The following is a 144,179-nucleotide window of genomic DNA, read 5'->3' on the forward strand; positions in this document are numbered from 1 at the left end:
ACGTTGGACCTTTGAACTTTCGCATATAAACACCGCGCATGCGTGGAGCGCGGCGCGGTGTGTGGCACAGTGTGTCTGGTGTCCGGTGACGGAAGACGGAAGACAGGAGGTGAGGAGAGCCTTTGAGGCCCCCCTTTCCCTCTTTCCTAACGCTTCTCCCTCCTCCCTCTCGCCCCCCTTCCCAATTCCCCCTTTTCCATTCCTCTGCTCTCCCCATCTCCTTACCTTCCTTCTTCCCCCCCTTCCCACCGTTCCTCCCCTTCGCATTCCCTGATCCCCCGCCTGCTGCAGTTTCCAGCCGCTCCCTCACCCGTACTTACATCAACGAACCTGTACGCACCGCAGCTTCTCAAAGATATCCTACACCGGCACGGCTGTGCACTCTCCGCCTCTGCCCCAACGGTGTCCACGGCATGACGACACCGTCATCTCCACTTGAAGCGGACCAAGGCCGCTGGATGCGCAGCAAAAAGTCACAGCTGGAACCCGGGCCTAAAAAACCGGGCTCGCACCCGAACAGTGTTGAAACTGGCGACAACATGAACGAAGCAGACGTCGCGCGTCGGGCTTTGAACCAGCTTTCCCTTCCCTCCCAGGACTCCAAAGTGGTGAGCGAGGGTGGTCCAGCCCCAACAAACCCAACCAACTCCATTTCCCTTCAAGGCCTTCAAGGCACAGTGGAACTTGCGGCTCCAAACGCCACCCACCTGCCAAGACAGCTCGAGAAGGAAGGGATTAAAAAGAAAAAAGCACCCAATTTTACCAGCATCCCAGAAGGTACAACGTCTCCTTCCACCACCCCCCAAACCCCCAGCTAGCTTAACGTTTCGAGGAGTGACATCCGGCTTGAGGCCGTCTGAGGACGGCCCCGGCAGGGGTCTGCTTGGCAGGGGGTGTTTGTGGTGGAAGAGTCCACCGAGCTGAGGCCCCCGCATCGGAAGCCGCAGAACACGTTGCCAGGAAAGCATGTGGCCGCGGAAGTAAAGCACGGCGGCGAGGCTGGGCAGCAAACACCCAGGTCTGGAAACGGCCTGGTGAGTATAGCCCTAATTCACAACAGCAACGTCTCTCAAAATGCTACGACCATCTGCCAGGAAATAACACCGGCTTCGACCAAGCACAATGAAATCAAAGCCGGTGCTACAACACCCATAGATGCGGTAGATCTGCACGACAAGGGAAATAATGATGACTCGGTGTTCGAAGGTCCAGAAGGACTGAATGCTTCTTGCCATGCAGCTCCCACTGAAGCAACAGAGCCCGATAAACTTACCCCAAGATTCCAACGACCTAAGAGCCAGGAACCCAACGAAAACTTAAGTGCAAAGACTGTCGAAGTCCGGGAACTCAATGCCTCATTACCAAATCACGAATCCATCTCATCCAATGAATCGGGCTCTCCCCAGGAGGAGGAAGAAAAAACAAAAAACAAAAAAAAAAACAAAGAAGCCGCCATAAGACCAAGAATTTTCAAAAAAACTATGAAAGACAAAGTGAAAGGGAAGGCGCCTCCAAAAAAAGGTTGGAAAGCTGGTCCTAAAGCATCGGGAGGCGCCAAGGGGCTTTCAACACCACTGTTATCGTCCTCCTTGAAGGACTTCTTCATAAAACACATTAAGAGAAAACAGCGTTTTGACCTTGAGATGTCGGACGCTGAAATATTGGAGGCTATACAAGAACTGCCTCCAGTGAACAAAGCCCGAAAAATGGACCTAAACCATGAAAACCCAGAATCAAATGGCATGCACACAACCCACACAACGGGGACAGGGGACAGGGACTCAGAAGGAGCATGGGCTGATCTTCGCCGGGCAAGTAATCTTCACGAATCTACACCACTATCAGAAACCCCAAAGCCGGCATCATCCCACGAACTAACAGAAGGGCGGAACACGGAAGAAAGGGGCTTCATGCCCCAACGCACAGAAGAACCATCGCTCCCACCAAGCCTACAAGACCTTAACCACCCGCAGAAGGGCCCCATGAACAGCACTCAGACCACAGAGTCCGAGAAAGATCGAACGTCGCAAGCGCAAGACCAAGTGCCTGCACACAATCTGAGCACCGAGGTGCGGGACAGACCGAAACTCAGAACGAGACACACGCAGGTGGATGACCCCTACGCCTGGACCCGCCCACATACACAGACAAACAGCAACAGAACCTGGGCGGAAACATCAACAAAGAGACCCCAGCACTAGCAGAAAAAAATCTTTCAAAGAGATTGCTTCAGCAACAAAATGAAAGAGGTTTACACACTCCAAACAGACCGAGAAGGCCAAGTGACATCTCGGGATTGTCCGACAAAGAATCTTCATCATCAAAAAAAAAGACTGACCTCCTATCCATTATGTCGGCACTTACAATAGCACTAAACCCTTTCAGTAAGCTCTATGAATCGATCTACGAGGCCCTAAAGGACAACACATCAATGATTATCTCACTAAGGGACAAACTGACATTTATAGAAGGTTTCGTAACGGCTGTTGAACAGAACGCAAAAAACATGCAACTGACTCTGGAAGACAGAATATCTAATCTGGGGAAGGAACTGTCTAACGGCAATTCTCGAGCACAGCATAGTAACACAGCAACCACTAGAAGCACCCAGACGGAAGACGCCGTTACTAAAAAGAAGGACATAGCTCCCATCTTTGCAAAAGGACTGGTTAAATCACCACTACCTCAACCAGGAGCCAAACGAGTCTCAAAAGATTCAACCGGCTCCAAAAACTCGTCGGAAGGACCGCTATTATGTATCCCCACAAAGGGGTCACTAGAAGACTCAGCCAAAACATCAACCAGTATGCAAATAGGACGCGTTAACTCCGTAGACGCAAGACTCTCCAAAGCAAGCAAAAAAAAGGGAAGTAGTGCCCCAAACACGGTCTGTATCCAGAAAGAGCAAGACCGGTCGGACCCCGCACAAGGGCCCCTGGTCTTAAGCCCCAGGCTAGACTCTTCAAACTGCTCCCTTCTCTCGGATTGTACCGAAACGACTTCGGCACCTACAGCACTCCAAACTGAAGAACCGAGGCTGACAACGACAGATGGCTAAAAAAAAGGGGGCCAGCCTCTGCCTCCAAAAGAACCCAACGTTGGACGAGGTCTGACAAGTCGATCTGAAAGACCTCGCTCGAGCACGCCTAGTTCTGGATTGGAATCCATAGAAGCTGTAAAAAACAAAGAAAAGAAGCGATCTCAGAGCAGAGAACCAGAAAGGCTCTCATGGCAATCACGAACACAAGATCAAAGAAAACATCGAAGGTTCTCACACAAAGAAGATCGCAGAAGCAAAAAACCAACAGCAAAAAAAGATATAATACTCACTGACACGTCCTTATTCAAGCTGGAGCAAACCTCGGCAAGAGACAGTTACATGGTACTGAATAGAAGAACTGTTCTAAAAATAACAGCAAAAGTCGGAAAACTACGGCATCTCTCGACTAACAACCTGGTATTGGTGGAACCATACCACAGGGACCACAGAGCCAAAGCCTATCTACATGTTAAATCAAATGCCCTAAAAGAATGGCCTTTAGAAATATCAAAAGATCTCCATTGCCTGGGCCTGAAATTAGAAAAACTACAGACCGGGAGAAAAGAGCGAGAAGAAAGGGTAAGGACTGAACGGAGCCGCACAGCAAATCATGATGCTGAGGCGAAAGCAGCAGCCTCCACAGAGGAAAACAGAAGACGAGGAGTCGCGCCAGAACGGCAAATAGAAGAGAGGGTCAAACAAGGCGAGTATCCACCCAAAGGACTCAGATCGAACCACACGACAACCAACTACTTTAGTCAACGAGAGGGAAGTCCAAAGAGCCACCGAGTGAAGAATGAACAGACAGCGCAGCCTAACCCAGCCTCACCCCCAGCGACGTCTTCCAAATCTTGGAAATGGTTCTCCGACACCTTTGGTCGGACAAAGAAGGACTAGCAGTTAACCCATGACGCCGTCACCTCAAAGAATTTCACCACAAATGCGGTTCAACCCTGGAAAGAAACCGTATTACAGATGGTGTCATGGAACACTAGAGGTTATCTACATCTAACCAAACCCAGCGACACAAACTGGAGTAAATTCGACCTAATCTGTTTCCAAGAAACATGGCTAGCGGACAAACCATCTCTCGAGGGATTCACAATTGACGTTTCCCCAGCTCAGAAGCCCACCGCGGGAAGACCCTCAGCGGGACTGCTCACCGCAGTGCGACTGGGCTCAGGAATCGTAATGAAGAGCAAAATCAGCGAGGAGTATGGCATGCTAACCACTCTGGCGAGATGGCACCATCAAGACCAGGGGGGAAACGGGGGGTCTAGCTCCGATCTCGCCATAATAAACCTATATTGGAACCCCGACAAAACATCATCGAAAGAGTTCTGCAAACTAGTGGCCAAATCCATCGACGACATAAGAATCAACCATGACATCCCCAACATCATCATCTGTGGGGACTTGAATGCAAAATGAGGAACACACTTGGCAGATGAGATGGTGCCCCCGAGCCTGAGAAAAACCGACGAGAGAGGCCTAGCATGGCTGTCCTTGATGAAGTCCAGACAACTCTACAACGCTGCAACACTCCAAGACGGAGGCGTGCAAATCCCCACTTGGGAAAGAGAGTCCTCAATTGCTAACTTAGACTACATCTTCATCTCAGAAGGTCTAATCCCCCACTTTAAGGAACTCAAAGTAAAAAGAACAACCGAAAGTGACCACAATCTTCTGCACTTATCTTGGAGAGGAGAAGTGAAAGACCGCCTATCTTACCCCTTTGAAATCGATACTAACAAACAGCAAAACCGAATCCGCCTCACATCGGGAAACATCAACGAAGTGAAGGGAAAACTTTCCAAAAAACAAGCAATCCCGAGCAATGGCCCAGAAGACCAACGACCTGGATACGTGTCGCTACTGATACCGCACAAAGTGGACTACAGTGGGAATCATCGACACCAACCCTCACACTTACACACGTTCAATGCTACACTAGTAGCCAAACGTAAAGAAATCAGAAATCTGAAAAGATTAGCGGCCAAAAGCATCAGTGAAGAAGCCTGGAAAGCCTACCAAAGGGGGAAAGCAATTTACAAAGCATGGCTCAAACAAGAACGACAAAATCTTTATCAGAATGACGCCGAGGCCATGCTGAAAATTGGGGTCTCCAAAAGCAGCCGTGATTCCTGGTCCCTACTAAAATCAACCACTGGCCAGAACTCTTCCCAGATCCTTAGCAACGTCACAGAACAGCAGTGGATCACTCACTTTACGGAACTCTACGCGCTACCATCCCCCAGCATCGCGCAGAGGTTGCCATTACAACAACCGGTGGGTCAAAAAGAGCCCTGGATCAACGTGGCTGTCTTGGAAGACATTTTGAGCGTAATCGCACGCTTAAAAACCTCCAGGGCCCCTGGTCCCGACGGACTGACCAACGTCGACCTGAAACAGCACCTCCTAGCCTGGGCGGGCCTGATCTGTGAGTTGTTCGAACAATGCCTAAAGCAAAAACAAATTCCGAAGACCTGGACGGAGGCGGTCCTCGTTCCAATCTATAAAAAGGGGATCAGAACGGAACCATCTAACTAACTACAGACCAATTGTCTTGCTGGACATTATTGGGAAAATATTTGCCTCATTGACACTCAATCATTTCAAAGAGTGGGCCAGGAATTCACCGGCCGTTGATATTTTCCAGACTGGCTTCCAAAAAGGAGCAGGAACAGCGATAAACATCCTGATTCTGAATACTATCAAGGCAAGAGTGAAGGACGGCGCCCCGGGAGTCCACATGGCCATGATTGACCTATCGCAGGCCTTCGACACAGTGGACTGTGGCAAATTATGGTCGAAACTAGAAAAGTGGAATTGCCCAAGGTCAACCCAATCAAGGCCCTGCACACGAAAACATCACTGAGAGTGCGACTATGCCAACAGGGAACTTTATCGGACATGATTACTACAGAAAGAGGTGTCAAGCAAGGCTGCCCGCTGGCGCCAGCACTTTTTATCGCCTTCATTGGCGACTTTCAGGCAACGGAAGACCAGGTCCGAGCTTTCCCTCCGAAGCTGGGAGACGCAAAAATATCTAGGCTGTGGTACGCGGACGATCTGATCCTGTTGGATCAAACGGCCATTGGTCTCCAAAGAGAGATTGCCAATCTATCTACATACATGACACTCAACAACCTAAAGATCAACGTAAAGAAAACTAAAATCATCTCCTTCTGCAAAACCACTAAAGAATTAAAGACACCACACTCATGGTATCTGAACAAGAGCAAAATCGAATCAGTGAAAGAATTTAAATACCTAGGAGTTAAGATCGACAACACTCTGAAAGACAACTCCCTCCTGAATTCGCTGTGGGGAAAAAATCCACAGTCTCACAGCCCAAACTCGTGCTGTGGATACTAAATTTGGAAAATTCTCGTGGTCACCAGCTCTACAGTTTTATGAATCAAAGGTTATACCAGCACTAACCTATAGAATGGCGGCAAACCTGTTCCTGCCAGAGGATACCTGGACCAAACTTGAAGGCTACCTCTGGAAGTCAGTTTTGGCGCTGCCGAAATCGGCACCTATGCCAGCGATTCGACGGGACCTTGGCCTGCCTTCTATAACCTCAGTGGTAACCCAAAGTGCGGTACAACTGTACAGGAAAATCTTGTCTCCCAGTTCACTGCCGATTTTCCATCTCATGGAAACTGAAATCGCCAAAGGCACCTGTAAACCGCTACTTGACTGGGTAAAAAAAATACAGGAAAAACTGGAAGAAGTGGCCTGTTCGACTGAAACGCTCTTAAGTAACCCCGGGAGGGTAAAGAAGAAATTAGAAGATCAGGACTGGATCAACACTTGTGAAAGGATCCGCCAATACAAATCCTTAGAGCATCTTCCACCTACGCACAATCGTCCGAGAGTCCCCTTAAAATACTGTGAAAGATTCCCAGAGAAGAAGTTGAGGAAGACCTTTATGAGAGCACGACTGAACTTACTAAACACAAGGGAAATCCTGGCGTCAAGAGCCCGTGTCCCGGACGCCCACTGTCGCCTATGTGAAGATTCAACGCAAGCGGAATCGATCTATCATCTCCTGATGTCATGTCCCACCTTAACAACAGGAAGACAAATATACTTGGCACCACTTACATCAAACGAAACTACTCTAGAAGAAGAAACTCGCTGGTATCGGCTAATTGCTGGAGACTCGCCTAGATGGTCCAGGTTGACTGCTAAATTCCTGGACGTTGCCCTTAGAAGAGCTAACACTCCTGCCGCAAGTGATCTCCTGGCGAGCTTGGAGTAGTAGTCCCTTTGAGTTCGCCAAAGGCCCAGCACGCTCGACCAACGTGGTGTCCCAAGTAGGAATACTGATTTTTGTAAAAACCAAGTGGTTAACACAAATAAAATAAAAACAATTTAAAAAAAGGAAACATGTATCTGGAGCACCACTTTTCTGACTTACGAGTCTATGAAGAGGAAGTCTGGTGGACTTGTCTAATGAGTGGAGACAAAATGCCACTGGTGATCGCGGTGGCACTAGTCTTTCAAGCACTGCAAAAAAGAGGAGAAAGGGTTATTCAAATAAGGAGTAAAAGAAACAAACACATGTGGAGGGTGATGAGGTCGAGTAGACCAAACTCAGAACAGATTAATACATTTTAAGAAGTCCTTGTGAAGAAAATGAAAGAAGTTTTTCATTCATTTTTGTCTTGTAAAAATTTCAAACCAATCAAATCAAGTAAATAAAAACATTTAAAAAAGCTTTGACATCGTAGACAGTCAGATTCCAATGTCCACCAGCGTTAAAACACTCACACCCTGATTCATGGAATTATTTGCGCATAAAACGCACATTTGTGCGCCTTTCTACCCGAAAATCCTCATACCTCAAATAGGGATGCAGAAAGGTGCGCAAATGTGCGTTTTACACGCAAATAATTCCATGAATCAGGCTGTAAGTGTCTATCTAGACACAGAATTGAACATGAAAGCCCATGTATGCCACACTCGAGCATCATGTGGGTATGTGGTTAAACTCCTGAATCAAATCAGGCCTTACATCTCCATCGAAAACAGATCCATACTTGCCTAAGCATTGGTGAATTCAAGGTTTAACTACTGCAATAGCCTTCTGTCTTGAACTACCAAGGCTAACATACAGGCCCTTCAGCTTGTCCAGAACAGCGCAGTTCACGCCATTTTTGGCCTACGCAAACAAGACCACATTTCTGACTCCATGAAAGCACTGCACTGGATACCTGTGGCGCACAAGATCTCAAATAAGATCCTATCACTGGCCTACAAATACTGCTCCTCTATTGCCCCCCCCCTTATCTGATGTAACAGCTGCTCCCTGACCACCCTGCCCGCCTTTTTCGCTCCAGCGACCATCATAAATTCAAACAGCCATGTTTCAAGCTGACCAAATTTGGTGGCTGCAGCTTTACTGCCTGGACTCCCAGAGAGTGGAATGCATTACCACTCACAATAAGAACTATCAACTCGTTGAAAAGCTTTAAGAAATCAGTTAAAATGCACCTGTTGTGTCAAAAAAACATCTAATTCTCTTACAGCCCGTTTGTATAGTTTGACAAGCTTCAGGAAAGTTGTTAAAATACACCTGTGAAAAACTCAGCTATTTCTCAGACACCCCTGATTGTATGTTTTGTTTCTCTCTCATTGTCCCTGTTATTTGTGCACCCTGAGGCCTATGGGCATGTGGCACATAACATGAAATAAAATCTGATTAATCGCCCTCTATTAAAAAGAAGAGGACTGCCACTAAAGAAGTGAATAGGACTTTGAATACTGGTCTAACTGAAGTTTATCCCCCAAAACAAGTTTTGCTGGATATTCCGGCTGTTTGTAGACAGGGGAATCCTGAACCAGAAATTTCAGGTGGTTGCTTACCATCTGGGATAAATGGTTTGCCTAGTCTTAATAAAATAAACAAAGTTAGTAATGCTCTTGATTCACAAGAGAAGGTACTCTTCACCAATAGTCCTTTCTCACGACTATTGGCTCACGCATGTGGATTCAATACAATGTACTAAAAAGAGTGAAGTAAATTCTCAAATTGAGACCCAATGGCATGCTGAGTCAAAAATATATCAAGATCATTGAGAGGAATCTTATGACTAATAGTCCCTTCCTTAATCAATCATGGTTATTGGACTTATTACACTTCATTGCTGACTTGCACAACATTACTTCAAAAGACATTGAGGGTCTGGAATTACCCCAAATGCATAGTGCTAGGAATTGGGTCTTAGTATCCCTTGTGTCCCCTATCGTGGTGGAACACATCTATAAACATGTGAGGTCCTTAGCAGCGCTGGGTTTCGATATTGTGGTGTTACGGCCTTCAGATCATCTGGAGAGGGTTTCGGACATGAGTATAAGAAATCAAACACATAACCACAGAACTCTGGCAACAAAGGAGCTTGATTATAGATTTGAGTTTCAACAGGTTTCAAGTTCCTGGGTAAATGTGCCTTAACCCTCTCATTGACCAAAGTATAAATGTTTTGAATAGTCCTTTCAATTAATCTCTTTGAATACGCGTGGTCATCGTTCTTTCCTTCAAAATACCAAGACTCTGGGTAACATGAAGAATGTACATTTATTCTTATTACAGGAAACGTGGCTAATGGTTCCATTTGAACTGGATGGCTATTCATTACTCTTCTCGCTCTCATCAGTTCCAATGGTAGGATGTCCCAAAGGGGGACTGTACATTGAAGCAAGAGTTACGTGTGATCTGCAAAGGCTGTCTAACATCAAGTCACATCAAAATATACTTTGTGCAGATTCATAAATATTTTTTTATTTACTTGGCTCAACTGTTTACAACCATTTTTGCGAACAAGAAAAGGAGATTCATCTGTCACCCTTCTTTAAAATTCATGAGAATTATTGGTGACACTGTGCAGTTTCCTTCACTTTCTTTCATGTCCCTGAGCAACATTTCTTGACCAAATCATCTCAGAGACAGATAGCAGTTTCGTTTTATTCCTTCAAGTTTACACATTTTCGGACACACCAGCCGCCTCCAGATCGGTGTGCTGCAAAAATTGAGCAACGGCTATTACAGATTTTGTACTTTTACCGCTCACTAGACGGCTCCACCAAAGGTCCTTGTCATAAGTCACAAAGTTCTTGAAAAGTTGTCCCATCTGTATAGATCTTTTTGTGGAGATACCCAAACAGGACAGGAGCAAATGTGTTATCGTTTCCACTTTGTCCTTGGTATCACAATATCAACAGATATTGTTGTTTGAAATTCTTCTTACCACTAAGATCTCATTCATTTTTAGTAAATTCAAGCGTGCGTAGTGAGCTGCTGAGTGAAGTTGCAGACTGTGCAGACCCTGAGTCTTTCTGCAGTGGACACTAATTACCCAGCTTGCTTGAAATCTTTAAAACCCTGTCTAAGCCGCGGAGTGGCCGCGGAGTGAGCTGCTGAGTGAAGTTGCAGACTGTGCAGACCCTGAGTCTTTCTGCAGTGGACACTAATTACCCAGCTTGCTTGAAATCTTTAAAACCCTGTCTAAGCCGCGGAGCGGCCGCGGAGTGAGCTGCTGAGTGAAGTTGCAGACTGTGCAGACCCTGAGTCTTTCTGCAGTGGACACTAATTACCCAGCTTGCTTGAAATCTTTAAAACCCTGTCTAAGCCGCGGAGCGGCCGCGGAGTGAGCTGCTGAGTGAAGTTGCAGACTGTGCAGACCCTGAGTCTTTCTGCAGTGGACACTAATTACCCAGCTTGCTTGAAATCTTTAAAACCCTGTCTAAGCCGCGGAGCGGCCGCGGAGTGAGCTGCTGAGTGAAGTTGCAGACTGTGCAGACCCTGAGTCTTTCTGCAGTGGACACTAATTACCCAGCTTGCTTGAAATCTTTAAAACCCTGTCTAAGCCGCGGAGCGGCCGCGGAGTGAGCTGCTGAGTGAAGTTGCAGACTGTGCAGACCCTGAGTCTTTCTGCAGTGGACACTAATTACCCAGCTTGCTTGAAATCTTTAAAACCCTGTCTAAGCCGCGGAGCGGCTGCTGAGTGAAGTTTCAGACTGTGCAGACCGTGTCATGACCGCGGCATTGGTCTCCGCGGCTTCTTTGGCCAACATGGACTCGCAGCCTTACGACCTTGAGACGGAAAACATGGCCACGGTAGAGAAAGTGGCGAACCACACTATGGAAAGACCGCGATCGCCTCTCTCATCGCCTCCAAAACCCGTATTGCTTCCACCGAATAGTCCAAGACCGAGCACAGGTAAGGCCTTACTTCCCCTCCCTATACCAGAAAAATGTCTTATCACTCCCATTTCCCTACTCTCTCCCATCCGTGTCCCGTCGTCCTCGTCCTCGACATCACTCCTTTTTCCTTGCCCACCCGTGCTTTCTTCACCCCCCTCTATCTTACCTTCCCTATCCTTACCGCCTCCCCCACCCCGGCTTACCTGTGCGCCGGCGAGTCCAGAGGCAGAATCCACTCGCCGCCTCCTTCGACCGCTGAAAGACACGCTAACGGGAAGATCGAACACCAAGAAGCGTGGCGAAAAGTCTGCGGCGCCGAAGCGGGTGCCGAAACGGACCATCTCGTCAACCCAGCAAGATCTGACGGTGGAAAATCAAGCAAAAAGCGCTAGATTTTCGCCTAAATCTCACAATCATGATATGATCCTCTCTGATGCTGTAGCATCCTCTGCCCCGGGATTGGTGTCGGGGATTCAGAATGATCATTTGCAAATAGACACTCGATGTATAATATTTCCAGTGGTTGATCCGAACCAGCAGACGACACACATCCCCACGTTAGAGGAGGGTACTCATTGTATAAATGAATGGACCAGCACTGAGAATGTAGTCCTGCTGACCCTGGACACCGAGAAGCAGGCAGAAAGCACCGACCGAGAGGAAAGCACCTTTGAGCCACGGATGTCAATGACCGGTGAAAGAACGGGATGTTCGCCTATAAGTTCAAATGACAATGGACAGAAACCAATGACATCCTCAAAGAAGGTTAATGTAGAACTCGTATGTGCCGCTCAAGTCCATACGGCCGAAAGTACGGAAGTATGGGAGTGCGCCGCAAAGGAAAGCACTGTAAAATCAAGTGCCCCAATTGGTAAGTACGAAGAGTCAATAAAACGAAAATGTCAGCATCGAAATCCAGCTGTATTAGATTCAGCGTCCAGCAAACTTAAAGATGAAATTGAAGTTTTAACAGAAGCAGTCATTCTAAGTGGGAATCTAAGATCTTCTGCAGTGGTGTGTCCACAAATGGTAATTCTACCGAAAAAAAGAAAAGAAAAACAAGGAGTACATATTGATGATCAACCTAATTTACTCCTCTTGACGCCAACGAAAACCCAGCGACACACCCGTAACAAGGTCAGAAGAAGAATGACCTCAAGAACAAAGGTCCCCCAAAATAAGAAAATGGGCCCAAAGACCACTCTAACCAAGCCATGCACAGTGGCACTATTGAATGACTTCTTCAGGAAAAAAATGGAAAGGCGATCATATTCCAGCGAGATCTGACGGACAACGAAATGCTAGAGAGCCTTATTCATGTGGAGACAGATGTACCATCTGCCAGAGATATCACAGAGGAACCCACAACAAGCTTAGGCCCCCTGGGAAATACCGCATCTATGACAGTGGCATCTGTCGCTCCACCACTCAGATGGCACTATTCTAACAAATCTATATCTCTGGCTACAAATGGTGAACTCCAGGAGGGGAAAGGTGAAAAGCCTAATCAAGAGAGAATGTCTGATAATATAACAATCGAAACAGCAAATTCTGAAGTTAGGTGGCAGAATCAACAACCAAGTATGAAAGCAACCGAGATCTTACTCAACCAATACCACCAAGTCTCGGAGCAAAAAAATGAAGTGACGAATAGTGCTATCAGTTTTGAACAGCAACCAAACACGACACAACTATCTACGGCAAAAAAAATTGTACAGATCACTGAATTAGATCTAAATAACTCCATGATGGAAATGGCTCCTGAACCAACAAAAACATCTTTACTGATCACTACGCCTACACCCACGCGAAGTCTAATCAGAACTATGCCCTCCCCTCCCCAACACTTGGATTACCAAAAATTGGATCTAACAACTATAACGTCGACAGTAACGATAGCATTGGCACCGTTCTCCAAGCTGTACGAGAGCATTAACGACACACTCAGAGACCAGATGACTATGTTAGCCTTAATGCAGGCAAAACTGCAATATCTGGAAGGTTTCATTACGGGGTCCCAAGGATCTGAAGCAGGTGAGAGAGTACGTAGGATAAGGCCTGCTGAGCAAGAACTTTATAACCATCCGACAAACTTAGACGTCGAGGAACGTACAAATCGTCGGACGCAACACTCAACTGGCACTACAGCAGCTCCGTCTGCCACCTCACACGAGGTACCTAGAGTGATAACTCTACAAGATCAAGAAAACGTGACTCCAGCCAGTATAGCTATATTGGAGGAGGATGACGTACGTGCAGCGATCAGCCAATTCGCTGCCACAGAACTAGCGGTGGATCAAGTGCCTAACCCCTTTTCTTATATAAAAACTAAAGAAGGCACAAAAAAATCAAACAAAGGCTTCGAGAAAAACACCAAGAACTTCACGTATGGTATTTTCAGTCAGCAAAAATCGATAGTGAGCCAAAACTCCAAAACGGATAACACATCACAAGCGCAGAAGAGTTTACTCAATGCTGCGGAGAAGAAAAAAGATGCCCCTCATAAAACAAAAGAGACTCAAAGTATCCATCAAAATCCTAGGAAGGAAAAACGAATTATTTGTTCAAAAAGAACCACTCCCGTCCTTATTGTCGAGGATCAGTCAGACTGCAGTATTCTGACAATCGACGATACCGATCGTGAAAACCACCCAAAAAAAACATCGAAGAGAAAAGCAACTATATCAAACACAGAAAATTCAAATAATGAACCCCCTAAGAAAGTACAAATTGTCGAAAAACCTGTTCTGTTATCAAAATCTCCAGTGAATCCCCAAAAATCTCAAAAACTGGAATCCGTGAAGTGCACAACTCCAAGGACAAATACCGCGGACAAGAAAAGATTGGACCCGGTGCGTAGAGAAAGTACAAATATCTGGAAAAGGAACAAATCCTCAAACGCTCCTCCCCTTCCCCGGAAAGAGGTGGAAAGGTCGGATCAGAGAAAAAGTTCAAAGCCGGTAAGGGAAACAGGCAAAAAGATCTCGGATTCATACTCCAGATACATTTCTGCCGAGAATGAGAAGAGAAAAAATGACAGAAGACCTGAATCAGAAAGTGTTCGAAAACAGGAGACAAAGCGCATTGTGAGTGACTTTACTCTAAGGTTGAAAAATATCAATCCAAGACGGAACGATCTGACTATGAATAGAACGAACATTATTAGAATCTTAACTCAAATCCCCAGTTTGAAGCATTTTCAAAACAAGGACCTATGGATAGTCGAACCAAGTACGTCAGGTAGAACAGACTACTCATATATACATCTTGACTCTGAAAGTACCAAATTTCGTCTATTGAAGGAAACCAAAAACCTTTTGGAAGTGGGTTTTGAATTATTGGACATTAGGCATACAAATACAGAAGCCCGGGAAAAAATAAAGTCCCAGAGAGAAGTAAGTAACGGAAAGGATCCCTCGCAAACGACCAGGGATAATTATGTCCGCTACATCAGCAGGATGCCTCATGCCGGCCCCACGCAGAAAATGCAAACAACAAACAAACCAAAAATCCATAGACTTAATGAAGTGGAAAACGAAAAATCTGAGAGTAAGCAGAATATACAAAGTAATCAGGATCAGAAGTGTGCGCGAAGCATAAGGTTCCAAGATTCATCACGAAGTGAACAAACACTAAGGAGCCATGGAACACCAAGAGCGGATAAAACTGTGCCCTGGTCCTGGCCAAAAACTGAGAGTAATGGTAGACAAAAATATTAGCAACGATCTCTGGAAAAGAAGATCTACCTTGAGACATCTAAGGAGAAGACACCAGACAAGATAACTAACTTATTGCAACCTTTAAAATTAGGCTGCTGGAACACGAGGGGTTTTATGCATTTAACCAAAAAAACCGATGTCAACCTGGGTGCCTTCGATGTCCTATGCCTACAGGAGACGTGGCTGACCACCAAACCCCAGCTAGATGGCTACGAAATAATCTTTAAGAGTGCCAGGAAAGGAACAACAGGACGTCCATCTGCGGGTCTTATAATTGCGATTAAAGCCGGCACAGGACTAGAGGTTTCTGAAACTTTCTTGTCGCCTCATTGGATCCAAGCTGTAACACTTAAGAGAAAGCCTGTACCCAATGAACATAAAGAGAGCACATTGCTCCTAATAAACGTTTATTGGAACCCGGAGACGACCACAAATGAAGATTTTGTCAAAGAACTTAATAACATCTGGGAAGAAGCACAAATAAACAGGACTGATCATAGCATCATCATCAATGGAGACTTTAATGCAATATGTGAGGGGATCGGCATGTCTTCAAAGCTGTCGAACCATAAGTCCCCTGTAAGTGAAAGAGGAAAACTCCTCGATAAGTTAATGGCGGACAGGGACATGCACAACCTTCATTGGCATCGCTCCATATCAAACCTGCTGATTCCGTCATGGCAGAGAGGTGACCAAAAAGGGACGATAGACCACATATTTGTCTCAAGAGACATTTTGCCAGAGATCCACTCTTTTAGGATCAGTCCCACAGCCTATAGCGATCATAATCTCCTAATTCTAGAAGGTTGGTCGTCAAAAACTCAATCGATCAGCTGCACCTTACCTCTCGAGCCATCAGAGAGAGGCAAAAGAGTGAAGATCTCAGAAAAAGGGCTACTGAAACTTGAGGCACAATACACAAGATCGGATAAAAAAACTAACACACAAGGGAAAAGGGAGGTTAATGACCTGGACTATACTCCCTTATTAACCAGATTCCAGATGGACCTAATTAAAACATCTAAACCACAGAATGGATACCGACACTCATATAATAAGGATCTGGTAATGAAAAGGTCGGAACACAGAAGGCTGAAAAAATACTATCAAAAGTTCCCTTCTCCTGAGAACATGGCACGATGGATAAAGGCTGTGCGAGAATACAGAAACTGGTTGCTCCACTATCGTTACAAACTCCATCTGAACGATTCAGAACAAATGCTGATGGCAGTGTGTGGAAACAAACCAAAAGAATTTTGGAACCTGATTAAGGGGACCCAAAGTAAAGTCAATGATAACATCCAGAACAATGTGGGAGAATCCCGCTGGATCGAGCATTTTTCCAAACTATTTGCACCAATCCTTGATGAGAATACCTCCTGTCCCTCTATCAGAGAAAGTACCACAAATGATCCAACGTGGAACATTCCTGTCGACAAAGACTTAATTGTAAACAAAATTATGAAATTGAATAACTCCAGGGCGCCGGGTCCCGATGGTATTAGCAATTTGGAACTTAAAAAACATCCAGAGCTGTGGGCAAACTTTATGAGTAAGCTTTTTTCAAATTGCAACCAGTCGAAAGAAATACCACCTACCTGGAAAAAGGCAAACATCGTCCCAATCTTTAAGAGAGGTGCAACGGATAATCCAAATCAGTACAGGCCGATTGCTCTTTTGGATGTTATGGGAAAAGTTTTCTCGTCCTTTGTGTTGGACGACTTCCAAAACTGGGTTCGTTCTACTAACTCTATGGATCCCTTCCAGAATGGTTTCGTCAGAAACTCGGGGACATCCACAAACATTCTGCTTATGAGTGCCCTGAAAGCAAAAGCAATACAAGGTGGTCTTCCGGTATACGTTGCCTTTATTGACCTGGTCCAAGCTTTTGACCAGGTCAATAGACAACGTCTCTGGGCGAAATTAGAAGCAAAAGAATGTCCGGCCTCAATTCTAAATCCAATAAAGGTTCTACATCAAGGAACTTCAATTCAAGTCCGCCTCAGTTCGGACGGACGTCTGTCGGAGAAGATCGTAACAGCCAGAGGAGTTAAACAAGGCTGTCCTCTGGCACCCTCTTTATACAATGCGTACATTGCAGACTATGGGGAATCAAGTCTTGCTATCAGACACTTTCCACCAGCTTTGGGTGGAGAGAAGATCGACCGTCTACTATACGCTGATGATATCATCCTGATGGATCTGACACCCATCGGCCTTCAGCGTCAGCTGGACAATCTGATATCATATTTGTCAGAAAATAATCTCCGGTTAAATAACGAAAAAACCAAAGTGCTCGTACTGGGCAGACAAGATAAAAGGAATCAAAGATATTCCTGGCATTGTGAGGGTAAGAGACTGGAAACAGTACAAGCTTTTAAGTATCTGGGAATCACAATTAGTAATGATAGAAACGAAAAGACCATGCTAGATACACTTTGGATAAAACTAAAGAACCTCACAGCACAAGCAAAGGCGGTGGATAGGAGGCACGGTCGCTTCTCATTAATTCCCATTCTGAAATTCTACAAGGCCAAGGTGGTGCCAGCTTTGATATATGGCATAGACGCAATGCCACTGGTCCCGAATTCTATCTGGGTGAAATATGAAAGTTTTTTCTGGCGAAACGTCCTGGGCCTTGCGACATCTACTCCCATGGCACTAATAAGGAGAGAACTTTGCATAACATCAATGCTGGCAATCAAAATGAGAGCCACTTTGATGCTATATCGCAAGGTTATTAACAAACCGGAAGCACGAGTGTTGGACCTGATTCATAGAGAAATCATAGATGGAGATAACTGGATGCTCGCGGAATGGGAACGAACCAATCTAACAATCTTGAAAGAACTGGACCTGTCTATAGAAACTCTAATCCAAAACCCAAACAGAGTAGTGAAAAAATTATTTGAAGCGGACTGGATTCACACGCAAGAGATGGCAAATGACTACTCACTGACAGCTAGTCTGCCAAACGCTCCAATGAAGCTAAACGCAGTCCGAGGCTACCTTCACAAATTTCCGGATAAGAGACATAGTCGCTTATTTCTACGATTCAAGTTAAACCAACTGAAAACTAATGAGATTTTGGCAATTCGTAAACAAGCGCAAACGAATTTATGTCGCTTCTGCAAACCAAATGAGTACATAGAAACCATAAAACATCTGATAATGGAATGTCCAGGTTTGATAACAGAAAGACAACGCTTTCTCATGGACCCACTGAAACATTATTCAACACTAGACCTGGAAAACCTTTGGTCACTACTGAATAATGGGAACAACAAGAGATGCGTTATAGGAGTCACCTTGTTTCTCAAAACACTGAATCTATAGCAGAAGAAAATGAATAGGAGAGGATTGTTTCACTCCTACTGCGATCCTTCTGGAAAGGTCTATCTTAACGTATGGATAGAGACCCATCAATAAAGAAGAACTGCGACAAAAGTAAAACCTGGACTCACTACATTAAGTCCAAGAGATTCAGGACTATCAACTACAAGCCAAAGCAAGGACATTGCCCATAGAAGATGTAGACAGGGGTTTACAAATGATGTTTTGTAAAAATTGTTATACAATTAAATCAAAATAAAAATAAAAAAAATAAAAAAAATTCAAGCGTGCTCTTAAGAAGTTGGTCGCAATTTCTTATTGGGAAATCTTAACAGATACTCCATTGTTGAGTTCACTTTTTGTGTATTCGTTGGTAGATGCAATGTTTATTTATTCATGGCTGCCATCTCTAATGTTTGGGTCCAATACCATTCTTTTAAGGGCTTTTTGATTTTCATTGGGTTGTTTTCAAGTTAGTCGTATGTACTTCTAATCGCTTCCGATATTGTTAGATTCCTTTTTTCCCACTGAGAGAGCATTTTGTTCTTGCCACTTTCCAGTTTGTCATGGATTATCTCAAAGATTTTTAATCGGAAACTCTGGATCTTTCTGAACAGCATAAAGCCGTTTTGATGAATCGTGCCTTTGAGGGATACCAAACTCAGTTCTCTCCTGATTGAAGCCATCGGAGTAGAAGAGGGAATATTTAGAACTTTCCGCCAAATGTAGCCTTCCAATTGTATTCAGATTTTCCCAGGGATAGAGGGCATTGCTTCGGCTCTGTAAGTAATTTCTGATATAACTTTGGCTTATAGAAATTAATCGCGGCTGCAAGGAAAAGCAACCACATTTTTTGTCCATTGGCTTTGTTTGTGCGATAAGGCATTTCTTTTTGGCGCGGAGGGATTCTTGCATTGGTGTTTCCCAAGGGCTCCATTAAAGCAGAGTTATTAAATCCCCCATTTTGTAAAGGTACCGCTTTGGTTATAACATTGTATGATACCCCAGGTGGACTTTTTACCACCACTTTAAATGACATACTGATTGATATCCTCAGACCCTGGTCATTAGAACGGTTTGGTACGATCGAACTGAAAAAAAGGTCCAACCGTACAAAACGACCAAAAAATGCTACCACCAAAGGTTTGAACACCAAACGTTGGTGGTAGCATTGCAGGTAGTAAAAAAAAAAAAGGCTGTGGGGGCTGCGGGGGTGCCCCCTGCAACACCCCGCTCATTATACTGTGTGGCATAGTGAGCGGGGTGTTGCGGGGACACCCCCGCAGCACACCCGCAAAATAAAATGAAAAAAAACAGGGGCTGCAGGGGTGTCCCCCGCAACCCCCGCTCACTATACTGTAAACTTTACAGTATAGTGAGCGGGGGTTGCGGGGGACACCCCTGCAGCCCCCGTTGTATGTAAGTGTGTTCAAGGTGCAAACTTTTGGTAGTTCGCACCTTACCTTTCTCATGCGAACATTCCGGCCGCGGCAAAAGCAGCCGCGGTCGGATCACTTAGAATCAGTAGAACATCCAAAGAGTGGGATCATAGTGACAGGAGATTTCAATGTGGATTGTTTGGGTACAGCCTATGCTTTTGAGTGGTTAGTTAGGACCAAAATAGATGCGAGAGGAATTCTATGGTGAGTTTGAATTACAACCGGTTACAACAGGCAAATGTGAGCTGCAGTATACTTGGTGAAACGGGTGCTACACCAGTTGTATAGATTTCATTTTTGTTAATCCTGTAGTAATGAAATGCACCTCTGAGCTTAATAATATGCCTATTGAGGTGAGTGACCACGCAATCCTTGATTTGGAGTTAAGGACTAGACCACAAGTAACTAAATTAGTCTTACATAATAACCCTACGATTAATCTTCCGGGCAATAGGCCATAAGGGACAGTGTCCAATATTCATAAATTCAATACAGTGCTTGTGTCTTTGAGAAAGACCGGGACAGAGATGCTGAGTGACTGTGATTGGGCAATGGGAAATGTAGTGAATTTGTTTGCATCCCTTGCTCCTAGGCATGTAGTTCATTGCAGATCTTTGGATAAGCCGGGACATCTTTTTGATGTGGGTATTGCAAAGAAAAAAAAGGAACTGAATAGGGCATTAAGAATTAAAAAAAGAGACCATACTACGAATGACGCTGTCAGAAGTGAGATTTGTGGTAAATTAAAGGCACAATATAAGCATTGGCTCTGTAATTATCGATTTAGTCAAGCGTCTCCTGGTTGGAAGTTTGTTAACCTGCTTAAAAAGATAGGATATTCCAGTAAATATTGATATATGATTCAGACTTTTAGTGCAGGGCAGAGGGCTATTGAAATTTCTGATGTTCAGGAGTGGAGAAGAGTATCCGATAGAGATCCGATAGAGATAAAATGCAGATCAATGACTGGTACTTTGGTTTGGCAACAAATAAAGGAGATGGATATGGTTGAGATTATAAAGAAGATTAAGCCTTCTAGGGTGGTAGGTCCGGAAGGCCTTTGTGACATCACCATTAGAATGAACTATATAACTGGGCAAATATTCTACAACTACTTTTCCTTCATATTTGTGAGATTGGGAGACTACCTCGATCCTGGCATCAGTCTATTTATATTCCCCTTGCATTAAAAAGGTCCACGAGAGATGCTGGTGAACTATATATTACTAGTTATGACAGATTCTAGTTCAAAGATCTTCACTAGTTTGATCTTGGGCCTTATCTCGATTTGGGTCAAAGAAAATAGACTTTTAAATAAGACCCATACGGGCTTTAGGAAGAAGCATTTAGTATTTAGTATTTATTTTATTTATAAAGCGCACAAGGCCCCAAGGCAACCGGGCGCATCACTTAGTTACAGGCAAGATACAGGCAGAGACAATTGAATTATATATAAAAGACATAAAAGCAATATAATTAAATTATACGGGAATATACAAGAAATATACAGCTATATACAAATAGAGCCGAGGATATACAGGTGTAGAGTAGCAAGCAGATTAAGGCAAAAGGCAGCAATGTTATAGCTGATGATTCTAGAGGTAAGGGCATGGTACGTCGCACGATGACAGCCAGGCTTTGGCTTTACGCTTGAAGACTGGGAAGGAGGTTTCAGCTCTCAAGGGGTTCGGTAGCGAGTTTCATAGCTTGGCCGCTAGGACTGGGAAGCTGCGTCCACCGGATCTTTGGAGATTAAAGCGTGGGATGTCAAGGCAGTTAGTTTGGTCACTTCTGAGTGGTCTGGAGGTGATGTGTCATGTAACCTGCTAGATAGGTAGCTGGGGGTTTGGTTAGCGAGGATTTTGTGTGTGAGCGCCAATGCTTTGAGAGAAATTCTTTGGGAAACTGATAGCCACTGTAGATTCCGTCTGGAGTCTGAAATGTGAAGGTTTCTCGGGATGTTGTGAGCCGCTCTGGTAGCTTGTTTTGGATGATTTGAAGTTTTAGATTGCATTGGTTGGTGCCCAGTTACAGGGCGTTGCAATAATCGATTTTGGATAGGACCAGAGTCCTGGCTAGTGTGGTACAGTTGGATGATGAGAGGAAGGGGCGGCATGCTATGATGAGCCAGCATGTGTACGCTGCTGCAGATGATACTGCATTTGTTTGACTATTAAGTGAGAGTTTGGAGTCGATGTAAATACCAAGGGTTTCAGTATCTTTAGCGACTTTAATCGTGTTGCCATCAATGATGAAGGTTTTAAACGCAGGGTGAAGTTTGCTGAGTCGTTGGGGCGAGCCAAACACTCGTCGTTTAAACACAATTCATGCTGAGCCATCCAGGCTTGAATGACTTGGTAGATAGCGGTGATGGCTAGGGTGTCAGATTTGTGGTCTCCTGTGAAGGGATTAAGTATTTGGGTGTCGTCAGCGTAGTTGGTATACGTGACGCCCAGTAAATCTAAAATGTCAAAGCGGGGTTTTGTGAAGACATTGTAGAGTGTCGGGGAAACACATGATCCTTGAGGAACTCCACATGTGACAGGGGAAGGATCAGCAGTGGCGGTAGGAGAGAAGACTCTCATGGATGTATTGTCAAGAAAGGAAGTGATCCAGGACATGGCTTTATCTGAGAAGTGGGCAGCAATTTTAAGGTGGCGGCATAATATTTGGTGGTGTAGCACGTCACACTATATTTGGGTGCTCCTTACATTAATATATGACACTTTGTTAAATCAAGAGTCTGCACTATATGTCACAAGTCTCTCCCCTTCTCACCTGTCTGTATTGTTTACTCGTGATCTTCGGAGGTGTCTTCTTTCGCACAGTTCGGGATTTATATAACCCCGTGCGTAGGTCCTCGGATTCCAGTGTGCGATTCGCCACCCAACTCCAGGATATGTTCAGATGTCCAGGACCGAGACCAGGTAATAACGATGTTCACACTCGGAGACCCGAATGAGATAGAAATCCAGGATATGCAGAGGTAAGGACAAGGGGGAGGAAGAAAGAAGAGGAATTCAGGGGACCGGTAACCAGGAATCAAAAGTACGCACTGAACGAGCTCTGGCAAAACACGTCCGACTACTGCAAGCGGTAGCGTTGAGACGCGCAGAGCCACAGGGGCGTGTCTGCTTTGTAGAGCGTGTAACGCAGAGACTGGCACACAGCGTTCCACGTTCAGCGGCCATGTTGGGAAGACTACCGAATTCAGTCCCCTATGGGTCAGGGACCATGAAGTCCAGAAGGGATGCAAACGGCGGTTGATGACACTATATATTTGCTTTGTAGACTACAGCTCTGTATTTGATAGCGTTATTTGATCTAAGTTATGGGACAAGTTAAATTCCTGGGTTATTGATCACTCTATACTCCTATTTTTTTAAATTATATAATGATACTCATGTTAGAGTTCGCTTAACACAAAAGGGAGACTTATCAGACTCTTATCCCATGTATAAAGGAAGGCCTAAAGCAAGGGTGTGTACCTGCTCCCATTTTATATAAGCTTTATGTCTCGGACTTTGCCTCTGTTTTGAAAACAGTTAATAACCACACGCCATGGTTTGGTAATGTTGATATCCACTCACTTGTTTATGCGGATGATGCTGTGATTCTGGACCGCACAGCAATGGGTCTTTTGAGAAACCTGAAGGTGTCTCACCTGCTAATCCCCAGGGATCTGTCATCCAGGTGGCCAGAACACAGCCATTGCTTTTGGATCCAGTTCCTAGTAGTGGACCAGTGCGGGAGGATCACCTGGATGAGGGGTCATCGGGGAGTGGAAGTGGGACACTGGATGGTGAGATGCGGTATTCCCTTCCCTGTAACACCTTTACCCCATCCTACCAGGTAGGATAGTTAGGAACTCAACTCCTGACCCCTTTTCCAACAAAAACATTCTCATGGACAGCTCACTGTGAGAGAAAACGGACTAACACCCAAGCCGTATACCTGACATGTCCCAATGCAAGGGTCAGGCAGGGTGAGGCAATTACTGATCATTACACACACACACCTGATTTCCATCACACTTCCCCACACATGTAAAAGGCGGTGTCATGATCTCTGCTTCCAAAAGATCAGGACTTGCCCGACTCCCGTGGAAGCAGACCCATAACCCCGGTTCCGAGTGCCAGCCAGTCCCAATTGGGACCTTTTGGACCCTGTCCTGGCGCCAGTGGCACCAGGCTCATAAAGATGCCCAGTCCCAGCGCTGGAAGCGCCGGGTTCATAATGCTTGGGTGGACTTACCTGCAGCAGACCATGCTGCTTACTTACCTGCCAGTTGAACCCCTGATCCTCTTCTGTTTGGGACTACTTTTCCTGTTGGGTGGGGCAGGAGCCACTCCCTAGGTTCAGAACACTGGAACTCTTCTGGAAAGCAGGAACTCTTTTCTTACCTAGGCGTGGCTGTGGAAGGAGAGACCTAAGCACTACAGGAGGCTATTTAAACCACACCCGATGGATGAATCTTGCTTTGCGTCATTCTGCATTCTCTGCAGCAGAACCCTCATCGTGTCTTCTGCTTCTGATCCTGGGCCTAAGGGAACAAAGGCTTACCATCCTGGAATCCAGTCTTCAGCAGCACCTGTAAAGACAGTCTTCAGCAGCACCTGTAAAGACAAAGAAAGAACAGGTTAGCACTACGGTCTTCAGTGGCAGCGCATCTCTTACCTGGTCCATCGGCTGTCACCAACGCCTTGCGCTGCATTCCGGCATCTGAAAGACAAAGGGTTACCTACTTTTCGCATGCTCCGGAGGTCTTCGCACTGCATTCCGGCATCTGAAAGACAAAAGCTTACCAGCTCTTCGCATGCTCCGGAGGCCTTCGGCGCTGCATCCCGCATCTGAAAGACAAAAGAAGGTGCGTTTAAAGACATTGGGCAACTTATTTACTCACGTGCCATTACTCCTTCCCACGCCGAATCCAGTGGGTATTCCAGCACCCTTCAGCTTCTCTAAAGCTCCGAACTTGTACCTGCAAGATAAAAGGGACAGTTAGTGCGCATCGTGAAGCAGGCTACAAGCGCTTACTTACGTGCTTCCAGGCGCTTCTATTCCTCACGCGGGTTCGATCCTCAACTCTCATCAGCCCGCCATCCGCCATCGCCGGAACCCTGCAAAACAAGAGATATCATTACAAAAGACTTTTAAGACATTTGAAGTGCCCAGAACTTACCGTTCGTGCAGTTAACGACGGACAGCAGTCCTCTGAGGTCAAGAGGCCTGCACCCTTATCCAGTGAAGAAACTGGTTACGGCACCCTGCCCCGAGGCAGATGGAGAGCTCGGCGTTCACTTACCTAAGACATCTTACTCTTCGAGTCAGACATACAGTGCACAGAGGTCCAGCCCAAAGAGCCAACCGTGTGTTACACATCACCTTTGAAGATACGGCATTCACCCAGTCAAGACCGGCGCCTCTGCGGGAATCAGGTGAGCGTTACAGGCGGAGCACGAAAGTACTCTGAGCAAGGCAAAGCACACGAGAGACCAGCTGTTCTAAAATGGCAGTTTAATACACGGTGAAAGATGGCAAGACCGGTAAAAGGATTGCAAGGAGGGAATGCCCTTGATTTTTTCACCACCTTCGAGAAGAGGAAACGTAAGACCCAGAATGAAAGCAGAAGAACCCTGCATTGTGTGTCGGAAGCACCCAGGGTTCTCCCGCGTCGATAATCAAGGAAGTGAGAATATTTTGCCGCCGTGGTACTGTCCTTGGCTCCTACAACAAAGCAGCACCAGTGAAGTCAGCACAACCGGTGAGTTGGGGAGCTGATACCAAACCGGTCTGTGTTAAAAAGCCAAGGTTGCAAGCAGCAACATTGTATAGAGAAAACTGAGAGAACAGTGTATGAACCATATATGGCAAGCAATGCGAATATAAGACAGTAGATGAGTGACTGAACCAAAGCCAAGATACGATACAGTAGACGGAGTGTTCCGACACCGCATGGCTGCTCATTCGAAAGCCTCAGTTAGGTATCCAACTGAAAGGTGGCAAATGTTAAAACGAAAGAAATTGTGAAATGTAAGTGGTCCTGAAACGGGTCAAGCCAAGCACTGTGCACATTTGAAAGTCTTAGATAGTTGATGTTAATTGAAACTGGTCCGAGCCTAGCCGAGGGAGACTTATTGTGTTAAAAGGGATCTGAGCCTGGCTGAGGGGGATCCCGGGTGAACCGTGAGTCACCGAAAAAGAATATCCTATGAACATTGTGTTAAAGAGGATCTGAGACCAGATGAGGGGGATCCAAAGTGACAAATATTGTGGTAAAAGGATCTGAGCCCGGCTGAGGGGGATCTGGGGGGAATAGCGAATCACCTAAATTGAGTACTTGTGAAAATCTGAAAGAGGAAAATAACTTATTGTTTATTTGGTCACATCAGGCCCTCTGAATGGAGAAACTTTGATAAGCAAAGAGACTTGAGCACAGAAGGCCCTGATGCTAATGATTGAACTGTATCCTCGTGCTAAAGAAGCCAGAGACTGTGCTGTGCTCGAGTGAACCGCCTCGTCCTGTGCTGAAAACGTGGGAAGGAAGGCCAACGGCCTGAACATCCTGACACATAATTTTGTGAACACTTCTTTCTTTTGCGTAACACTGTTTCCAACACTATTTGTATTTAGAGGTAAGGATTGGCAATAGGTTTATTAGTATAGGCACTTTTATTTTGACAAGGCACCACTAGGACTGTGTTATTATTATTTGATGGTCGTACCTTGCTAGTTCTTAATATCTTTGGCCAGATTCATGTGCTTTTTTTGTAAGGTGGCAGACATGAACTGGTCCAAGGCTTTATTAATCTCTTTTAACTTATCACATGCATTTTCTAGGCAGTCATTGTTTATTTATTGATTTTATTTATTTACATTTGTATAGCGCACAAGCAGCCCTCGGGCATCGTGGCGCTGTTACTTGAGGGGAGCCTAGTTACAGGGAAGGTACAGGTGGGTTATACATTTTTACATGTTTTACATTAATACATTATAGCTGAAGTTACAAGTACATTTGCGGGTTAACAGAAGATGAGGTAAGCAGTCACATAAGGGGACAGTGGTGTTGATCAGGTGAAGAGGGTGGTTTTCATGGCTTTGCGCAAGGCCATGAGTGAAGCCTCAGAGTGAAGGGTTGTAGGAAGGGTGTTCCAGTGTAGGGAAGCAAGGTAGGGGAATCTAGTGCCTCCTGCTCTAGCTCTAGTTTAGAAACGTAGTCTCCTCTATTTTCAGATCCTCTAGGATTTCTGAGTGGAATATCTGGGCAGTTGTAATCATCAGCACCATCACGTCTCTTCTGCATTTGGTTGATATTTTACTGAATCCTAGCATATATTCTTTATCGTCCAGAAACAGAGCGGGTTCATTGTGTACCAATAGTCCCAGGGGTACCAGGTTGACTTTCAGGTATTCCCTTAAGAAGTGTCCGTGTACTTCCGTTCTGAAGCATCTCTTCTTCAGGTTGAGTAGGTCGTCTCCTGTGGATGTGGAGGCTAGATGTTGTTGGGCACCCTCTATGTTAAAGAGTGTGGGGCCTTGGATAATGTCATTAATTTGTTCTTCTGAAAAACAGAGTATTTGTTCCCTATTGAAGATAGAAAGAGAGGATGGCAGTCAACTGGATACCACAAAGTTGTGGTCCCTATTATAGCTAGTGCTATATCTTGAACAGTGGTAACTGAAGGGACAGCCCTAGAACTGGCAGGACTATGGGCTAGAAATGAATTGGAACAAGGGGGCATCCTACCATCAAAATTTGGATAATTGCAACAATTTGTATGCAAACATATTTTCCTTTATTGTGTATCACTAAGACAATAATTTCTTTGTCTCACTAATAACCTAGGCGTAACATGGAAAAACACATATGAGCTAAGCAGTGTTCAGACAGCTTTCATTGTTATTGTTTAGCTGCTGGCATTTTTTACTTTTTTTCATACACAAAATTTAGAGAGTCCCACAAACCAGCTTCTTTCCCTTTCTGCTAAGAGTGAGTAACCCTAGATTCATGTAGACTTAGTCATGTTCACCCCTTAACCAAAAAAGGGTGAATAACCATGTAGTTATCGAAAATATACATATTTTAATATTTATCAAAACACATTAGACATCGAAATACATTTCTCTAAAACAACACAGAAATATGATCAGAGCTCATTCCGAAACACATGTCTATGTGTATACATATTCTACAAATGGCAAAGAAGCTAACCCTACAAACCCTTTCTATGCCTAACTGTAGGCTATTTCTCTATTTTAACCACTACTGTTATAACTGCCCTTCTTCATTCATACGGGAAAGAGGTTGTGCCATTTTTTCATACAAACAGTTTTTATTGTTTACTGAAATAAGAGACTTTGAATGTCAAAGAGACTTTGGCACAGAAGGCCCTGATGTTGACGTTTTGAACTGTAGCCACGTGCGTGAGCCTGAGATTGTGCTAAGCTTGAGTGTGCCGCCTTGTCCTGTGCTGAAAACATGGGGAAGGGAAGACAATGGCTTGAATATCCTGATATATTATTTATTGAACACTTTTCATTTGCATAACCATTGTTTCCCACACTGTTTGTTTTTAGAAGTAAGGATTGGCAATAGGTGTATTAGTATAGGCCCTTTTATTTTGACAAGACATCACTAAGACTGTGTTATTATTATTTGATGGTCGTAGCTTGCTTCCATCTTTAGATTTAGGATTAGGTCAGCATTTTTCAAACCCTTTTTGAAGTTTGATAAACAACCTTAAACTGTGGTCACTTGTGTCTGTCTTACTGTTGATACCATGCCTTACATATGGTGGGATGTGACTCAATTGAAACAAATTGGGAACCATAAAAGCTTAGTCATAGAGCCTCAGGCCCCTCTGTTGCCATGAAAGAATCAATAGGCTTTGATATCTGTAGCAGCAGAGATGCTACTATCCATCCAGGGAAGAGAGGAATGATTTCCACAGACTTAGTTTTGATACCCCTCCTGGGTGTTATATATGATTGGCTCCAAAATCTGGCCTGGCCTGGAACTAGACGTTCTGGCAGGTGTCATAGAGCCCGACTTCCCGGGAGACATATAGGTTCTCTTATAAAACCATGGTGAAATTCCATTTGAAGTACATTGGGGGACATAATTGCACACGGAATTCCTGAAAAGGCTCTGTTTCCTCGTTTTAGACAGAGTGAACTGGAAGATACTGAGATAGGTACAGTACGCTTCGGGGAAGCTGATGAACCTTCTACTACTGAAGCAAAAAGGGAAGAGAGCTTTTCATCTTTCCCGACCTAGCCTTCGCTCAGCAAAATGTTCCCGAAGGGGAGGGAGTAGAAAAGGGAAGTCCTTTTTTTTCCCTAAAACAAGGATTACTGTATAGAAAGGAAACATCCACAGAAGGCCTAAGTAAAACTCAGTTAGTAATACTCAAAACCCAACGGAAGATCCTACTAGAGATTGCACATTCTTATCTGACAGGAGGACGCTTAGGACAATCTAAGACCCAGTCACATATCAGTGGGAAGTTTTACTGGCCAGGTATCCATGCTGATTTAAAAACTTTATTCAGACATGATATGATATGATATAGCATTTATAACGCCCCTGTAAACAAGTGTTTCTAGGCGCGACAAGACAAGGAGGAGGAAACATAAGGAGGACAAAACAACAATCGTACTAGGCCCTGTGTCATTCAGATCGCACAAGCGCAGGGAAGGGAAGTGGAAGGGGAGACGTGCCGGGGGGAGAAGTGCAGGTAAAGCAAGAGTGTAGCCAGCGTGTGGCTAAGTGCAGGTAACTTACAAAGTGCAGCCAACGAGTGGCTCATAAGTGCAGAGAGAAGGGACTGTAAGGTTGCAGATACAGACCACAAGTGCTAGGGAAGACGGGAGGCAGTGCGAAGTGCAACTGGACATGCAGGACCCAAGTTCAGAGGGTAGCCAGGTGACCAGTGCGTGGAGCAGTCGTGACATCAGCAGGAGAGAGGAACAGAGAAAGCGGAAGTGAAGAGGAAGGTCTTGAGTTGCTTCCGGAACAAAGGTGGTTCTGTTCAAGTTTGAGAGAGGCAGCGTGGCTGTTCCAGAGGGAGCACCCACTCGAAGATAGAGATCACCCCCAACTCTTGGGTTGGAAAAACGACTGACCCTCAGAGAGTTGGAGGTAGATGAACGGAGAGCTCGAGAAGGGAGATGTTTAGGACGGAAGAGTTGGAGAAGTGCAGTCCTAGGCCCCGGAAAGCCTTGTGGACGATGCAGAGGGTCTTGAACTTGATCCTTGCTGCCACTGGGAGCCAATGAAGAGACTTCAGAGCTGGAGAGATACCATCCCTCGGCTTGAGAACAAGGACAAGGCTTGCAGTCCTGTTCTGGATACATTGGAGAGCTCGGAGAGTAGAGGCAGGAAGATTTAGAAAGAGCCTTTTCCAGTAATCCAGCCTAGAGATGACCAGAGCTCTGGAGACTGTGAGCTTCGGGGGGAAAGTGAGGAAAGGAACAATACCTCTGAGGAGGTGCAGTTGATAGTTTAACTTCTTAGAGATGTCAGAGATGTGAGGGGAGAAGAATGTGAGGATATTCTGAAAGTCAGAAAACCAGTAGTCATATTTCCTTTCCTGCCCCTCTGAATCCTTTACCAATAATAGAAGTCCCTTTCTCAAGGATTGGGATGGCTATCATTGGACCTTTGGAAACCTCTAGACTGGGTAACAAATATGTAGTTGTGATTGTCGATTATGCGACCAGATACACCAAGACATTTCCTATGCGGAACACCATCCAGCCGATTTTAAAACACCTATTACCGTATTTCTCCAGAGTTGGTTTTCCCAAGGAAATCCTGATCGATCAAGGATCCAATTTCATGAGCAAGCTCATGGATGAAGTTAAGGAGCTGCTCCATATCACCACCATAAGAACTTCAGGTTACCATCCCCAAACAGATGGATTGGTAGAAAGATTCAACAAAATGCTCAAAATCATCCTGAGAATGTTGATAGATAAGGATGGGAAGGACTGGTACCGTATTATCCAATGGGCACTATTTGCAGTAAGAACAACCCCTCAGGCATCCACTGGATTCTCTCCTTTTGAACTACTCTTTGGTAGAGGACCTAGAGATGTCCTGGACATGTCTTGTTCAATAGTTGTTTGTTTTACTTTAAATGAATGGGTCAATGTTCAGAGACCTTCGAAAAAAAATGTGTTTCTTGCCACACACAACCACACCAATACAAAATATTCCCCTTTGTTTAATAGTTGACAAATATAACTGTTCATTTCATTGTAATTGAATATTTAGAGACTTTTGAAAACATGTTCCTGGCCATTCGCGACCACTCTGATACAAAGTAATTCCCTTTGTTTGATAATGGACAATTATAACTGTTGATTTCACTTTAATTGAGCAGTTCAATGTTCAGAGACCTTTGAAAAGGTGCTTCTTACCACACGTGACCACTCCGATACAAAGTATTTCAGGAAATGCTCAAGTTCAAACATACGCACTGGGTTTCCCAATGGCTAGAAACTCACTGGTCACTTTAAATGTTTGTAAAGCAGCGCAGATCACACAGCCTTCTTCCTTTAATGTCGGTGCTCCAGTTCCTGCCCCTCAGACACTCCTGGGGTGGTCCTCCACCACAGGGGAACGAGCATGACGAGCAGAAATTAAAGCGGCAGCCTTCCAGCATGGCTCCCTGCACCTTTCTCAGTCTGCTGCCAGGAGTCCCCACTTCCACGTCACGCCGTAGGATTCTGTGCAGCCTGCACTGGCGTCCTGGTCCTTCTCCTGTCATTTCCTGCTGATTCTGTTGCTGCTAAGCAGGGCTCCATTTATACACCTGCAGCCCTTTGACAGGCTGCAGGAGTGGATGATTATTCAGTCTTGCCTGACCACATTTAAAGGGACATGCCTGACCTTTACTGCTCTTAGCAGGCATCTTCCTCGTCCCAGTACTGGAGTGGTAAAAGAGCTTAGTCTTCATTGCTCTTAGTTGCCGCTTCTTCGTCCCATTACTGTCAAGAGTCAATTGTGGGGAAATGAGGGGAGCTGGCTTACAATAGCCCATAAAGGTTGGAGAAGGGCTGGGTTGGTTCTCACTAGGGAAAGGGGGAAACCATGTATTCCCCAAGGATACCCCACTCCCAGTTCCCAAGGAACCTCCACACAGGGGATCCTCACTCGCTTCTCCACCCCCAAGGTCAGGATCCAATAGCGATGACCGTTCCCTGGCCACCTGTGCAGAGGATTCAAGGGGTCTAGGAGTGAGAATACCCTCAGGGTTCTCACACTACCCAATGTCTGCTAGAATAAAAGAAAAATAATAAACACTTGGGCATATAAAAGGAGTGACACTTTGGGCATTCAGATGTCTTTCCAAACCCTCCCCTACCCACTTCATTGTTTACCCACATTTATAACCACTCATTACCACATGCCTTTATGGCACCATCATAACATAAATCCTGTTCCACCGCCCTCCGGGCGCCATCAACATTCATAGACCCCCCCTTTTTGCACTTACTGCACAACTAATCTAACTACACTACACTACACTAACTACACCCCTGCACTATTTTCCAATTCACCTGTTTTGTTTTGTACAGGGAATTATATTCTATACCTCCCCTGACTATGGTCTACTCCTGCTTTTCATTTGTGCCAGTAAACCACCTACCACTACAATGATTACTTTTTACAATACACGTAATCATCCTCTTGGATTTCCAACAATTTCCCCAATTCCTTCTGTAGCATTCCTGCTGTATTTCTAGCAGGATCAAGGATGGGATAAGGCCAAGGTTGACTGAATAGGATTCGAGCTACAGGGTCCGTTTTGTATTACAACAGCTCCTGACTGGTGATAGCACCTTCTACAACACGAGATTGCCCCCTGCCAATATAAGAGAAAATACTGTGAGACATACTGTGGTGGTAATGTAAGGCTGTTCAGACACTTCCTGATTTTCTGCACACAAAAAATCTCCTACAGTACATATTGTGGCTGTACGATGAGCCATTTCAAATGCATGTTTCTCTTTATTAAACACTGGGCCTCATTCCGACTCAGGCGTTAAGAGGTTTACGGCGCCGTAAACGGCGCCGACCCTTAACGCCTGATTACAAGGTTCCCTTTGCGGGATGGCTGTTTAATGCCTGCTTTTTGCAGGCGTTAAAAGCCATGCCGCAAAGGGACCTTGGCGATAATTACGGCACCGTAATTTACGGTGCTGTAATTATCGCCTTTCCCCATTCCCATTATGCCCTATGGGGCAAAAATGGGTATGGGGAAGGGGCCATTGGTGAATGGAGAATTACCGCCCACTAACCTTGGAATGGGGCGGTAATTCCGCCATCCACCATGGCGGAATTGCAACCTTAGCGGCATGGACCATGGTGCTAATAGCACCATGGTCCTCCGCCAAGGTTGTAATGAGGGCCACTGTCTTTAATACCTGCACAGGTCTTGCAAATTCTTAAAAATCCCACTAGACCTGCAGGGCAAGTTCCTTAGTTTACATACTCAACCTAAGAGAAAGGCGCTTGCCCCAAGGTGACTGATGACAAAATATTTACCAGTGCTTTTTGTCACCATAAGCACATTTCATATTTGGTGCATGCTGTCAACCATGCACAGTGAAACTTTTATTTGCCATTTACTGCAGACAAAGTGTGTTTGCAGTAAATAAAAAATACGTTTCTAACATCCCCATACTCTCCAGCAAGGTCGAGTATCATGCAAATGGTACTCGCCCTTCATAAAAACTACTTACCAATGCTAGTGGGCTAGTAGATTGTGTGAGCCCTGCCTGCAATCTCTTTGTCACATCTGTTACAGGTCTTACTGCTTTTTCCACTTCCTCTAAATCCTGAAATCTATGTGGCACTAACTTAGGCCACCCCTTTAAAAACTCGGCATGCACCTTTACCATCCTTCTCTCTGTAGCTGGCCAGAAACAGAAAACAGTTAACTGCTTAGTACTTGTATGAACAGTGAAATGTACATCATACTATGGCTGCGCTACTAATTCTACACAACAATCCTTTCCTCAGAACAACCTTCTCCCTACCAAACTATATCCAGCTATTTCACCTTCCTAGCACACTCGGTTTCCAACCAACACTATCTGTCCTCACTTAATTTACCCAAACACTGCAACGGTGGGGCTGCAAAGGCCATAATTCCCAATTTGAACCAAGACTAAACCACAAATCAGGGATCATCCCTGGGCCAGAGATTAGGTATCAGGAAGAATCTTTGGGTGGTTTGATTTCCCATACTTGGTGATGCATCACCTATTCCCAGTTACATCCTGTCCAACTTCTAGGCAGTATTCTGTAGGCCAGCACCCATGGTCCTTTGATCGGCCAATGCGCTGTGAACGAACACTCTTTATCCTCACAATACCAACAACGGTACTTCCAGAAATGTCTCCATTGTCATAAATGTTCAGGTATCCCAGAGTCATTCTTCAACTATTATGTCACACATCTTCTCCGATTGATATGAATTGGGTGTTCAGATAATCTTGCACCTCTTCACACCCCATACCTACTTCAGTCTACTTCCTGCTTCGGGCACCACATCTATCAGTCTCTGAAGAGCACCTTTGGGAACTTGAGTGGGGATTCCTATTACATGATATGATATGATATGATATATGATATTTTATTTATATCGCACCCATACACAAGTGGTTCAGGGTGCGACGTGGCAAGGGAGGGGTACAAGAGAGGACAAAATAACAATCTTACTAGGCCTAGTGACATTGAGAACGCGCAAGTGCAGAGGAGTGGGAAGAGGGAAAAGTGCAAGGGGCAGAGGGAGTGGAAAGTGCTGAAAACATGATCTAAACAACAACAGGTAGTGCGGCCAGCTGGTGGCAGTGCAGTAATCAGGTGCAGGCAAACTGTGTCTAATAAGTGCAGGAAGGGGCCTGTAGGGTTGCAGATACAGAGCCAAGTGCAAAGGTTGCCAGGAGGCAGTGCGGGTATGCGGCTCGGTGGGCAGGGATCTGTGCCCAAAATCAGAAGGTAGCCAGGTGTCCAGTGCCGAAACAGACAGAGATCAGCAGGGGAGAGGAAGAGAGAAGGCAGAAGCAAAGAGTAAGGTCTTGAAGTGCTTCCGGAACTGACAATGTTCTGCTCAAGTTTCAGAGAGGCAGAGAGGCTGTTCCAGAGGGAGGCCCCGCTGAAGAAAGAGATCTACCCCCAACTCGTTGCTTGGAGAAGCGTCTGACCCTGAGGGAGATGGAGGTGGCGGAGAGAAGAGCTCGAGTAGAAAGGTATTTCCGAAGGGAGAGTTGAAGGTATTGCGGACCAGGCCCCATAAGGCCTTGTTGATAAGGCAAAGGGTCTAGAACTTAATCCTTGCAGCCACTGGAAGCCAATGAAGAGATTTCAGAGCTGGAGAGACACGATCCCAGGGCTAAAGGCCAAGGACAAATATCGCATTCCTGTTCTGGATGAGTTGCAGAGAGCGAAGACTAGTAGCAGGCAGATTTAGAAAGAGGCTGTTGCAGTAGTCTAGCCTGAGGCGACACAGAGCTCTAGAGACAGTGAACTTCTAGGGGAAAGAGAGGAAGGGAAGAATACCTCTGAGGAGGTGCAGTTGGTAGTTTGACTTCTTAGGGACGTCAGAGATATGTGGAGAAAAGGAAAGCGTGTAGTCGGAGATGACCCCGAGGTTCTTAGCCTCACAGGTGGGAGCAGGGAGAGGGCCAAGGGAGGCCAGCCAGAGAGTGACAGGAAAGGAAGGTGCAGGCGTGCCGATGAGGAGGATCTCTGTCTTGCTGGCATTAAGGCAGAGGTTGTTGGCGGCACACCACTCCTCGATTGCAGACAGACAGTCACAGATAAGAGAGGGAGAAGAGGAGGCAGAGGGGAGCCTGAAAATAAGCTGAGTGTCATCTGCATAGCACTGAAAATTGGATCAGAGAGCAGCGATGCAGTGGGTGAGGGGTGCCAGGTATCGGTTGAAAAGCCAGGGAGAGAGGTTAGACCCCTGGGGAACACCACAAGTGGGGAGTGAGATAGAAGAAAGGAAGGACCCGAGTTGGACCTGGGAGGGTCGGTTGGAGAGGAAGGAGGTCTGCCAGGCCAGGGATTGATCAGTGAAACCCAAGTTATCACGGAGACGGTTGAGCAGGCTGGCATGGTTGACTGTGTCAAAGGCAGAAGAGTCGGATGAGGACAGAGGGGAGATTAGAATTAAGGTTGGAGAGCAGGTTTTCATGGATGTTCAGGAGACAGTCAACAGAATCAGTGTGAAGATTAGGCTGGGAGGGGACACTGGAAGTAGAGACTGCAGCAGGATGGGCCAGCTCCTTGCAGATTTTAAAGAGTTTGGCCGAGTTGTTAGATGCCGCAGAGATGCAGGCTTGGTTGTGGGCTCTCATCTTAGTGCGATCAGAGAGTCAGTATTGCCTTTGGAGCAGGCGGCAGGCCAGTTTGTCAGAGGATGCACAAGATGCCCGTCATTTTCCTGCGTTTAAGGGTGACTAGGTCAGAGTCATACCAAGAGTTGCACTTGGCCTTGGGCATCAGGCAGATCCTCATAACAGGAGCAAGAACATCGAGGGTATCAGATATAGAAGAGTGGAGCTTGGAAGGGCAGTGTCAGGAAAGAGTCAAGGTAAGAGTCAGCCAGAGGTGGAGGAGGGGGAGAGAAAGTGGCAGCGAAAGCCTCAACTCGCACACGTTTCATGGGCCTGATGACCAACAAGGTAGGTGGCAGTGCTGGAGCAGGCTTGGCCTGCAGGGTAGAGAGGGAAAGATGGGAGGAAAGGAGAAAGTGACCGTTCCACCAGGAGAGAGGAGTAGTGAGAAGGTTAGAGAGGGGGGGTTCAGAGGAGATGAGAACATCCCAAGTTTGCCCAGCATTGTGACTCAGGCCAGAGGGAAGAATAGAAAGAGAGAGAGAGTCACAGAGGTTGTGAAAGAGTACAGAAGAGGGACAGGAAGCATCCAGGTGGATATTGAGATCACCAAGGAGGAGGAGTTGAGTGGCCGCGTCCAGGAGGGAGGAGGCGTAGTCAGCCCACTCAGAGAGGAAAGAGGTAGTCTGACCAGGTGGGCGATAGATAGTAGCAATGGTGAGAGAGTGGCCGGGAGAGAGAGAGTGAGTGTCAAAGCTCATGACAGAGCTGGCCATGAACCATGTCCCGGTGAGACCGAGGACATCAAGGTCGAGTTTTTCCAGGAGACAGCAGATGTCAGAGGAGTGTTTGACAGCTGAGCAAGAGTTAAGAGTGGCAATATGGAGAAGGGGGGCAGAGAAGGAAGGAGGCGAGGGCAAGGTATCCAGGGAGGAGGCAGAAGTGGGAGACAAGGAAGCCAGAGAGGAGAGAGATGGCACAGCAGGAGAAGGAAGGAAGTTGATGAGGCGCAGAAAGCGTCTATCAAAGAGAAGAATGTTGGCCTGAGGGCCTTGGACCAGGACGGTGCCATTCTGGTAGACATTAATGATTACCTTAGAGGAGTGCAAGGGGTCCAGGAGGGCCTCCCACCGGGTGCCACCATAAATGAGAGACGAAGAGAAAGGAGAGATCATAGAGACCATGTGAGGAGTCCAAAGAACAGACCAAGGAACGACAAAGAGGATGTCAATGAGGATTTGTCTGGAGGACGCGCTAGTGTAGGTGTCAGCAATAGGGAGTCCATGGTGTGAGGTGAAGATGCCCTTTTTGAACTTCTTCCTACCAGACTTAGTGAGAAGGGAAGGATAGTCAATGGAGAAGCAGTTATAGAAGATGGGAGAAACAGAGAGTGCCATAGGTGATGTGGAGGAGGGTGAAGAGGACAGAGAGGGGGGAGGGAAGGGAGTGAACAGAAGAGCAGAGGGGGGTAGAAGCAGGAGAGGGGGGAGCAAGACAGGAATAGCAAGACAGAGTAGTACAATGCAGTCACTGGGCATCAAAATCAAAAACACACAGTACAGCCACAGGGGCAGAGTAAAATTAAAAATGGCAGCAAAGGTTGAACAACAGTACAGCCACAAGGGTAGGCTACATTTGAATTGGCAGCAGAGGTTAAAAACAGTACAGCCACAAGTGCAGGCTAAATTCAAATTTGGCAGCAGAGGTGGAAAACAGTACAGCTACAAGGGTATGCTAAATTTGAATTGGCGGCAGAGGTGGAAAACAGTACAGCCACAAAGGCATGCTAAATTCGAATTTGGCAGCAGAGGTGGAAAAACAGTGCAGCCACAAGGGCAGGCTAAATTAGAATTTAGCAGCAGAGGTGGAAAATAGTACACCCACAAGGGTAGGCTACATTTGAATTGGCAACAGAGGTGGAAAACGGTACAGCCTCAAGGGCAGGCTAAATTCGAATTTGGCAGCAGAGGCGGAAAAACAATAAGCCACAAGGGCAGGGTAAATTTGAATTTGGCAGCAGAGGTGGAAAACATTGCAGCCACAAGGGCAGGCTATATTAGAATTGGCAGCGGAGGTGGAAAACAGTGCTGCCACAAAGGACGGCTAAATTCTAATTGAGCAGCATAGGTGTAAAACAGTACAACCACAAGGGTAGGCTAAATTTGAATTGGCAGCGGAAGTGAAAAACAGTACAGCCACAAGGGCAGGCTACATTTGAATTGGCAGCATAGGTGGAAAACAGTACAGCCACAGGGGCACAGCAAAATTCAAATTGGCAGCAGAGGTGGAAAAGCAGTAAAGCCACAGGGCAGGCTAAATTCGAATTTGGCTATTTGGCAGCAGAGGTGGAAAACAGTACAGCAACAGGCAGTGGGAGTGAGAAGTCCAGCAGAGGAGATGAAGTTTGTGAAGTCTTGGGGTAGGAGCAAATTGAAGGAGAGGCACCTAACCCATGGTAGTTGAGGTGTGATTGTACAGTAGTTCAGGCTCCAAAAGGAAGTGCAGGAGTGCCCGTCACATTCAGCTGGTGAGGAGTGTAGGAGGACCTCACAGGCCGGTCCAGGTCACGGACAGGGAGAAGATAGGGCCTACGATTCAATGGGCCGGCTCCCGCCTCCCGGTGATAGTAAATGGCTGAAGTAGAATGCAGGCAGTCAATGGGTGCAGGAGGTGGCTCAGGCCATGTTAGAAGGGCCAAGCACTACAGTGAAGAAGTAGTACTGTAGGCATCTTTAAGTAACAAAGCACGTGGAAACAACTAAGTGATCGCCCCCTCTGCCCATGTAGATCTCAGGCGCAGGATGCCTCTCTCAAACAAAAAAGGCCTCGGTGGAATGCAACGCAGAGTCACAGAATCGAGCTTACCAGCAAGTGGCCAACAAAAGACAAGGTCAGGGGTGCTCTGCGATGTCTCCTGCAGTACAGATCAACTGCTCCTCCTTGCACTGCAGCACTGAAAAGGAGGACGTTAAGGGCCTAGACGGCTGCCTTAGATTCAAAGGGCCGGCTCCCACCTCCCGGTGATAGTAATTGGCTGAAATAGAAGGCAGGCAGCCAATGGGAGCGGGAGCAGGCTCAGGACAGGCACAACAGCAGGGCGACTACAGAGAGGGCAGCCATGTTAGAAGGGCCAAGCACTACAGTAAAGAAGTAGTACTGTAGGTATCTTTAAGTAACAAAGCACGTGGAAACAGCTAAGCGATCGTCCCCTCTGCCCATGTAGATCTTAGACACAGGATGCCTCTCTCAAACAAAAAAAGGCCTCAGTGGAATGCAACTTCTTTCTTTCTTGTGAATATTATCCCACACTCTTTTGTATTTTAGCGCAAGGATTGGCAATAGGTTTTTCTTAGTATAGGCCCTTTTATTCGACAAGACGCCACCAGGAATGCTTTATTATCATTTGATGGGGTGCTTATATCCGGGCCAAGGTTTAACTGTATCCACCTGAGGGCCGTGATGGCAGCATGGTCCAGGAGAGGAGTGGACCGATCTTGTCCGGTATGTGATGCTTCTTATGAGGATTTAGCTCACTTGATCTTTTTTTGCCCCGTTTATGCACCACTTAGAATGTTGCTTATAAGACCCCTATTGCAGGAGCAGAGTTTTGTACAGTACCGACATGCACTGATATACTTGTTGTGGGTGGACTCCCCACGTGTGGGTTGGTCCCTGCTTTAATTCTTTTAAAAAGCATTATATCAAAGGAAATGTTTCATGCATATGGTGCCCTGAAATGAGATATCATAGTGTTATGCTTGAACTAAAATGGCGCTGGTGCGCAGTGTATTCTGGGAGCACTCGGAGCCATGATGGATATTTACTTCATGCCGCAGTGAAAAGCTGCACACATTTTGCTGAATGTTAGATTCACGGTGCTGAGGAAAACATGCTTTCCAAACCTGGTAAGCGGTCAGGGACATTTCTGCTGGGAAACCTAACTTTGTTATGGTTTGTTACTGTTCTCCGTGGAGCGTGTTTTTAGAAGAGGGAGGCACTCTGCTCCTTGAGGGTGGCTGTCGATTGACCCAGCTGGCAACCGACGGCTGCTCATCAACTGCGCAAGTGCCATTTCCAGAAGGTTTGAGAACTGCCACCCCTTTTCGGAGTGTGTATATATGCGGAAACCTGGAGGTGGTCAGGTGAGACTTCAGCCGGAGGAGGACGCTTACGTCCGGCATTCCTGTGAGCTGTAGTGTTCTCGGCCTGGCTGTTCCCAGGGTCTTCCAGCCGCTTCTGGGCGAGATGAGGAATCCAGTTACGCTCACAGTGATGTATTTCCTTTTGAATTCCTTGCTTCTTCTGTGATTTATGTCTATATTATTTCTGTGAGTTGTTTCTATGTTATCATTGGTTGCTTCTAAACTTTGAATAAATAGACGTATAAGTGCCGATTATCTTCTAAGAGTGTGTGGTTGCGAGTTATTGCGTCTTTCTGCGTTCAAAGTATTGGCACTATAATTGCATTGGTTATTTATGTTTTTCCGTGCACTCTGGGGAGAGCAATACATTTTCAATATGTGCCCGCAGACAAATGTTACCTGAGAGAGTGATGTGCAACACTGATATCTCTTTTCTGGGTTTGCCTTGTAGATCCTGTGTCTGGCTGGTGTAATTGTGGTACTAAATGGACTCCTTTTGGGAGAGTTAAGCAGCCTGCTGCTACCAACGAAAAATGTCACATCTGTGCCAGTGATCAAGGGGATACTGATAGTGATGAATAATGTTGTCCCAAAGCAGCCTCATGCCGATGCAGAAAAGCCAGCCAGACCGAAGACATGGATTTGTGAAATGCAAACACGTCAGGAGCAAGTGAAAACAACTTTGATGCCAATCATGCGAGAAGCATTTTCAGGACGGCGAAAACATTCTCCTATGATCACCGAGACGGAGAATATGTGGATATATCTGGCACAGCAGGTGCTCAACATATCGCACTTCTGTCTTACTGATGTGCCCAATGCTGAAGCTTTACTGACTACGTGTTTAGCAGCAGTGCCGACGCCTGTTCCGGTTTTAAAACATATCTTCGGCGTCACACACAATGATTCTTTGGTTCAAGATTCGGTTATTAGGCAATCTTTTTCCGTTTATGAATACTGTAGGTTTTGCCAAGAAACCAATCGCAAATGGAGAAATTTAACACGTGTTATTACTTATAATATAACCCAAGGTTATGTATGTTATTTCATGACATGCAATGCACAAGAAATTGGCAAATGCCAACAGATCGATTTAACCAAACAGCACAATCATACAAGGTTTGAGCAGCGATTGTGTTCGTGAGTGCCACGCACATGCACCAGTGTAAATAATACTATGTCTTGTAATCATACAGTGATAGCTGCCAGTCATTTGAATCATGTGAAACTTCCAACAGGATGGCTCTTTTCATATGGTAACATCACATACACTTATATTCCAGCTAACATTTCCGGAGGTCCATGTGCTTTAACTCGATTAGGACTAATGATGTTTCCTTTACACCCAGCGATAACTCGAGGTAAACGGTCAACTTTCGAATCTGTGGGTCTATCTCCTGATTGTGATTCTGTTCTGACTTGAGTGTCGTGTAGACCGATGAGACCTCCGTCCCCAAGTGACGCACAGGGGAAAAAAATAGAAACCCGCTGTGCGACCCTTGAGGCCACAGGTGAGAGATGTCTTCCCAGATCCACGGAGCCTCTGGAACACCGATGCTGCTGTCAAGAAGGAATGAGGTTAAGCACCAGGCAATCACAATACAGGCAGGTAAACAAAAGAATCTAAAGTGTCTTACCTATCTGGTGTAAGGGAGACCCAGGTAACCTAGTAGGGAGGTTCGAGGCTCAAAAAGTTGCAGCGGTCCCTGGAGTGGTAGAACCGCAGGTAAGCGTGGATACAGGTAGGCCACCTGTAAGATAGGGCTTGACTTGGGCGTAGAAGTACAGCAAGATATTCAGGGATGATCCAAAGACAAGTCGATATGCAGTCCAAAAATCCGGCAACAGGTAAACAGTTCCGAGCAAAGGTACAAAGGGGTGTCCAAGAGAGTCCAAGATAGAGTTCCGTGGTCGAGGTAGCAAGGAGCAAGTATAAACGCCAAACAGGGTCCGAAGCCAGCTGAGAAGCAATGATCGTCCTGCCTCTCAGTTCTTTATACTGCGTTTCCCTGGGTCATGTGACGTCTACCAAGATCACGTGCGGAACGCCACACTGTATCACGTGACCGACGTGATGACGTATCGCCGTCCCTTCTGCGATACATCCTCCAAGGCAGTTGCCAATGCAGGAAAGGTTGTAAGCGAGCCCGTACACCAAAGAAGGAACGGTGTTTTCGGTTCTGTGGGTTCACCGAATCCCTTGAGCCTCGAAGCTGGGGTGGAGGTGTTTGGGGAAGGTGAGCAGTGTTCTGATGTGGGGAGGCCTGATGTGCTAAGGATCGCCTAACAGATTCACATGTACACTTGTTATCAGAAGCTGAGGTTCTAGCATTAACCCTTTCATTAGTGGGAGTTTGGAGTTTAGCTGCTGGGGGTTATAAATCTTTGATGAAATTAGCATGTTTAGTAGTCAAAAGCCTTAATCATACTTCTAAGGCATTAGAAGAATTACTCCTTGATAGTCAAGTTATTAGAAAAGCAACTTTGCAGAACAGAGCTGCTGTTGATTATCTATTGCTAAAGCGTAATTTCGGGTGTAACGCATTTGAAGGTATGTGTTGTTTTAATTTAAATGACCACGATCCATTGAAAGTCATATTCGAGGTTTGAGGGATCACATTTCTCAAGTGTCTCAAGATCGTACTGGGAATTGGTGGGATTGGTTATTTTCATGGATACCTGATATTGGGGGTACACTACGTTACGCTTTTGCTTGCATTTTCATTATATTTGCTATCACAATAGCTTGTTGTTGTTGTATTCAATGTATTTCCAATTTAGTTTTAATGTTTCGTAGGTTTCAAAGACCGGCTCCTTTGCCACCGGACTAAGGAAGGTAAATATCCAAGGGTGGAATTGTTATGCTTGAACTAAAATGGCGCTAGTGCGCAGTGCATTCTGGGAGCGCTCGGAGCCATGATGGATATTTACTTCATGCCGCAGTGAAAAGCTGCACACATTTTGCTGAGTGTTAGATTCACGGTGCTGAGGAAAACATGCTTTCCAAACCTGGTATGCGGTCAGGGACATTTCTGCTGGGAAAGCTAACTTTGTTATGGTTTGTTACTGTTCTCAGTGGAGCGTGTTTTTAGAAGAGGGAGGCACTCTGCTCCATAAGGGTGGCTGTCGATTGACCCAGCTGGCAACCGATGGCTGCTCATCAACTGCACAAGTGCCATTTCCAGAAGGTTCGAGAACTGCCACCCCTTTTCGGAGTGTGTATATATGCAGAAACCCGGAGGTGGTCAGGTGAGACTTCAGCCGGAGGAGGACGCTTACGTCCGGCATTCCTGTGAGCTGTAGTGCTCTCGGCCTGGCTGTTCCCGGGGTCTTCCGGCCGCTTCTGGGCGAGATGAGGAATCCAGTTACGCTCACAGTGATGTATTTCCTTTTGAATTCTTTGCTTCTTCTGTGATTTATGTCTTTCTGCGTTCAAAGTATTGGCTCTATAATTGCATTGGTGATTTATGTTTTTCCGTGCACTCTGGGGAGAGCAATACACATAGACCCTCCAATGAACTTTATTCATAATGTGTTGAGATGCGTATTAACTTTGGATGGTTGTTTTTACTGTGTACTCATTTCTAGATATTTTTGTATTGTGTACTGTTTTTATGGATTGTTCATGCATATACGAAATAAACATGATGATGATTATGATTATTTGATGGCCGTAGCTTGCTCCCATCTTAGATTTAGGTTTAGATTAGGCATTTTCCAACCCACATATACAGTTTAATAAACACCCTTGAGCTGTGATCACTTGTGTCTGTCTTTACTGTTGTGTCACGCCCCTGCGGAGACCATGGTCTCTGTGGCATCGATGGTCTCTTAGACGGATTGCGGCCATCTTTACTCCCAAGATGGCCGCCGCTACGGATGGTGTGGGTCTAGGTTTACACCAAGACCGCGCGGTGGAAGGACCGCCCCCCGGCTCCGGAGCCGGTTCATCTGTTCCTGCAGACAACGCGCGGACGTGTTGCTACTCTTCCACAACAACGCTTCGTGAGTTCGACACTAGGATCTATTGCATAATAGTTTGTTTGTCACTCCTTCTGTGTAATTCTATCCTTTTCACTCACCTATTTTCAGACCTGACTCCTTCTCCCAAATCTTGCACGACATCGGAGACTCGAGTGGACTCTCTCAGCCTCACTCGTTACAAGCTGAACCTCACTGATCGGTTTGCTAGTGAGAAATTCTCCCTGGTCAGCGGTACGTGAGAATTGATAGTCCCTTGTAGACCCGTGGGTTAGAAATAGACCCAGGATTGACACCTAATATTGTCTCACCTCTGCAGAAACAGGGAAATGCGGGGTCCGATCCGCAGCATTGAGATTTGAGAATCGTTCTCTTTCGGGAACGGCCTCAAGGTTACTCCCATCCGAGTCTTATCGGAAGATCTGCAATATAGCTCGATAAGTGGTATCCCCCTTCCGATCAGGTACTCTTCGTTTTCTCTACCCATATTCTGCTTTCTAGTTTTCCTTCTTAAACTTACCACTTTCCTCTGTCTTTATTCAGACGGCTCCCCTTCAGCGGATAGTCCGGGTACCAAGAACCTCTCCAGACAGACGACATCCATCCAGAGCATCGACACAGGGTTTTCTGCCCCAGAGGGTTTCCCTGGGGTCCTTCCCCTCCTTACTCCTTGTGTTGTGGGCGGAGGAAGGGTCTCAGGGAGGCACTCGTTCTCTACCCCTGTCGGAATCATTCTGAAGCAGGCAGCTTAGGGAGGAGAACGACTGGTGTTTCTCTAAGGTAACCTTTTGGTGTTATTCAAATTTCTTGTAAATTATCTAATTATTACAGTTAGCAACGCCCAAACAAAGATTAGAAGTTACTGGGGCTTCCCAGGCGCTGAACGGTTGCTTTAGAGAACTCAATAGTTCAAGGAGCTATCATGGACGCAGCCCAACAGCAGCAATTGGTTTCTGCAGTCCAGTCTTTGACTGCGGAAGTCCAGGCATTAAAACAGGAAAATGACTTCTTGAGACAACAGGTAGGAAGGGTACCTAGTTGTTCAGAATTACCTCCAGGTCCCATTCCAGGGGGTTTATATGATGGGAATCCCCACAAACTTAAAGCTTTTATCGAAGCATGTACTGTCCAGTTTTCGTTCAAGGCGGCCTTCTTTCAGAGTGATCGTGACAGGGTGGGACATATGATAGCTAACTTGACTGGACCGGCATTGGCATGGGCTACACCACTGGTTGTGACAAACAACGCTCTGCTAGACTCCTATCCCGCCTTTCTGAACAGTCTTAGATCCATGTTCAGTAGACAAGAGATCACTGTTTCCTCCCAAGAGCAATTATTGGACTTCAAACAGGGATCACAGGATCTACTGTCTTATATCACCTCTTTTAAACAGCTTGCTGCGGGAACCTCTTGGGCTGATGATGCTCTGATAACACTATTTCGTAGGGGTTTGAATGAGGAACTTAAAGACGAGGTGTCTAGAGTGTCTCGACCTCCCAACCTAGCGGAAATGATTACATTAGTGATGCAGATGGACTACCGTCTACAGGAAAGGCTCAGAGAACGACGTCGAAATCGTTCTGTGAGACCATTGACTACGCATCCTACTAGTCCCATGAAGACCCCAATTGATGAACCAATGCAGATAGGAATCACAAGAGGAAGAGGTAGACTCACCTTGGAAGAACGTAATCGATGGAGAGCTAAAGGCTTGTGTATGTATTGTGGGTCCAAAGACCACCCGGTACAGGATTGCCCCATCACCCCTACCAAACGACAGGGAAACGCTTCCTCCCAACCGCATGGGGAACCGCGGCTAGGGAGCCAATAATAGGTTCCTCAAACAAGTCTTTGACTTCTCAAATCACAGACACACCCGATCCTCCCATGATTGTCATTCAGGTTTCAATGGAATGGGGTACCTCCGAGCCAATTTTGGTTCCCGCATTGATTGCGGAGCTGCGGGGAATTTTGTAGACACCCATTGGAAGAATGACAAGAATATACCATGCTCCCTAAAGGCCATGGCGGTTCCAGTAGAATCTGTTGACGGAAGTCCATTGATTTCTGGTCCTATCAGGGAACAAACAAGACTGATTCAAATGAAGATTGCATCTCATCAAGAGACTATTGTATTCGATGTCATTCGTACAGCACATTATCCCTTGATATTGGGGTTACCGTGGCTTAGAACCCATAATCCATACATTAATTGGAAGGCCGGCACAATCTTTCTAGGATCAGAACATTGCCTTACTCATTGCCTTTCTGGTGGAGCGTTAGGGTTCTGTTCTACACACTCCATCCAAGAAAAGAATTGCACTACCTCGGTGTTACATAACATCCAGGAGATTCCTCCTGACTACCAAGAATTTCAAGTAGTGTTTTCCAATTCAGAGTTCGCAGAATTACTTCCTCATCGTAGAGATGATTGCGCCCTTGAACTAGCACCTGGTGTTCCAATCCCTTTTGGGCGCATGTATATACTATCAGCGCGCGAACGGGAAGTCCTAAAGGAGTATCTCCAGAAGAATTTACATAACGGTCTCATTCAGGAATCCACTTCTCCTGCCGGTGCCTCACTGTTCTTTATCCCTAAGAAGGATTCGACAGAACTCAGACCATGTGCAGACTATCCGGGTTTGAACAAGATCACCACTCCGGATCGCTACCCGATGCCCTTAATCCCGGATATTCTTGAGGCAGTAAAGGGTGCCAAGATATTTACCAAGCTAGACCTACGCGGAGCGTACCATCTTATCCGAATCCGCGCAGGGGATGAATGGAAAACTGCCTTTCGTACTCCCTTGGGCCACTATGAATACAAAGTGATGCCATTCGGACTTTCCAATGCACCAGCTGTTTTCCAACGTTTTATGGATCACATATTCTCGGATATTCTTCTACATACCGTCATTGTCTATTTAGACGACATACTGATCTTCTCCGTATCCATGTCCGACCATATCCGGCATGTGAAGGAAGTATTGCAGAGACTGGAGGAGAATCATCTTTTTTGCAAGTTAGACAAGTGTGAATTCCACAAGGATAGAGTGGCCTATTTGGGTTATATACTATCCGCCGAGGGAGTTGCTATGGATCCCAGGAAAGTCTCTGCTATAACAGAATGGCCAGTTCCACTGGGTGTTAAAGATCTGCAGAGATTCTTAGGATTCGCCAACTTTTATAGGCGTTTCATTCCCCACTATTCAGAGAAGATTCTCCCTATGACGGCTCTCCTTAAGAAGAATGCAAAGTTCTTTTGGTCAGACGGGGCTCAAATAGCCTTTGAGAGTCTCAAGGAAGATTTCACCAAGGAACCTATACTCCTCACTCCTGACCATAACAAGAGGTTCATTGTAGAATCGGACGCCTCGCATCATGCGGTAGGTGCCGTTCTACTGCAAGAGAATGAACAAGGAGACGAGTGTCCTGTGGCCTATCTATCTAAAACACTCTCACCTTCAGAGATCAATTACTCAGTCCTTGAAAAGGAATTATTAGCTATTAAGAGAGCCTTTGAGGAGTGGCGACATCTGCTACTGGGGGCCAAACATGCCAATGAAGTACGGACCGATCACAGCAATCTCCGAGCCCTACAATACTCTCAAACACGAAATAGCCGCCAAGCTCGTTGGGCCCATTTTTTTTCGCCCTATTATATCGTCTTCTCCTTCATACCGGGAAGAGTCAACCTCAAGGCAGATGCATTATCCAGAAAGGATTACAACTCAACCACTCCTTTCCGTTCCGAACCCTTGTTTCCCAAGGCCAGAATTTTGCAGGAAATCACCACCTTTCTTCAACTGGTGGCTATGGATACCTCTCGATTTATTCAGACCAATCCTCGATTTGCCGCTCTCTGGATGCTTAACTCATCTCAAGGATGCTTCTATAGAGACAAACAGTTATTCATTCCCTCCGAAGAATTAAGAAGAGTAGTCCTTCAACTCTGTCATGATTCTCCGATGGCAGGGCATCGAGGTATGGCTAATACCAAGGAATTGATTCAACGCCATTTTTGGTGGCCAAGGTTGAGTAGAGATATCAGAGACTATGTTTCAGCATGTGCCATATGTTTACAAACAAAGGTCCCTCGATCGGCCCCAGTTGGTCTCCTATCGGTGATGCCGATTCCTGATCGTCCCTGGCAGATAATTTCGACAGATTTCATAGTCGAACTCCCTATCTCGGAGGGCTGTACAGTAATTATGGTAACAATCGACTACTTTACGAAGATGGCACACTTTATTCCTTTACCATGCATTCCCACTGCAGCTCAGATGGCGAAAATATTCCTTTCACGGGTCTTCACGCTCCATGGGCTTCCAGAAACCATCATCTCCGATCGTGGTTCCCAGTATACTTCTCGTTATTGGCAACAGATATGTAAAAGCCTCAAAATTTCCCGGGCATTGAGTTCTGGCTTCCATCCTCAAACTAACGGCCAGACGGAACGACTGAACCAGACATTGGAGGGCTATCTGCGCTGCTACATTTCGGCCTCACAGGACAACTGGGTTTCTCTATTACCATTGGCGGAGTTTGCCTACAACAACTCCCGTCATTCCGCTCTGGGTTCCAGTCCTTTTTTCTGCTCATATGGATTTCACCCTTCCTGTTTTCCTACTGGCCTTCCTTCTTCATCACGATTTCCAGATGTGGATAACCTACTTCAAGTTATCCAGACAGGACATTTGGCGGCCAAATCTTCGCTACTTGAGGCTCAGGATAGAGTCAAACGATTTGCAGACAAGCACCGTTCTCCAGCGCCCTCCCTGAAGGCGGGTGATTTGGTATGGTTGGCCTCTCGTTTCTTACCACGGCATCTGGTCCCGTCCAAGCTGTCTCCTAAATATTTCGGACCTTTCCCCATCCTACAGAAGTTGGGTTCCTCTGCTTTCAAACTCAGACTTCCCCCTTCTTGGTCCCGGATTCATCCCGTGTTTCATGTATCCCAACTGAAGAAAGATGTGTGTGATCGATTTTCAAGATTAAGGAATACTCACCCTCCTCCGGTGTCTACCCCGTCAGGTCCTGAATATGAGGTGGCGGATATTTGTGACTCTCGTATCTTTCGAGGTCGCCTTCAGTTTTTGATTGACTGGCAAGGTTATACTCCTGCTGACCGTTCCTGGGAACCTGCCTCTGCAGTGCATGCACCGGCTCTTATTCGCCGATTCTTCCGTAACCATCCAGGGAAGCCGGGGGGCCCTGCCCTTCGGAGGGGGCATACTGTCACGCCCCTGCGGAGACCATGGTCTCTGTGGCATCGATGGTCTCTTAGACGGATTGCGGCCATCTTTACTCCCAAGATGGCCGCCGCTACGGATGGTGTGGGTCTAGGTTTACACCAAGACCGCGCGGTGGAAGGACCGCCCCCCGGCTCCGGAGCCGGTTCATCTGTTCCTGCAGACAACGCGCGGACGCGTTGCTACTCTTCCACAACAACGCTTCGTGAGTTCGACACTAGGATCTATTGCATAATAGTTTGTTTGTCACTCCTTCTGTGTAATTCTACCCTTTTCACTCACCTATTTTCAGACCTGACTCCTTCTCCCAAATCTTGCACGACATCGGAGACTCGAGTGGACTCTCTCAGCCTCACTCGTTACAAGCTGAACCTCACTGATCGGTTTGCTAGTGAGAAATTCTCCCTGGCGAGCGGTACGTGAGAATTGATAGTCCCTTGTAGACCCGTAGGTTAGAAATAGACCCAGGATTGACACCTAATATTGTCTCACCTCTGCAGAAACAGGGATATGCGGGGTCCGATCCGCAGCATTGAGATTTGAGAATCGTTCTCTTTCGGGAACGGCCTCAAGGTTACTCCCATCCGAGTCTTATCGGAAGGTCTGCAATATAGCTCGATAAGTGGTATCCCCCTTCCGATCAGGTACTCTTCGTTTTCTCTACCCATATTCTGCTTTCTAGTTTTCCTTCTTAAACTTACCACTTTCCTCTGTCTTTATTCAGACGGCTCCCCTTCAGCGGATAGTCCGGGTACCAAGAACCTCGCCAGACAGACGACATCCATCCAGAGCATCGACACAGGGTTTTCTGCCCCAGAGGGTTTCCCTGGGGTCCTTCCCCTCCTTACTCCTTGTGTTGTGGGCGGAGGAAGGGTCTCAGGGAGGCACTCGTTCTCTACCCCTGTAGGAAGGAGAACGACTGGTGTTTCTCTAAGGTAACCTTTTGGTGTTATTCAAATTTCTTGTAAATTATCTAATTATTACATGTTGCCAACATTAGTTCCTTACGGCGCTCTGCCAGGTGTTATTAGGATGCTGTACAAAATATATGAAACAAGCATTCTGAATTGGGATATGTCTATCGATTCCATAGCAAATTATTGCAGTTGGGGGCTATATGCTTATATAAGACATTACAGGCCAACAAACATTGCTTTGCCAGAGATGACTAATACTGTAACATTACATTTAACAGCTGTTGGCATTTGTAACATGAAGGGGAATCCATCAAGGCATCATGAAGCAAGACGCAGACAACACATTCACATTTATTAACAAAAGGAGTTTATTTGTCTTAATAGTCAGGATGGAGTAAGGCCTAACCTGCCCTACGTGAAGGTTGGATTTCCCTACCTAAAGAAAATAAGGATAGTCTGTGTTAGTAGATTCAACTTAAAAGTCTGTCTGTGTCCAAAACCTATACTTGCCCTCACAACTAACGATACACAATGTGTAGGGATGTCAGCACCAAACAAAACAGTGTTCAAAATAAAGTTTTCGAACATCTTCCAGTTCTGGCTTGTTTCAGCTTCCCCTTCCCCAAGTTCACAATAGTTCCAAAAGGTTTCAGGGTTCCCTTCCCCAAGTTCAACACAGTTCCAAGAAACCTCAGGCTTCCCTTACCCAAGATCAATACAGTTCCAGGATATCTCAGGGTTCCCTTCCCCAAGAAGGCAGGTCCTCCAACAGAACTACAATCAGTTCAAGTCTCTTGACTTTCAATGATACTTCCAGGTTTCACTTTGTAGTCCGCTCGATTCTTTCATGGTTCACAACAAATAACAAATTCTTTCACTTCAGCACTTATTTTACCACACAATCTCGTATCTTGACTTTCCTTGGTTCTTTCTCCAGTAGGGTCTATTCGTCTAGGCACAGTTGTCGGACCACATAGTCCACCTACTACAGGTCAGGCAACCGATAACCCTTGGCACTTTGTGATGCTCTTGGTTTCCCTTGGCTCGTTCGAATAGAGAGTCACTTGATCTAGGCGCAGTTGCTCAACCATGCGATTCACCCATTTCAGGTCACGAATTGAGGACCCGTGATATGTGGTTTTCAACTTGTGTATCTTGTCTGTCAACATGTATCAAATGTCAACACTCAATTGCTACCTTTCTTTAACAGTCTCCTATTTTTGCCACCAAGTGTTTTCTATTATGTGGATGTCTATGTGTTCATATTTGGTTCAGATGTCCCTTGGTATAATTTGCATTTCTGACATTCTGTCAGGTCTTCTGCCAGCACAGGCTCCCTCTTTGAACCTGTGTCAGTAATCAACATTTGCTGTAGTGTTCTCTTTGGCAGTCTTTTGACTTTGCCACAACTTGAATTACGTTCATTCTGTGGTGTTCATCCTTTTCTTTGCTTTCACATTGTTCATTAAAGTTTATCAACTTACCTTTCACACTTGCTTTTCACTTACTTCATAAGTGCTCATTACTCGCTTTCACTCTGTTCACAAATGTTTTGTAACAGTTTTCACTTGCATTCATAACTGCACATCATTCGTTTTCCAATCGTGCTGTATTTTCACATTATTTCCTTATCTTCTCTATAGTTCAGTATTCAATAAATGCTGTTGCATTTCAAAATGTGCTTTGCAGTTGTTCGAGATTCAATATTCTTCCATTTAGCCTCCAAACCCCATTCTTAGAAGTTTCAGTTCAATCAGTAATAGAAAATGTCAAATTCCCGCCCTGGAGTGCCCCGGTACGAGTGTTCCCTTTCTCACACTCACCGGTGCTCGGTCGCTCCTCCTGGCGCCTTCCTCCTGCTCTCCGGCTTGCTTCCCGGGTACGTTTCGGGAGCTCCAGCATGCAGCGCTCACCACCTATGAACCTCGCTGCAGCAGCCCACAGCAATTCAGAGACTTCTGTGTTCCCAGCTACAGCTGGGAACACGCGGCACGGGGACTGCAGGGGATTCAACCCTCTGTAAAACACAGCGTCCTCTCCACCGGCCCCTCTCCAGCCTGCTACTCACCACTGCATCCTTCTCACCAGGCAGGTTCCCCCTTCTTCCCTGCTGGTCTCTCCATTTATTCACCTGTGGCCTCTCAATTGGCTGCAGGTGCAAGTCCTTTGCCTGACCACAGTCCCACCTATTAATAGGGAACAATGATTACAATTGAATAGGTCCAAGAGAAATAGGTGCTAACAGAATACTCCTGTTTTTTTTATCACCCTCTGCATCAAAGAAGAATACACATTTCCAAGCTCTGTTGTAGAATCAATCTTATTTTTTTATTTATTTATTTTCCAACATTGTTTTTATTGTTTTATTGGCATAACAAGCATAGCAAACATTTGATTTATTACATGCTTTTCACTCTTGCTGTGGCGCTTTAGATCAGAAAACTGCAATTAGCATAGGGAAATCTTAACAGAACTTAAGTTTTCTACAGGACTCAAGTCCTAAGTAACTGGGATGGGGGCGCAGAAGGGAAGCGAACAGGGGCAGTATATAGGGCAGGGGTAGAGAAGACAGCTACATTCACATCAAGCTTCTAATAGACTGGGAGCATGTCTCTGTGTGGGCTTAAGATGGACTCATCCGGCATAGGCCTCTGCGGGTTTGTGTCTTTAGATTCTGCCGCCTTAATCAATTCAGTTGTAAGCTGGAGACTTTCTGCGCATTGATTGTTTGTTGAGTCCCTTTCTTTTCAATCCTGGGTTTCCATCCACCGCAGAGCCGGGGGCCGTCTTGTCACACCCGGGACTCGCTGCGCATAGTCTAGGAAGGGGGGCCAGGTGCGCTCAAATTTGGACCTGTTGTCGAGCCTGATGGCGGTGACTTTCTCGGCAGCCACGATTTCCCAACATTTGGATCACCACATTTGTGTGGACGGACCCTCCGGATTTTTCCATAGTCTAGCAAGGGAGATCTTGGCTGCAGTTAGAAGGTGAGAGCAGAGGTCCGCCAAGCAGCCTGTTAAGGGGAATTGGCCGTCTCCTGTTCTGCCCAGCAGCACGACACCCGGATCCCAGGGGATGGCGAGCCCGGTGATTTCTTTGATTTGCTCCAGGATTTCCCTCCAAAATTGGGTGGCTTTAGGGCAAGTCCAAAAAAGGTGGAATAGAGTTCCTCGGTCTAGGCAGCCCCTCCAACACTGACCCGAGATGGCGGCCGGATTATACTTGTTTAGAATTTCGGGAGTGCGGTACCACCTAAAGCAGACTTTGTATGCCCCTTCTTTGTTTGTTAGACATTTTGAACTTTTTTGCGCTTGAGACCAGATGTGATACCATTCCTCTGGTTCGATTGTTCTTCCGATGTCTTCTTCCCACTTTAACATGTACGGCTCTTTATGGGTGGGGTCTGACCTGTCCAATAGTTTGTATAACATGGAGATTTTCCCCCCAGGGGGGGCTAGATGTAAGGGTGTTTTCTAACACTGTCAGCTCTCTGCTGCCCTGTTTCTTGACCAGCTCGTTTGACAGCCAGTGTCTCAGTTGCGTATAGTGGAACCTTTCGGTTTCCGGTATCTGAAATTTGCTTTTGCACTCCTCGAAATTGAGTGGGCGGCCGTTCTCGAAGAGGTTTGCCATGGTTTCCAAGCCCTCCGCTCTCCATATCCCAAAATGGTGTGGTGCGACTCCCGGGGAGAAGTCCGGGTTGTCCCAGATTGGAGTGAGTGGTCCCATAATGCTTCTGCATTTCCATAGGCGGGCAGCTTTTCTCCAGCTAGCCACTGTGTTCCTCGTTGAGGGTAGCGGGCCTTGTTCTTGGGGCCCTTTAGAGTCCCTGCAATGGGGCAGCGTCTCGATCGGGGTCTTGCTCCAATCTTCTTCTATTTGCAGCCATCGGGGGTGGTTGATGGGGAGTTTCCAAGCAAAGGCTGGGGCTAGTTGAGCTGCGAGGCAATACCTAGCTACATCTGGGACCCCTAGGCCACCCATTGCGGCACTCCGGCGCATGATTCGTTTAGGGATACGTGACTTCTTTCCTTCCCAGATCAGGTTCAATATGTCTCTTTGCAGCTTCTGTAAGGCTTTTTCCCGGATCACCACTGGCAAAGCTTGTGCGAAGTAAAGCAGACGTGGGATTAGATTCATTTTTATCGCCGTGATCCGGCCGAACCATGAGATTTCTTGTTTTCTCCACCAGTCGATGTCTTTTTCCAATTCTCTAAAGAGTGCCGGGAAGTTTGTTTTGTACAGCTTCTCCGTTTTGTTGGGTAGGTGAACTCCCAAGTAGTTGATGCTCCTTTTTGCCCATGGGATCTGGAACTCAGCCTCCAATGCTGTCTTGAGTTTTCTTGGGACGTTGATGCCCATTGCCACCGATTTGGAGAAATGTATTGTGAACCCTGAAGCTGTGCGGAATTCTTCAAGGGTTTGCCAGAGGGCTCCCATGGATTCGGGCGTGTGGGTGAGTGTCAACAGCACGTTGTCTGCATATAATGCTATTTTGTAGGCCTCCCTTTTGATTGTGAGCCCATGTATCGCTGGGTTCAGGCGGACTCTGTTGGCAAATGGCTCCATCGATAAGGCGAAGATGAGTGGGGATAGGGGGCATCCCTGTCTCGTTCCTCTGGTTATGTTGATTTTGCAGGATTTAGCCCTGTTCACCCGCAGTCTCGTGGAGGGACTTTGATAGATGGCTAGGACCCATTTTACGAAGTTCGGACCAAAACCAAAGTGCCTTAAGGTTTCCTTTATGTAGCCCCAGTCGAGCATGTCAAACGCCTTGTGCGCAACCAGGGAGATTACTGTCAGCTTCGAGTTTGTCCTATTTGCTGAGTCTATGATGTTGATGATTCTGCGGATATTGTCCTGAGTGCCCCGCTCCGGGATGAAACCTGTTTGGTCCGGGTGGATGATCTCTGGGAGGAGCGGGGACAACCTGTTTGCCAGTATTTTAGCGTATATTTTTGCATCATTGTTTAGGAGAGTTATGGGCCTGTATGATGCACATTGGGCTCTGACTTTCCCAGGTTTTGGGATCAGCACTGTTGTTGATTCGTTCATGGCTGCTGGGTGGACTCTGTCGTCAGAAAAGAGTTGTATAGGTTTGCCAGGTGAGGTGCTAGCAGATAGGCAAACTTCTTATAGAATTTTGAGGTCAGTCCATCCGGACCGGGCGTGGTGTTTTTCAAGCGGCGGATCGTCTCAATTACTTCCTCAGTTGAGATTGGGCGTTCCAGTTCAGGCATTAGGGGATGTGGTTGCCTATCTGGAGTTAGGGCCAAGAATCGAGCGATGGCCGGATCTGGAGATGGGGGGCCTGCCATGATTTTTTCGTGATGCTGGACCATCATCTCGAGCTTCTCTGGGTCCAGATAGTGTAGCTTTCCTTCCTTGCCGGCCAGGGATTGGATGTAGTTCCTGGTTTGGAGTTTTTTCAACTTGTGTGCTAGGAGCCGGTTGGCTTTGTTACTGTTTAGGTAGTAGAATTGCTTGGTGTAAGTTAATGCTCTGGCAGCCCTATCTGTCAGGTGCATTTCCAGCTCCCTTTTTACTCTTTTTAGTTCTCGGTTCGTTGATTTTGTTTGGCGTTGCTTGAGTCTGTTTTCCAGTTGGAGTCGTTTTTCCTCTAGCTTGCGTTGTTTCAGCAGGTTTTGCCGCTTGAGTCTGGCCCTTGTATCCATTGCCACTCCTCGGATTACTGGTTCCATGGCGTCCCAGATCGTTGCCGTTGAGGAGTCTGGGGTCGTATTCTCAGTGAAACAATTCTGGAGTGCTTCGGCGAGGTCGGCACAGGCAACTACATCAGCCAGGATGTGATCTTGCATTTTCCATTGCCGATAGGTGGGCTCCGGGACTCCGTGCAGAAGTAGCGTCATTGTGACCGGCGCGTGGTCCGAAATTGCTATGTGCCCAATTTGGATTTCGTCCACATAGGGGGCCATTGTGTTTGCTGCCAGTAGGAGGTCGACCCGCGAGTACCCTCTGTGGACATGGGAAAAGAAGGTATAATCCCTTTCCCCCTGGTTGCGCAGCCTCCATAAGTCAATCGTCTCAGTTTCCTGCAGAAATTCAGCCATGGCCAAGGCTTTGCTGTAATCTTCCCTAGAGGGTGGAAGGGTCTTGTCGACACTCGGGTCCAGGGGAAGATTAAAGTCTCCCCCAATTAGTAGGTGGCCGGCCGAAAAAATGGAAATAATCGGGATGAGGTTGCGAAGAAATTGGTCTTGTTCTTTGTTTGGGCTGTAGATTGCCACTAGGGTAATAGGCAATTCAACTAGGAGGCCTTTTAGAAGCAGGAATCTCCCCTCCGGGTCTCTTTTGACGGTGGTCTTGGTTAGTGGCAGGTTTTGACTCAACAGGATTGCGACCCCTCTTTTTTTCTGGGTGGCAGAGGCGAAGAGGCACTTAGAGTAGCGCCTAAAGCAAATCCGTTTTTCGTCCTCCGCTATAAGGTGAGTTTCCTGGAGGAAGACAATGTCAGCTGCCAGTCGGTCAAGTCTTTGTTCCACCGACTTCCGCTTTCTTGGACCATTGAGACCTTGCACGTTCCATGACGTGATGGTGATTGATTTATTTAACAAGTTCATCCTTTAGGCCCCAGATAGGTAATTTCGTCGTCTTCCCTGATTGTGTCCTGCTCCCAGTCTTTTCGGTACCCTCTTCCCCTCACACCCCCCCTCCGTACGGAAATCCTCTCCTCCTCGGCTCCCCCCACCCCAACCCCCCCAACAGTAACAAGGTTTCCGGACCAGCCTTCAACCAATGGGGCATCCGGCCGGACCGCAGTAGTCACGCTAATGGAGGCAACAGTGCCTCTTCTGTTGCCCAGTAAAGAGTCGAATGAACAATTTCGGCATTTGATCGTGGCAGGGTTGAACCCAATTTTCAGGAGAGTTCGGGTCTCCTCTCACAGGCCCGGCTAGCTTTGGCTCCTGTAGGTTGCTTGGCCCAAGGGTCCCGGGGGACGGGGAGTCCAAATTGTGGGGGCGGACGTCGCCATCTCGGTTTCATTTCCCGCTGGGAGGAACTCTGTTCGAGAAGGGGCTCAGTTCGGGAAGGGACCCGGCAGCACCTCTGGATTATAGTTGTAGTTGGAGTGAGCCTCACTCTAGAGGTTGTTATCCCTCTTAGTCTTGTTCAGGGGGCCCCAGAGTCTGCGGCGCCCCGCCATTTTGGACCATTGCTTGGAGGAGTCCCTGTGGGGTCTTTCTGACTCTTCCGCAGAGCCCCCAGGAGCCCCCACCCCACTATCCGGGTTCATAAAGCACTCGGCCTCCTTGGGGGAGGGGATCATTCGTGACCTGCTCTCCCAGGTGAAGATTAGGGCCGTAGGGAATCTCCAACGGTAGGTTGTCTTCCTTTCCTGCAGCCAATCCGTGAGTGGTTTCAGGGCTTTTCTTTTTGCGAGCGTCGCCGCTGCTAACTCCTGGTAGAGGGAGATCGTTGCGTCTCTGAAGCCGATTCGGGCCGAGCTTCTGGCTTCGCGCATGATTTCTTCCTTGACCCTGTAGAAATGGACTCTCACGAGGATATTGGGTGGAGAGGTTCCATTTTGTTTGGCTCTGACCCTATGCACCCTGTCCAGTTCCAGGGGGGCCTCGTCTGGGAGCGTTAGAATGAAACGGAATAGGTCGTTGACGTAGGAGTCGAGTTCTTCCTCAGGGACGGAACTCGGGATACCTCTCAAGCAGATATTGTTGCGTCTAGATCTATGTTCCGCTTCTTCTTGCTTGTTTTCAAGAGCCTCGCATCTAGCCTCCAACGCAGTAAGCCTGTCAGCCCCTTCCCCGATCTCGAAGTTTTGTTCAAACAGAGTGGTTTCAATTTCTTCTGTTTTGGTTTCGACTTCACCCACTCTCTTGTCTAGTGACGAGATTCTGCCTTTTAGTTCTTCTGTGCCTTTTTGGTATTCCTTAGTTATGGCAGAGAGGAGCTCTTGCAGATCAGCTTTAGTGACTGCTTGGGTCGGCTTGTCGTTGTTGGGGTCAGGGGACACGCTAGAGATGGCAGTGTCATTACGATCCTGTTTTTTGGCCTTGTCCCCCATGGTGGTAGACAGCAGGGTTGATATATCAGTTTGTTTCGAGGGTTTCGGGTTCCTGGACATTGTTCTTTATGATTGTGGCGGGGAACCTGGTCGGCCCCTCCCGTGTAATAGGCAGCTGTCGCTCTTAAGGGATCCTCTTTGGCCCAGACACCCCCAGTTGTGTCCTGGAGGCCCCCCGGGGCTATTCAGTGTTACTTGGTGGCTCTGCCGTGAGGCACTGATATGAGACCCTCCTCAGCCCCCTGTCGATCTGTTGGAGCCCTGGGGGGGAGTAGGAGGGACGGGACCGCCGCCTAGTTGAGTCCGCTCCCCCTGGAAGCCGAGCGAGGGGGGGGAGATGTGCAGCGGGGCTCCTCAGAGCTGCAGGATGAAGCGGGGAGGCAGCCTCTTTTTCTGGGTCCAGGAGGCTCAGAGGTAGTTTTCTGGGGCAGAGGAGCCGAGGAGCCGGCAGGTGGGTCCACGAGAGAATTCGGGTGGTGCGGCAGGTGCCGCCCTACCTTCCTCCAGGAGCAGGTGTCGCGCCCCAAGTCTCGGCCACTGGAAGCCGTCTTCTCCCCTCACTTCTGGCCCTTACCAGGGGCGAGCAGGCTGGGTCCCCGGGTGTTGGGAGGTGTCGGAAGGCCCGGGCAGTTCACGGAAGCCCGCGAGGGGCAGCCCGCTCCGAGAGGCCGGTGGTGGGAGGGGTCGGCAGGACCCTACGCTGTATTCTTCTGCGCCGAGTCCCCTCTTGCTGTTGTGGGCCTTTTTCAATACCGGTGCTCCTGCGTTGTGTTTGCCGGAACGGGATGTTCCGCTGGGACTCGGCGGGAGTCGGGTCCCATCACATTCCCCTCCGATCACTGTGGGTGTCGCCCAGTCATATGTGCGTCCCCTGGGGGCCGGAAAGCGGATTCACCCCTGTCGGACTGGAGGAGCCACCCTCAGCAGGGCAACAGGCCAGCCCACGACCCCACCGCTGAGGCTGATCAAGGAAAGGAGGTCCGACCAGGAGCCGGCGCAATCCGCCATCTTGGAGCTCCGCCAGCACGCCAAGTCATCTCGCCAGGGATCTTGGCCAGAACTCCGTTTCCTCGCATGCTAGGAGTGTCACGGTGGCGGTATCAGGTGCCGCCGCCTTTCGGCTCTTCAGGACGCCGAATTTGCGGACAGGAGCTTCGGTTTTACTGGGGCATTTGGTGTGGACACGCGGTCTCGGCCGGGAGCTCTCACCGGGCCAAACCGCTCTCCATGGGCCAAGCCACGCCCCCTCAATCTTATTTTTTATCTAATGTTAGTACAGTTCAAAATAAAATGGACGTTTCAGAGTTAGCAACACGAGAAAAGGGAGGTCGTTGACCTAAAGTACAGAAAATATTTACATCACACGGAATCAAAGGTTTTTCAGTAGGACAACCATTTTGTGTGTGCAAGACAAAATCAAATTCAAATTACATTTGTCAAGGGGTTCGCATGAAAATGGCAAACATATAAACAATTGGATATTTACAACATCACTTGAACATTTCGACAAAAACAAGTCATTTTCATTGTGTACAGCAGCATGAGTGTACTGCAGTTGGGGATAGTGCGTCTACACCACGGTGTTTCAGCCGTTTCTAGGTGGGCTTAGTGGGCCACATCTGGTATACGGCCTTCATCAGGATGGAGGTCTGTACTGTATGAGGTTTGTGCTGCAGGGGGAATGGAGACAATTGTCAGGGGAGTATTCATGCACCGATTATTTAAAGAAGAATAAATCATGCACTGTGCAGTATTGAAAACACACACAGCTTACCTATGGGTGTATTAATTCCAAAGGGTCTGTTATTGGAAGTTGTATGAGCCACAAGGGCTAATCTCTGTCTGAACCTATTGTGAAAAAACAGAAAGGAAGGAGTTTCTAGTAGGTACAAAGATCACCTTAGACGGGATCAGAAAAACAACTCGGTTATGACGGACACTCTTCATAACACAGACTCTTACCTCTCGGCTGGAGGAGAAGTTTCACTTGTAAACGAGCCTAGTTGTTCTATTCTTTAAAATGGTCCCGCGGCCAAAAACCTAAACCGAACGAGAACGTCCAATTAATATTTTATGGCACTAAGGGCACCTGAGTAGTTGTGAAAGTTGAGTGCGGGCAAAATGGCCTTACCTGTCAGGGTACAGGACCTGCTCGCAGTCTGCCGCTGTAGCGTATGAACTGCGAAGTCACTCTACGATTCACGGGGACCTGGCTTGGCGTTAGTAACGCTGTTGCTAGGAATCCATGATTATTTATACGGTGGCCATCTTGGGTGGGGATGGGTAGCTACTAATCGTGGAAGCGAGTGACCTTTCCATCAATTGCTCAGATTGTGAAGCAAAAGAATTTACATGGGTCCGCATGTGTCTGGGGTCCAAGTGTGTAAATTAGCCACTGTGTTGAATACGGGTTGACATGGCAACCGAAAGTCGGCAAAAAGGGCGTTAAATGTTGTGCCAATCGCTCGGCTTGTATACCGAAAGTGTTTATGTAGATCCTCACCTGGGTGGAGATCCCAGTGGGTAATCTTAACCCTATGTTGGTGCCGGTTGTCATGGCAACCCGCACTGGGAGTCCAACTGTGAGAGAACGGGCGTATTGGAAAAGAGGGGAACGCCTCCAAACATCCCTTCTGACACGAGGGGCGGGGCCTGGTCCCTAGGCTGGAATATGCTGTGCGAGTATTTTTTGATCAGTGCAGGTGCGGTTTCAAGACACAGCATCACATCAAACCAAAACAAGGGTGCAGTAAAATCCCATATAGAGTCCAAACTCACATTGACAATATACATTTTGCCTCGTCATTGATAATTTCGTGTGCAGATGTATAATCAAAAGACCTTCGGACACATAGTTTCGCGATGACAGTAATGGTACATCAAGTGACTGTTGTATCTAGCTCACACAATATACATTCTTTTGAATTGATGTTTTTAGAGTCAACAGCCAGAAGTGACTCTGTTCATATACATAGAATTACAGATCTATTCTATCACCAAGGGATGGGATTTCATAGGAAAGATTTCCACTCCACTGAAATGCTTATTCCGGCCTGTACGGTATTGAGTTTGTGAACCCAGCGTTTTTCTAGTTGGGTTAGTGTTTTATTCAGGTCTCCACCACGTTTTGCTGCTTTGACCTTCTGAAGGATGAACCATCTCAAATCAGTGTCCTTATGGTTCTTTTGGATAAAATGTTCGACTAAGGGCTTGTCTGCTACCTTGTTTCTAATACAGGAGCGGTGTTCAGAAATGCGCATTTTTATCACGCGTATGGTTTTCCCTACATAGAGGAGGCCGCAGGGACATTGTATGATGTATATGACCCCTTTCGTGTTGCAATTGGTGAAGTCTTGCATCTCCCATTTCACTTTGTCGTGTTCAAAAGACCTCTTTTGTAAGGTCAGAGGGCAAGCAACGCAGTGTCCACATTTGTGGTGTCCAACTAACGGGGGTAGATCCCAGAGAGTATTGGGTGCTTCGGGGTGGTTCAATGAAAGTGTGCACCAGCGTGTCCTTGAGATTCCTGTTCTTTTTAAAAGCAAAACAGGGCACATTGTTGAGTGTGCCGGGATGTTTTACCAGGTGCCAATTCTTTTTGATGGTCCTCTGGATCAGTTGGCTGAGTGGTCCGAAAGTGGTGACGCAGACTAGCCTACCCAGATCCTTTTTGGTTTTGTTCTCTAGACAGATTTCTCTTGGTGTATGCCTTGCCCTTTTCTTAGCTTGGCTAATAGATTTATTAGGGTAGCCTCTTTCTATAAATCGTTCGGTCAGTCCATCTGCGTGTTGTTGAAATTTTTCTAGGTATGTGCAGTTTCTCCGTATGCGTAGAAATTGTCCATATGGTAAGTTATACTTTAAACGCATCAGATGGTAACTTTGAAAATGTAATAGACTGTTACGGTCGGTAGGTTTTCGGAAAAGTTCAGTTTTTAGCAGATCGCCAGTTCTGTAGAAGTGGAGGTCCAAGAAATCTATTTGGTGGTGGTCTCAGTGTATCGTAAATTTGATATGTGGATTCCTTTGGTTGATCCAGTTATGGAAGCTTAGTAATTTGTGAGGTGTGCCCTTCCAAACGATGATGATATCGTCGATGTAGCGTTTCCATAAGGAGATGTTCTTCAAAAAAGGGTTTTCTGTTGTGAATACATTGTTTTTTTCATAGTTGGACATATACTAATTAGCGTTGTCCGGGGCAAAAGTGGCCCCATGCTCACATCCTTGGTTTGCTTATAGATTTGGTTCTGAAACAGAAAAAAGTTCTCGGCCATGGCCAGTCTCGTACATTCCAGGATGTCTGGATCACAGGCATAAGGATAATAGTAAAAACTGAAGCAGTCTTGCTGAACAATCTGTTTTCATATCGAATAGCATCAAAGGCTTCTATCGACTTGGCTGAGAAATAGTTTTCTCTCTACGTTTGATTAAAGAGTTCAGCAGATCTCTTCTTCTTCAGGTGAGCATCAGCTTTTGGAAACTCGTAAATGTTCAGGTCACTCTTTGGAATCACCAATGCTGGAACAAGAACAATCACTTTAGAACACAATCCTCCCCAATCTCTGGGCAGCATCATATAAGCTATGGATCGCACTGCTGATTTTCTCCAACTTTTTTGTGCCATTGTTTCTGAAGCATGGCTCTGCACTAGCCAACAGCACTATCTGTAAAGGGCCGCTTTTGTCTTCAACCCACGTCAGAAGCTTTGCGAAGCTCGGCCAGAGAGGCTTGCATACTTTTTCCTCTTGTTCAATAACTGGCTTGTGATGACCAGTGACTGCCACAGCTCTGCATACGACTATGCCTTCTTCCCAACCATCTGGAGACAGTACTGTTCCCCAGATTCACATCTGGCCTCTTTCCTTGCAGCATCGAACTTCTTCATCAGTCTTTGCTTAGCAGTTGAGTTTCCTGTTATCTCCCATCTAATTCCAGCTCCCTTCATGCCAGGCTGTTAATATCTTATCACATGATCTCTTATGTGTGCTCTTTCTCTTGCCTTTAAATCTTGGACATCTTCTTCTGGAACTGATCATTCTGTCACCCATACCAAGGATGCCGTTTGACCCTGGAATTGACCTCTTGTAAGACAGAGCGCATGGTGACTCAGGCAATGAACTGTTTGGACATCTATCTCAATAGCTATAAATATCTTATACTTTCCCATAGAAAAAGGCAGGAGAGCACATACATAGCAATCCTTCTAAGAAGTTCTTTTTTCCACTGCTTTCATGTGCTGATACCACATATTCCCCAAATGTGCTGTACTGTCCAAATAGTCATCTAATTTATAATCATCCTCCCTTGCACTTTTCTTGGGTCTCTTTCTTGCCAAATCAGCTTGTATAAGCAACTCATGAAATACATCAGTATACATTCTTCCTACTGGGGGAGTCATAGGGACACTTGTCAGAGAAATCGGTGCCTTCAAATGTGCTACTGGTGTAGGAACTATCACATATGGCCTTGGCCCTCTTATAGTGTCTAGTTCTGCAAAGGGGACTGGAGTGGGAAGGATTAACGGAACTCCTTCCCTTTTGGGACCATTAAGGTAAACTGTGGATCAATAGAAATAGAAAAACAATAATGGATGCTGAACAGGCATATATTATTCACCAATTCATTACGCCTCACCATCGGTGTCTCTCTCCATACGTCGTTGACTCTGGTCACTCTGTGGAATTGAAATATGTTCAATAGACCACATTATGCCTGTAATTACTTTTAAGGAAGACAACACTCTTTTAAATCAGGTAATCTCATTAAATGCTTAGGTAGCTGTCTAATTTGTTCTTTTATTGCCTAAAATCGTCTAATTGCCGGCCATTTTTAGAATCTTGAACAAAAGTATACACATCAGTGCTGCGCCCAACAAGAGCAGGGTAAGCTCAGAGTATAAAAATGAAGACAGCACAAAGTAGTCTGTGTACATCAACATCTGACAGAACCATGTACACCTTCAAAGAGGAATTCAGTGAGAAACGAGTCGGGGAACTGCTCCCTTTTCCAGTCGTCGGAAAGGAAGTCTAAATCGGGCATTTTTCATTTACTTCAGCACTCCTAAGGTCCAATGTCAGAAAGCCCCTGTGGCTCAAGAACAGTAACTTTCTCACTTCCTACTATAATATCTATAAAGAGTGTTTCTGGGGAGCCACAGTCCAAATGTACACTTTAGTCTATCTACTGGATAGTCTTTGTGTCCTTCTTCCTCGTCATCGATCGAGTCTGCACATGCTGAACTTCCTCTTCTTGACTTGCTTCCGAATGGGGTGGGGGTGTGACGGTCTCACCAGCATACACTTATATATCTCCTAAGTGAATCCAAGCTCGCCTCCCTTGGACTTTAACTGCTGAAGGAGTAATATCTTCCACAATGAAAGGGCCACTAAATCGGGCCTGTGCCACTTTCTAGTGAAGTTCCTAATTAGAACAGTGTGTCAGACAAAAAGTTTAGGAACACATAGCTTTTCAAGTCCGGTTTCTGTATTGTCTTTATCTGCATCCTGAGACTGGCACCCCTTCTGCTTGAGTTGATCTGAAATGACAGAGATACTAGCGGTCATACATGTTGAGTACGCATGTAGCTCATTTCCTAACAGTTCTGCAGTTGTCTGGGCATCACTCCTAGTCGTCGATGGAGGAGTCAGAGGTGTTCTCATCCACCTCCCTGTAACTAGCTTGTGGGGTGTGTGGTGGTGGTGAGATCCGGGCTGATTTCTCAATGCGTATAATGCAAGGGGCAGGCAATGCAGCCACCCCTTATTCAGTGTCAATTTTAACTTTACTATCCTTTCCTTGAGAAGAACATTGAGTGTCTCACATATCCCGTTCGCTTGCAGGTGATAAGCAGAAAAAAGCATGTGCTTAATACTAAGCAATAGGCTAATCTGTTTGAATACCTCATTCACAAAATGAGGTCCATTGTCTGATCTCAGCACCTCACATACTCCCCATCTCGGAAATACTCCTTGAACTAAAAACTTTGCAGCACAAATGGCATCAGGATGTGTGCATGGAGCAGCTTCAATCCATCTTGAAAAGAGGCACACTGCCACTATCATATACCTGTATCCATTACATACTTGCAGCATGTTAACATAATCAATATGTAAATGCTGAAAAGGACCATTTGGTTGAGGAATCACTCCTCTGACTGTTCACAGTGTGTGCTCAGCAGTAAACCTTTGATATACGATGCAATTTGCTACATAAAAAGCAACGTGTTCTAACAGGTTTGGTACAAACCAGTCCTCCGTAATGGTTGCTGTGAGGCTCTCCCTAGTTACATGTGCAGGGTAGTGTAGCTGTTCTAACTCCACCCTTAGTAAGGCTACAGGCATCACTGGTTTACCAGTGCTGTGCTGCCGCCACAATGCTTCGGAAGGGGATTGAGAACATTCCCTCCGTGTCCATAGATTTTTTTCTTCCTGTGGCGCTCCACCATGAATTTCTATCAGCTGCGTTCTTGACAAATGATTAAACGCTGCATTCACAACCATAATTATAACAATTCTTTCTTTCACATCAGGAGTATCAAAACAAAAAATATCATATGAATATGCAACACTTTTGGCCTCTTCTTCTGCGGCATGGTTTCCGCATGAAATAAAGTCAGTTGTCTTAGCATGTGCTGTGCAGTTAACTATTGCAATGGCTACTGGTAGTTGTAGTGCCTTGGTAGGCCTGTACAATAATGCTGCGTGTTGCACTGGAGTACCGTCCGCTCCAAGGTAGCCACTCCTTTTCCAACATGCTAGCCCTGCGTGCACGGTTGACGTCAAGCAGGCAGAGTCACTGTACACCGTCACTTCCTGCCCTGTGTGAATCTCGAGCACGTCAATAAGCGCCACCAATTCTGCAGCCTATGATGAAAAGTGAGATGGGAGTCTCACACTTGCTACAACTTCAAATTCCCTGCTAGCTTTTACCACAGATGAACCTGAATGCCTTTCTCCATCAGTTTGATAGAGTTTCAAAAACCCATCAACAGAGAGAATCTCCCTCGCTGCTAGCATTCTCTTTTACCCTCGAAATGCCATCATAAAATTCCTCATAGTTAGAGCAATCATGCACTTGCTCATCCGCTGCCAATGGTTCAGTTACAAACGTGGCAGGGTTCATTATTTTATACCTGACTATTTTGATCGCTGGATTCGATATGACCACCTAATAAGCAGAAGCCCTTTGAGATGTCAGTATACCCTTAGGTTTCTCCAAAACAGCAAACAAAGCATGTTCAACAAAGAAAGTCATGGAACACCCCATCACTATGCTTGCGGCTGTCTCAATACTGAATGCAGCTGCTGCCAATGATTGTTCGCAAGGGAAGTGACCTCTCATAACTGGGTCTAAAATCCCAAATATACCCCCAAAGTGGTTCTCTACATGAGTACTGCTGTCATAACTGTTCCATTTGTGTGTGAGAATAAATAAAATTCCTCAGAATAATTAGGAATCCCTAAAACTGGAGCTGTGCTGTTCTTTATTCACCTGTGCTTTCTTCAGAGCCTGCAAAAGGGGTCTTGTGTATGAATTATAATCAAATCCCCATCCTCTGACATAATTACACAGTCCCAAAAACTGTTCCATTTACTTTAATGTGTATGCGGTTTTGACGTTTTCATAATTGCCTCAGTTCTTTCAGGTGTAACTTTCTTTTGTTCGTGCAAAATTAACTGACCTATGTATAACACCTCTTCCGGACAATATTGCAATTTCTCCTTATCCACCTTGTATCCTTTGTCTTCTAGAATACTCATTAACTGAATCGAGTCTCGTCTGCACTCATCCTCTGTTGTGCTACAAAGTAAAATATCATCTATGCACTGCAGCACAATGCTTGGAAAATCAATGTTGCTTAGGTCCATATGCAGGACCCTATTAAAGATTGATGGAGACTTACAGTACCCCTGTGGCAAACGTGTGCTTTTCAGCTTTGTTTGGCAGAATGTAAATGATGTCAGATCTTGGGAATCCTTGTGCAACGGTATTGAGAAAAACACATTTTTTAAGTCAATCACCTTAAAATATCACACCTCTGGGGGAATACTGAATAAAATCATTGCAGGATTCGGAATCAGAGGAAACTACAATCTGGTTAATCAGCCTCATGTCCTGAATGAAACACCACAACCCCCCTTTGATTGTCTGACGTCACCAAGATGCCCTGTTCCATCATAGCTGAGATAGTGTTAAAAATGCCCTCATCTGCCTCTCAAGACATAGGATAGTGCCTTGTTCGAGGTAAAATTGCTCCTGGTTTAAACTTAATCTTAACTTCTGCCACCCCCTTCCACAGGCCTACATCGTAGGGACGCGTAGCCCATAAAGAGGTTGGCACTTTTTCCATGCCGTCATCAAAAAATGCGGGACGCTGCCATACTATCAACATTCGCTGTGGAATTTCTCTTCTTTCTATCCTTATCCAATAAGTAATGCTCATTTCGAACAGCAGTTCATTGTCTGACAGGTCATCTTAAAACATATCCTTGTCAGTGACGCCAATCTGTACCCTTCCCCAGTGGCAATCACTGTTCTCCATGGCCTGCCCTCATCATCAAATCCTTCGAGCATGGCCAATTCCCCTTACACTATGGCTGCTGCAATTCTAGGGGTAAAACCTGTCCCCCCTCTTCATCCATAGGTATCTGTAGCCTGAACAAGAATTCAGCAGGTATTCTCATAATTTGGCCCACTAAACGGGGTAGCCACGTTAACAAAATGTGCACCCCATAGTGAAAAGCTTCCAGCTCTAATGGTGTTCCTTGCCAAGCTATTTGTCCTGTAAATGCCATGATAAATTCACCCTAATTTAAATAATGTATTCCTGGTGTGGAACACACTATCCCTTAGTCAGAGAAGGAAATCGTCATATTTAGCTTTGTCATCAAATCGCGGCCCAAAATATTAACTGGTGTCTGTCTTGAATACAATAATGGGAAAGACATATTACACTCTCCTATAGAGGCTGGTAATTTCTCAGTGAAAGGAACTCTACTTGTAGCTCCAGAGAAGCCTTGAGCATTCATGGCATTTCCTGATAACGAAAATGTGCCCTCTCATATGAGCGAGTTGCCCCAGTATCTACTAAAAATGTAAAGTATTTGCCTCCTATGGTAATATCAACCCTTGGTTCCTCTTGAGGATTTGGCATCACCGAAAGTACTGAACACATCAAGTCACCCTGTGAGCTGTCCTATTGTGGGTACATACTTAAATGGATTCCCTCCTGTGACAGTGACACCACGTCAATAACTGTCCTGTGTTTGCACTCTGCTGTATCTGCATAGGTGTGTGCTGTGACTGCCCTTGCGGCGGATTCAATGGTGCTTGCTATGGTTGTAAAGCCTGTTGTGTTTGCAGTACATGTGCTTGATAAACTGTCTGTTCTTGGGCAAACCCATCCATACTCTGTGGGCTATATGCTGGAGGATAAGCTGTCCCCCTCTTGAGAACTGCCCATTTTGCACATACCCTTGGCTCCCACATGTTTGCACAATATGTCCTGTCATTCGACATGTCCAACACACAGGAGGGAGCCTTCTAATATGCTCTCCTTGCATGCCTTGATTATCATTCTGCACATTCTGAAAACCACCTTGTTTGCTCTGGAAGCTTCCACGATTATTCTGAAAACCTCCTCTTCCTCTGAAACCCGTTCCTCTGCCTCTCAGCATTAACCTGTTCCCTCCTTGATCCAATTGATGTTGATTGTTCACCTGTGACATACCTGCTGCTTGCTTCGTTCTCAACCCCTCTCTGCTTGTCAGTACTGCTCCTTCTATAGCGTACTTCGACTATTTCTTTTGAACTATATTGGCTTCCTCAAGTTTTCTAGCATCTTCCTTCTTCCGATTTTTCTCTTGCAACAATCGGCAATGGTGCGAAACTGTCAACTGTATTTCTGCCCATGGCTTCACTTCCATCCCCACTAGTTTCGTGAGGTGCCTCTGAACCCGCTCTGGCAATCTATGACACAAAATATGATAGAATACAGGTATCAACTTCCCCCAAGGCTCTCGAGTTTCCAAAGACCACCGTTCCTGAAAATGTTGAATGTAAGCAAGCAGATCTTCGTCTTCTTTCATCTTACGTGCCATAATTGCACCCATATCTGACGTATCAGGATATTGTACTCTAATCTCTTTCTAGACTGCCACTCTGCAGTTATTAAACAGCGCTCCATCATACGCTGTATTCTGTGCTGTGACACTTCAGTATCCTGTCGCCAGCCCTTTCCCCAAGGATAGCTGATAGAAGATCCTTAATGTCCCCTATGGCTAAGGATTTTCCTTCTGTCATTTTTTCCAATTCATAAATCCATTTTCCTGCCCCGCCGTTAAGGTGGAAAGTTTACATCTTAAATTGTCTCTATCCATCTGGGGCCACGGGATATACTGTGGTCTGACCTCTCCATTATCTAGTAAAGGGAACTGTGAAATCCCAAAATCGCAATCGGCTCCCATTGTCTGCCTATCCATAGTAGGGACAATGGTTCTTGATCGACTTCTTCCTGGTAATGACTTCAGTCTGCTTACACATGGTGGAGATTCCCCGCTCTTACTATGAGATCAACTTTTAGGTCGCTCTGGGTATGCCATAGGCTCTGGCGTCCTTTCTTTAGGTTGGTCTAAGTCTGACCATCTTTCTTCCTTATTTGTCTGGAAGCATCCCTCAGGACTGCATGCACTAACACCCTCCTCCTCGCAGAAGGTTTCCCTATCTTGGGCTGACATATCTTGTTCCCAACTAGTATGGCTATCATCTTTCTCGTCTCTGTTTAGAGTCAGCCTGTCCAAAGACGAGGCTCTATGCTCGAGACTAAACAGGCTTCATTCCTTGCGTCGTGACTGGGCAATTTCAGATCAATCTTTTTTTTCTCTGTTCCTCAATTACATTTTTGTCCTCATCTCCTGATAAGCTTTATCGATTCTGTCTCTGATACTTCCTATCTCAAAATTATCCCCTAGGTTTACCCTGGAGGGTCCTGAAATCGCTTCTTGCGACAGGAGAAACTCTTCCATGTCTCCCCATAATACTACTGGTTCCATTAGCTCTTTTTCAATTAAATCAATATTGCATGCCCTCTGTCTCCTCTTTCGTTCCATTTCCTCATCCAATGACCTTCGTTTCTTTGCTTCCTCTCTAACCCTTTCTTCTTCCTGTTATTTTGCTTCTCTCCTTTCATTTTCCCTACGCACCTCTTCGTCTCTTCGTCTTTGCATTCTTTGATCTCTTAATTTCTGTTCTTCCTCCTCTTCTCTGTTCTTTTCTAACCTATCTCGTTCTTTGATTGCTCTTTGTCTATTGTCATATCTTCTTTGCACTTCTGCTCTTTCTTCCTTTCTTAACTGTTTTTCCTGATACAGCTGTTCTCGTCTTTTTCTACTCTTTCTTTTATACTCATCTTTTTTCAATCATTTCTCTTGCTCCCTGTCTTTTTTATCCTGCTCGTCTTGATCTTCCCCTTGCCTTACTTCCTCGATGCTCATCTCATCAATTTTGAGCAATATCTGTCCACCCATCCATTCATTCTGTATGAGCGCTATCTCGTCAGATTTGGCTTTTTGTCCTTTCCATCTCTTAATTTACCGTTCTATTTCTGGGGTCACACTTGGCCGTTCACTTTTCTCTTTGTCATGTAAGACTTTAGAGATCACTTCCTTTTCTAAAGTTGTTTCTGGGCTCTCGTCACTGCTATACGCAGCTGGTTCTGGTATCGGCTTACTATATCCTGTCACTGCTTTAAGTTCCCTTAATGGATGCAATCCTTAATCTTTTGCACTATCACCATTTACTTCAGGTGCGGTAGGGGGAGAAAAAGGCTTAAAACCCCTCTTTACACTGGTTAAGCATCCAGTCATCAGGAGGTGGGTATTCACGTTACTCCTGGTACATTTTCCAAAGCTCTAAACTGGCTAACCTTTTTTCCAATTTCTTTTCCATGTACACAGCGTGCAAGTATGTGGTCATGTGTTGCAAAACCACTTTTGACAATGATCCCCCTCGTGGCCATGGCATGAACATTTTATCTGCTGTGCCCTTAACCCATACTGTACTATATTGCTTAAGCGTGGGTGCGTGTTTAGGCAGTTGCTTACATAGGTGCATGAGTGGAGTAACATCCCCCATTGCAACAAGTCTCAATCGACTGTTGATACTTACCATTATTTTACACAGAAAATACGTTTCAGAAAAACAACAAATATGAGCGTGCACCAATCGGTGCTGCTCCAAACCTCTATGTCTCTCTTTACTTCAATCTACCCATTCAGTCAATACCATTAATGACTAACTAAATGAACAATTTACTCTCAACCTCTTAACACAACCTATTGTTTGTTGCTCTTCGACATCTCACTCTTTTTCCTCTATACATAGAATACATATAATACACAAACAGACAAACTAGCCGGCCCCAACATATATCTCTTCTCAGCGCTCCTTGCTGCTATTCTTGCCCCTAAATTTACTCCAATGGGAGTGTAAATTATTTCCTTTAGCAGACCTTGGGCCTCATCACGAGTCTGGCGGTAACCATTCAGTGCAGCGGTAGCACTATTACTGCCGCATTTAAGGGTCCGCCAGATCATGGCCCTGGCTGATTTTCCCCCAGCTATAAGCTGGGGGCAAATCCGCTGCAGATTTGCAGATTTGTGGTGCTATTACCGGCGGCGGGAAATCCACCGGCGGTAATAGTGCGAAAATTCCCTATTGGGCCCAATGGGGAATGAGGAATTCCCGAATGGGCCCAATGGGGAATGGGAACCAACCGTTCCCCCAAACCCGTGATCTGGCGCTATTAGCGTCGGGGGGGTTTGGCGGTAGCGCTAATAGCCCCAGTGCCAATAGCGCCAGGACTACCGCCCAACTAGTGATGAGGTCCCTTGTCTGCATGTTGCCTATTTATCCACTTGGATTTTGAAATAATTTCTTCTAGACATTCCTTGAACGTATGTCTCTGGGCTTATCTGTGACGCTCCTCGTCATATACCTCTATGTGATGCTCTTCCTCATTAAATAAATACTGAACCAATCCTCTGTTACTTTCTTCCCATTATCACTTTCCCTAATTAATATTCATTCATTTTTTGCCACCTTTCTCAATCTACTCACCATTCACTTTTCAGCTCCTGACCCTCGGGATCGTCTCCTCCTCAACCGGCCACCGTCGCTTGCGGTCCGCTCAGCTCCTTGTGGAAACCAGGAGGGGATTTCGTGAAAGAGGGACCCGTCCCACCTATCTCTATTGTCTTGCAAGAACTTTTTGGCTGCTATCCACAGGAAGCCTTGCGGTCCTCCAGCTAAATGGCAGATGACGTCCGCTATTCCGAGACCCATAAAAGCCTACTGGGTCGACGGACCTTTAACCATCCTACCTCCACTACCACGTGAACTCTGGGACCTGGGGCCCTTTAAGACAAGGTAGCAATACTTAGAGATGGATGGGGATGCAGAATTTAATCATACATCAATAATCAAACCGACTCAGGAAGTTGGCAAAACTCAGTAGTGTTATATTAACAATTATCTAAAGCAGGGAGTTAAAATGGTCATCAACGGATGTTCACTCAATTTCTCTCAAAGCATCACATCAAAAAACAACATTCTTATACTAAAAATGTGTCACTACTGATGTCATTCTACGTGGAAAACTAAGAAAACCTACTAGGGGATGTGATATGCTTAAAGGGAACATCTAAGTATACGTTCCATACTGACCAGAGTTGTGATTTGGTCTCTGAAATCTGGTGGACAACTAAGCCCATCCCAAGTGTAAGTCATCTTCCGTGTCATACTAACACTCGACACCCTATTAGTTACACAAGCTATAGGGCTCTTTGGTATGTGGCCCTCTATAATTGGTTGGAACGCTTGTACCCTTCTGGAATATTCCACTTGCTAGCAGCACTCAAGCTGGTTACCCCAGGTGCTGGGAGGGATGGCCTGGTCATGCCTTCCCGCCCAATTAGCCCAACATCTATCATCACTCCTGCGGTCTGTCATTCAGTTAGGCTTTCAAATCGGCCTTGTAGAGGCTCAATGTGCCTGAGAATAAAAGGGAGTGTGGCATGGTCTTATCTTCTGGTTTCAGTGTAGCTTGACCCACAGTCGATTTCTATCTGCCCATGGGACTGGAGACAACCTTTTCAAGCTCTTCGTTGCATAAAATTCTATTAAATGATGAACTCTTGGCACCTTCAGTGTTTTTCCATTACAGCACAAACAGAAGTTTGCTTCTTTCTCACGTTCATGTAGCTTCTTGAAAGACAACCAGGCTCACGGTGGCCTCGATTCTTGGTGCTGGACTTGCCAGCCTTTCTTGAATTCTCCTTCGCCATCAGCTATTTTCAACTGCGTCACACTTCAAGCCCTTTCCATTCACAGGGTTCAAGTTTGCTAAAGTGCATTGTGTAACATCCAGAGTCTATATATTCCTAGGTATATACATTGGCGCATTGCCACAATCTATTCACAGCGTAGCCAGCCTTAAGATTTCTTTGTCTACTTACGTTACGGCATCTGTACAATTGTAAAATGACATTGCATTTTCTTCCGTGTTTCTTCGCACGAGCAATATTCATTTCAATCCCGAAATGTTGCTTTTCTTCGATACCTCACCCTCAGGTCCTGTAGAATGTCTATATTCTTTCTTCATTTGTGTCTTTTTTTCTGGGTGAATTCTGCTTTATGTGACGTCACCAGTCTTCTTTCTTATTCATTTTCATACTTCGTCCACGACTTTCTCCAGCAGACTATTACTTTTTCGTGAATGCATTTAGGGTTTTCTCAGTGGATACCTTGTCTCAAGAATTCTTTGTGGTATAGGCATCCTCACTGGTACTGCGCATGTCACAATGGGATGTTTGACTCTTCCTCTACAGGACGTTTGGTGTGTATGGAAGGGATAAAGACGAAATGCCAGGGTGTATTTTTCCCAGTTGTTTACTCCCTGGTTTGGCCAAGGTTGGATATGTCTTGGAATCAACAAAAGGAGTTTGAGGTGTGTTTACCTTGCCCATACAAAAAGAGGTCCTCCTATTTGCTCTCTTTCCTGTCTTTTTATAAAACTGGTATTTTCAAGGGTCATTTTGAAAGGAAGGAAAGGGGATTGGTCGACAGTACCCTAGAAAAGCTTCTGGGACTGAAGGTTCATTATGGAAAGGGAATGGGGAATACCATGTCTCACCTGAATACATCCTCTCTCTACTCTCCAAGGTCCCTCCACCCAGGTGATCCTCCCTTGCATATCCAGCTCTAGGATCAGTATCCAAAAACGATGGCCTTTCCCTGGCCCCCAGAGAATAGGATGTTGGGGAGAAGGAAGTGGGGACACCCTCAGGTTTCTCACAAATCACAGACAAATAATGATGGATTGGACAGAACCATCCATGGGTGAGGTATAATCCTGCCTTGTAGAGATGCAGGATGAAGTTGTAGGATCCATATTTATGACGGATGGCTGTACAGACCTCTGCACAATTAAGTCCTTAGTGCACTGCTACACTGCATATGGACATACCAAGTGTATTGCTCTATATTGTGCTCCTAAATGTCCAGCGGTATACTGAGGCATTGACTGTACTTTTCTAGCCTATGTCCCTGAAGGAAATGCTTTAGAATTAAGTTATTTTCTGGATGGACTGATGTATAGCGAACACCCTGGTGTACAACAGTACCCAGGATGCACTGGCTGGTGATTCTCTTGGGTGGGAGTATTTGAAAATAAGCTGAAAATGTAGAAATCTTTATTCAAGCTCGATAATACAATGCACATATATTCAACCAGAACAGTGCCACTCTGGAACTTAAATAGTAAAATATATTACACTCTAGTAGTACAGAATATTACACACAATCATGATTTAGTCCATATCTGACAAGTCATAATATCTATTGTGGAATCCAATAGTTTTTTGTTATGGATATTCACATTTGAATGTTATTTCTCATAGAGGTTTTCTCTGAATCAGTCCAGATGTCATTCGGTATTTGCCTATGATGAACTATTCCAGCATAAGACCATACCGTTAGCATACGTTAAAGCTTTAAACCATTCACTGTGAGGATGGACATGCATAGACATTGTGAGAAACCTGAAGGTATTCTCCTGCCTACCCCTTTGGGATCCTCCATTCAGGTGGCCAGGGAAGGGCCATCGCTTTTGGATCCTGACCCTGGGGGTGGACAAGCGAGGGAGGATCATCTGAGTGCAGGGTCTTGGGGGATTGGGAGGAGGATACCCAAGGGCGAGACATGATATTCCCCCATTCCCAAAAATACCCCAACCTACTCTCCCTCAGCCTTCATGGGATATTTCCAATCTTCCTCCATCTACCCCTCCCCATTTCCAGCAAATACCGAGAGGATAAGGATGTAACTAGGATCAGTGAACATTACCCATAGAAACAACAGGAGGAAAGTAAGGGCAACTTACTATAGAAAGAACATCAGTTGCCCCACTAATAGAGACAGGCAGGGACAGGCATTTGAAATGATATGATATGATATGGCATTTATAACACGCCTATACCAAGTGTTTCAAGGCGTGACGAGGAAAGGGAGGGGGGACAGTGGGAAGACACAGACAACGATCTTACTAGGCCAGGTGACATTGAGATTGCGCAAGTGCAGGGTAAGGGGGAAGAGGAAAGTACAATATATAGGATCAACAGTAAATAAATAAGATAAATAGAACAGTAGGTTTAAGTGCGGCCAGCTAGTGGCAAGTGCAGGGGTGAGTGGAGACATAAGTTACAAGAGCTGGTGGGGACTGTAGGGATACTGTAACGCTCACCTGATTCCCGCAGAGGCGCCGGTCTTGACTGGGTGAATGCCGTATCTTCAAAGGTGATGTGCAACACACGTTTGGCTCTTTGGGCTGGACCTCTGTGCACTGTATGTCTGACTCGAAGAGTAAGATGTCTTAGGTAAGTGAACGCCGAGCTCTCCTCCATCTGCCTCGGGGCAGGGTGCCGTAACCAGTTTCTTCACTGGATAAGGGTGCAGGCCTCTTGACCTCAGAGGACTGCTGTCCGTCGTTAACTGCACGAACGGTAAGTTCTGGGCACTTCAAATGTCTTAAAAGTCTTTTGTAATGATATCTCTTGTTTTGCAGGGTTCCGGCGATGGCGGATGGCGGTCTGATGAGAGTTGAGGATCGAACCCGCGTGAGGAATAGAAGCGCCTGGAAGCACGTAAGTAAGCGCTTGTAGCCTGCTTCATGATGCGCACTAACTGTCCCTTTTATCTTGCAGGTACAAGTTCGGAGCTTTAGAGAAGCTGAAGGGTGCTGGGATACCCACTGGATTCGGCGTGGGAAGGAGTAATGGCACGTGAGTAATAAAGTTGCCCAATGTCTTTAAACGCACCTTCTTTTGTCTTTCAGATGCGGGATGCAGCGCCGAAGGCCTCCGGAGCGTGCAAAGAGCTGGTAAGCTTTTGTCTTTCAGATGCCGGAATGCAGTGCGAAGACCTCCGGAGCATGCGAAGAGTAGGTAAGCCTTTGTCTTTCAGATGCCGGAATGCAGCGTGAGGCGGTGGTGACAGCCGATGGACCAGGTAAGAGATGCGCTGCCACTGAAGACCGTAGTGCTAACCTGTTCTTTCTTTGTCTTTACAGGTGCTGCTGAAGACTGGATTCCAGGATGGTAAGCCTTTGTTCCCTTAGGCCCAGGATCAGAAGCAGAAGACACGATGAGCGTTCTGCTGCAGAGAATGCAGAATAACACAAAGCAAGATTCATCCATCGGGTGTGGTTTAAATAGCCTCCTGTAGTGCTTAGGTGTCTCCTTCCACAGCCACGCCTAGGTAAGAAAAGAGTTCCTGCTTTCCAGAAGAATTCCAGTGTTCTGAACCTAGGGAGTGGCTCCTGCCCCACCCAACAGGAAAAGTAGTCCCAAACAGAAGAGGATCAGGGGTTCAACTGGCAGGTAAGTAAGCAGCATGGTCTGCTGCAGGTAAGTCCACCCAAGCATTATGAGCCCGGCGCTTCCAGCGCTGGGACTGGGCATCTTTATGAGCCTGGTGCCACTGGCGCCAGGACAGGGTCCAAAAGGTCCCAATTGGGACTGGCTGGCACTCGGAACAGGGGTTATGGGTCTGCTTCCAAGGGAGTCGGGCAAGTCCTGATCTTTTGGAAGCAGAGATCATGACAGATACAGAAACAGCCCCCAAGTGCAGGAGTTTCCCCGGAGGCAGGGCAGGAGTGCAGCCGGTGGAGGAGGGGACCTGGCCAGGTGACCAGTGCAGTTTCAGTCAGGATTTCAGCAGGGGAGAGGAGGAGAGAAAGCAGAAGCAAAGAAGAAGGTCTTGAGGTGCTTCCGGATACAGAGATGGTTCTCCTCAAGGTTCAGGGAGGCAGGGAGGCTGTTCCAGTGGGAGGTCCCAGCCGAAGAAAGAGATCTACCACCAACTCGTTGCTTGGAGAAGCGACTGACCTTGGGGAAGTTGGAGGCGGATGAGCGAGGAGCTCAAGAGGGAAGGTACTTAGGAAGAGAGAGTTGGAGGTAATGAGGCCCCAGAAGGCCTTGCGGACAATGTAGAGGGTTTTGAACTTAATCCTCGCAGCCACTGGGAGCCAGTGCAGAGACAGAGATTTCAGTCCTGGAGAGATACGATCCCTGGACCTGAGGCCAAGGACAAGTCTTGCAGTCCTGTTCTGGATGAGTTGCAGAGGGCCGAGAGTAGACGCAGGCAGATTTAGAAAGAGGCTATTGCATTAGTCCAGCCTAGAGAGAACCAGAGCTCTGGAGACAGTGAGCTTCTGGGGGAAGGAGAGGAAAGGAAGAATACCTCTGAGGAGGTGCAGCTGGTAGTGTGACTTCTTAGAGACGTCAGAGATGTGAGGAGAGAAGGAGAGAGTGGAGTCGAAGATGACCCCTAGGTTTTTAGCCTCACAGGTAGGAGAAGGAAGAGGGCCAAGAGAGGCCGGCCAGAGAGCGACAAGAAAGGAGGGAGCAGGTGTGCTGATGAGGGGAATCTCAATCTTACTGGCATTAAGGCAGAGATTGTTGGTGGCACGCCACTCCTGGATAGTGGACAGACAGTCAGAGATGAGAGAAGGAGAAGAGGTGGTGGAAGGGAGCCGGAAAATGAGCTGAGTGTCGTCCGCATAACACAGAAAATTGGGGCAGAGAGCGGCAATGCGGTAGGCAAAACGTGCCAGGTATTGGTTGTACAGCCAGGGAGAGAGGATAGACCCTTGGGGAACAGCACAGGTAGAGATAGAGATAGAGGAGAGGAAGGACCCAAGTTGGACCTGCGAGGGTCGATCTGAGTGGAAAGAGATCAGCCCGCCCAGGGCCTGATCAGTGATACCCAAGTTATCACAGAGAAGTTTGAGCAGGATGGTGTGGTTGACCTTGTCAAAGGCAGAAGAGAGATCAAGTAAGATGAGGACACAGGGGGTATTGGAGTCAAGGTTGGAGAGCAGGTCTTCACGGATGTTCAGGAGAGCATTTACCGTGCTTCTGGCAGCTCTGAAGCCATACTGATGGTCATGGCAACAACCAACCAATTCAGTGTGAAGATTAAGCTGGGAGATGGCCAGCTTTTCCAAGAGATTGCCCAGGAAAGGATTGATGGAGATTGGGCGGTAGTTAGCAGGGCTGGAGGGGTCAGCTGAGGGTTTCTTAAGAAGAGGGTGCACGAGGGAGTGCTTCAGGGGGGATGGGAAGACTCTAGCAGCGAAGGTGTGGTTAAGGAAGTCAGCCAAAGCAGGATCCAGGGTGTCAATGTGGTCCTTGATGGTTTTAGAGGAACAGGGGAGAACCTGTTTCGACAAGACTTTCATAGATCGGTCTTGTCTAGAAACCTCATCTGGGGAGGACAGGGGAAAGGCAGAGAAGGAGGGAGGAGAGGTGGCCACAGAAGGGCCAGATGAAGAGAGGGGAGTAGAGGTAGGAGGAGGAGAGGAAGAGAGCGAGGACAGGATGTCCTGAGTTTTGGAGATGAATGAGAATCCAGGGCCGCGCAGAGGGCCTGGGAGGAGACAAGCGAGGTAGAGACTGCAGCAGGATTTGCCAGCTCCTTACAGAGTTGAAAGAGTTCAGCCGAGTTGTTGGATGCCGCAGAGACGCAGGCTTGGATGAGGGCTCTTTTCTTAGTGCGGACAGAGAGCCAGTGTTGCCTTTGGAGCAGGCGGCAGGCCAGTTTGTCAGAGTTTGTACAGGAAGCCCACCATTTCTTCTTAGCCACCCTGCACTTGCATTTAAAGGTGACGAGGACTGAGTCATACCAGGAATTGCATTTGGCTTTGGGCTTCAAGCGGATCCTCATGATGACAGGGGCAAGAACATCAAGAGTATCACATATAGCAGAGTGGAGCATAGAAAGGGCTTTGTCAGGGTGTGAGTCAGCCGAAGGGACATGGGAGGTGAGAAGGTGGCAGTGTAAGCCTCAACAGACACATGCTTCATGGGTCGGATAACCGAGAAGGTAGGTGGCAGTGCTGGTGAGGGGTGGAGAGAGTGAGCGGGGAGGAAAGGAGAAAGTGATCACTCCAAGAGAGAGGAGTGGTGAGAGGGATAGAAAGGGGAATGTCTGTAGACATCAGAACATCCAGTGTGTGCCCTGCAGAGTGAGTCGGGCCAGAGGAGAGGATAGAGAGTGAGAGAAAGTTGCAGAGATGTGCGGAGAGGATCTTGTAGCTGTCAGGGAGGGGAGTGTCAAAAGCTCACGACAGAGTTGGCTGTGAACAATGTCTCAGTCAGACCGAGGACATCATGGTCAAGTTCTTTGAGGAGGCAGCAGATGTCAGAGGAGTGTTTGACAGCAGAGCGAGAGTTTAGAGTGGCAATATGAAGAAGGTTGCCATCCTTGAAAGACTTCCAGGGAGGGATATAGATCAGAGGTACGCCCTGAGGAGGTGTAGAAGAAGCCTGAGGGGCGACAGAAGAGGAAGGAGGAGAGGGCAAGGTAGCCATGGAGGAGACAGCAGTGGGAGGCGAGGAAGTCATGGAGGGAAGAGAGGAGACAGCAGGAGATGAAAGGAAATTGATGAGGCGGAGGAAGCATCTATCAAACAGGAGAAGGTTGGCTTGAGGACCTTAGACCAAGACGGTACCATTCAGGTAAACATTAATGATGACCTTACAGGAGTGGAAGGAGGCCAAGATGGCCTCCCGCCGGGTGCCACAATTAATGGGAGAACAAGAGAAAGGATAGAGCACAGAGACCATATGTAGAGTCCATAGGTCTGGCGAGGGAACGACAAAGAGGATGTCGGTGAGGGTTTGCCTGGAGGAAGCACTGGTATGGGTGCCAGTGATAGGGAGGCCTGGATGTCCTTTTTAAACTTCTTCCTGCCTGATTTTGTGAGGAGAGCAGGATAGTCGATAGAGAAGCAATTATAAAAGATAGGCGAGATGTTGAGCATCATAGAGTAGGTGGGGAGGGGAGAGAAGATAATGACACTCACACCTGACTCCACTTGACTGTTCAATTATAAAAGGTGTGCTTTTTCACAGAAGAAAGAGTGAGCTGGGGACATGGTCCAGACCAGAGAGGCCAAAGACCAGCAGGAACTGAAGCGTGGAGGAGATCGGCGTGCCGAGACACTGGCCCGTTGTTGGTGAGGGGCTGCAGCGTGGCTTGGGAGCCATGCCTCCAAGGAGCCGGGGGGAGGCAGCCTGCAACCTGCGGTTGGTGTCTGGTGAGGGGCAGGTGGTGAGACCCTGAACCTCAACCCTGTTTATCCAAAGAAAGCGCTCACCAATGCAACACTGCCCAGTGAGTTTCATGTCAATGAGACAGAAACCCAGGAGCATGCAGTTGATTGGAGCTTAACAGGAGAAAGACACAGTTTGTAAAGCGGCACAGCATGGAAAAGCGAGAGAAAGTTTATAAAGCAGCACGGAATGGAAGCTTAAGAAAGCCACTTAGGGAAAGCAGAAAGAAGGAAAAGGCGCTAGCGGCGCAGAGGGAGTAAAGACATTTAAAGAGTGTAAAAGTGTTCAGAGACACTGGGCCTCATTACGACCCGGGCGGACTTCGCGGTGCTAAATGCACCGCGAAGCATGGCGGAAAGCCGCCGATAGCGCCATGGGGGTTGGCGGATTTACCGCCCCATTCCGACCTCGGCGGAGCGGTAAATCCCCAATCCCCATTCTGCCCTTCCCCATTCCCATTCTTGCCCCATAGGGTATAATGGGAGTGGGGAAGGAGTTAATTACGCCACCGTAAAATACGGTGGCGTAATTAACAACGAGGTCCCGTAGCGCCATGGTTTTCTCCGGCTGGTAAAACCAGGCGGAGAAAACCTCCATGGCGCTACGGGAACTCGTAGTATGGCGGAGAGGTACGCCATGCACTACGCTGGCGTAACACCCTCTCCGCCAGGGTCCTAATGAGGCCCACTGTATGAAGATGAACAGGTGCAAGTGTGCACGTTAAAAAAAGGAACGTATGTAAAGTGTGCAGAGGCACAGGAAGAGAATGAACAGGTGCACATGTACACATTAACCAGGTGCAAATGTGCACGTTAAAGAAAGAAAAGTGTGAAAAGGGTGCAAGAGGCACAATACCGATAGAACAAAGCAAAGGAAGGTGCAAGAATACACGAGAAAGTAAAAGAAACAAAGGAAAGCAAAAAAAGGGTACAGGAAGCACCTATGGGTGATAGGTTAAAAAGAAAAAGCAAGGATTAAAGAGAGGGGCTACCGATCAGAGTGTCACACCCAGAAGAAGCAAAGAACCTGGCGGTTTTGAAAGTCTCTGATTGTACCCCACACGTGCAATGTGGATGAAAGAACTGAATATAAAAGGAAAAGTACACCCTGACAAGTGTTTGAATCCAAGAGGGGCCTTAACTTGGGCAGGGAAAATCTTGAGAGGCATAACAAAGTGGAGTACTTATTATTTTGTGACAGCTGTACTTGTGTTTGTGTCCAGGAGAAGTGGAGTATTTATTGGTTTTGATGCTAAAGGAGTTAACACTTGGGAAGTGAATCCTGAGGAGCTTGGAAAGGACCTGTGTATATTTCTTTTTGATTGTGTTTTGGAACTTGGAAGAGCTAAAGCTTGGGGAAGGGAATCCCAAGGAACTTAAGACATTTGAAAGTGTAAGACTGCGACAGGAACTATGGAGAAGGTCTGATGAACAGCCCTTTGTTGATTGAACTCATTTTTGTGTAGCTGACCATCCCACACCTGGTGAGAAAGTCACCTGAAACCAACCTTGGTTTCCTATTTTCTGTTGAACCACTATTTTTCCTTTTTGAAAACCTCCTAACACATTTTTGCAAAGACTGAGGGCAAGTGTAGGTTTAGACACAGACGGACTATTGTTTTGGACTCTTAGACATCAAAAGCCCTTAGAAGCACCAGTTAGGGCCAGCTAGGCATTACACCAACCCAATAACCTTAGTAAATAAAGGTTTTGAAACTAACCTCTTTGAGTTGGTGTCTCTCTTGATACCATGCCTGTCCAACAACATCCACTATTTCAACACACACAATTTAGCTATTAAGCAAGCTATGTTGAGTAGCCTAAGCACACATTTAGAAATCCTCCAAATATCGGCTTGGGTTATGGTAATATCTGTGATGATACATAATGTATTTGCCACAGCACGTCAAAACTCAGCTATTGAAAGACAGGACTATAGCATATGCAGATAACCCATTGCCGCAGTAAAGTATTAAGAACATTCATATAAGCATGCATTTTCAAATTTAGCAATCTTAATAGGTGTATAATACATTCTGTTCAAGATCTTAGCTTGTGGAGGTGTTTGTGTGGTCGGTAGAGAGGCGTTTGTGTTGCGTGCGCCATATTGGTGACTGGGTGATGGCAATGTTGACACAATGTTGCGATTTAGCATGTATCTCGTGTAGTTAATATGGAACGGATAAGTGTTACTTTTGGTGTTACTTTGTGTTTCAGTTAATACATTTTAGATTCACAAGCACGTAGCAAGATAATGCCAAATCTGCTGATGCAATATAAAAACAATGTAGGTGTGTGGCGTGCCACATAGCGCCTAAAAGTTGGGCAGCGAGGAGCTTCATATGCGCACGTGAGATAGGAGATTTGTAATGGAGAAACCACTGTGTGAGGATGAAGTAGTATTACACATACATGCAAAGATATACAGACATTGGAGACTTTTAGGGAAATGTGTTTGGGACAGTTGGGGTATACGTGGACATGGTGAATTTGGTTCTATGTCATTTGTTTGATTTTCATAGGTCACACAAACACGCAACACACAACACTTACCCGTTCTCCCCCGATGGCGCTCCCGGGTCCTGGTGTGCCTTTCAGGCCCTGCGTGCACTCATGTGCTAGTAGTAGATGGAAGTAGTGAGTCAGACTAGAGTTAGCTTCTTATCTATCTTCTTCCACACCAGAGCCAGCTAGGATTAGGAAACTACTTGGGATAGGGATAGATAGACTTTCAGATAGGGAGATTTAGCCAGCTCTAGGCTGCTGACCAAATAGAAGTTATGAATAGAACATCATAAAATTACCCCCCTTGTTGTGTGTCCTTCCAAAGACCATGTGCATCACATTCAGGGTTAGAGGTCACCGGCCAGTTGGGACTTGTAATGAGTTATGTTTGTTCTGTTAATGTGTAACTATTTGACCAAACTGTGGAAATACCCTGAGAAGGGGTGTGCTGTAAATATGAGTTGATGCAAATGTATGTTGAAAGGGGATGGTACTTAAATAAATGTGTCCAATGAGAGTGTGGGAACTAAACAAGATTGGATTTCTTTTTATGGGTTTCACCAATCGTGTATGGGGATGATTTGTAATAAAATATGTGGGAGTGTTTTAACTGTTGCAAAATGTATCAAATATGTAAACTTGTGTGGTTCGAGGCGACTCAGGTTAGTTTGACGCGATTATCTAGCCCCTCCGGCTGTTTGTACAAAAAACTTGCTTTACGGATAGACGTGCACTCGATTCTTAAGAGGTGGGCGTACTTTGGGTTACTTTTTCTTGGGTTGGGAATTATAATTGTTCTTTTATAATGCGTGTTAGGCAGAATCCTGTGCAGTTCCCTTGGGGAACACTGCAAAAAGATTAAGACCACAGGAGTAAGCAGTAAACCCAATTGGTAGCAGTCTGCACCACCCAGATTTACCTGGTAGCTGTGGCTGAGCAGTCAGACCTCTCTCAAGAAGAGTAGGGCAGTATATAGAGTATACACAATAGGGCCAAAAACACAGTAGAGCAAACAAACACTGACCAGAGCTTTGTATAAAAAGTACATAATTATTTATTTAAAACACAATTTAGGCAATACACTAGCACTCTAAATGAAAAGCAAGTTCAAACACAGTCAGGTAAAGTATACACACCTCCCTTAATAACTATTAGACAAGTTAGAATTAATACACCACGATGTGTTAAACAGAGGTGAGCGCATAACCAGATGGTACGCCAATAGTTCGGTTAAAGGGAGAGAAAAAGGCAGAGCATAGAAATAAAACAGGTCCCAACACTTTAAGAAGTTCTCAGCAAGGGAATAAAGGCAGTATATACTGTAGAGCCAAAATTCATAGGCCAGGCCCACTTTAAATGGAGCAAAGCGAAATGTGCCCAGGATCACACGGTTTAAAAATGCACTAAAAGTCTTTACAGAATGTTCAAAAGAAGTTGGGGCGATTCAAGAAGGTAAAGTTAGAAGGTCTGGGGCCAACCCAGTTGGCAAGCCAAGGATTTAAGGGTCACCTTGGGCAAACCGAAGAAAGGGAGGCCAGGCTGGACACAGTACCTTAAACAGAGAGGAAGCTGCTCCAGCGGTGGCAGTTGTTCCTGGCAGTGGTTGCAGTTCGTTGTTTCGACCAGGGGAAGAGAGGATCTCATCGAGGAGGAAACGTGGAGTCATTGCACTGTGCAGGGATGAAACCAGCCGCAGAGTTTGTCAATAAAAAGGAGCGTTCCTTTTATTCGCGGTCAAAGTGGTGAAGCTTGGCTATCCGGCCGCCGGGGTGCTTGGCACGGGCGATTCACCAAGAGATGTCTTTGGAAGGTGAAAAGGGCAAACTGGTTGGTCCCATCAGCTCAGGGGAAGAAGACTCGTCCAGCAGAAGATCTTCTCTTGTCGTCGGGAAAGTGGTGAGGTAGTTGCAGCAGAGCTTCACCGGTGGTGTCGTCGTTGCAGATGGCTCAGCTTCTTCCCTCTTCAGATTCTTGGGTCCTGTGGCGACTTCTGAAGTTCCAGTCCCAAAGGCCCTGCTTTTATGCAGAAAAACCCCCATTCATTAGCCTAGCTGGGCGGCTCACCACTGGGCCAATCAGAGTAGAGTGCGACTTGGGTTGCCGAGGCAGAGCAGTCCATGGTGCCAATTCCCCCCTCCACCCTTCCTGTGGAACCCAGACAGAGTGGCACCATTTGGAAGTGGAACAAAGGGCTCGACCTTGGTCAGAGTTACAGAGACAGACACGAACGCCATTTTAGAAAAGAGTTCTGGCAAAAAGACCCAACCGTTAATTTAATATTAAATAAATAAACCAGCGGTATCTTTAACATTGCACCAAAAAGTGGTGTGTTTAAAATCAATGGGAATATCCCATAGAGAATATTCTGGTGGAATATTTCACGTGGTAACCACTGCCACCAGCCAGAAACTCGACAAGGGGGGACTGGACAGTGCCCCCTTGAAAACAGACCCAGGGGCAATATAATTAACCCCTTCCAGTACTTCCACAATATGATGGTTTGTACTGGTTCTGTTCACAATTTAAGACTAGTAAAGTCAATGGTGACTTTACATGTCCTGGGAGACAGTAGTCAGTCCCCGGGTATGGATTCTAAGTTTGGGGGTCACTATGACACCCCTGTGTTACTGCACTGAGGAGGCTGTGTAGCACATATACAAAAAAACAGATGATACCCTATGGAGTAAAAGACCCCATAGCCCAAAATCACACAAACAGTCAGAGACATACCTCAAATCATGCGTAAGAGTGGGAGTAAAAGAGTCTCACTCTTAGCAGGAGAAAAAGCAAACCCCAAAAATCCAGCAAAGCTGCTGGGTGACTCACTAGGTTTGGGAAATTAGTCTTATAAGAGAATTCTCCTTAACAATGCGCTTAATACCAGAGATTGGTTTCTAAGCGCAAAATCGGTATTCGAACCTGTGTTGCGCTGCTTTGTTTTGCTTCCAAGACAACCATGTTGCCCCTGAGGTATCCCGCCTCACCATCTCTCTGATCTCTCTCACACAGATCAGAGGTCCACCCCTACATTTGGCGACCACAAAGGGACCCCTGGCTTTCTGAGACGTTGGGGGTTTCCTGTCTGCACAACTCAGTTGCAGCGCTTCTCTGCGTGGACCAGTCTTTCCTGAACAATAAAAGGAATGATCTACAGGCACATTATTGGTTAAAGGCATGTCTACACCCCGCAGGCGTGGAGGCACAATTCAACTGTGCAACGCGAATTGAAGGAGCACCACCTCAGAGCGCTTCACGGATAATTTTCACGTGAGTGCACTTTGGCGGGTAAAGCAAGAGGGTACTTTCTCCATTTGTATGGCCTCAATGCGCATTGTGGTTTGAACGCCCTCGGGGACCGAAGTCCATGTGTGGTTGATTCTAAGAGTTAATTTTACAATGCATGTGTATTTTGCCAGGTTGGGACTTAGGTGGGCTGGCTAAGCTCCAGTAAGCAGCAGGGAGGTCAGGCACGTGGGTGGATACTGTTGGTGGTTAAGGATAGAGTGCATGTCAGAGACTCGATGTGTGTCCAGCTAGACCGAAATCTTTTCGTAGGTTGTCACTGTATACTAATGGAAGAGGTGTTGAGGTGCGTCCGGGGTTTCAGTGTCGACGGCTATGTAAGCTGTTCGACAGGATTTGCTCAGCCATAGCTGCATTATATAGTGCATGGATGTGTGACCGTGCCTGCGGTCTGTGTCCACAGATGTGGTGTAAAGCATACATACCTTAAACTTGGGTGGAGTTCATTGTCAATGTCATTTTCCTTGGTCTAATGCGATTGGCTGATCTCGCCAGCTGTGGTCTCCCTATATAGCCAGAACAGTGGGAGAGGGTCCAGGAGGGATGGGGAGTGATGTACGATGGTCTGGGGATGAAGAGAGCCCGTGTTTATCACGGTGTGCCACTGCAAACGCTGCCAGGATCCATAGTGGTTTGGGTGGATAGGTGTGTTAGGCAGAATTATATGCAGTACCCTTTGGGAACACCACACATAATTAAGACTACAAGTGACAGTACAAATTCACCTTTGGTACAAGCCTGTACTACACAGTAAAGTGGTAGTGATGCCTGAGCAGCCAGACTTATCTCAAGAGTAAGTGAGCAGTATCAATAGTTACACAAAGGACAGCAATTACTATGATTCAAACAAACACTGATTCAAGGTTTCTGAGTAAAAGAATATATATTTATTTACACATCAGATGTAAAACATTTCACGAAAGTAAAGCAGTTGAAAAACCAGACTCTTAATAAACTACACCACACCCAATAGATTCTGCACAAGTTCGGCTCAAAATGAAGTGTGAGCAAAATGGCACTCCAGCAATTTAAAAGGGAAAAAAAGACAAAGTTAGGCAGAAATTGAGTAACACCAACAAGTAGTAAGCAGGGCAATCTAGGAAAATGAACTACAGTGAGGAAATCAGATTCAAACAGGGCCCGGCCCAAAGTCTTTCCCAAGAGTTCCGGACGAAGTTGGTCGGCAGAAAAGTTAGTTCAAAGAAGAGAGAAGGACAAGCCATCGGATTGGCAAAAGGTTTCACACACTTTCTCCATGGCTGGACTAAACGAACAACCAGATTTGAACAGTACCTTAAATGGAGAAGAAGGCTGTAGCTGAGGCGGACATTCCTGGCAGGTCCTGCAGGCTCACGCTTCCTGAAGCGACTGTTGGACTGACATGAAGTAGGAAGACTGGAAGGTCCTGCACTGCCCAGGGAAGAAACCAGCAGCAGAGCAACGAATAAAAGGTGCGCTCCTTAAAACGCACATAGGGTCCGTTCCTCCTGCTATCCGGTTCACTGTAGCTCTGTACAGCAAATTCGACCAGAGAAGGGAGCCTTGCTTGGAGTTTGGGTGAACTGATTGGTCCCACCAGCTGAAGGGGAGAAGATTCTTTGCGGATCTTCCCTGTCGTTGGAGTATGACGATTCGGACCTGCAGCAGGGCTTCACCGGTTGGTTCAGTCTTTGTAGGGGTCCTCTTTTGTCAGCTCCTCTTGGGTTCTCTCGTTCCAGTGGCGACACTGCCTTTCCAGACCCAGAGACCTGCTTTTTATGCAGTTTCCCCCATTCGCACAGCCTGGCTGTCAATCACATAGCAGGGTGGCTCTCCCGCTGGGACAGTCACCAGAGCCAATCAGATCAGAGTGTGACATGGGTCTCCAAGGAGACCCTGTGCAGGGAGTCCCAAGCCCCTCCCTCACATCCTGACCCCCCAGACATACAGGAGCCTAAGGATGGAGCCCGTGAAAGGACGGTGAACAAAGGAACCAAACCTGGTTTGGCGCGCAGAGAAAATACATGAGAAAGACTTTTACAAAAAGAAATGGCGAATAAACCCAGCCGGAACCGTATAAAACGTATGTGATCTAGCGTGTTTAAGTTCGAGGCTACCAAGATAGCCTAAAACAATACCAGGGCTATTTAAGATAACGGTGATACGAAAAATAGGGTAGTTACCACTGCCACCAGCCAAGTCTTAATGAAAAGGGAGCGAAACAAGGCTCCAAAAGAAACAGACAAAAAGGGATAAGTATTAACCCTTTCCAGAACTATATTTAAGATAGTTTGTACTGGGTCTGTGAGTTTTAAAAGAGACTAATAAAGTCAATGGCAACGTTACATGTTCTGGGAGACAGTAGACAGTCCCAGAAAGTGGAGTCAGAGTTGGGAAGCCAAAAAGTCAACCATGTGTCACTGCACTGAAGGTGCTGTGCAACACACAGTAAAAAGATGATGCCTATGGAGTAGGTGAGGCTCCACAATATATGAACACAAGAAAATGTTAAACTACACAGCAAAACACATGTAAGAGTGGGGAAAAAGGCTCACACTCTTACCAGGTGAAAAAATATATATATATATTTTTGTATTTTTTATTTGGGTTGGTTAAATTAATTTAACCTTTCAAAACAATTTTTTTCATAAAACTTCAAGTTACAAATCGCATCACATCGCATTAGGAAGAGACAAATGATCACTTAAAAAAGAATAAGGATAAAATGAGAAAGCCACAGAATAAAAGGCAAAGGGAAGTAAAGATCAATATAACAGCATACTTAACAAACTGAGTTCTAACGTCCAGCCACACACACATTATAAATAAAACCTAAACATGTGTGACAACTAATAACCCAGAATAAAATCACTAGATGATCAGTCTATAGGCAATACTGCACTTAAAAATTGCATAGTGGCTATTCTCAATGAGATTTTCGAGGTAGCAAATTATTCATACCATAGTTCATCATCTGACCGCATTAAATGATGTGTTTGGATTAACTTGTGAAGGACAATTTTCCTTTGTTTTCTCAAGGCAACACACACAATTAATATGTGCTTTAGTGTATCTTCCATTCCATCAACTTTACAAAACCGACAGTACGAGGCATCAACATGAATTAGACCCCTTCTTAATAAGATTTGATTGGTTGGCCATAAGTTCATGCAAAATCTTAGGATTTGACTTCTAAGTGTGTATGACGGGCACTTCAGTAAATAGTCAGTTGTTTGCTGAAATTTATTATGACCAAAGGATGATCTATCGAAGTCTCTTAGAAATAAGCATTTCTGTTGGGTATAATGCCAATCTAGTTGATAGAATTTGAGCTTGGCTGTCGATGGATTATTGAGCAAAAGGTCTAGCAAGATGTTCGCATCAGCCAGATCAGAGAGGACACTAGCTCTCCAGTTTGCTGTAAAAGAGTGTGGAGAAAGCAAAATATGGTTTGCTAATATTGAGAGCAAATTGTTTGCAACAAGACCCAGTAAGCATTTGCGGAAAAGACAACAGGGGTCATTACGACCCAGGCGCTAATTGCGCCAACTTTACCACCATGGTGTAAACTATGTTTACACCATGGTGGATGGCGGATTTACCGCCCCATTCCAAGGTGAGTGGGGCGGTAAATCCCCATTTCCCATTTTCCCTTCCCCATTCCCATTTTTGCCCCATAGGGCATAATGGGAGTGGGGAAGGCGCTAATTACGCCACCGTAAATTACGGTGGCGTAATTAGCATCATGGCAGGTTAGCGCCATGGATTTTAACGGCTGCTAAGAGCAGCGGTTAAAATCAGAATAGGCGTTAAGGGTTAACGACGGCGTTAACCCTTAACGCCTGGGTCGTAATGAGGCCCAACATCTCTTCCAAGACACTTGGATGTGCATTGACAAACTGCCCAACTCAAACCGCAAGAGAGCATTTGGTGTTGTGTTAGGGAGTTTGAGTACTTTTTTCCAAAATTGGGAATCCATTCTATCCCAATACAATGGCTTTTGTGGGAGCCATGTCTCAGCCCCATAGGTGACGATAGGGATTACTTTCTGTTGATAAAAGTTTAGAAAATGAGCACAAGAACATTTACCAAAGTTGGCCTGGAGGACTTTGGCCTGAGATATTAGAGTGGAGAGTTTGCCAGTTATGCTGCATTTGTGGGGGTTATTTGCAGGAGAATTACTAAACATAACTCCCAGATATTTATAGTCATTGACTAAAACCAGTTTTTGATTCTGAAGGAACCACTCATAGTGTTTAGTTGGTTTCAGTTTGCTCTTTCCCAATTCCATGACTTGGGTTTTCTCCAAGTTGAGTGTTAGACTATTTTTGGTAACAAAGATTTCTAGTTGGTTAAGTAGAGTCTGTAATCCACTTGGCGTTTGTGAGATAAGAACCAGGTCATCAGCATAGAGAAGCCATGCGATGACCTGGTTACCAAGCTTTGGCGCATCATGTGTTACCTTCAAAAATTCAACTCCCAAGTCAAAAATAAATAAATTAAACAGAGTTGAGGCTAGAATGCAGTCTTGTTTAAGGCCGCGTTTGATATGGATTATTTCTGATAATAGCCTACTCAAGTTCAATTTGACCTGCATTGTGGTATTTGTATGAAGCAGCTTTATGAGTGAAATAAGAGAAGGTGGGCAGTCAAAACCCAGCAATTTGTTGAAAAGTAATTGGCGGTCCACAGAGTCAAACGCGACTCGAAAGTCTACAAAGGCCAAGTATAGAGGTTGGCGTCTTGCTGCATAAGCTGCCTTAATGGCATTACACGTGATGATATTAATAGCAGTGCAAAGGCCCGCAACAAAGCCTGTTTGAAAGGAATCTCGACGATTTTCACTAGTAGCCCAAATATTAAGATCTCTCAAAATAATACGACTAAAAATCTTCCCAGGTGCATCAAGAAGTGCTATAGGGTGATAACTTGCCCGATTCGTGCTGTCGCCTTTTTTATAGATTGGCACTACTACAGCTTGACACCAGGATGTTGGAATGCTTTGCTTCGTTTGGATGGAGACAAAGATGTTGTATAGGATATTCGCCCACAATTCAGGATGCTGTTTTAAAATAAAATTTGACAGGCCATCCAGTCCAGGAGCTCTGGAAGAGCTGGTCTTATTTATGTAGAACAACACATCTTCGAGATCAAAGATGAGAAAAAAAGGAAGGATAGGTGGCCTGGGCGGCAGCCGATCAGAACTAGTTTGTGGGAGATCATAGATGGTTGTAAAATATTCAACCCAACTTTTTTCCGGCAACCCGTTAATTTGGGAAGATAGCTGAGTGCACGTTGTGGCCGAATTAATTAACTTCCAAGTCTGAGAGGTGTTTTTGCCCTGAATCGTGTGAAGCCATCGCTCACCATCCCTTTGATACATTTCAGCCTTGTGACCACGTATCTAATTCTTATAATCCGTCTTCAACTTGCGCAATGAAGACTCGGAGAAGCAGAATCTGTCTTTTTTGTCTACGAAAAAGGGACTTCCTGACTCTAACAGATTGATCGAAGACATGGGTTGGACAAGCATTATTGGATATCTTACCACTAGATATACCAGGGGATGCAAATAAATGCATTTTATCATGATATTCCGGTGGAACATGCCCCTTCTCTAGGAGGAGATGATGGTCCTTCACTAGATCATGACTAAATGCTTCCAAAGCAATATTGGACCAATTCAGTCTCATTGTGCTGAGGGTTTATGGTCAAAGCGCTCAACTGTTGCTGTCGAGACTGTGATTTGGCCTGGGCATGAACCATACATTCAGCTGACAGCATCAAGTGATCACTGGATGAAGAGGGTAAAATAGTGAACTTAGAAATTTGATCAAATAACACTATATCAACATACACATAGTCGATAGTTGCTTTATGTGATCGGCTTGACCACGTATGAGAAGGAGGGATGTCACTTTTAAATGCTCTGTTCAACATAATCAAATGCCATGTTTCTACAAAATGAGACCACAGTGTGACCCGTTCAGAATTCTTTTCCTTGGATAATGCAAGTAGCTGAATGTTCAGATCTCCAGCAAGAATGATATGCGCAATATTAGGAGTAGCGACAATCTCTTCCATAAGTTAATTGAGGTCCTTAAAGAAGGTAGAGGTTGAAATTGCAACAGGATTCCAATAGAGCTTGATGACTGCAAATTTGAGTGTTTGAATCAGAATAATGGTGCACTGCATAAAAGAATTCGGAGACAGACAATCTACTAAGCTGATCATGGTGGAAATGTTAGAAATGGTTACAAGGCCAGACATTGGTCTGCCTTTTTGACCTTTCAACGCAGGGACCAGGTGAACATGGTGATTGTCCCAAGAAGGAGCTGATAATAACCAGGTTTCTTGTAGGAGCACTAGGTCAACATTTGTTAGATTGCAATTTGAATTATTCAGTAAGTGCTTATGCCCTCTTGTATTCCAACTCAAAAATGCGATTTTATGTGTCTGAGGGCATTGCTCATCTGCTCCTAGTAACGCATTCTTACAGCAACAAGTGTTGGGTTTCGTGATAGACACTACACTTTCACCTAATAGAACTGAGGGCCGAGATCCACCGTCGCCAACCCTTTCAAGCTGTTGTGAGATCTCAGTTAAAGGACTTTCACTAGTAGTAGGTGTTAATCTAAATGCAAGGGCAAAGAGAGTGGATCTTGCAGACCAAATGGTGTTAAGGACAACGCGTGATCTTATCCAGAGACAAGATACAGTTGAGTCCTTGTCATCAGGAAATTCTACCTGCTCAATGTCTCCTGAAGCGATATCTTTTAATGTTGGAATGTCAGAAAATAACACCATAATACTTTTTCTATTCATAATAAATGTCAGAAAGGAGCCACCACCACAACTTATGAATAATGAGTAAGGTTGAGGAGACTTTCTGTTCTTAATGCCTGGTGGCACTAAGGCCTCTTTTTTACCATGAGATGCCTTAGAAAGGGGGTTTGAATGCTCAACCTCTACTGGGGATTTGAATGTAACACTCTTAGAGCTCAGGCTCTGATCAGACGGAAGTAAGGGATCAGAGTGAGAGCTATGGATAAGTGATTTCATGGAAGACTTCAGAACCTGCTGTTCCAAGGTAAACCCTCGGGGCCATCTTCAAATTCTTCAACGGCCTGCACCAGCTCATCCAACGGAGAATGTGTTAAGTCTACCTGGGGGTTAATAACCCCGCTTTTTACAGTTTTTTCCCTTTCTTGTGCCAGAAGTGAGTATTTTTTGGTTATAGCATTAGAGGCTAACATAGAGCACCTCGCTGGCTTTGAAAGTGATTTAAAGAACTGTTTCGATTGACCATTAGAGGCAACTCCTTTGGATTTTTGGTCTTTGATTTTTTTGGCTTCGCATTATGTGCGGGTCCAGAGTTCGATGCATTCATCAGCCTTTTTTTAGAATTTTTGGCAAAGATGGTATACGCCTCTTTGTGAGGCAGTACCATTTTTGCTGCTGATGGTACATTAGCAATATTAGCTGCAGGTGGTTCATGAGTAAGCACCGGAGACAGTAATGGTGCCGCCACAACCGCCTCCGAGGGTATCTCACGAATAATACCATCAACAAAAGGAAAAGCAGCCATTAGACATTGTGTTGCCTTGTCAACAGAGCATAACTCAGGCTGGGGGGGTCGCGGGTGGTCAAGTGCCACTTTGATACACAGGTATGATCTCTGGATTTTGATTTGTTGACAAAATGGCATCCCTATCATCAAAGGCCTGCCTCTGGGCCAGGGAGTCAGTAATTGACTTTTGCCAAGTGGCAGTATTTCTGAGGCTGTCAATAATAGAGTTTACTTTGGAGTCAAGAACTTCAAATAGTTCAGCCAAAGACATTATCGCGATGTTCATTAGTTCAAGCGTTATCATGGGGGATTTCTTTGAAAAGGACACCATAGCCACGGCAGAGTTTTCTCGAGCCGGCCTCCTTGGGGTTGGTGGAATAAAAGAAATTGAAATATCTGATTCTGATTGACTTCTATTCAGAAATAGTGCGGGAGACCTAGAGAGGTTGTGAACATCTTCCCTGGCCGAGAAGTATGAATTTTAGGAATGTAAATCAATGATAGCATCATCAACATTATGAATAGCACTTTCGTACTTATTTAACAAAGGTACCACATTGCCTGAACGAGCATTTTGCAGAATCGTAGTATCAGACAATGAAATATCACAAGGCAGTTTGCAAGCCTTATTGCTGGCATTTGAGTCCGATACTGATGGTGAACTCATTAAAGGTGGCTTTGCAACAGAACATTCCTGATCAACAGACATTGGCTGTGCCTCTACATTCGAGACACTTAAGTTTGTTAGATCTGGCATCTGCGCCACAGGTCGAGTGGGGCGCAAAGAGCCAAACCCAAATTTCTGAATGTCGCCAGCCGGGGTGTTGGAGCAGGTGCGTTTCTTCCCCACTCGTTTGTCCAAGCTAGAGCCTTTAGGAAGAAGACGGAAAGACTTTGGTGTTAACAAAGGTCCTTCCCCACTCAGGGAGTCACACAACGCACGCAGTCGTGCAGGGCAAGGCATGTCAGTACGCAGTGTGTAGACCTTTGCCCTTTTATCGACCATGGCGTGGCAAAGATCAAGCAGGCAAAAGAGAGGATATGTAAAAAAAAAGAGTTGGTGTGCGAAATCACCCCCAATTTAGCAGCAAACACAGGACAAAAAGGAGAATAAAAAGATAAAAAATGAAAAAAAAAAGGAACCCCAATCTGGAAAACACCTTGCACCAAGCGCTGCGGCGAAGCTCCAAGGGTGCACGCGCGTGCACTGTTTTATAGGCACACCCACTATATGTGAGGTGCAAAGCCTTATGGAAGTCGTAAGCTTTGGCAGTAAAGAAAGCAGCAATCCGTGAGAAAAACAATCCAAATGGCAGAGAGCAGGTCCGCAGCAAAGCAGGACTTTCTAGGGCATCCACGGGTGCGCGCGTGTGAGCTTATTTTAATGAACCTTTTTTACAAGCAAAGGGTTTGTCCTCTAAGCAATATGTTTGTACGGCGCACTTGCGTGTGGATTTTTCTCACGCTCCATAAATAGCAACAAACAGGATTAGTCAATAAAACTGTTGTTTTCACATGTAAAATCAGCACTTCCTTGTGTGGCGATTATGCTCCCAATTCCAAACTAAATGTCAAAGTTGCTGTTTAGTACTCTTTCAAGGTCACGCTGTTTGCCTTATCATAAGCAACAGCATCAGCTGCAATATTCAGCAGCTTTCACAAACAGCAGAGGCATCAAATAGCCGGGCTTTCCGACCCCAAGTGAATACACCTTTGTAAGTGAGAGGCGTTTCCAAGCTCGTGGATCCCGTTGCCTCTTCAATAATTAGTTATTCCGTGTGTACCTTGTGCACACTGCTGTAAGGGAGAGAAACTCGCAGCCCTCTGTGGATGAACTGTCTGTAAAACGTTTCAGTGTGCCTCAGTGCTTTCAATGGATACCAATAGCGCTTTGCAAAAGATAGGTGGTGATGTTAAAAGTGTTCTACATGGAAGAGGCCAATGTTGTTTTTTGCAGATATGTTACGGATAAGAGGGCACTCCAGTTCTTTAGCTGTACTCAGGAATATGGGCGTTCTTTAGAGGCAGCCAATCAGCTGATAAGCCCCAGGCTTCCCTTCAGAATGTTATATGAGGCACTTTAAATGCACCATAAAAGCGTGAAAGCAATTACATATACTTGAAACAGCATTGGTTTAAACGGCAGTGTCACGAGGGTGGAAAGTGATCGGGAGCAAAGGGTCTAGCCTTGCAGTCTCCCGCCGCCAGTTTATTAATTCCTTGGGTGTTCTCACCAAGTAGAAGTCAGGGAATGAACAATGAATGAACCATGCAGTTCCAACTTACTGACTCATGCTGAGAGGCAGCTGACTTTAAACGCAATAAGGGAACCAGTCTCAGCTACCGAAGATCACCGGAGAGCACACTTTTCCTCACACTTGTAGTGAAAAAAATAAATCCTAGAAATCCAGCAAAGCTGCTGAGGGACTCATTAGGTAAGGGAAATTAGCCACTCTGGAGAATTCTCCCTAACAAGGTGTGGTGTCGGGTTGGACCAGTGCTTCTATGCGCGTATCAACAGTATAGTGTGTGAGAAGGCTTCAAGAGGACGGGAAGAGCCAGGTTTTTAGGGCGTTTCTGAATGCCAAGTGATTATCAATGTTGCGAATGTGGATTAGCAGAGTGTTCCAGATGATTGGAGCTTGGACGGAGAAGGAGGATCCACCCAGTCTTTATTTACTTTTTCATTTATTTATTGGACATGTGTATGGTGCCTCTACACTTGAAAGTGTTTCGAGTGGGAGGTGGCCAGCACCACTGTCAATGCGGACGCTCTGCTAATGGCCTCTGGGTGAAGCCCGTCATTATTGGATGATTTAGGCGCTCCCATCTGGCTAGGACAATGTGCACCCTTGGATATGGATACGGGAGGGAGGGAGGCATGACCTGACTGCAGCTGGGGAGTGGAGCTGTCCCAGGGTCAGAGCAATTATCTAGTATTATGCTGTAAGCTCAGCAGGAGTTCTTAGTACGCAACCGTCACTAAACACATAAGAAGCGGCCCGGAGGGGGAGATTATTGAAAGTAAAGGTAGCGACACCACCTCCAATGGAGGAACGAGAACGAGCATGCACACTCTCTCTCTCCCTGGCGTGATCCCCATCCCGGGAGATAGGCAGACGACAGCTGACTGTACCGTAGAGGAGGGGTCCGGGAGCCTGGGAAGCTGGAAGTCGCACCAACAAGTGCCAGCTGGTCCTCATCTCCTGCTTTACAAGTAGTGGCCATCCTGGAAGGGGCGACGCTGGGTACTACCTGCATTCTCTTTGGGCCATCAATCCAGAGGATGGTAAGGACCAGCCTCTAATGAGGAACTTCACCTATTCCTCCCGTGGGGGAAACTCTTGTAGTCTCCAGAAGCCTGGGTGGGGGGCTCGGACCGTTCCTCCCCCTTTTTTCTCTTTTGCCCTTTACCAACATCATCCTCCTTCCGGATTGCCACCTACATAAGCATTAACATACCCCTAAGCTGCTTTGCGGTCGCCCCAGGACAGTAAACCCTTCCGAGCTCTGGGCCCATGGAAACGAGAGCTACCACCAGGCCTCTTCAGAGCGCTTCACACATGGCACTCTCCATTAGCGAATAACCCCTTGGGGCCTCTCTGGGTCCCTCTCTGGTCACAGCAGCCAAGCAGTGGTGGGGATTGGCACCTACATCCCCCCGAACAACAACAGATTCAGGGCTCCTCGCTGGAGGAGCTCACCTAAGGACCCGCCAGAAGGATCTTTCATGGCCTAACTACCCCTCCAGAGAAATGTTTGGTGCCCTTAGTGCTGCCATATAGCCGGGAGCAGATAGTGTACCATCTCCCCGGGTACTTCTAAGCATGGACAAGCCGGGCGAACAACTGTGGCATAGCAAGAACAAGTGTGACCACACGGGCTGGGGTTCTCTCCCCACCATTCGCTTCCAATAGGGTTAAATCTTCCAAAGCACAAAAGAACATGGACATTTCCACGCTGTTCTTACCGGCAGAGAAAGGAAGGAAAGCAGACGTGGTAACACCACCACATCAGGGCTTTAGTGGCCAGTTGGGCAACTGGCCACTAAAGAAGACATACAATCCTTCATGATGGATATTAAAATTGAGTTTCGCAGTTGGATGAATGAAATCTCCACTAAACTGGAGCGCACAGACCAAAGGATGCTGGAAGTGGAACAACGGCTGGGAGAGGTGGAGGAACAAGCCTTTGACCTTTCATCCGCCCTGCAGGAAATTCAACGGAAGATCCTAGCCCTGGAGTATAGGAATGAGATCCTGGAGTACAAACAAGAGGATGAGGGGAACAGGGCTTGAAAGAATTATCTTCGGATCAGAGGTGTGCCTCCAGCCGTTGCTGATAAAGATTTTACAGAATATGTGGGAAACTTCTTCCAGTCTCTCATGCCACACATCGACAAACCTATGCTATTGCTGGACCGCACTCATAGATTGCGCGCTCATAGATTCCCCGCCCGACGTAATCATCAGAATCCACTTTTACACCACTAAGCAGGAGATCCTTCCAGTTGGTCGCACCCGGGATGAGCTTAGTTTTCAGGGATCCCCCTACAGATCTTTCCGGACCTAGCGACCACGACTATACAGAAAATCAGGGCGCTCTGGCCATTAACCCTCTTCCTGCAGGACCAACACATCAGGTATCGTTGGCTGTTCCTGATCTCTGTCCAGTTCACATTCAAGGGGGTGTCCTGTACGATATCTTGCCTGGAGGACGCAGAGGGGATCTTAAGCTCAACTGCCCCTGATAAAGAAAGAGGGGGATCCCCAGACAGAAACACCTGAGAGGACGGAGGGCCCCCAACTAAAAGCATGTTGCCCCACCTGGTTAAGGGTCCAGAAAAGACAGGTAAACCTCTCTTACACTCCTGATTTGAAGAAAGATGACTTCACAGGGATCTCTGACATCTTACTGACTTTCACAGCCTGGGCAGCTGGAGCTGAGGGAGCGCCAGGCATCATGGGTTCAAGACGAGCTTCATGCGGCCTATGCCCAACCCCAAGGGGGATGACACGTGAAATTCCTTGGGGAGGCTTGCCGCAAGTTTTTGGCAATCTAAAGTCCAAGTTTGGGACTCCTTTTTTTTGTTAGTTGTTGATTACTTAATTAATTGGAACAGGACAGCAGGAATCTCAATGGCCTAGATGGCGTCTGAAACTCACCTAGTCCCCCAACCCCCTGCCGGGGAAGGAGAAAACCAAGCAGAACTGCACTTGAAGTTGTGCTTCCTCACGTTAAATGTTAAAGGTCTGAACTCTCAGGTGAGACGGAAATCGATCCTTTAGCGGCTAAAAGACCTAGAGGGAAGAGTTGTGTTTCTCTAGGAGACTCACTTTCCTCCGGCAGACTATGCTCGCCTGCGGAGCAGAACCTTCCTCATGCAATTCCTGGCTTCAGGGGGATGAAAACAGGGTGGCAACAATTTTGATGGCGAAAGGCATCTAGTTCAAGGCGGTTGACACTATTCGAGACCCCGGGGGCCGGTTCATTGGAGTGAAAGGTAGGCTCCTGGGACAATTATATTCATTTATCTAGATCAATGCACCAAATGAAAGGCAGGAACACTTCCTGAGGGATCTATAATCAACGCTCCTGCCCTTCTTAGAAGGTCAGATTGTGATGGGAGGGGACTTTAAAAGGGTTCCAGACCCCATCAGAGACAAAACGCACAACCCCTCCTCCAGAGACTTTAAAATAGCCCTAAATATTCTTCACCTCTTCAAGTCCCTTGATGTGGTAGACGGTATCCAGTTAAAATTTCGAATGCACATTTTCGAATGCCTTTATGTAAAAAAAAAATGTTGAAAAAAAATTCTGAATATAATTTTTTTTATTTTATATATTTTTTTGGTTTATTAGTAAAAAAAAAGGGTCAATAAAAAAAAAAAAAAACAGGGGATGTGGGGGGAACCCCCCAATTAAAAAAAAAAAATAAGTAAAATAATTCGACATTTTGTTTCCGCCATTTTTCATTCGAGAAAAAGGCATTCGAAAATGTGACATTCAAAAATGTCACTATAACCTGAGGTGGGCGCCTGGAGAATATTATATCCGGAAGAGTGGGACTTCACCATCTTTTCACAGGTTCATCGCTCCTCCTCCCTTGTAGATTTGATCCTGGTATCACCCCAGCTTATGTCATTTGTGGATAAGGTGACTATTGCTCCCAGGGTTCTCCCAGACCACGGCCCGGTTTCCTATAAATTAGTGCTTGGGATCCTGCCCCATTCTCTAGACTGCAATGGCGCCTTTATGATCCTATCTTAAATGATATGGCTCTGAGAGACGAGGTAGCGAAGGCAATACTAAATTATTTCCGGGAGAATCCCACTGAACTAACATCTCCAGCCACGACGTGGGATGCCATGAAAACAGTTACCAGGGGGGGTTTTAATAGCTCAAACAGCGACCTATCAGAAACGAAAAACACAGATTAGAACCCAACTTGAACAGCACATCTTGAAGAATGAGGGGGAATATCAGAAGGGATGCCCCCTAACACCACCGAGCCTTGCACATTGCACGTAATAAATGAGAGGCCCTATATGCGGAAGAGATGGCTAAATCCTTGATAACGGTGAAACAGGGATACTATGCCAAAGGCAATGAAACCAAGCGTCTCTTAGCAAGAAAACTGGCCGAACCCTAAAAGCGGAATCCTATCGTAGGTCTTAAAGACCATTGAGGGTTGACTCAACATAGGGAACAGATTAAACTGCAATTAGCGGAAACCCACCTCTCAGAAACAATGGCTGCCCTAAATAGGTCACCCTCAGCCCAAAAACGGTATATTGAGGAGGCATTTTTGCCACAACTGCCCGGACAGAAATGGTGGCTTTAGAGGCCCCTATCCAACAGGAGGAGGTGGTAATTAAGTCCCTAAAGGCTAGAGCTCCTAGTCCCGATGGATTCTCCCGTGAAATTTTATAAACTTTTTAGTAACCAGTTGCTCCCACATTTGACAGCACTCTTTAACTCTTTTAGAGAGTCCATGCAAACCTCTTCTACGATCCTACTACTAATACCAGGAAAGGATCCGAGGGAGTGTGCCTCTTATAAGCCAATCTCCCTTTTAAAAATTTTCGTGAGCATATATTTGAAGGTTTTGGCAAATCGCGTGGCTCCTCTCCTACCCACGTTGATAGATGCAGACCAAACAGACTTCATTCTGGGAAGAAAAATGGGGGATAATATAAGGCAAGCTCTGAACCTTATAGAAACAACCACTATGGCCCGTGGGAAGTTAGCTCTCTTAGCCCTAGACGCCACTAAGGCCTTTGACAAGGGGGACTGGTCTTTTATGCACTTGACCTTAGAAGCTTTCCACTTTGGGCCCTGGTTTAGGAAAATGATAGCGACCAACTATGCCTCCCCAAGCACCTTACTCCAGGTTAACTGGGAGCGATGATCCCTGATCCCCCTCACTTTCGGAACTCGTCAGGGATGCCCCTTTTGTTTGCCTTAATCGTGGAACCACTGGCACAACACATACGTAACAATAAAGCAATCCAATGAGTTAGGGTGCAGGAGTCCTCCCACAAGGCATCATTGTATGCCGACAATGTCTTGCTCTCCATTACTAATATCCAACCCTCCATGCAAGCAGATCTCCAAGAACTCCAAACTGTCGGGCAAGTAGCGGGTTTTGTGATAAATTATGGGAAGTCGGTAGCACTAGGGGTGGGGCTATCTCTACAGGAAGTTGCTTCTCTCCAAGCCCTCTGTCCACTCCGTTGGGATACCTCCCCCATCGAATACCTGGAGTCCGGCTTACAGCCTCCCCTAAAGTCCTTTTCACGGCTAACTCCCCCCCTCAGTAAACTATTAGAAGGGGACCGTGTAAAATGGGCAAGTTAAAATTAACTTCCCCTTTTTCTCTATCTCTGTTCATCCCTCCCGGTGTAAATCCCGACAAACGTACTGGACCGCATTCAGCGTAAAGTCCTGAGTTTTATCTGGTGGGGTAAAAAGTCAAGGATTCCTAAAAAAGTCATGATGAGTGGTTCCCGGTTACAGGGTTTGGGGGTTCCCAACCTGCGTAAATATGCAGAGGCGGCACAAATCACACACTTGATGACTTGGATGTCTCCTTCTCCCCCGCCGAGATGGGCTGAGATCGAACAAGCTAGACTCGCACTCCCCTTCCTCTTTCTACCCATTATCCCCTACGTGGCACGTACACATTGGCAGGACCTGCTATCATCTTCAAGGGTCACCATGAAATGGTGGGATGAGGTGTTAAGGCAGAAAAAGATCCCCAGAGCCCTGGGCCCTTTGTCCCCAATGTTTGGGAACCATGTGTTCTCCCCGGGTATGCCGTCAGAAGCCTTTGGAAGCTGGAAGCAGGGCATCCTTTGAACATTAGCCCCACTATTTGAAGGGGGCCAGCCTTGCTCGTTTGAGGAATGCAAAAGAAGGTTTCAACTATCGGAAACAGACAGGTTTCCATATATGCAGATACGCCACTGGATCAAACATCCTGAAATAAGACAAAAGGTCATGCGTTCTCTAAGCCCGATAGAATTGACAGTCACAGATAATCTGGAATCGGGTGGGGTCTCCAAGATATACAAACTCCTGAGGGAAGATTTGCTGATCTCTCAACCAGCCTATATGGGCCAGGGGGAGGAGGACCTGGGCCACCGGCTGGAGCATCAAGCATGGTTGAACATCTGGGCTAGAGCCCACTCCTCCAGATGGGTGACTAATAATGAATGTGCCCTGAAACTGGTATTTCGGTGGTATTACCCCGCCAATGCAAACTCACCACTTCCAGGCCACAGCATCTCCTTTCTGTTGGCGTAACTGCAGGCTTGTGGCTCATATTACCACATCTGGTGGGATTGTCCGCTGATTCAGTCCTTCTGGGACACAATTGTGTCTCTTATTGAAGCCCTCACTGGTACCAAACTCCCGTTGTGCCCCAAGACCCTGCTTCTGGGGGCCCCAAGTTATGGTCCTGCCCCTTTAAGGGCACATGCATGCGGCGGAGTAACTTTATACTCAGCCGCGTGCACTACAAATAAAGTGTGCGTTACAGGCCGTGGCAGTGCGACCGGGGAGCCCGAACCAGCAGTACATGTGTCTGTGTGCTTCTGTCTGCTGGGGAAGGGGCTCACGGTACTCTGTGAGCGGAGACGTACAACAGTGGCAACGAGGCAAGCAATCTTTGACCCGGGCACGGCGGTGAGAACATTGAGGTTATTTTTCTTTGTTTTCATGTTCGGATCTTAACCTCAACGTTCTGAATGACGCGGAGAGGGGGAGAGCCACACGGCTTGGCCACCATTTTGTATTACAAGCTTGTGATAGTTGCGGCTGTTTATTAGAGTGCCTGTGCACCACCTGGGCTTAATTTCTGGACATCCTGTTAGCTGAACAGCTGATTATGCACATAAGGTCCCTTTGAAGTCATTTTCTTCACTTTTCACGTCGAGTTTGAGGTGAGGAGCTGGGGAGGCCTGCAATTTCCTTTGTTTGTTCCCTTGGCCTTATCCTACTCAATTTTTGGAGCCACTGGAGTGGCTAGGTGGTCCCTTGGCAGCAACACCTGCCCACCCTGCACACTTGTGACTATAGTGCATCCCTGTTGCCCCAATTTTTCTTCTTTTGGAAGTTTTGGGGACATTGCCATATACACAGGTCTGCTGGTTGCTTGGTGTTGGAAGGAGTCATCTGAAGATCACAGGAGCAGGGACTCATCATCAGTGTCACATTCATCCTGTGTGGGCAACGTCTTCACTGCCTGACGGACATCGTCACACTCATCCTCTGGGTGTGAGGTGGTGAGTTGTGGCCCCATCTGACTTGGGTGGGGTGCCCGTGCGCTCGCCATCATGCAGGCTGATCAAGCAGCGGCGGCACCTCTGGTGCCCAGGCTCCGGTGCCCGTGACACCACCTGGGATGAGACAACAAGGGGCACTCCAGTCAATGCCTGAATTTGACATGTCAGGTGCTCCGTCCAGTCTGGGATCACGCTGGAGGATGTGGATTGACAGGCTAGATATGTACTTTAGAGCCACAAAGGAGACTGATGATGACAGCAAGGGGGCGACGCTGCTATATTTTGCGGGGCCTAAGGTGCTTGAGGTGTTCCAGTTCCTGCAACCTCCCAATGCTTCCTATAATGCTGCAAAGGCCGATCTGCAGGAATATATTTTGCCACTGGTGAACACGGTCTATTAGCGCTTCGTGATGGGCTCCACTCGCCAGAAGGATGATGAAACTTTGGACACTTTCAATGACAGGCTGCGCCGGATGGCCCTGCCATGCGCATGGGACAATCCAGATGCAATGATCCATAACCCACTGATCCAGGGGTGCACGCCAGGCAAGTTACGCAGGTAGGTGCTGCGTGAGCCGGGGATCACGCTGCCTCACATCTTTGAGCTAGAAAGGTGTCAAGAAATGTCAGAGGTGAGAGTGTACAGAATGGAGGAGGGTGTATGCCCAGGTAGGTCGGAATAGGTGTGTGCAGTGGGCCGTGACCATGGCGGAGAGGCGCGAGGCTTCCAGGTGGTAACCAACATGACCATGCACCAGAACAATGGACTTATGCATAAAATGCGGATACGATCTCCCACACCCCGCAGAGTGCCCTGTACAAGGGAAATCGTGTGGCCGCTGTGGAGTGTCGGACCATTATGCTCATATGTGCTGGGCTCCACTGCCCATCGTTGTCCCAAGAGGGCCCGTCATAGCGGGATTCTTTCGGCAACACCACCCAATGTTGCCCAAGTTGACCAAGGGGAGGAAGGTGCTCCTCGGGAGGACAATGACGAGGAAGAGGAGGAGAATGTTTTCTTCATATCCAGCATAGGCGTGTTGCGATCCAAGACCAAGAGGCAGCCAAGGTGCCTGGTGAAGGTGGATAGGTCATCGGTTCCAGTACTAGTAGAAACAGGGGCCTCGGTGAACGTCACGGCGGGGGAACACTATGACACCATGGAATGCCGCTGATGCTAGTGACTCCCAAAGCTCGCATTTTTACATTTGGTGGGGCACAACCCATCCCGCTGGATGGGGCATTCGTAGCCAACGTGGAACATGGCGAAGCATCGATCAGAGCTCGTTTCTACATGAGGACTGTCAGCAGTAACACCTTGCTGAGCTGCGCGGCGGGGGAGGCGCTAGGCATTGTCAGCTTTGCCTACTCGGTTTACATGGAGGATGTGCAGGAGCTACTGGCGAAGTACAGCCGTCTGTTTGAGGGCATCGGGCGCATGGCAGGTGACCCAGTGAGGCTCCACATCGACGAGTCCATTAAACTGATTCCCCTGAAACATCGCTGAGTCCCATTTCATCTGCCGGACTTGGTTGACAAAGAATTGGACAATTTTGTCACCTTGGACATCATTGAGAAGGCAGGAGGGCCCAACACCATGGGTCTCACCCATCGCCATTGCCTGGAAGCCGAAACAACCAGACTCTGTGCAGATATGTGTGGACATGAGGCTTCCATACAAAGCCATTCAAAGGAAATGCCATCTGACCCCCACCATAGATGGCATCATCACTGAACTGCAAGGAGCCAGGTTCTTCTCAAAACTGGACCTGAGAGCTGGATACCATCAGGTGGTGCTACACCCTGAGTCGCGGTGCATCACAACGTTCTGGGGGGTCTAGGGAGTGAGGCCAGGGAATAGGTTGGGGAGGAGCGCCGGTTTACCGCAGACTACATTTTCTATTTTCCCAGGATTGAGGATGAGGTGGTTGGTCGTCATCCAGTAGTAGATATCCGAGAGGCATGATGACAGATCTGGGTGGTTGGACCCTGGTGATTTGGGGATTTTAAGGATGATCTGGGTATCGTCTGCATAGTTGTAGCAGGTGAGATTGTGGTAGCAGATGAGTGTGGGGAGTGGGTTCAGATAGATGCTGAAGAGGAGGGGAGATAAGGATGCTCCGTGTAGGACCCCTTTCAGTACTGATCGAGATGTAAAGGTGAAAGGGTGGAGGAACATGATTTGCGAGCGATTACAGTTGAAAGAGGAGATCCGAGTGAGGGCAGTGTCTTTGATTCCTAAAGAGTGTAGAGTGAGGAACCTGAGGGCGTCCTCATTTCCTTTTCCCTGATATCTTCTGTTCAGGTGGCCAGGGAAGGGCCATCACCTTTGGATCCTGCCTGTGGGGTTGAAGAAGCGAGGGAGGATCACCTGGGTAGAGGAGACTTGGGGAATTGATGGGGGATGTCCTTGGGTGAGACGCGGTATTCTCCATTTCCATTTCATGATGAACCTTCAGTCCCATCAGCCGTAATGGGATATTGTCATCCTTTCTGCTTTTCTACCTTCGAGGGTGACCCTGAAAAATGCCATCAATGTAATGAGACTAGTAAGAGGTTAAATAGGAGAATGTCTTTGGGCAAAGCATGGTATCCCCCATTCCCTTATGTTAGTAAACCTTACCCTCCCCCTATCTTCATAAGTTGTTGCCAATCATTCCCCCTCAGTCATACCACTCTAGTACTGGGACAAGGAAGAGGCGACTAAGAGTTGTACACACTAACATGCAGTTACACCACTCTGGTACTGAGACGAGAAAGTAGCCAGGAAACTATTGTGAGGGTTAGGCAAGCCTCAAGTGAAATCCTGGGGAAACACTAGTGGAACTGGGAGAGTGAGGTAAGAATACATTGGGCCTCATTACGACCCAGGCGCTAATGGGTTAACGGTGCCGTAAAAGGCTGCAGCGCCGTTAACCTATTAGCGCCTAATTACGAGGTCCCTTTGCGGGACACGACCTTTAAGGCTGGTTTTACCAGTCGTTAAAGTAGGGACCCGCAAAGGGACATTGGTGCTAAGTACGGTGAAGCAATTTGCGGCACCTTACTTAGCGCCTTCCCCAGTCCCATTGAGCCCTATGGGGCAAAAATGGGAATGGGGAAGGGCCATGGCGGCATGGGGAATTACCGCCCCGCCAACCTCGGAATGGGGTGGTAATTCCCCATTCCGCCATGGCGGACACCGGCATGGACCATGGTGCTAATAGCACCATGGTCCTCCGCCTGGGTCGTAATGAGGCCCATTAAGGCAGCGCTCAGATACCTCAGGGTTCGTAGCGCTATATAAATGCTAAATTATTATTATTATTATTATTATTATTATTATTATTATTATTATTATTATTATTATTATTATTATTATCATTATCTTTGTGGTTGGGAAAGAAAACCTTGCCTGAAGTATTGGAGGCCCCAAGTATGGAAAAATTGATTGTCTATCTCCGAAACGTAAATGGGCAGTCTTATAACTGAATAAACCCACCCTCACTCTAGCCATTGAGACCGCTCAGAACTTTGCTGATGCTAACAAACACTTCCATATGTTACATCAGACAGAAGAAAGGAAAGACAATAAGGGGCCTCTTTGACCAAATGTTCTCCTAAACGAAAGACCTGATTTTCTAAATCGGTCTAGGGACTTTAACAGTGGGAAAAGAGGAAAATAAGATGGGAGGTCAGACCCCAAGCCCAAAGAAGAAATGAGGAGGGAAGACAGTAGACCAATAAAACCAATAACCCCAATCTGTTTTACATATAAGGAGCCAGGACACCTAGCCCGAAATTGTCCCCAGAATAAAAGAGAAGAGTCTATGGAAATTGGGTGTATGGTAGGAGAAGAGTGGGAAGATCCAGACATCTATGTACAGGTAGAAACTCAAAGTAATTTTATTTGTGGTACATCATCAAAGTCCACTTACAAACCCATCCTTCTAAATGGGATACCGGTTCAGGCCTTAGTAGACTTGGGTAGCAAACAAACCGCAGTAAGAGCAGATATCATACCATCTGAGAAACCAAAAGGTGCATCCTTAGTGAAAATCGCTTGTGTCCATGGAGCCCAAGATGTTTATCCTAAGGTTGCTTTACCCATTCGCGTACAAGGAACTACTACCAATTTCCTTTCTGCCATTTTACCAGGTCTAAGAGAAGAAACAATTTTGGAACCAACTTCCCCAATTTCCCATCATTATTACAAGAAGCCAACCCATACCATACCGATGCCATTTTTTACCATTGAAAACCTGGAAGACAGAACTGTTTAGACCTACCAACTGTGTGTGGAATTGAGCTTCAATCTGCAGAGAATCACAAACTGAACAACTCCCTGAGAGGAAGGAACAGTTGTCCCTTGTGCGGGAGGCCATATTTATAGGGGAAGGGTATGTGAGGTACCTGAGGGCATTTGCACTTCTTTTTCCCTGATATCCTCTCCTCAGGTGGCCAGGGAAGGGTCATCGCTTTTGGACCTGACCCTGGGGGTGGAGATACGAGGGAGGATCACCTGGGTAGTGGAGATTTGGGGAATGGAAGGGAGATGTCCTTGGGTGAGACACAGTATTCCCCATTTCCATTCCATGATGAACATTCAGTCCCAGCACTCTTTATGGGATATTGGGCCTCATTACGAGTCCGACGGTAGCCTTGCTGGGAAAATCGTCAGGCTGCCGCCGGACCTGTGCATTTCTACGGCGCCTGGCTCCACAGAAACACTGGGGAATTACAACCCCGGTGTTCCTGGAAGTCAGGCACCGTAAAAATGTAAAACCCCATTCCCATTGAGTCCCATGGCACCCACCCGCAGACTCGTAGTGTGCCAGTCCGGTAACAACAGTGCCGGTAGGCTTACCAGCAACGTTGTTACTGGACCGGCAAACTTGTAATGAGGCACATTGTCATCGTTTTTCCTTTTCTCCCTTCCGGGGCGACCCCGGAAAATGCCATCAATTTATTGACACTAGGAAGAGGTTAAATAGAAGCATGTCTTTGGGCAAGCCATGGTATCTCCCTTTCCCTTGTGTTAGTAAACCTTACCCTTCCATACCTTCATTGATTGTTGCCAATCATTCCCCCTCAGTCATACCACTCTAGTACTGTGACGAGGAAGAGGTGACTACGAGCTATACACACTAACCTGCAGTTACACCACTCTGGTACTGAGACGAGGAAGAAGCCTGGTAACTATTGTGAGGGTCAGGTATATCCAGAGAACACAGTAGTGTGTGCGAGTGGAGCTGTCTTTGGCTGTCTCCCTTGCTGTCGGAAAGTCTGTTTTCCCTTTTTAAAGATTTTTTTACTTGCCAGGAGGCAGAACTTATCCTTCAAAAGCTCTCACCCACCACAGAGTGGTGTGCGAGTGGAGCTGTCTTTGGCTGCCACCCTTGCTGCTGAAAAGTCTGTTTTCCCTTTTTATTTTATTTTTTTACTTGCTAGGAGGCAGAACTTATCCTTCAAAAGCTCTCACCCACCGTGGAGCGAAGTGGAGTGGTGTGCAAGTGGAGCTGTCTTTGGTTGTCACCCTTGCTGTTGGAAAGTCTGTTTTCCCTTTTTTCTTTTTTTCTTACATGCCAGGAGGTGGAACTTATCCTTCAAAAGCTCTCACCCGCAGCAGAGCGCAGTGGTGTGCGAGTGAAGCTGTCTTTGGCTGTCACCCTTGCTGTTGGAAAGTCTGTTTTCCCTTTGTTCTTTTTTTTCTTACATGCCAGGAGGTGGACCTTATCCTTCTATAAGCTCTCACCCAACATGGAGCGGAGCGGAGCGGAGTGGTGTGCGAGTGGAGCTGTCTTTGGCTGTCTGTGTGCGGTCTGGAGTGCATCCCGCACTCAGTTACACACCACATAGAATCTCCACCTAACTATGCAGAAGACAAGAAGGCAGATTTGCCTCCTCATGCCCAAGTCCGCGCAAGATGCCCAGGTGAGCAGAGACAGTACAGGGGAGGGAGTATTGGACCAGCCCAGAACTTAATTTGGCTGTGGGGGGATCATTGCCTCATTCAGCATCAAGTATAATGACCCAGAAGAGGGCCAAAGGAGCTATGAAGACTCTTGACCGCTCATTGGTAGCAAACCTCAACCCACCTCTCCCGACCATCCCCTCTCCCCTCCTCCTCTTGCCCCTCTCAACTCTCTTCCAGTGACAAACTCAATTCAAACAAGCGACAGCAATAACCGCTACACCTGCAACATCGAGCAGAGCAATATGGCAGTTGTATCACTTGACACGCCACAGAATCAAGTAAGAATCACTGCAATTGTGCATCGAACTGGAGTACCACATCCAGTTAGCCCTGACACATTACAACATCTAGAAACTCAGGCACAAGTTTCGCCTGACACTGGCTTGATAAACCAGGGCGAAATGCCTTTGGAGTAAGCAATTGATGTGATACTCCCCACTAAAGACATACCTGCAAATGCAATAAAGGGTTACAGTATCCTTACCATAGCGAAATTTGGAGCGAACATCAGATTTGTTTTTCAATGATCCATCAGACCGCATTCTCTTGGCAGAAGAACCATTATTAGAAGCGCTAGATGCAAGAGAAGTCACTATACTTCTTTCATCACAAGTTGAAGCAAATCAGAGAGGCAACCCGATTATGAACCAGAGTGGCAATTATGCTATAACACGGTGAAAGAGAGCAGCAAGAGTGAGAAAATCACTCTGACACCAGCGCCAGATTCCAATACAGCACAGATCCCCAGCAATGTCAGGCGCTGAATTGACTTCAGAAACCTTACGCTTATTAAACGACATTGTTTCAATGTCGACATTAACAGAAAGAAGTCAACATTGCGTGACACCATCCAAGCCTGACAACCTACTTACCCCCTTGAATTTTCATCCAGCAGCTGCAAAGAAAGACTTTCTGCAAGCCTCTATAACAGAGCACAACAGCAGGCATTCAAAACTACTGGGATCCAGGCCTAGTCCACTAGACTCTGATTCGGATTCCTGTTCCCTCGGCTTGATCGCCATAGCCGGAGCTGTGGGGCACAGAGAAAGTCCAAGTACTGTAGGACACCGGTAACGTCCGCGAGTGAGGAGTGGAGCTACTGACAACCCGCAGCAAGTTCAGCAGTGAGCAAGGGCTGCTTGCAATGCGCCAGAGAAGTGTTTGCGGAGCTGAAAACGAAGAGAGAGAACACCCGGAGGAGCCGCCACGGACCAGTGAGTGAATCAGAGGGAACACTCGTACCAGGGCGCTCCTGGGGCTGTTACAGGGCATATGATGAAGCGAATGAACAGAATTAAGGATCCGAGTGACGGTGAACCTAATGTGAGAGTGTTTTGAACATTCTGAGTAAACACTGAAGCATAAGTTAAACATTATTGAATACCAAACTAAAGGAAAGCTTTGCAAGCATTCCCGAATACCAAACTAAAGGAAAGCTTTAATACGTCTACTAATGAAATGAAAGCATGTGTGGAACACACAGAATGAACACTTAAAGACAAAGGAGGTCATTACGACGCAGGCGGTAAGTACACCAACTTCACCACCATGGTGTAAACTACGTTTACACCATGGTGGATGGCAGACTTACCGCCCCATTCCAAGGTGAGTGGGGCGGTAAATCCCCATTTCCCATTTACCCTTCCCCATTCCCATTTTTGCCCCATAGGGCATAATGGGAGTAGGGAAGGCGCTAATTACGGCACCGTAAATTACGGTGCCGTAATTAGCACCAAGGCGGTTTAGCGCCATGGATTTTAACGCCTGCTAAAAGCAGCCGTTAAAATTGGAATCAGGCATTAAGGGTTAACGACGGCGTTAACCCTTAGCGCCTGGGTCGTAATGACCTCCAAAGAGTGAAACTTTACGAATAATGTGAAAAGCATGTGACAAGCACTTTTGAAGATTGTGAAAGCAAGTTGGTGGAGAAGAGTGAGCACCACAGAGTGATTTGTGTGGAAGGACTCATGGTAGCAAAGTCAAAAGTTCTGTTAAGGAGAATCCATTAAGGTATATGGAAGAACACACTGTGGCAAAGCCAAAAGACTGGCAAGGAGAATCCAGAGTGAAAGCAAACCAAAGCACAGGTGTAGTGAAAGAGAAACCTGGGTGAGCAAGAACCCTAGGGATATTGGTTGTGTGACCTGTAGTGGGTGGACCGTGTAGCCTGCCAACTGTGCCTAGAACGAGGATACCCTGTCTGGAAAAGTCAAGGAAAATAAAGATAAAGAATCTCCACTTGTGTAGGAGATTGCTTAAGCCAATGTGAAAGATAGCAATATGTATCAACTGAACCTGAAGCATTATAAGATTGACCTGAAACTGGTTTTGAGAATTAAGAGACTTGAACTGATTGTGAGCTTACAAGCTGGAAGAGCTGATGTCTTGGGGGAAGGGAACCCCAGGACATTGTGAGCTGTTTTGTTGCCTTGCAGGGGGAAAGGAACCCAGAGGCCCCTTTCTATTTGGAACTGTGCTGTTGCCTTGGGGAAAGGAACCTTGAGGCCTTTCGGAGAGCTGTGTTATCCGTTTGGGGAAGAGAACCCTGGGATCTTTCATGCAAACTGTGTTATTGTCTTGAGGAGAGAATCCCTGAGACCCTTTCGTTCAGAATTGTGTTACTGCCTTGGGAAAGAAAACCCCAAGGCTCAGTTGCAAACTGTGGGTTTTTCTTGGGGAATGGAACCCAAAGACATTTTTGGAATTGCTTTGAACTTGGGGAAGTGGAGCTGGAAAGTAAGCCAAGAGCTGGAAGAAGCTCAAAACTTCGTTTTGAACATTTTCCTTTTGTTGCTGATATCCCTACACATTGTTTATATTTAGTTGTGAGGGCAAGTATAGGTTTTGGACACAGACAGACTTTTAAGTTGAACTTACTGACTCAGACTATCCTTAGTTTCGTTAGGTAGGGAAACTCCACCTTAGCATAGGGCAAGTTAGGCCTTACACCATTCTGACATTTAAGTTAATAAAGCCTCTTTGTTTGAACTTTGAATCTGTTGCCTGTGTCTTGCTTCATGATGCCTTCACAATGGCCTGTCTAGGGGAATGGTGTGGTCAACAGTATCGAAGGTGGCAGAGAGGTCAAGGAGAATGAGTACAACGCATCTTTCAGCATCCACTGTTCTTTGGAAGGTTTTGGTAAGGTTAAATTAGGCACGCATGTGTGGAGTAAGATGAGGTTATGTGGGCTGAAAGGGTGAGTGTTTTGGAGGAGTGAATGAACTGTTTTATGTCGTAAGTCTTTTTGTTGATATATCTTTTAACTAGTTTGTTACTTTAGAGGTGTTAGGTGGTATCCCCACCATCACGTCCATTGTGAGGTTTGCCCTGATACCCTTTTGTTTGCTTGTCTGGATGTCTGAAGTCCTCTCCTAGGGGCGAGGTGCATCTTTATAGTAAGTCAACCCATAGATACCTTTCCGGAGTACACCCTTGGCACCCTTCATTCTGTATTGACTGTGCGGATGGAGCCAATGCCTCGCTTTTCTTGGTTAGTCAAAATAGTGAAGGGTATATTCGTGTAGTCAGGGAAAGATAGCGTTGTAGTAAAAAATGCTGTACTAGTGATGAAAAGAGAGACAACGCTGTGTTGAAGTAAAAAACATTAGACTCCTTTGTACTCGAGTGAAGGAGATATATCGATGAGGAAAATAGGATTTGTGCCGGCAATGTGTTTTTGATAACATGCTGTCTTTTGTGTAAGATTGGGAAGTATAATTAAAGTGAGGTGATTGTGGTGAGAGCAAACGAGGTGGGTAATTGTGGGGAAGATAAAGGAAACGGGAAAGGGAAAAAGGGGTTCCTTGGTTTGAAATTTTGTGCCACACGTTTGGCTTCCATGTTTTAAATCATTGATTTCTAAGTGAAATTGTTAAAGGTTAGAGTGGTTTGGATTATGGAGAATTCACAGAATCACTTGGTACTTCCTGGCTATACGGTAACGATTTTGAAATATCATCGTGAATGGCTGTGGGAAACTAAGGGTAAAATGCTCAAATCTTGGCCTAATGAGGGTACATATGATAAGGGAATGTTCCAAAACTTGTATACTTTCTCAGTCACTAGTCACACAGGTTTGAAGTTAGAGAATCGTTTAAGTATCTGAGACTTATGGAGGATGTATGAGAAGGGCGGGAAGGCCCATAATGCTAAAGTTGAAGAGGAAGGGCTGTAAAAGGAGGGTGCAGGAATTCCTTCCGCATTGCCCCCATATGGGTGCTATCCTTTATCGCCCGCAGGATATACCAACCCTGAGTTCGAACCTGTCATGGTAGTTGGGACAAGCTGGGTGGAGGCTTGGCAGGCCTGGCATAGGCACACAAAGGACCCATAGCAGATCCCTCCTTTAATTCCTTCCTAGTGTTTGTAGTAACTTCCGGGTTACCACTTCCTGTTACCAAACAGGAAGTGGATGACAATTCATGAGCTCTCTAGTGTTTGGGTGTGGCTGGCTATATAAACCACACCCAAAATTCTTCCAGTGCTTCGTGTTGCTTACTGTGAGCTGTATCAGCAACACACTTGCCGTGCTTTGGATCAGCCAGCTCTGCTTACCTGGTCTGGATCATCCTACTTCTGCTTACCTGCTCCGGATCATCCTGCTTCTGCTTACCTGCTCCGGAACATCCTACTTCTACTTACCTGCTCCGGATCATCCTGCTTCTGCTTACCCGCTCCGGATCATTCTGCTTCTGCTTACCTGCTCCGGAGGAACCTCCGTTCTTACCCCACGCCGCAGCAATCTCCAGTCAAGAGGGGACTTCCACACCGGCACCTGTAAGAACAAAGAAGAACTGGGTTAACACGCGCACATCAGTAATGCTGCGCATACTCACCGAATCTTCCCGCGCCGCTGGAATCCAGGTCAGTTGTACGAGCACACAAACCCCTGCAAAAGAAAGAATAGACATTATTCATTGCGCTTGCCCCAATAACGCAGGCGCTTTTTTCACTGCGCTCTCTCTCTCAACGCGGTGCATACTTACCAAAGCCTCTGGGCATACTTACCAAACCACCAAGTCTCCAGTAGTGCTGAACCCTGACTCGAGGCGCTAATACCACATAATTTCTCCTGCAAGGGAAAGGGAGAGACATTACCAGGCGCGCTCGAATTGAAGGCGCTGCGCATACCTACCAGCAGCTAGCTTCTACACGCAGCCCTACTCACCCACAAAAACACCGGCAAACAAAGACAATACGGACAATTTTGGACACTCAACATTATCTGCGCAACGCTCACTTGTGGGAAGGACTTTCTAGCCAGTGAAGAAACTGGCCCCACTCGGCCTCGCTGTGAAGGCATAAAACAGCGTGTGGCATCTGAACTCAGCCGACAGACATTGGCATCAATCACATGAGTGAATCGCGCCCCTGCGAATGCAGGATGGAGTGCACACCCTACTAAAGATCAAGGTAAGCCCTTAGGGGACATCACAGCACACAGTTAAGAGAAGGGAAGGGCCCAGGGGAATCAGGTGAATTCAGGTCTGAGTGTACACCTTGTATTTGACAGGTATCCCTCTTGGTGAAACAGGGGAAGTGAGAACTCTGGGTCAAGGGAGGTTCATCCATCGCACATGCAGAGACACAGGTGAGTGTGACAGAACCTCCATTTTCTCCAGCGGCCACTCCAGTGGTTGCGAGACGGACACTGGTAACCCTCTATCAGCTACGATTTCTAAAAGATGAGATATTGGGGTAAGTGGAATGGTAACTCCTTCAATAGTCAGGACCAGGGAAAGACTAAGAATGCAGAGCAGAAAGGGAATAACTCCCTGACTGCTAGGTTAGCAGAGAGATTAAGGGTGGAGGAGCGAGAGAGAGCGAGGCCGTCAACCGGAAAACTAGATGAAGGGCTGAAAGTGGGGTGAAAAAGGGGAGACTCTGGGCATCATTAGGAGTGTGGCGGCCACGGAATGAACGGTGCCGGTAAGGGACCGGCACCGTTCATTCCGGGCTGCCACATTACGAGTTCTGCAGCGGATCCCGCTCTGCACGCCTGGTCAGACCAGACGTGCAGAGCGAGACCCTCTAGCAGAACAGGATGCTAACAACGGGCCTGTCATTAACTGGCCCGTTGTTAGCATCCTCCCCATTCCCATTGAGCCCTACAGGGGCTCAATGGGAATTGGGATGTACCGGGTCTGTGTCCCGCGAAAGGGAATTCCGGGCCCTCCAAGGTCAGAATGGCCCAGTAAGTCCCATTTTGCGGGACCCGGACCCAGACCCGAGTTTGGAGGTAACCATGCCGCTAAAAATGGCATGGCTACTTCCAAACTCGTAATGAGGCCCCGTGCCTTTTACCCCTAGGATAGAGGATAGGCCGCATATGCCAGTGGAAAGGCAGGAGTGGAAGAGATTGGAAGAAGCGTTGAGGCTAGCGGAGGAGGAGGTAGTGCTGTTAAGAGAGCAGAGAAGTGAGGAGCAGGAAGAAGCGAATAGGCAGGTCAGGGACATAGAAGAAAGAAAATGGAGGCATGGACACGTTCTTCTTAGATTGGATAGGACAGTTATCAAGGAGGTCAACGCAGATCTTGAGGATGAAAGTGTTGTTACAGGTACAGGACTTGAGCAAGGAGAACGGAAACCGGCACCTTACGGTAGTGCAGAGTATGTTTCCATGCCCATATACATGCCTGGGGATGTGATAATAGGAGCAGAAGACGAGGATGAGTGGGAACTAGATGTTGAGCAGGGAGAACAGGGTGTAGCAGCCCTACCTCCCACCCTAGTAGCAGTGACAGAAATCACACCGTGGGGTCATAGGACACACTGTGGTACTCATATGGCCATAGTGAGTAGCAAGGGAAAAGCGGGGAGAGCCACAGTAAAGGCGGGTGTGACTCAATTTCCATTGCTTCAGAAGGATCAGGGAAGGGTGTATTATGTCACATGGTCACACAGGGACCGGAATAACTTGATAAAGAGACTACCTTTGATCACTGCAGGAGCAGGGAAGTGGATTTATACATTAGAGAAGCACACTGGCGGTGTCATGTTGGCCATAAGGGACATGAAAACCATATTCAGGGCTCTAATGGGGCAACAGCCAGATGAGATGTGGAGGCCAGCAGAGTCTCCGGAAGTTCAGTTGAATACCAACACCCATGATGGAGCAGTATTCAATAATTATAGGGCACAGGTATGTGAGGGTCCTACAGGTTATGGACCCCAATAAGCAAGATATACATTCTATACTGGCCGAGATAATAAAGTTAGATGACGATCCTGTCGCACATATCCATTTAATTCAGGAGATGTGGAGGGCAGAGAAGGGAGAAGCATGGTATACGAATGTGGCCGTTGTTTATCATATGCTAAAAGAGGGACTACCCAAAGAAGTACAGCACAACCTAGATAAAGTAGTACAAACGGAGGCCAAGGGTTGGCTGGAAATTCACGCATATATTGTGCATTTTTATAAGAGGAGGCAAGAAAAGAAAAAAAGAGAGCATGGAGCAGGTGCAATAGGCAGAGGCCAGGCTTGTGAAGATATGTTTGGAAGGAGCAGTGATTACCAGCTCCACAGGGGGACAGTAGGGACAATCGGGACAACAGGGACATATTGAATTAGGTATGGCACAAGGATAGGTGGACGGGTATTCTCCCAGCCAAAGGCAAATGAGAGGGTCTCCAAGGGGTAGGGGAGGACCATGCCATATGCCCCAGGTTCTATGCAATCGCAGCAGGTATGGGTTAAACTGAGACCGGCGCCTGGGCTGCACAAGTCTATGAATTTTAACTGATCGTGCTACCACAGGCACTGGTGCAGGCATTGGAGAAAAACCCTTTATCCTAAGGAATGGTCGCTCACTGTACTGGATCAAGTATTTTAGAGGGAATCCTTTCCCGCTCCCTAGTGCTAACATGTTCCCGGATTAGGACAGCCCACAGGGATCTCTGATGTGTCCGGTCCTGGCTTTTACTGCCGATCCGGATGAGGAACCCCGGATAGGTGTGCAGGAAGATGACAGAATGTTTTCAATTATAGTTGATACAGGGGCCACTAAACCTGCATCAATGAAGGTGAGTTCCCCTTGTCAGGCAAAACGATGGACACACAGGGATTCTCTGGAGCTATCCTGTCAGTTCCTTACACCGTGGATCTACATATTAAGGTAGGTACACAAAATGTATCTGCTCCCTTGTTGTATTGCACAGATACCCCAGCGGATCTCTTGGGCTGAGATCTCCTTAGTTGTCTCCACATGTCAATCGCCTTCACGGAGGAAGGCATAGTATGTTCGACTCCAGGTTTGTATCCGCCAAGAGAGGCAGTGCTTTTGCATGCATGCTATAATGACAGCGCAACAAGAGGGTGCCTGTACATTCAGCTTTGTTCCTTTATGGAGTAATGGTTGTGTTGAGTTGCGTCCCGAGAATCAGAGATCAGTGATGGCGGGTACCGACTGAATTTTTGTTTCGGTCTGCTGAGTCATAAGAAGTAACACCAGGCACTATTGTCACTATTCTCTTAGAAGCAGTCATTATCACAGGACAGGGTGGTTCTTTCAAGCACTGATGTGGAAGGTGCAGAGTGGTGCACAGTTTTTTGCATTGATCCGACATTATCGCTAAGGGATGTGTCCAATGAACAATTGTTTGAGTTTGCCGAAGACATAGGAGAGATAGTTTCTGAGATTGGGGTGCCTTGCCAGGTAGTGATAGAGCAAAGAGAAGTACCACAGACCATACACATCGTTAAAAATATATAACGCCATATTGGAAGGAGGATTTGGAAAAGGTGCCTGTGCATCATGAGCAATCTTCATGATGTGTGGCTGTTAAAGAGTGTTGGAGCAGTACGAATAAAATTGAAACCTGGTGCAATACTATTACGTGTCAAGCAGTGCCCCAGTCTCAGATTCTGTTTGTTCTGCACTAGGTGCTGTACTCTTATCACTAGCCCACTCCTCACCTAAGGTTTCTGTGTTGTATTCCAATGGTTCTACGGAGGTTTCCACGACATTTTCTCTCCAAGCACTTGTAGCCTTTTTCTTTGGTGTCTTTCCTTTCTTCTTGAAGAGATAGGGACAGGCTCCCCCGGAGGCCACCTTGACTACAAGACAATATGCCCGGCAGCTGGGACTCCGGGGAGCCCACCCCAAACCAGGGAAAAGCTTTGGCTAAAAACCTGGGGAGGTCTTGTAGAGGTGGCTGTAGTCTGAAGGTACACAAGACTTGAGCATTTCCTTTGTTGAATGTAATGATTCCTTGTTTGTACCACAGGTTCCAGCATGCATTAGTGAAAGCAGTAGTTTCCAACCAATAACTGTGTCAGGGAGAACTAAGGTCGAAAACTCCAGGGTAAGTCAGAGGGTCAAGGCAGTATCCAGAAGAGACACAAAGGATTCCTCAGAGGTGTTCACCGCGCAAGCCACATAGGACGCGGGAGCAGCAAGGTAGAGCAAGAATGCCACGCTGGACGCGGCTGTGGCAGGAGGAGGTAGAGAGCCGCTCCGGGGTGGATGCAGCAAGGTTAAGGAAGAGAGCCTTGCCGGACGCGGATGCAGCAAGGGTAAGGAAGAGAGCTGCGCTGGACGCAGAGCGGGAGGGATGGACCGCAGCAGGGCTGCAAGCAGGAAAGCAAGGGACAGAAATGGGCATGAACGAAACAGGAGCGCTGTTTCAAACAACAAAGCGTTTGACTGCAAGGAGTTGCAACGTACCGGCTGTTTCACCTGGTGGTTAATAAAAGCAAGCCGGTGGCCATGTTGGATGACTAGACCGCTACTCTACATTCTGAAAGAACATGATGGAATGCTCAGTACGCCCTTAGTTTGTCCCATACTCACCAGGGACGAATCGTGACACCCATGCCTAGAGAGGCCGATTAAGGGATTTATGAGACCCTTATGGCTTTGTTGAAGCAAGGCATAATACAACCTTCTGTATCCCCATGTAACACGGCCTTCAGCCCTGTGAAAAAAGCAAAGGGGTCCAGCTGAAGGATGCTCCAGGATTTGCGCCCTCTGAATAAAATGTTTGAAGCGGAGTTTCCGGTGGTACTGAATCCTGGTACTGTCATGACACCTGCCCCGGTCCATCACTGGCAAGTCAGCCTTCCAGTTAGGGCCAGGTCAAGGGCCTTAAAACCTCATCCAAGATTCTCTAGGAGTCAGTCCTGGTGCCTTTGGCGCCATGCTCATAACCATCATGAAGACCAACATTAGAATTGGACTATTTACTTGGGACCATTTAACTTGGGGGGGTTCAGCCAAAATGGAGGCACACACATAGCTCAGTTACAAGGAACTGAGCTATGCGGTCTAGTCTTTTGGATGTGGCAGGCCTGGGACTACTTTACCTGGACTACTTTGGGTGTGGCAGGCCTGGGACTATTTTACCTGGACTACTTTACCTGAGGCTATTTAAACCACACCCAACAGCAGAACCTGCTTTGCATTATTCTGCTGTGGTCAGCGTAACACTCACTGTGTCCAGTTCTTTGATGCCAGTTTACCTGAAACCAAGGACCTGCAGAGAGAGAAAGAACACTACAAAACTTACCTGGAACAGTATCCTGTCTTCAATCCATCGCTGACTTCAGTTCCACTCCCCTGAAGGTACGAACTCCATCATCCGGCACTGCATGCATCCTGGAATACCATAACCTGGAAAGAGGAGAAAGAAAGACAGCATTAGTAAGCGTTTACTCACGTTTCCTCGCGAATGAAGAAAGCCATACAATTCTTACCTGGGCAGTCATCTCTTGGTCAGTATCATTGCTGGAACATTACGCGCTGGGCGAGGAACATCGCAACCTGCAAGGAGAGAAAAGACAAAGGTTAGCAATATAAAGGCGAAACAGCGCCGCGCATCGCGCATTACTCAACGGACGGCATCGCGCACACCGCGCTTTCGCCTACTGGCCCATGCTCATCTTCAAACTGCATGACAACACCAAAATACCTTTCCATACCTAAAAGGAAAGAAGCAAGACATTAGTATTCGAACTAAACGGAACATAAGAACTGCATATAAAGACTGTAAAGCAGCAAACCTACATAGTCGCAGCAGGCCTGGATTCCCACAGGGGGGCTTGCACCAGTGAAGTAACTTGGTCGCTGCTCGCCCCCACATCTATGCGCCCCTGCCACGAGGAGCAGGACGGAGAATCCACCTTTTACAATATTAAGGTGAGGAGAAGGCCCAAGGGGGAGGAAGGAGTTGTGGCCAAGGGAGGTGGGAAAACATAAAGACATTGAATCCAGCTCTCCTATATTACAGACCCATCTTTAACCAGAGGCATTACCAAGGGACCGGGAGAGGGTTCGAGTGTGCAAATCATCCAACCAAGGCTGGGTGGCGTCCCCGTGGATACTAGGTGAGCGAAACAGAACACAAAGCCACAATAATATTATCCACCTGTGCGTCATGGAGACTTCAGAGACTGACCAGTTAGTTCAGTTGTTGGGACAATTACGCACTGAAGTACATTCAGCCAGGCAAAAACCAACGCTCTTAGGAGGGATTTGATTGTTACTAATGAACGTACCGGTGAAATAAGTAGACAATTGCTCCAATCACAGGCAGGACAGACCCCTGCTAACATTCCGCAAGCACCTGTACCAACTTCTTCCACCAATCCAGTACAAATAATCCTCTCTGGGGCAGTTCCTTTAGCTCCACCTGAACGATTTACAGGGGACCCCAAGAAGTATGCAACGTTCATGAACCAGTGTCATCTTCATTTCCTTTGTAGACCTGGGGCTTTTCCTAACGACCAAGGGCAGGTTGCTTTTGTCTTGTCATATCTGAGTGGCAGTGCTGCGGATTGGTCGGTACCATTGGTAAGTCAGGATAACCTGTTGTTACATGACTTTGTGGGTTTCCTGATGGAAATGGAAAAACTCTTTGCTCGTCATACCCAAGGCCAAGCATTAGACAACAAACTTTTGTCACTCCGTCAAGGAAGTCAAGACTTGTTTACATATATAGCAACATTTAACAGACTAGTCAATGAAGCTGGGTGACCTGAGGGAAAAAGGACCACACTATTGCATCGGGGTCTACAAGGGGAACTAAAGGATGTCCTTTCTCAAGTGGTTAACCCACCTAAAGACTGTGGAGAATTCATCAACCTTGTGGTGCAATTAGATCACAGATTACAAGACCGGAAAGCAGACCGGATAAGGTTAGACACTCGAGCTGTGTATGTCCGGTCAAAGGATAATGTTCCACGTACATTGGAAAACATGGTAGAACCCATGCAAGTCGGAGGTGTATGGCCCCCTTTAACTAAAACTGAAAGAGACAAGAGAAGGCAACAGCAATTATGCTTACATTGCGGAAAATCAGGCCACTTCCTCAAAGAATGTCCAGTGAAACCACCAAGGAGAACTGTTGGACCCACAGAGAAGGAAGATAATAACAAGGAGTCGGAAAACTACCAAGCCCGGCAAGCATAGAGGTCCGGTTGTCGAGCGAGAAGAATGAGCCACAGACCTCACACTTTGCATTACCAGTAATTTTGATCAATCACCAACAACCGTCTCGGATGCATGCTGTCAAAGCATACATAGACAGTGGAGCAGTTGGGAATTATGTAGACCGAGATCTGCCAGCAGAGATTCCCTTATGCTCTAAGTCGACAATTGAAAAAGTTACTATTGTTGATGGGACAGAAATAGCTTCCGGACCAGTAACCCAAAGTACAGCAGCACTAACCCTACTGTGCCGGGATGGACACCGAAAATCTATTGCATTCGATCTCATCAAAGCTCCTCAGTTTTCACTAATCCTAGGGATGCCATGGTTGGTAGCTCACAACCCTCTAATAGATTGGCGTGCCATGTAGTTGGCCTTTTCCGATGATTGTGCTTATTACCAAGAAAAGGGGAAAACAGACTTATGTACATCTGCTACTCCCAGTATGGCGGCGATTGTACTAGGTGTGACTAGTACTCTACCAAATGAATACCAAGATTTTCAAGACGTGTTCCAGAAAGAAGAAGCCAATACTCTACCCCCGCACAGGCCCTACGATTGTCAGATCGACCTCATACCTGGTGTACAAATTCGTTGTGTTCAAATCTATCCACTTACTGAACCAGAAAACCTTGATTTGAAATCTTATCTTGATCAGTACCTGGCAAATGGATTTATCTGCCCATCTAAATCACCGGCAGCCAGTCCCTTATTCTTCGTACCAAAGAAGGAAGGAGATTTGAGGACTTGCATCGACTATCGCGCATTAAACCAGATCACAGTAAAAAAACGTTATCCACTGCCCTTATTCCCGAATTATTGGATCAAGTCAAAGACGCCCAAATCTATACCACACTGGACCTTAGGGGGGGCATACCATCTTGTTCGAGTGAAGAAAGGAGACGAATGGAAAACCACCTTTCGTACCAAATACAGCTTGTATGAATACCAGGTAATGCCTTTTGGACTTTGCAACGCTCCTGCTGCATTGCAGTACTTTATGAATGATGTTTTGCGGGAGTTAATCAACATTTGCGCCCTGGTTTACATTGATGACATCTTAGTGTATTCTGCTACAAAAGAAGACCATGTCAGGCATGTCCGCTCCGTCCTTACTAAACTCCGCCAACATAAACTGTATGCTAAATTCGAAAAATGCTCTTTTCATGTCACCGAAGTGGAGTGCCTCGGTTTTATCCTCACACCAAAAGGTATCAGAATGGGTAGGCACAAGGTAGATGCCATTCTTAACTGGCCGTCACCAACTTCATTTAAAGGAATCCAGAGTATGTTGGGCTTTGCAAACTTTTACTGCCGATTCATCCCAGATTTTTCCCAAATAGTGCATCCAATTACATCACTATTGAGAAAAAAACAATAAAAAGTTCCTTTGGACCGAAGAAGCAGAGAAGGCCTTTCAAGAACTTAAGAAAAAATTCACTTTGCTTTAGTTCTACGGCATCCTCGCCCAGACCACCCTTATATAGTTAAAGCAGATGCCTCTAGCATGGCTTTGGGAGCTTTTCTCTCACAAAGGGACCCAGGAACTGGCCAGTTACACCCTGTGGCCTTCTGGTCCCAAAAATTCTCACCTCCCAAACTCAACTATGCTATCACAGACAATTAATTTTTGACTATAAAATCAGCTTTCAAGGCATGGCGATACTATGAGCCTCATTACACGGACGGCGGTTAGCACCTTGGTCCATGCCGGAAAAATACCGGCACCGCCTTGGTGGAAAGGGGAATTACCGCCCTATTCCAAGGTTGGTGGGGCGATAATTCCCCCTTCCCCCATTGCCCTTCCCCATTCCCATTTTTGCCCCATAGGGCATAATGGGAATGGGGAAGGTGCTAATTACGGAACCGCAAATTGCGGTACCGTAATTAGCTCCCTGGTCCCTTTGCGGGTTGGTTTTTAACACCTGCAAAAAGCAGGCGTTAAATTCCCCAACCCGCAAAGGGACCTCGTAGTAAGGCGGTAAGGGTTTACCGGTACCGATAAAATACCGGTACCGGTAAACCCTTACTGCCGTCCGTGTAATGAGGCCCTATCTCTTTGGTGCTAGACATACTGTCACGGTCATAACTGATCATCGAAACCTGCAATACCTGAAAACAGCAAAGGCTCAATCATCCAGTCAACTGCGGTGGGCTCTTTTCTTCGCTGAATATGACTATGTGATCACCTACCGGCCAGGAGTGCGAACCGGAAAGGCTGACGCCTTGTCCTGCATGGGTGTTGATGAAAAGGTATACATAACTCCAGATCCAGTAGCCATCATTCCAGAAGACAAACTCCTGGGTCTTACAACAACGTTGACACAGGGTGAACTCCAAAACAAGATCCAACTGTTAATGGATCCCACTTTCTCACAAGAGCGGTGTACTCAAGGAGGACATTACACCATTAAAGAACAGTTACCATATTTTAGGAACCGTCTATACTTGCCAAGTAAAGATTTACAAGAGCAGGTTATTTCAGGTTATCACGACTCCCTGATTGAAGGTCATCCTGGAATTGCCAAAACTCTAGCTAAAGTAAAACAAAACTATTGATGGCCCACATGGCGTAAGGACATCATAAAATGTATTCAATCTTGCGATGTGTGTGCACAAAACAAGTCCCAAAAGCAGAAACCAGCTGGTCTTCTCCAACCATTGGAAATTCCTCCTGCACCATGGCACACACTGTCCATTGATTTCATTACAGATCTACCTCCCAGTCAAGGATTCAACACCATCTTAGTAGTTGTAGACTTGTTCTCTAAAATGGCACACTTTATTCCTTTTAAGGGTCTTCCAAATGCATCCAATTTAGCAAAAGTATTCCTGGAGGAAATCGTACGGCTACATGGCTTTCCATCGGTCTTGATCTCAGATCGAGGTAGTCAGTTCATATCCAACTTCTGGAGGAAATGCTGTTCAATGGCCCAAATTGACATTCGACTATCCACAAGTCACTATCCTCAAACAGATGGCCAAACAGAAAGAACAAACCAAGCCCTCAAGCAATACTTATGTTGCATGTTACATCAAGTGGAAAGAAATTGGAAGGACTTGTTATGGATAGCTGAATATGCCTTCAATAATTCATTACTGTTACACCTGCGCTCCAGCTACATTCCGTTCGCCCTAGCTTGCATCGGTATTGCCGTCTGAAGAATCGGGTGACTTCCTTGTCTTCCCCGTTCTGGCAGCGGTGGCGGTTGCTGGGGAAACCATGCTGCAGGGCCGTTCGGCATTTCCCAAATCAGCTGACCCAGTCACGCTGCGGCAAGCTGAATCGCGTATGTGGGCCATGCTTTGATTCCCATAAAAGGTCACGTAATCCAGGGCTCAGCGCTTCTAATTAGCGTTTCATTCCCTTGCGATCCTTGTATTTTGATATCTCTCCTGCTCGACTTTGGCTTTTGTAATTGACAACTCTTTTGCGCGCCCCTCAACTGCCTTGTTGGAATCTATTTGCTCAATTCTGAGCTTGAAGTGGTTTACTCGATTTTCCTGCTGCCGATTCCAGGCACTTGTAGCGGACGTTTGCCTGAATTCCATCTAGGGCATTCCGCTGAAACACATCATGCAGCTGTGCTTCCTCTGAACCCTATCGTGCAGCTGTGCCTTTCTTTGCACGTTCATCCGGCAAGAAAATCTCCCAGGACATGTAGGAATTCATCAGCGGTCAGCAACATCAATGATCTGCCTGGTACCTGTCCAGAGACACGGACGTCAGCATTCTCTCCGGTAAGAAGTTAAACAGCCTAATCCTTACGTTGCCCTACTCCTGCTATCTCCCATGGAAACCACAGAAGCTTCAGGAATATCAATCAGACTCTCTTTATCCAGTACTTTTTCCCTTTGGTTGGCATTTCACTTGAGACCTTCATTTACTTGCGGAACTTATTGCTTTGTTTACCTGTGCAAGCTCAACACTCTGCTGATTCCTTCCTTGCACCATCCGGAACCTAGTCACGACCCTTGTGCCGCCCAGGGAGTTTCCCTGTACTAATTATTATTAATTTTTTTTAATTTATGTATTTATTTATTCCATTTGTTATACGCCCAGACCCGGGGGTGTCACAGAGTAGTTACAGACAGTGAGTGAATGCAATCTTAAATGTGAACACAGAGATATACAGGAACAAACAGTCAATTATATACAATACAGTCAGATATGTACAAATAGTTAGGGCAAGATAGTGCTCTGGATTCAGTTAGTACTTTGTGAATAGCCAGGTTTTCAAAGAATTTTTGAATTTTGGGAAAGATGTTTCATTCATAATGTTAGCGGGTAGAGAGTTCCGATGTCTGGGGGCCAGGATTTAAAAACTGCCACCCCCCGCTTTCTCTCTTTTGTATCTTGGGATTTCGAGGTATGCGTTCTTATTGGATCTGAGTAGTCTGGTCTGGGGTTTCTTTGTGACTGTATTGTTGAGGTATTTGGGGGCTTTGTTGGCTATGCACTTATGTGTGATGATCAGGGTTTTAAACAGGATTCGGGCTTGAATGGGGAGCCAATGGTGGTCTCTTCTGATGTTGGAGATATGTTCAGATTTTTTGATACCTAGGGCCGCTCTAAGGGCTTTGTTCTGCATAAATTGAAGTTTGGCTAGGTTGGATTTGGAGGTGCCAAGGAAAAGGATATTACAATAGTCTAGCTTGGAGAGTATGAGAGCTCTGCCTAGTGTAGCACAGTTATTGGCTGAGAGGAATTTGCGACTGAGGGCGATGAGTTTAGAAGTGTAAGAAGTGGATGAGGCTAGTGTGTTTACTTATTTTGTCATGGTTAAGGTGGCATTGCGGAACGCCTGCAGGGACTGGCACAGGGTCTGCTGATGCTTTGCCGATGGATACTCTAGAGGTTCTATCTGCCAAGAATGATCTGATCCAGTCAGTGGCGTTCTTAGCTAGGTTGAAATTGTTAGCTAATGTATTGCAGAGTTTGTCATGGTCGACCAGATCAAAGGCTGCTGGGAGGTCCAGAAGCATTAGCTTTACCTGCTTCTCTGGTGGCATCCATTTGGATCTTCAAATCAAGAAGGGCTGTCTCTGTGCTATGGTTAGTACGGAAACCTGACTGTCGGTCCCCTAACAGTTGGCTGTGTTCCAGATGGCTTTGTATTTGGGAATAGGCTATTTTATCGATTATTTTTAGGAGAAATGGGACAGTTGTAATGGGTCGGTAGTTGGTGGGTGTAGCTGGATCCAGGGTAGGTTTTTTTAGAAGTGGTGTCACCCAGGCTTTTTTGATGCTAGTGGGGACTGCGTTAGTGAGGAATGAGGCGTTGACAAATTCGGTGATGATCGGTGTAAGGGTGGGGGCGCAGAGTTTCGCTAGGTGGGAAGGGAATTGGTCTTCTTTATAGTTGGAAGCTTTGAGTTTCTTTATGGTATCTGGTACTTCTTTATGCGAAACTGGTGTGAATGGAAAAGGGGGGCCAAGAGTGGTATTCGTTAGGCTCACTGCTATGGTGGGTGGAGTTTTATCTGCTAGGAGTGTTTTTTTACTATCGATTTTGTTTTGCAGCAGTAGAATTTTGGAAGATGGGGCTTTTTGTATAGTAGTGCACCAGTCTTTACTAGTGTTGGTAGGTACTGTAGTATGACAGGGGTTTTCGAGCTCTCTAAGGATGGTGAACAATTCTTTACTGTCTGAGGACGCATTGGTAATACGGAGGTTGAAAGCATTGCCTTTTTGGGTGATTATTGCTATTTTGTATTTTTTATTGGCTTCTGCAAAGGCTAATGCTGATTCTCGGGTGTTGTTTTTCTTGTGGAGGTGTTCGAGTGATTTTTTTTGTGCGTCTTAGGGACACTAGTTCCTCGTTCAACCAGAAGCAGGATCGTTTGTCGGGTCTACGGGTTTTGGTGGTGATGGGAGCAAGTAGATCAATGGTGTGGGTTAGACTTTGTTGGTATTGTTTTGCTAGGTAGGCAGGGTTGTTGGTACCATGTACCGTGTTGGCTAGAGCAGCACTCAGGGCTGGAGCGATGTTGTCAGATGAGAGCTTTTTAATATTTCTGGTTTCAAAAGTGTCTGGTTTTTTAGGAGTGATGGGGTCTGCACTAGCGTTGTCTGTTGTGAAGTTAATTACGAAATGATCTGACCATTTAACAGGGAGGATGGAGTCGATAGAGACTTGAGAATTGAGCGTCAGGAGCCAGTCCAGGGTTCTTCCTTTGGAGTGGGTTGGTTTGTTTATCAGCTGTATGAAGTTCATTTCTGACATGACTGTCTGGAAGGTAAGTGCATCAGGATCTAGGGGATCATTGTAGCCTAGGTTGAGGTCACCGAGGACTATGCATTTGGTTTTGGGCTTGATGAGGAGAGTTAGAAGTAGTGGGATGTCCAGATCGGGGTGGGTGTTTTTGTTAGGTGATCGATAAACTACCAAGAAGTTGGTAGTGATTTTGGGGTTAGATGTGTACTTTACTAATAGGAGTTTGTAGCCCTGTATTTGTTCTAATTGGCATTCTCTGACTTCCAGAGTAGTTCTGGCTATTATGGCGACTCCGCCTCCTTGAGTGTTTGTCCTATCTGTTCTGATGATACTAAAGCCCGGGGGATTGCAAAGGCTAATAGTGGGCCTGCGGCTGTGTGTAGTCAGGTTTCGGTGACTACCAGCATATCAAGATGTTGATCCTCGATAAGGTCATGGATTTCTATTGCATGGGCTCCTAGTGAGCGAGCGTTGATGAGTGCACCTTTGAGGGTAGAGGTGGGGGCAGGAGGTGGTGTATTGCCTAGGTTAGGGGAGAGATTGATGGTCTTGGTTTGGTGTTTGAGAGTTGTGTTATGGTGGCTTGTGTGTTGGTGGTTGTTAGGTGTGATGTCTGGTTTGGTAGCTGTGTTGGGAGTGGAGCTGGATGAAATGATTTGGAGGGAAGTTTTAGTTCTAGTCATGAGTCTGTTGAGTTTGTCAATACCCGGATGAGTGTTGTCCTAAAGTTGGTGCCATTGGATTGGGTGTGTTTGTGTGTGGAGATGTTGGGATTGATGCTCGGGCGGTCTAACGTTGCTGTATTCTTAATGATGGCAGATGTAGTGTAGGAGGGTACAATTTGTGTGGGGAAGGGAGGGAGTGAGGGGAGGAATGGGGTGGGGCAGGGGATAGGGAAGTGTCATTGACAACCTAGTCTGGCTAGGCCTTCATCAATCTTAATGAAGTGTCCTCTTGTGCATGGTGTGGAATGGGGTATTATACAGAAGGGGAACATGATGGTGGTCAGGAATGCCAGCATTATATAGGTAGGAGCTAAATGGACTGAAGCAGGCTTCAAGATAGCAATTGGGCACATAGGCTAAGTACAACTATCCAGCACCGGTATGATTCAGGCTATGGTAGAACACAGTTAGCAATTGGGCACATAGGCTAAGTACAACTATCCAGCACAGGTAGGAGTCAGGCTATGGTAGAACACAGTTAGCGATTGGGCACATAGGCTAAGTACAACTATCCAGCACAGGTAGGAGTCAGGCTATAGTAGAACACAGTTAGCAATTGGGCACATAGGCTAAGTACAACTATCCAGCACAGGTTGGAGTCAGGCTATGATAAAACACAGTTAGCATTAGGGTACATAGGCTAAGTACAACTATCCAGCACAGGTAGGCGACAGGCTGTTGCAGTGTTATATTAGCAGATAGGCATATAGGTTAGATGCAATTGACCACCAATAGGTAGATAGCAGAAACCCTGTTTGTTATTTTATCTCGTCGCTGTTTATTTCTCCTGGCTACCCTTTAACAACCAGAGGGGTAAGACTTCTTCTATTCTCTATTTTCCTTTCCTCCTCTGAGTATTCCTCATAGCTAAAGTAATTCTATTTCTTTCTCTCTAGACCTTCATCTTAAGACCTAGCTGCTAACATCTTTCAGGTATATCCCTCTCCTCTAGAAACCTAATAGTGAATCCATTTGGATATAACAGTGTTGGCTTTTTTCTTTGCAGCTTGGTGTGGCGGTGTGGCTTTCCCGCTCTTTGGGGTAATCCATTAACCTGTCTGTTTATCCAGGAAAGCAGGTTGGTTTGTTACCAGAAAGAGCTGCCTCAAGTGAGGTAGTCCGGTCTGAGCTGCCTTTTTTTTTTAATATGTGTGTTTATTCTTTTTAAAGACAGTAGAACAAACAAGGTCAACAAACTACAACTCCCCCCCCAACTCCCTCCCCCCACCCCCGGGGCTTTATCTTCATGCTGTAGAGGGAACCGTTCATCCACGAAATATGTCCGCAACTTTAATGTTATGGGGGCACCATTGTTCCATATAGTCCGACTGTAAGTAGTCTTGGACTGCTCCCCATTCCTTCACAAATGTATCGCTCGAGCCTTGGATTGTGTGGGTCACCTTTTCCATTGCCATTTGAGCCCATACCTTCTGTAGCCATGTAAAAATCAGTGGGGTGTCTTTCTTCTTCCAGCTTTGGGCAATTGTTGACTATGCCGCTATGAGGAGACCCATTATGCTTCTCCATTGTGGCTTCTTGTATTTCCTTGTCATTTTGTCCTTCAATCCCAGTACCCACACCCCTTCTCCCCATTGTCCCACCTCCTGGAGCATTTTCCCCATTTCCGACTTTACGTCTTCCCAAAAGCTTTTGATCCCCTTGCAGTCCCACCAAATATGTCTCCACGTTCCCACCTCCTCACACCCTCTCCAGCATCTGTTAGACACTTGCGGGAACATAGTATGCAAACGTTCTGGGGTATAATGCCATTGTGCTCCAATTTTGACCCACATTTCCCTTGTTTGTGCCGCGCGGGTCAGTTTGGGAATCTGAGTCCACAACTCCACCCATTGATTCTTCAATGGCGCTTCCCCCAGGGTGTTCCCCAACTTCACCATATATGACCATTTGATTTCTTCATCTTGTGAGTTTATAAAGGAGTATAGCGTTGAGACCCATTTCTTTGCCCCTGTGTTATTGCTGACATATAATTCGAATGGGGTGAGATTCCTGTTGGCTGCTATCCTGACTTTGGGCTTCATGAGCCAGTGCCTAAATTGGTCGTATTTCAGTTTGTCACCCTCTGTGAGATGCAGTGAAGCCTTACATTCCCCAAATGATCTGATTTCCTTATCCACAAACATTTCCCCTATTTTTGTACAACCGGCCTTCTCCCATTTCTCAAACGCCCCTCGCTCCATACCAGGTGGGAATTGGGGGGTCCGACAAATCGGTGTGAAGGGGCCCATAGCAGAGGACATTACACCCTTTTGAGTTTGTAAGTCCCACGCCTCCAATGTGGTCCTCATAATTTCGCTAATGCGAAGGTTGGGGTGTCTGTAATGTTTTCCTTTCCAAAGCAATTCCATCAGTGGAGTTCTAGCTACAGCCCTGTCTTGTTTTACCCATATAGGATTCGGATCTTCCCCCATCCACTTCCTTATCACCCTAAGTTGTGCTGCCTGAAAGTATTTCTGGCAATGGGGCAAGGCCACACCCCCCTCCCGAATGGGAGCTGTCATGGTCCCCCTTGCTATTCTCGAGGATTTCTTTTTCCATATATAGGACATGATCGCTTTGTTGAGCGCTTTAAAAAAGGATCTGGGGACCCTGATTGGGAGTGCCTGGAAATAGTAAAGTAGCTTCGGTAATATGGTCATCTTTATGGACTTTATCCTTCCCCACCATGATATCATCAGTGGATTCCACCTTTCAAGGTCTCTCCTAATGTCTAATAACAGCTGGGGGAAATTCTTTTCGTGCAGCAATCCTACCCTATGTGTCAGGGTGATTCCTACTAGTTCTGTCGGAACCATACCTATTTCCCCACGGTCTCCTGCAAGTATCAGGATTTCTGAGTTCCTTCTATTAACTCTGAGTCCTGAGATTTCCCCATATCGTTCTAACTCCCCCATGACCGCCCCCAGTGACTTCTCCGGGTCCTCTAGTGCCAATAGCATATCGTCCGTGTATGCAATTACCTTGTGCTGCCTCCCCGCTATTTCTATCCCCTTGATGTTTATGGACTCTCTTATTCTTATGAGGAGAGGTTCCAAGAAGATGGCGTATAGGAGTGGTGACAAAGGACAACCCTGTTTAGTCCCCCTTGAAATTACTATTCTGCCCGTGACCTCGCCATTTATTGCTATCCTACTTGTAGGGGAATTATAATAGGCCTTAATCATTGCTATGTATTTTTCCCTGAACCCCATACTTTTTAGGATCTTAAATAGCAGTGACCATTCTACCCGGTTGAATGCTTTTTCAGCGTCTATCGTTAGCAGTACTGCCTGTGTGTTCGTGATGCCTATTGTTTCCACTAGATGAGTGATCTGCCTGATATTATCAAATGTTTGCCTGCCCGGGATAAATCCTGATTGGTCTGGGTTTATCAGATTTGCAAGTAACGGTGACAATCTTGCTGCAAGTATTTTGGTGTAAATTTTAGAGTCTACCTTTATCAGGGATATTGGCCGATATTACGCTGGAAGTTCAGGATCTTTCCATGGTTTGAGAAATACTAGCACCTTGGCTTCATTCATAGTTGCTGTAACATTCCCGCTCTCCATGAAGGAGTTCAGGAGCCTGGTAAGAAAGGGGGTAATGGAGTCTGCGTATTTCCTATAGAAAAGAGCTGTGAAGCCATCCGGGCCCAGTGCTTTATTTAGCGGGAGGTCTGCTATTGCCCTTTTCACTTCTTCCTCTTTTATCGGGGCCTCCAGAGTTACTTTGTCCTCTTCCGAGATTTGTGGGATAGGGAGGTTACGTAGGTAGGAGTCTTGTGCCTGACTATCCGGGGCGCCCGTTGAATAGAGCTTTTGATAGAATTCCCTAAATGCTTCCCCCATGGCTTGTGTTAGCATCAAGGACTCCCCCACCGCGTTCCGAATGTTGGTAATCGCTAGATTCTTCTGTTTTGCACAGAGTTGTCTAGCTAAGAGCTTATCTGCTTTATTGGACTTTATTTAGTATTTTTGTCTGAGGTATAATAAGGATCTCTCAGCGCCTTTCGTGCGTAGCATTTCCAGTTGCCCTTGTGTGTGTTTTAGGGATTTTTTCAATGTACGTGTTGGTTGACTAAGGAGTTTCTCTTGTATTTCCTCTATGGTGCTTTCCAGCTTTTTTACCCACCCGTGCCTTTGTTTCTCTCTCGATGCCTTTAGGGCAATCATTTTCCCTCGGAGCACTGCTTTAAACGCCTCCCACACCGTCCCCAGGGAGACTTCCCCTGTGTCGTTTTGTACAAAGATTTCCTCTACCATCTCTTTTACTGTTTCTGCCATGATGGGGTACAGGAGTAAGTCCTGTGGTAACCTCCACTTCCACAGCACGTTTCTTTTTCCCGGTAGGTCCAGTTCGATCCATAATGGAGCGTGGTCTGACAGTGATATTGCCCCTTTTTCCATCCCCTGAATACTACCCATTAGGCCCACCGCCACCCAGAAATAGTAAATCCTGGACATGGTATTATGGACTTGCGAGAAGTATGTGAAGCCCCTCTGGTCTCCCCTGAGTTCCCTCCACACATCGCAAAGGGCCATTTGCTCCATCTGTTGCTTAAGACGCTTCGATGGTGCCCCATACCCTTGGGAGCCCCCCGAACTCCTGTCTGTCTGAGGTTGCCATGCCATATTGAGGTCCCCCCCCAGGATTACCTCTCCCAATGCATATTCTTCCAACTTCCTTAACGTATCCTTCAAAAAGCCATCCTGACCCATATTGGGGGCGTATATAGAGGCCAGAGTGATGCGGTGCCCCTCTATCACCACATTGACAAAAGCATACCTTCCTTCCTTATCTGAGTGCGAGTCCACCAATTTGGCGTCCCATCCTTCTTTTTTGGCAATCAGCACCCCTGCTCTCTTTTCTGGTGCGTTCGCCTGCGCCCACATTTTATATCCCCTTATATGCATTCTCTGCTTGTCCATGGCTCTGATGTGCGTTTCTTGGAGAAGCAATACCTCCGCTTTCTCCCTCTTAAGCATGTGCTCACATTTTGTCCTCTTCACTGGGTGGTTTAAACCCCTGAGGTTGTATGTTAGAATTCTAAGTCTCCCCATTTTTTCAGTTCAGCTCCCTTGTCCTGGATTCCGCCTACTTACAAAATGTGCCCCTTTCCTTGCTCCCTATTCCCACCCTCCATAACTCCCCCCCCAACTAGAAACTTAAAACTACATAACTGTCCCACGAGTGGGGCACGGGTTCCTATTGATGCTAGGGCGTTGCGCCCATCGCCCCCTGCCCACCATATACTCATGGAAACCATTGCGGGGGATCCTAAACCCGGCATTTCAAGGTGACCTTACCGAGTTCCAAGGCTGATCTCTCCCCCAGGCCGCCTCGTCGAACTTTTCTCGACGTGTCTAAGTCCCTTTCTTGTTGACCCCATGCTGCGGACACATGTCTTGTCTGTGTCTTAGCTCAGTGTCCAGTTCCGCTGCGTTTGTGCCCTTCTCTCCATCTACGGCGTCTTCTAACGGCTTTCCTTCCCTTTATTATTCTTTTTTTGTCTGACGGTTTCCCATCCACTCAGCCTTCTTTGTGTCTCTCTCCTTGATTTGGTATCTCCAGGTTCTGCCTCTTCTGTCTGCAGCCCCATTATGCTCAGGCCCTCCTCGCACGTAGTCGCTCTTCTCCGTTTACCCTCCCATGTAAACAACAGACCGAAAGGGAAGGTCCATCTATACCGTATTTGTCTCGCCACTAACGTCCTGACAAGAGGGGCCATCGCTCTTCTCTTTTGCAGCATCACCAACGCCAGGTCCTGGCACAACTGGATATCTTCCCCGTTCATACGAATGTGGTCCATTTCCCTTGCTCTTCTCAAGATCTGCTCTTTTTGTGGATACGATGAGAGAGCCACCAGCACATCCCTTGGTCTCTCCCCTGGCGCTCCAGATTTTTTGGGGCCCACCCTGTGCACTCTGTCTATCCCTATGTCTTCCACATCCTGTGCTTCTAGGACGTCTCTGAACACCTCTTTAATCGCCATCTTGAGATCTTTATCCTGGACTGACTCTGCCATATTTTTAATGCGTATATTGGATCTCCGCGAGCGGATCTCGAGGTCCTCGCATTGGATCTCCAGGTTATGGGTGGGCCTCGCCAGATGTTCCTGCGCATCACAGAATTGTTGGGTTTCCCCTTCGGTCCCTTGGACCACTCTTTCCAGTGAGTCTGTTCTCTCCTCCAGATTAGCCACATCATGTTTCAAGTCTTGGACCACCTGTTTAAGGTCGTCCTTCAACGTTGCAAATTGCTCTTGTACCATAGACATGAATTTCTCCTGGAGTTCCGTGAACCATGTCTGCATGTCTTCTCTGGATGGCATCTGGTGGTGAGGCCCAATGGCATTGCCTTCGCCCTGGGGGAGGTCTTCATGTCCCTTTCCTCTTGTTGGCATTGGTGAGTCCGTGGACCACATCTGTAGAATATTCGCTTCTTGTTTCGAGCTCTGTGTGATTTGCTGTGCCGAGCTCACTTTCCCCTTAGCTTTTGACATGGTCCCTGGGGATTGTTGGGTTAGCTCTGTTTACTCCGGAGGAGTATTCCTGCTTCAATGCTTTCCTAAGCGCCCTGACCGCCGCCTGTTCCGAGGCGCGTGGGAGGGTGGTTGCTACCTTTAGATATGGCCGCCACCCCTTAGGGTATTGTTGTTTGCCTTATTTGGAATCTCCTCCTTCCTTGTGCTTCCCCCTTTTCATGGTTGCATTCTGCTTGTTACCCCCTTCCGGCACTCTCAATGGGGAGAGAGGGGGGTCCTCCCTTCTTGGTTTTCTTCTGACGCCGCAGCCCCTTGGAACTGACCACTGTATAACTTTGGGTGAGGGGGGCTGTCATCCTCTCAACCCCTACATCACCCTTTTGAGTGGGGCGGAGTAATGCTTAAACCGGCACCCCAATTTGCTAAATTTCGTTGTATTCTGTGCAAATCCGGTTCACCAGAAGCTCTTCCCGCACCCGCGCCTCTTCGTTCTCCAGGCCACCTCTCCTCCGTTACTACAGCGGGAGGGGCAGCGCCCCGGTGCTGCGCAGGCACTCCTCCCCTCCCCCGTGTCCGACTGTCCACTCGCATGGGCCCATTGGGGGGGAGTCACCGGCGCCCCACCCCTGTGGCCCCCAATGCCGTGCCTGATAGTCCCTCCCGATCCTCGCCCTGCTGGCCCTCACCTCCAGATGCTGCTGCACATTACTTTCTGGGCCACCGGTCTCCTGTCTTCCAATGCGGGCACCCCCGCTGCCGTCCGTATTCTGCTTTGGGGGGTCCTCTGCACTGCAGTGCTCTGCTCCCCTCGGACTCGTTCCTTGCCCGCAGCGCGCGGCGCCACTCTCTTCACTTCGCTCGGTGGAGGCGGGCACAAACTTTCCCTCTCCTTACTCCGCTGCCGCCTTGATTAAAGTCCTCCTTCACCTCTCCGGAGCCCGGTCCCGCAAGGGGCTTTAACTGCTCCCCTCCTCCGATCGCCTCCTTTACGGGCTGGAGCCTCCCGTCCCGGCCAGTGTTGGTAGCGCGTCTCGCTGGGGGAGGGGCGGTCTCTCCTTCTCTTCGTTCCGCCACACTTCTGCCGTTACTTGTTGCAGGCTTCCTCCCCGCACCATGCACCGGAGCGTCGCCGCCTCGCCTCCTCGTTGGGGGGGCCAGCACCGACCCTTATTCATTCAAGAAAGCCTTACTTGTTGTGCTTTTTTGGGCGGCCTGGGCAGAGAGCGCCTCAAACGCGTCTCCTCAATCCGGCAGCCATCTTGGAATTGAGCTGCCTTTTTAAGGCAAATTCTCAGCAGTGACTGAAGTTTCCATTCCTGAACGGTTAATTCCACTGAACGCCCCGGCCAGTCCGCAAGGAGGTGAGTAACAATTACACACCAGCACTGGACAAACCCCTTTCTACACTATATATGGTAGACATCCACGTACTTCAGAGTTGGATCTCCCAACCCCTTTGGAAATGCCAGCGGTTAAAACCCTACACACGACTATTTTCCAGGCCTTCAAAGAAGCAGCAGAACATTTACTCCACGCCAAGAACAGACAAAAGAAATTTGCTGACCAACATCGTAGTAAAGCCCCCGACTATCAAATTGGAGACAAGGTCTGGTTAGCATCAAAATATGTGCCCATAAAAGGGACTTGGACCTTTCGTCCCCGATATCTGGGACCTTATTCTATTGAATCCATAATAAATCCAGTGGCTGTTAAATTAGCCCTACCACCCACTATGCAGATTCATCCTAGGTTTCACGTATCACTCCTGAAACCGGTACAACCCGGTACTCGGGTTACAATACCACCAAAACCAGTATTAGTTGATGGAAAACCAGAGTTTGAAGTAAAGGATATCCTAGACTCAAAATACACCAGATCCAAACTATACTACTTAGTTGATTGGAAGGGATACGGCCCTCAAGACAGATCATGGGAACCTAGTGAATACATCCATGCACCTCGCTTAATTAAAAAGTTCCATCAGAATTACCCAGCCAAACCAGGACCAGGCAGAAGTGCCACCGTGAGAGGGGCCTTGGGAGGGGGTGCTGTCATGACCCTTGCCCCTGGCTCTCACTGGCAAGTCAGCCTTCCAGTTAGGGCCAGGTCAATGGCCTTAAAACCTCATCCAAGACTCTCTTGGAGTCAGTCCTGGCGCCTTTGGCGCCAGGCTCATAACCATCATGAAGACCAACATTAGAATGGGACTATTTACTTGGGACTATTTAACTTGGGGGGGGTTCAGCCAACATGAAGGCACACACATAGCTCAGTTACAAGGAACTGAGCTATGCGGTCTAGTCTTTTGGGTATGACAGGCCTGGGACTACTTTACCTGGACTACTTTGGGTGTGGCAGGCCTGGGACTATTTTACCTGGACTACTTTAACTGAGACTATTTAAACCACACCCAAACAGCAGAACATGCTTTGCGTTATTCTGCTGGGGACAGCCTAACGCTCACTGTGTCCAGTTCTTTGATGCCAGCTTACCTGAAACCAAGGACCTGCAGAGAGAGAAAGAACACTACAAAACTTACCTGGAACATTATCCTGTCTTCAATCCATCGCTAACTTCAGTTCCGCTCACCTGAAGGTACGAACCCCATCATCCGGCCCCGCATGCATCCTGGGATACCATAACCTGGAAAGAGGAGAAAGAAAGACAGCATTAGTAAGTGTTTACTCACGTTTCCTCCCGAATGAAGAAAGCCACAGAATTCTTACCTGGGTAGTCATCTCCTGGTCAGTATCATTGCTGGAACATTACGTGCTCGGCGAGGAACATCGCAAACCTGCAAGGAGAGAAAAGACACAGGTTAGCAATATAAAGGCGAAACAGCGCTGCGCATCGCGCACTACTCACCGGACGGCATCGCGCACACCGCGCTTCACCTACCATGCTCATCTTCAAACTGCATGACAACACCAAAATACCTTTCCATACCTAAAAGGAAAGAAGCAAGACATTATTATTCGAACCAAACGGAACATAAGAACTGCATATAAAGACTGTAAAAGAGCAAACCTACTGAGTCGCAGCAGGCCTGGATTCCCACAGGGGGGATTGCACCAGTGAAGTAACTTGGTCGCTGCTCCCCCCCAAATCTACGCGCCCCTGCCACAAGCAGCAGGACAGAGAATCCACGTTTTACAATATTAAGGTGAGGAGAAGGCCCAAGGGGGAGGAAGGAGTTGTGGCCAAGAGAGGTGGGAAAACATAAAGACAATCGGGTATTGAATCCAGCTCTCTTATTTTGCAGACCCATCTTTAACCATAGGCATTACCAAGGGACCGGGAGAGGGTTCGAGAGTGCAAATCATCCAATCAGGGCTGGGTGGCGTCCCTGTGGATACCAGGTGAGCGTAACAGGTACTATTCATTGTAATATCCCTAGACCTAGTTCACGGTTATCGATTTAAAAAATGCATGTTACTCGGTCCCCTTACACACCTTTACACCTGGATTCTCAGTACTTCACAGCATTTACATTTCGTGGTCAGAGATTCGAGCACACAAGGTTGCCCCAGGGGTACTGTGAATCGCCAAGTGTTTTCAATAGGGTGGTTCAAATGGATTTGGGGAATTGACATGTATCCAGTACATTAATCCAATACGTGGGACAATTTATTATTCTGTAGCACTTCAAAAGAGCAGTATCGAGGAGATTCAATAACACTCCCCACCCTGCTTGCGGAGAAGGGGTACAAAGTGGACAAAGAAAAATTGCAATACTGCCAGACAGAGGTAGTATGTTTGGGGCAAGTGATATCACCTGCAGGAAGAAATGTAATGCCTGAGAGAGGCACAACAGTTCAGAATACACCACAGACAGTCACTATTACGCAAATGCAGCCATTCATGGGGCTCTAACTATTGTAGATCATGGATCTTTGACTACTCTAGTTACATTAGGCTTTTACAGGGAAATCCTCATCAGGGTAGGGATAGTGAGGTGTTTATCAAACCTTTTGAGTTAATAAAATTGCATCTTTTGAAAAACCTTCACAAAATTGTCTACCTCAAAGTTTGTTGTGTGAATGTGTAACTATGTAATGGCATCATGCAGAAATACCCTGAGAAGAGGCATGCTGTAAATGAGAGTTGATGCAAATGTATGTTGAAAGGGGATGTTAGTTAAATAAATATGTCCAATGAGAGCGTGGGAACTAAAGGAGATTGTATTTCTTTGTATAGGTTTCACCAATCATGTATGGGGGATGATTTGTAATAAAATATGTAGGAGTGTTTTAACTGTTGCAAAATTTATAAAAATGTGTAAACTTGTGTTGTTCGAGGGGTATTAAAATAATTGACCTAAAAACATTTTACCTAAAACATTTGATCTAATTTTTGTGATCATTTCTTTGGTAAAATGTAATTAAATATATATATATGGGGGTGGGTAAGGGTATAGATTGGGTTGAGGGGAAGTGAGGGGTTCTGGAGGGTCTGCCCCCGCATTTTAGACCAAAAAAAGGTCAAATAGATTTCATCAACTGTGATTAGGTCAAATGTTAGGTCAAATAGACCCAAACCGTTCGAGAAGACTCAGGTTAGTTTGACTCCACTGTGTTATCTAGCCCCTCTTGGCCATTTGTACAATAAACTTGCTTTACGGAAAAACGTGCACTTGCTTCTTAAGAGGTGGGCCTACTTTGAGTTACGGAGATCAGAGTTCCACCCCCACATTGTTGAAGTGGGAGTTATATGATAAGTCTGCAGAGGTGACTGCTGTCCTTGGCAGTCATTCCACGCTTTTCTTCAGAGAGTCAGAGAGTCTGCTGTTGCTCTCTATTGCTTGTGCGAGGACCCATTAAAGCCCTTCATACACCGCGAAGCGGTCTGCAGAAGTGACTGCAGTCCTTGGCAGTCATTCCACACTTTTCTTAAGAGAGTCAGAGAGTCTGCTGTTGCTGTCTATTGCTTGTGGGAGGACCCATTAAAGCCCTTCATTCACTGCAGAGCGGTCCACGGAGCTGTCTTCAGAGATGACTGCAGTCCTTGACAGTCATTCCATGCTTTTCTTCAGAGTCAGATAGTCTGCTGTTGCTCTCTATTGCTTGTGGGAGGACCCATTAAAGCCCTTCATACACCGCGGAGCAGTCTACAGAGGGGACTGCAGTCCTTGGCAGTCCCTGGAAAGTCAATGGAACCTGCAGCCCCCAGCATGGACGGCACGGATACGAACGCTTTCTCGAGGAAAACCGCGAATGGGCGTTGCCTGAGAAGCTATCGCCCTTGCCTCGAAAAACGATCTCCGGCCCGTGCAAGCATGCCCCGTGCCATTTCTGATTCCATCGTCAGCTCGAGCCACTCACTCCACTTAGCAGTTGATCCATCGCAGCAGTCACATCAGGAGACACCGAGAGACATTGCCATGCAGACGCAGACTTTCGGTGAGGCAGAGCTTACATCCTGCGACCGTCTGGTGACCGCTATGGAGACCGCTGAGGTAAAAAAAACAGCCTCAGCTCCCAGCTGCGAGGCCCTGCGTGATTCGTCAGACCCACCAACCTCTCCCTGCACTAACCCCCACCCCCAAGGATGGGCCCTGGCGAAGCCCGCCTGAGCGGTCGGGGGTGATGCAAGCCCTGGTATCGGCAAGGGCATTGGGTCGGGAGGGGCAGAGGATCACACACTCAGAAACCGAAGCAACTGTATCCAGATCACTTGGAACATTGGAAATCAAGGAGGCGCGCAAAGAGGGGGCATCTATATTCCCCAGCTCAAGTCCGCTCAGGTCAATATTCCCCCGGAGTACCCTGGGCCGATCAGTTACCCCGATGGCGAGACCGAACTTAAACATCGTGGCTCTAGTACACGCAGAACCGGATGGAGGCCCGGCAGCTGCGATTCTGGATATATTAAATCCAGCTACAAAAACCAGTGCAGTCTCCAGCTACATATCAGATGGGACTGAAACGGAATCAGACTGTCATGTAGTTGATTCCCCCAATTAACGATCTACTAAAACGAGTCAGGCACAAAACCATTTACTGCCGGCTTCAGAAACAGAGCCCCATGAATAATCAAGCTGGCTCCAAATCTCAATAAAAAGTCCTACCAAAGAAGAGGGGGAAAGAGAAAGCGCACTGTGTGTCCCAAGGGGGTAAGCTTGGAAGTCGATCCAAAGACGTTTCTGAGAACAAAAATTCAAAAAAGAAAAAGCCGCCACAAAACAGAAAAGCTGAAGCTGGCAAGAAAACCCTCCCAACCCCCCTGTTATCAAGGGCCCTTTTTATTTTTTTTTATTGTGTACGGTTTACAAAAGAAACCTTTACAAACGATATCCTTAAATACAGAAAAAAAAAGAAGAAGCAAAAGAAAAAGAATCATACATTACTGTTACGTTGCATATTGATTTCATTTCATTACCAAGATTTAAAAAAAACACATGCAAATCCACATATCCTTCTTCTATCAGTGAGTAACATATAAAATCAGGTAAAAATTCAGTGCACATAAACAAAATTTCGGGGTATTGAATCTGCCTAAGTACATATCTCTAAGTCCTTTCAGAGTAGTACATTCTAAAAAAAAATGGCGTGTAGATTCAATTACCCCGGGAGTGTGGCAAAAACGACATAAAAGGTCCTAATCACTAATCTCCTTCCTTCTATAGAGAACTTCTTTAGTAGGTAGGAGATTCCATCTGAGTTTGAGAAGAAGTGAACGGTAATAGCGGCTGGGAAATTGAGTTAAGATAAAAGACAGTCAGCCTCTTTTCTTATGGTCAAATTGCAAACCACTGAGAGATGGGTAAGAATGCAATTTTTCCAGTGTATTACTCCAATCGCTAGTGAAGAGACATTCTTTAACTTTGTTGGGGTTGGTTAATAGGGTATCCCTGTCAGTAGAAAGGTCTGATAGAGTCTTGTCGCAGAGAACACTAAATCTCGAAAGAAATAAGTTTCGGTCTGGTGATCCCTGTGAGAAGAGCATCTTACCAACATCAACATAAAGGGTATCCTGTTTCGGAGAGAGAGCAGAGCAGAGAAAAGTGTCAGAACTCTCCATAGAATTCTAGCTCGCAGAGAGACTAGACCCAATTCATACCTTATGGCAACTATTGGAACACAATTAGGCAGCTTCATAACTTTTCTCCAGAAGATACCCTCCAGGGTGTCCCAGAAGGTCAAAGGAAAAGATAATGCAGTTCCATTCCGTATATTAGTTTTGGAACCACGTTTCCCTTGAAGAAATCCACTACAGGTTTGAAGGAGAACATGCCGTATTTACTATCCAGCTTAGTAGATTGAGAAATAAGCGGAAGTATTTTGTGTCTAAGAGAACGTCTTAATTCAATGGCCGAAGGTTGGGCCAGAATGAAGAATCCCAAATTTACAATTTTGTGTGCTCTAATGATATTTTCACCACCAATTTTCCATACTTTTTATTACCCTCTCTCCCTCTAGAGAAGACCATTGTTCGAGTTTTACTTGGGTTAATTTTTAACCCATTAATTACGGCATATTCTTCAAATTTACAGATAAGCCTCTGTAAGCCGACTTTGGTGTGATCAAAAAGGAGAAAATCGTCAGCGTAAGCCAGCCATGAGAGCCTGAGATCCCCCAATTTTGCATTTACCATGCCTGTACTTTCAAGGAATTCCCCTACATCTGCCATGTAGAGGCTAAAAAGGCATGGGGCTAGCGAGCAGCCTTGTCTAACCCCAATACGAGTCCTTATCCTTCTAGAGAGGGTACCTTTAAGATCGATCCTAATATGGACCCCCGAATTCTCATACATTGCCATAATTAAAGTGAGTAGACCTGCCGGAATCCCCCATTTAGTTGGTTTTTCCCAGAGTCTCGACCTAATTACTAAATCAAAAGCATTTTATAGGTCGATTGAAGCCATATAGAGAGAGCCATATTTTCCCCATGTTGAACTTTGAAGGGCAGTTAAAATAAATCCATTAAGATTAGTTGAGTGTCCCATCCTAAAGCCTGTTTGTTGCTTTGGGAGAATATTATTTTCCTTAATCCAGACATTAAGGTGCGAGAGGAGCATAGCAGCGAAAAGCTTGCAGTCCGCATCAATAAGGGAGATTGGTCTATAATTCTTAACCAATGACCGTAGACCTCTCTTAAAAATGGGAACAATATGGGC

Source organism: Ambystoma mexicanum, chromosome 10 (genome assembly GCF_040938575.1).
Source record: "Ambystoma mexicanum isolate Mex_15411 chromosome 10, UKY_AmexF1_1, whole genome shotgun sequence".
NCBI lineage: Eukaryota > Metazoa > Chordata > Amphibia > Caudata > Ambystomatidae > Ambystoma > Ambystoma mexicanum.